The 144,179-nt window shown below is 36.1% G+C and overlaps 1 long non-coding RNA gene across 1 annotated transcript; it reads right to left on the reverse strand.

The window, feature by feature from the left end:
* Positions 1-22,647: 22,647 nt before the first annotated feature.
* On the reverse strand, positions 22,648-96,493 carry LOC139083004 (uncharacterized). Its single transcript, XR_011539453.1, has 6 exons — positions 96,164-96,493; positions 61,316-61,449; positions 57,494-58,607; positions 29,438-29,471; positions 27,883-27,939; positions 22,648-22,787 (listed from the first exon to the last, which is right to left on the reverse strand). It is a non-coding gene; the product is annotated as an uncharacterized lncRNA (long non-coding RNA).
* Between the last annotated feature and the right edge of the window lie 47,686 nt (positions 96,494-144,179).

Here is a 144,179-nt window from a genome sequence, read left to right on the forward strand (position 1 = left end):
TATTGGTCAGAAAAGTCACTGGCAGGCTAACCCAGATTCAAGAGGAGGGAATTACACCCCACTTCTCAATGGGTGAGTATCTTCAGCAGAAGCACATATATTGAGGTTCAGGCTCCATGCAAAACCAAAAATATACATTATTTCACTTAATGCCCATAGCAAGTCACTGAGGTGGGTACTATCATTGCCACAGTCACACAGTCAGTGAGTTGTAGAGGGGGCTATTGGTCCTTATGGTCTGACTGACTTTGATGTCCAGTCTCTTTATCACTATGATGTATAGGTTCTGATTTAATTCACCAAAAGATTCTACTAGGAAGATTTATTGCCATCTTTCTGTGCATGGCCAGCATAGTTGATATATTCATATATTTTTGAGAAGTTCATATAGTTGTTTTTACAAACATAAAACTGCAATTCAACCTGCAATCATGCAGGGTTTTTTTGTTTTGTTTTTTTAAGTCCATTGCCAACTGACTACATGAACCCACTGATAAGACTGGAAATTCAGGGGCCGGCCCGGTGGTGCAGCAGTTAAGTTCGCACGTTCCTCACTGGTTCGGATCCTGGTTGAGGACATGGCACCGCTTGGCACACCATGCTGTGGTAGGCATACCACATCTAAAAAAAAAAAGTAGAGGAAGATGGGCACGGATGTTAGCTCAGGGCCAGGCTTCCTCAGCAAAAAAGAGGAGGATTGGCAGTAGTTAGCTCAGGGCTAATCTTCCTCAAGAAAATAAAATAAAATAAAATAAAAAGACTGAACATTTGTACTTGGTCATGGTTGCTTTTGAGGAGACAGAAACCACCTATGTTTTTTTTTCCCCATTGGTTTTTAAAATTTATAATACATATTGGTTTAGTATTGGGTCATAAACTTGGGACAGAGCTCAGAAACATTTGCTTGCCCAGGAGGGCAGGTCAGATAATTATTCGAAGCTCTTATGTTCGTTTAGTAGCAAACATGTTGATGCAACACTCCTGACTTCTAGCCTAATCTCCCCAGTCTTAAATGTATGAGAAGTTACATTGCGCACAGGAACAGATAAGTCAACTCATATGAAGAACTATTATAGCTTTTTTACTTTCATGAAAAACTTGCAGAGTAATCTAGAATAGCCTGTATACCAAAGCCTATAAAAAACAAAAAAATTCATTGTCAGCAAGAAATTTCTTGATATTAAAGGATGATTAATTTTTTCTAATTCTACTTCCTTTTCTATTTTACCAAGAAATCATGAGGGAAAAAAAGACTTCCACACCTATAGAAGTGAATAATTAAAATGGAGGAGAGTAAAGTTTGTTTTGTTAAGCACCTTACACCTTGCATGTTCAAAATTGTCCAAAAAAAAAAATACAAATAAAAACAACACGTAGATCTTAAGGCAATTTTATAGACGTTTAAGTTGTTTAATTCTCTCTTTTTGCCTAAAAACTACTCTGACAAAATGATAGTCTCAAAATCTGTGAAAAAACTTGACATTCTAAATTTCACATATTCAGGGATATATTTTCCTTTCAGCCTACAGTTTGTCACTCTCTTAGGAACTCAATGGGACTGAATCATGTTATCGTAAATTAGCCTTAACTTTCAGTCCCAAGTGCATTTGCTTGAAAGGAAAGAATTTGTCTCTCATCATCAAGTCCCCATGATTTGTCTCTATGTGTGTTTCAGTACATGTGTTTTAGAAAAGCAGATCCAGCATTTCAAATTTCCCAAGTGACTGTGAGAAAGAACTCAGTGGTGGAAGAGACTCAGAGGAGAATGTGAACTTGCAGTTTAAAATTAAAAACTAAATGATAATTGATGGCAATCATTCCTTCTTATTTCTTTTTCCTACCCTCCAATTCTCTTTAGGGACTAAGAAAATGGAATGGGGCCCAGAATTATGATAAGAGCCAAGAGCATAATCACATAAATAGGGTGCACAATCTGAAATCTTGAGTCCATTTCCTGGCTTGCCCCCAGTTGGTTAGGAATTGTGTAGGGGGTGCTTGTGCGCATGTGCAACCTAAATTACATGTTTCTCCCCAAGAAAGAAGCATGATGCAATCTCTCAATGCTCTTTGAAATCTCTAATTAAAATTTATAGTGTTAGAGGGTTGTACAAATTATGTAAAACTTAGTCTAATATTATGTGAAAATTTTAGGATTAGACAAACCTTAGTATGACTTAAGAATAAAAGAAAACTTTTATGCTGGAGATTAAAATGAGCACCAAGAATAACTGCAAAGTTTATAATGAATCTTTTTCAAAATGAAGTTATAATTTTCCATCCACACTTGGTAATCAAAGTAGGCTTTGAATAATAATGAGTACTTTCTAAATTCTAAATGCAATTCCTAAAATATGGTGTAAAACTTAAGAATTCAGGCTACCTTTTGTCTCTGATGACATGACTCGTTCAGTTTCTAAGCTACGTGCAAGTCATTCCTGAGTCATTCCATGAGTTAATGTGGAAAACAGAAACCAAAGTTGATGAACACGGGATTTAATGAGAACAAATTCCTGCTGCGAGGAAGAAATAGAAGAGGGGCAGGCGCTTCTTAACTGAATAGTTTATTGAAATACCAAAAATAGATGACAAACAGTACACATGGATACACTGTCACTTCTGTTGTAATAAAATACAAATCTCTTCTCCTGGAAGCCTGAGAGAGATTGTAAGTGAGTAGAGGAAAAATATGCAGGCTGCTTTATTGATCCATATGAAGTAAAAGAGGAACAAGGAAAGTCTTTCATTCTAAGTTGAACATAGAGGAGAAAATAAGTAGACAGACAAGACAGAAATAAAGAGAAAGAGATGACATTGTTCAAACATCATCCTTCCACCACAGAGAATCATGTAGAACAACAAGAGGATGGATCAAGGCAGTCAGGATGTGATATATTTGGTTGTGGTTGGTATTGACTGATGTACTATGTCAGGAAGATTCTTTAGTAATTAGCTTATTTAATTTTGATTTAACGGCACTTATTCATATTCACAGTGTATTTAGTACACTGGAATGATGAGATGATTCTATGGAGAAAAAAGTCAAGTCCTCCCAAGAAAGAAGACTATTTCCTTGCATTTCTATTGAACCGTGTCTGTTCTTATCAACCACGATACAGTTAAGCTGTCTCTCCAGTGTTAAGATAACACAACAATATTTACACAGTAACATTATAGGACATTATGCTAGAGTTCCTAAACCCTTAATAAACCTTCAGATTGATCAGAGAAAAGTGTTTTTTATCTTATGTAGTGAGAAGTTCTCATACAATAATCTTGTTTATTTCCAAAGGATTAAAGCTTTTGTACCCCAAAATCAAGACCAATACAGTCAAATAATATTTGAGTATGAAAGGTTACCTACTGAATTTGAGCAGAATACATAGCAAAATGGTTTAGGTCTTGGAAAAACAGCCCTATCTACTATTCAGTTCAACTCCATGATGATTCCTCAGTATCCTAGATAGTCTTGACTTGTAATAAAATGACATTTTATGTTTCCATGGTCTTTATGTAAAGTTATAAACTTGTTTTTGTTCAAATTTGGAAAAAAGTTAAAATATAACTAGTAGTTCAAGCCATTTCAAGATTCAGAAAGGCTAAATACTTATTATATCTTAAGTCCTTGAAATATACAGCTTTATGCTATTATTTGGCATAAACATTATAAAACTTTTGGACTTTGATCTGGGAAAAAGTATAGCTGGATGATAGGCAAAATACATACCTGAAGATACATTCTATGACTTCAGAAATGTACTTTTAAATTACCTGACATCATACATTTTCCCAATAATTTAACTGAGATAATTATAAAATTTCTTGAGGGATATTAAGTTAATATATGGGAGCATAATTGAAATACTAAACAATTAGATTGCAGTACTGGAAAGGAATATAGCATGAATCTGCACAGACAGATCCTTCAGAAATTTCTTAACCGTCTTAATGATTGGTACATGTGGACAGGCTTTAAATGTTTTGTGTTACTAAATAAATGTGAGTGATTTTACAGATGAAATTCTGAACTTAAACTATACAATTGTGAATATGTCAAGGGAAATAGATACAGAATAACATAATGGAAGATTTTTTCACAATGATCTAAAAATGGGTCTTGCAGTTTGAGAAAGGAATATTCATTTAAACTATGAGGAGAAATAAAATGTAAAGTCCAAATGTTAAAAAAAGAAAAAGAATTTTTGTTAATTTAGATTACAAAGTCAATTTCCTAAAAAACTTCCAGGCTGCTAAATTCAAAGGGAACTTTTATGTCAACCCTTTTACACCTTTATAAGTGTCCAGCTTCCAATAGAATGCAGATATCTAAGCTGATGACAAAAACACAGGTAACCCTATGTCAATTCATTCTCTTTACTGCAAGTTAAATGAAATGTAGCTTTGCAGAGAAGTGGAAACATAATTTTTTCTCAACAAGTTATTTTAGTTGCTGTAATAGGACAAGTCAAAGATAATCAGAGTCTCAAGGAATTATCAAGATATTTAGGTAACAAGGTGTCCTCATCTGGAAATCAAAGAACTTTTGCTTTAGTTGAAAAGATGATGTTACCACTCAGAATTCTCTGGGTGGTACAGCTTGGAACTCTCAGTGCAACTGAGTTTATTTTGTGTTCGTCCAGGTGGTAGCAAAATCATGGCTAGCAAAGCAAATTATTATCTAAAATAATGATATATAATATAACTAAAATAGTACTGGATAAAAGTAATTCAGTAAATGAAAGTTCTAGAAGGCATCAAGCACTACTCACCACATTGGCTGGCATTAAAATATTTCTTAGTTAGTAGTCACTTTCCTGAATTACTTTACCCAAATGTTCAGGACATATTGCTGTGGTGGTATCATCCCCTGAGGGACATTTTACCACTGCTTTTATCTTTTCCCTACTTTTGTTCTTTTTATAGTTTGCTGAGTTTTACTAGCTTGAAGTTTAATTCCTTTTGCACATATATTCTATTTTTTCAAGTTTTTGTAAGTCTTAGAAAAGTGCTCATGTGAAGCCCTGTTCATCCCACAGATGAGAATTAAGGCTACATTTTTTTCAAGACCTAGAATTTCATCTATATATTGAGATGACAAGATAAAAAGGTTCCTCTCAGCTATCTTGTGATCTAGCCATATGATAAGCCTGAGAAATCAATAGCTATTGCTATCTTCTTCAGTTTAGGAGAATGAAGTAAATCATATGTATGTAAAAGGATCACTAACATTTATTTCGGTGTACAAGGAAACTTGCACTGTTGGCAAAAAGAAAAGAAAAAAAAACCTCTGTTGAGGAAAGTTGAGATTCCCACTTTGGTTTTAAAGTAAATCTATTGAAATCTTCTAAACTAATTTTTATTTGAACAAGTAAAATATTTTTACTTGTAAACTAACTTTTCAATCTTTTAAGAGAATCACAGTCCTTTATATCAGTTGGATTTATTAGAGCTGGCTAAGAAAATCAGAAATAGCTCATCAAGTTTGGTGTGCAAAATAAACTTCTGATGACAAAAATGTTTATAATTTAGGTGTAGAGACTCAATCATTTATGAACAACAAAAGTAGTTCCTCCTAACAAATATTCATAGCTTTAGGGTTACAAGGCAAAGATCATTCAAACTATAGTGACAAACATTTTAATAATATAACAAAACTCTTTGCTCCTGTTAAGTAAATATACTTAGACAAAAATTCATCTTAGTAATGATTTTATGTAGAATAAGTACTAATTTAATTTGAATTTTACAGGGGGCCGGCCCTGTGGCTGAGTGGTTAAGTTCTCGCACTCTGCTGCGATGGCACAGGATTTTGCTGGTTCGGATCCTGGGCACGGACATGGCACCACTCGTCAGGCCACATTGAGGCGGTGTCCCATATGCCACAACTAGAAGGACCCACAACTAAAATATACAACTATGTATTGGGGGGATTTGAAGAGAAAAAGCAGGAAAAAAAAAGAAAAGGAAGATTGGCAACGGTTGTTAGCTCAGGTGCCAATCTTTAAAAAAAAAATTTTACAGTAACTTACTTAAACATTAATATACTTTTTAATCTAAATGATGACTGTCTAATGACTAAACCAGAATTTGTTATTGATTACGTAGACATTCCCGTAGAGTATTGACACTGATGCCTTCTGATTTCAACTATAATTTTATTTAAGGGTGAACGTAAGATATTTGACACCAATGTTATTGGGACAGAATTTGAAGTAACATAATCTCAGATTTTTATTAATGATTTACGGAACATAAATTCAACTTTGACTCCCCCTTAAAGTCACATGACATATTTATTTGATATAGAGAAAAGTAAAATACATCTCTAGTGGCCACAAAGTCCTCTCTATAGAAATCTAAAAGACCTGTAACCATTGGTTTTGATTAAACAACTAAAGGAACATGGTTCAAGGCCATAGAGGGCTAAAAGGAAATCTAACTATAAATACCCTTGAAAGAAAGGAAAGGGGGAAATAGTTAGAGAAACTGAGGTGGACTTACAGGGACAAAACATCAAAAGTGAATCTGTAGAAAATCCACAGAAGTGTATGTATATAGGAACAGGTAGAAAAAAGGTAACAGCAAAAGGTAAATTTATTCCAGGACAGCTCAGCTGAATCTATTTCCATGTTGGAGTCCAGCAGATCTTTGCGTGCTTTCAGGTTTTTCATATACTCTAAGCTTTTGGGCCTAGATTCCAGGATGATAAAGAAAAGGCCTAATTTCTTCTGAACAATAGCCTCTCAGTTATTGGAAGACAGAACTATCAGCTTTTCAATGAGTCTCATCATTTCTAACCACAAGTCATCAGTTCTTTCCCAAAAGTTCAAATGGCTGAGTCAGTCTTTCATTTAATTCTTCACTATTCCAATCATTTTCCTTTTGTGCTATGTGAATGTTTTTGTTTGTTTGTTCTAATAATACCTGGGCCTAAAATAAACCCAATGCTACAGATCTTGACTGAGCAGTACAGGATATGTTGGTACTGTCTTAATTTAGCAGAATTTTTTTATTACTGTATTTCACATAATAATACCTTATCTTTTCTGATGTCCAAATCAAGCTATTGGATTGTATTTTAGGTCTGAATTAAAAGAACACATTGTATTTGTGTATATAAATAGTTGGAAAATTCTTTGAGATGGTGTTCAATATATCCTACTATGAGGCATGATATTTTTATGTGTTCAACGTGAAGTTTTTGAATAGATGAACAAATGATCACTGAGAAATTTAAAGCTAAACTGAAAACACACACACACATACATACACACACACACTGGCATTATTTTCATATTTCACTCCAATAAATATATAAAGCGTGTGGATAAGAAATATGTTTTCTTCAAGCCATATGTTCATTCTATTCCATGATTCCTTCAAACTTTGATAAAATATAAACAAAATCAAACATTAGTAATAAACATCTTCTTATCAGCACCTAAAGAACCTATCATCTCCCCAGTATTTATATGTATTTTTTTTCAAATGCATCTTACTATCATGTTGCTGATTTTTTTTTTAAAGATTTTATTTTTTCCCTTTTCTCCCCAAAGCCCCCCAGTACATAGTTGTATATTCTTTGTTGTGGGACTTTCTAGTTGTGGCATGTGGGATGCTGCCTCAGCTTGCTTTGATGAGCAGTGCCATGTCTGTGCCCAAGATTCGAACCAACGAAACAGTAGGCCGCCGGCAGCGGAGTGTGCGAACTTAAGCACTAGGCCACGGGGCCAGCCCCATGTTGCTGATTTTTTTTAACACATATGACGCTTGTGATACAATTATTCATTTACATTTAGGAAAATCTGAAATCAACAAGGTTTAGTATCTTTGCAAGGTCATCCAAAAGACTATTGCGAGTTGAAAAGAACAAAATGTCTTGTAGCCTGAAATAAAAATTATGGCTCTGAATTCAGAACCAGGGTTAAAATGTTGGATTTTCTCCTTAGTTCTGAGGTTTGACTTGCTCCTTACTAAAGAACGTTCTAGTTAAAAAGAATTTTACTTGAATTATCTTGTGATTTTAGTACGCACACATATACATAGGAAAGACCACAAATTCTGGCAGTGTGAAGTCTTGCATTTAAACTTTACTTTTGGTATTGCCAACCACATGTGGCAGGTTATTCTCCCTGACAAAATGCTATTGGTATTCTTGAAATAAATATTTTTAAGTAGTGTTAAGAACTTCTTCCACCTTTCTTTTAAAATTTTATCCTTTTTACCTTACTTGGGTGATACTGACTTTCATTATTTTAAATTCTTTCTATAAGTTGACAACTCCTAAATAAATATCTCCCAGCAAATATTTCCTCTTAAATTCCATAAGTCTGTATCTAACTACTTGTGTGAGATTTCCATCTTTTTGTGGCATAGACAATTCAAATTCAACATGCTCAACCTGAACTCACAATCTTCTTCCCTCAACTTTTGTCTCCTCCTGTGTCATACCTAGGTAGGTATAGAACTGACTCCCACTTGGTCACTGCAATCTAGGACGGTCATTTTTGTTCTACTTTACCTGCAAGACTGATTGTTCTTGGTAAATCAAACTTGCCATTCTCTTGTTGAAACACATTAGTGAATCCTAGTAATTTACAAGTTAGAATTCAAAGTTCATAATACTGTCCAGGGCATCCATGCAGTAAATCTTGTCTATCTCTCCAGTTTCAGCTCTCACCATTTCTTGACCCACTGTTTTTGCCCACACTGAATTGTTTGTAGTTCTCCACAAACATCAGGATATTTCCAATTACTCTGCCTTTTCTCTTGTTTCTCTATTCATTTATACTTTCCCATCCTTTCCAACTAATTTAACATTGTCTCTTAGGGCAGAGATCAGGTGTCATCTCCTGCAGAAAACAAAACAAAACTCTCCTCTAATTTCTTTTCCTCTCCTCTTCTGTTTCGTATGCAATAAAAATCTATTAACATTTTTATTGCTGCATTTCCAGTTTATTTTTAAAGTTATCTTTGCCTATATCTACATCCCTTATTTCTCTGTGGTTTTTATCAGTTGATTCTTAATCATGTAAGAGGCACTTGATGTAGATCTGAAAGATGAATAAATAAATGACATCTGAGCTAGGCTTTAAAAAGATAGGCAAGTTCGTGACTTGTGCAAACAGCAGAAAGGTTGTTTCAGGTAATGGCATACCCTGAGCAGAGGCATGAGGAGGAAAGCAGGGAGCATATCCAAATCAATATGAAGCTGGTGGAAAGGAAAATGGTTAAGACAGCATGGTGCAATGGCTACTACTGACTTGGCTTTATCCTCTCTGGGTACTTGAAATCATCAGTAGAGCCTGTCCAATCCAGGTAGCTCTCTTTGCTTCAGCACTTTATATCGATAACAAATAGATTTGTTGAGAATGACTGAATTCATATTTTATAATAAGTACTATATGAAGTCAACAAAAGTAATTTCATGCATCATACAGTAGGAAGAATAGAGTTCTATACATGTCCAATTCCCACTTGATCAGGAATTGATGAAAGCCTCATTAATGATTGTTAACATTAATAATCTGTCAATATTCTAAGAGAACAGTCTCTGCTCTGGGCTTCGGTGCTGTCTATCTCGCACTGTCCTCATGCCAAACCATTCTGTGCTGAGTGTTTTCATCCTTGCATTGCAGAAATTCTTCAGTCTCTGCTTTAAGGTCACCTTAGGTACTTTTTTTTTTTTAAATGAAAGTGACTGTTAAGCTGGTTTTGTTCCTCTCTGGTATGCTCTACAAAATATCTGGCCTGCATTACTTGATACTGTGGACTGACTTCTTTCTATTTGGGGGGACCTGAATTTTTCTGTCTCTAATCTTAGGACATTCTGTTCTCTAGCCATCTGTTTCTGGATTCTGCCTACACAGCAGAGATGGAAAAAAAGTCTTATATCCTACTTCTCTTGTTGGGAAGAGTAACTTCCAGATTGAGTGTGAACCAACAGCAGAACCCCCACTGCATGGAAATGTGGAGGTCGTGACATTTCAGGTATAACACAGTGACACTCACCCCTAAATTCATCATTTCAGTTAATATCCGATAAACAACTTTATACTCCATTTCATGAAACTTAATAGGGAACACTTTGTGGCAGGAAAACAAAATTTATGAAACCATTACATTGAGTAAGTCAGATGAAGTTGTAATTTTGGAAGGTTTTAAATGAAGGGCTGTATAAAGACTGAATGAATAAAGGAAGAAAGGTAATTCCACGAAAAAAGTAACATCAAAAGAGGGATATTTCTCACAATAGAAAGTAAAATAAATTGTGTTCTTACTTTTATATCGAGAATCTTAAGAGAAATGCAGGTCAGTATGTTAGTTTGGTCATAAACATATCATGTGCTCCAAAATCCTAAATAGATTTTTTTAATATTAGTTGGAATTTTCCATTAAAAGATGTGACCTTTTTACATAACTGACAACAAAAACATTTTTCAGGTTGTTTTCATACTAAAAATAAATTGCTCCTGAGCACCCATGCATTTATGCAAGAGTGATATTCACAGTAGTTATTGCTAAAGGACAACCATACCTGCTGAAAGCGTAAAAATTGGTCTGTATTTACCCTAAATTGAAATTTCTTAGTGGCAGGTGTTATGTCTGATAACAATGTTACTTGGCAGAACAAATTAGTGATGCTCAATCAACATCAAAAAGGCACATTGGAACATATCAGACAGAAAGTTATTTTGACACATTGAAAATGGGTACATATAAAAAAGATCCATTTGAGTTTATATAATTAATTTTATTCAAGTTTGATCTTCTTTAGATAAATGTTATATCTATAATTTTAATATAGTATATTTACTATTTAATTATCAGTTATTTGTTGAAATATTTTGGTTATCATGGCACTTTATTATTTTTTTCTTTTTTTCGTGAGGAAGACTGTCCCTGAGCCAATATCTGTCCCATCTTCCTCTGTTTTGTATGTGGGAAGCCACTACAGCATGTCTTGATGAACAGTGTGTAGGTTTGTGCCTGGCATCTGAACCTGTGAACCCCAGGCTGCCAAAGCCGAGCATGTGAAGTTAACCACTATACCACCAGGCCAGCCCCAGTTTATTACAGTTTTTTGCTATTATTGTGTTCCCTATATGGTACAGGGCACCTCTATTTTAAAGGTGAAGGAAAATTGGCATTAAATCTTGAAACTGTAAAACATTAAATAAATTATATATGTAAATAGTATTAAACTGATATTTTTAAATATTCACCTATCTTGTTCACATTGGTTATTGTCATTAGTACGTCTTGCCTTTAAACAATGTTAATAGATACTTTCTCACAAATGTTTAAATTACTACATAGATGTGACTAGTCCATATGAAGAGTTTCTTCCTTTTTATTTTTGGGTACATAAAATTTTGTTACATTGATATTTTAATGTTCTAGATACGAAAACCTCATGAGAGGTTGAACACATATACAAGAATGACTTCCCTGGATATTTTCCTTTAAAAAATAGCAATGTACAAAAATATAAAACCAGTTTCAAATTTAAGCCATGAAATGTTTCGAGGCTCAATATTAGACAGAGCATTTGCTCTCATTTATGATTTAGAAAACATAAAATGCTACCGAATGTACCAGCATCTCAATATGAATGGATTTTTCTGACCCTATAATAAATCCCAGATCTTCCCTTTAGGGCTGAAGCATTCACCCCCCAGGTGCAAGGACTCTGCTTTTTGTTAATCACAAATTATCTTCTCTTTAGAAATAGCTCTCTGCAAAAGAGATGCCTCATTCAAGGTTACACTCTCCACAGGGATAGCCAACATCCAATAATGTAGGGGTACAGAGATCCAACCTCCTTGCCACAATTTTGAATACCTCTGAAGGACTTGAGATTCAGAGTTCCATTGGGTTCCGATGAGGCCTCTGCTGAAAATACTTCACTTTTCAAATTCTCCCTCTGCCCACTCCCATCACCCCAACTCCCTTACATGAATTATTGGTACTCCCCAGTATACCAACAGCATGTAACTGTCTATCTTGGAGTCTATTTCCTGGGGAAAATGACCTATAGAAATTAGTCCTGGGAAACAGGCACTAAAATGACATTTTGGAACCATCGTATCTGCTGTCCAGGTACCATCCATCACTGGTGTTAGATGAGGCAAAGATAGACTCTGGCATGTGGCTTTCTCCACTGGTGAACTGTGATAGGATATCAGTGGAAGGGAATGCTCTGGTGAGTATACAATCACAGACATTTGAGAACTTCAGGGAAGTAGCAACTGTAATGACTAGAACCAAATGGCTCATGCTGGATGCTACTGATGCATTAGAGAAAAAATTTAAAAAGGAAAATGGAGGGTGATTAACTATAAAGTCAAGATATGCATGGAATCCAGAAGACCTCCCTGGTAAAATATAAAAAGAATCTTATTTCCTGCATCCTGGAGGTAGTAAATGCTGAGAATGGGACCCAGGACTTAAGAGTAGAAAAGCTCCCAAGAAGACTGAATTCTCAATTCCAAGTCTACTTTGCCGAGGTCAGATCCATTATTGGGAAGGAGTGAAAACCTAAGATTAAGTTTGCAAAATCTCTATCTATAAATGAAAATATATTAAGTCCCCTCGTGCTCCAGAACCCTCTGGTCCTGCGAAAGCGGCCAATGGTTCTTCGTTAATGGCTAGTGGTCGTGCCACTTGCTAGAACATAAAGTTAGAATTTATTGATATAGGAGAACTCTCCATAATTCAATATTTAAAATCCTAGCAAAGAACCTAGGAGACAAGTACTAACGTTCTATGAGGATGGCTCTTGGAACCATGGAAAAGTAATGGCCCATACTAAGTGAAGTAAAAATGGCAAAAATGTCACTGAAAACAGCAGAAAAGAGTTCAAAAGGCTCCCAGAGGTGGATATGCTAGAGTGGGTATATTAGGAAAAGTCAGAAAACCTGCCTAATGTCTAGAGTCTACAGAGAAGATCGGGAGGACCCTCTGTTTACCAAAGTGCTAAGAAATTTGTTTGTGAGAAGGGCACCAGCATTATTAAGAAGCTCAGTGGTAGCTGTCTTCTGGGGCAAGGATAACAGTAGGAGATGCTCTTACAGAATGGATTCCCTGATACCAATGGGGATGATATAATCCCAAAATAGTAGAGGCCATATGCTGTTACTTAACCATCAGAGACAAAGTTGGAGCAATTATCCCATAGAATAGCAAGGTTGGACTGGCAGGAAGCGTGGCCTGATTCATAGAGAGACTTGGAAATGGTTAATAGAACATAATGTCCCTAGGGACAAGATAGAGTATTGCTCCATCAGCACAAAGAAATCAAGGTTGGATGATCAGGAGACTAAGGATGGATGCTCCAATAAAACTCAGAATCTCTTGCAAAGTATCCAGACTTGAGCCAATCTTCAGATCCAGAAGCCCTTGATTAAAGGCCAGGTCCCCAGGAGAAGGGACTCTGTTTTGCTGCAGAAAGTATATATAGTAAAATTTCCTCCAGCATTTTACCAAAGATATCTATGGCCATTTACTAAAGTAGCTTTACATTGAGGAAAGAGGAAAAGGCAGATTTTTTATAACTTTTGGATACAGTGTCTCAGTTGGCAAAGATACCCAGAAATCTAAAGTATTAGTATGTCCAGTTCCTAACTTCACCTCTGTTAGAATGAGGGAATGTGGAGGCAAGGCAGTAATCTGTGTCCTGGCCAAAGTCTGGCTTCAACATGTCTGCTGGGTTCACAAACCTATCTTATGGTAATTTTCCTGGTCCCTGATTGTATAATTGGAGTGTATCCATAGTACAGTTGTCAGAATTCCCATATTGATTCCATGGTTTCTGAAGCAAGTCCTATCATAATGGAAAAAGCCACATAGAAACCTCTGAAACTGACCCCAATCTCAGCCAAGATATTAAGATAAGTAACTGTATTTTATCTCAAGGAGAATAATTGAAACGTTTAGAAGATAAAGGCTGATGGTCTCCATCATATTCCCATTTATTTTTCCATCCTTGTCCTCATACAAACCAAACAGATTCTGAAGGATATCAATGGACTATCGCAAACTCAACCAAGTAGTAGCCCCAGTTGCAACTTCTGGGCTGATGTGCTATTTTTGCTAGAGAAGATCAACAGACCTGAGGTAAACCACCACTAACTTAAAGAATGCATTTTTTTCCCCACAGATATCAAGAAGCAGTTCACATTCACATGGGAATGACTCAATATACATTTCAAGTTTTCCCCCAGGGCTAGGTTAACCCTCCCATACTCTGTTATCATATTGTCTAAAGTACTCTACAACATTTAGGTAGTCTTCAGAACATTACATTAGTCCATGCATTGATGACTACATGTTAATCAAACTAGATTACTTGTTCAACAAGTTGGTTAATCAAAGAAAATGACAGTATGTTAACAAAAACAAAAATCTGTGCTGTGCTAAATATGTTGGAAGCTTTCATAAAGTACATGCACTCTGGAAGATTTATATCAGTTAAGTTTTTATATTTCCTATGGTCTGGGCCATGCCAGGACATGTCCTTTGTAAAGGACAAATTATTGTAATGACATCTCCCACCACTAAGGAAACAACAATACCTAGCTGGACTCTTTACGATCTAGAGGCAATATAATCCAGATTTGGGAATACTGCTCCAAATCCAATAAATACATTTACTAGGTAACGCAAAAATCTGCCAGCTTTGAGTGAGACCAAGAAAAGAATAGAGCTCTACAGTAGGCCCAGATTTCAGTGGAAGCATCCCTGCCTCTTGGGCCAATGATCCAGCAGACCCTGTGGTTTTATAGGCATATAAAGTAGGAAAAGATACAACATGTAGAATTCTCCAGTAGGAAAATTACAACGTAGACTCCTAGGTTGCTTGATCAAGGCCATGCCATCTGTAGCTGAGAGTTAAATATTATTGGAAAAATAACCTGTATTGTCTTTCTGGGCCTTGGTGGAGATATGTCAAATGTCCATGCAGCCAGAATACCCCATAATGAGTTGCGCTCTGTCTTAATATACACTGGACTCAACAACAATCCTTTGTAAGATCAAATGGAACATGTGGGATCAGGTAATGAGTAGGTACAGAGTGCAAGGGTCTGCTCACAAACAGATGAAACAGATTTTGGTCTATCTCTCTCAGCTTACAACTATGACTGTATGTCAGGGGAAGTTAAGACTAGATGATGGAGAAAAAAAAGGCCAACCCGGGATTGTAGATATATCAACTCAGTATGTGAATTTGAAAAAAAAAATTACTTCTAATGCAGGTTATCTCCCTGCAGGGATGGCCATGAAAGTCAGCCATAGGGAAAATCCTGGCAATGGTCAGAGCTTTGGAGAATGCAAGCCATTGATTTTATGTGGGAAAAATGGGCTGAAATAAGAATATTTATAACCTCACAAGAAGTGGTGAATGACTTGGCTACTGGGTCATGGACATGGAAAGAAAGATTGGAAGACTAGGAGGTCTGGGGAAAATGTACATAGATAGATCTATGAGAATCGCTTTGTATTGTATGTTAATGCCTACCCAAGAGAATCCACCAAAGAAATGGCACTAATAACAGAGACAGAATGATTCAACCATTTGACGTCAGCCAGCCTCTGTCACTGGCCATTGTGTGATGGCTCTGGACTTACAAACAGAGTAGATTTGATGGAAGGGATGGAGGCTGTACATGGGCCCCATAGCACAGGCTCCCATTTACTAAAGCTGATTATTTAGCTACTACCTGTACTGAATGTCTAAATTTTTAGCAACACAAATCAAGTCTCAGGTCCCAAAATAAAGTGAGGCACTAGTAAATGTGTAACAACTGGTTATCCAAGAAAAAAAGTCCTTATTTCTGTGGTACTAATATCCCCAGCATGATGAATTTCAAGTTACCAACCATACGTTATTGAGCTCAGAGGTGTGAAGAGATGCTCACAATCATCTCTGGAGATACAACTCAAGCTAGCTATAGCACAGCATCGCCAATATGGCACCATCCCTTCGGGAGACCAACTAGTAATGTGGTGGCAAGTTTATTATATTGGACACTTTCCATCCTAGAATGAACGGTGAATCATCGTGATTGAGATAGACATATAAATTCCATTAATAGCTGCTGCTTCTACCCACAGGGCTGCAACAAGCACTACTATCTGAAGGTTAACAGAATGTTTGATTTCCTGAAATGGGATCCCATATAACATCATATTGAACATAAGAGAGCTTCTTCCCAGCAGAGGAAATGTGGCTGTGAGAACATGATCACGGGATAGTGGTTCTATCACATACAATACCATACAGAAGCTGCTGGCCTAATAGAACAATTAAATTGACTTTTGAAGGTACAGTTACCTGCTTAGAAATGATTATCTTGAGAGTATGAGGCATCATCCTCCAGGTCTCAGAATATACCCCAAATCAATTATAGTTATGTTTCCTTAATAGGTTGAATACATGGAACCAAGAAGGTGGATGTAGAAGAGACCACAGTTTTTCAGAGTCCTGGTATCCCATTTGGGAAATTAGTGCTTCCAGTTCCTGAAATTCTAGGTTCCGCAGTTTTAGATTCTTATTCTCACAGAAATTAAACACTCTACCAGGGACTCAGCAAGAGCTGCATTGAACTGCAAACTCGCATTCCCCTCCTGGGCTGCGGAGACTACTGCCTGCTGAAAGCTCATAGCAGAATTGCCCTTTTAGGAAGATCTCTGCCACACCCAAGGTGACACTCTCTTCCCAGGGACAGCCTGCATCAAATGTCCTAACCACCTTACCTCAATTTGGGACACCCCAGAAGGGCTATCCCAGATCCAGTTTCTCTTGCGCCAGATGAAGCCTCTGCTTCAACTATATCACAGCTCAACATCTCCCCTCAGCCCAATCCTGCTTCCCTCACGCCCTCACAGATGCTGCTCCCAAGAGCACTTCTTATCAAACTCCTTGCTTGAGAATCTCCATTTTAGCATCTACTTCCAGGGAAACTCACACCATCGATCTCAATCTCATCTTCAGAAACTTCTCCCAAATCCTCCACCTTTTATTTTTCAGACCACTTCATACCAAAGTTCTAAGATTTTATATTTTTATTCGTGCCTATTCTTTTTAAGTACTAGGAACAGTGTTTATACAATCTGGCATTCAATTTTAAAACTGCATTTATATGTGCTAAAAATGACCATTTTATCAGGAGCAAATATCCAGTTCTGAATGAAATTACCCCATTTCCCTACCACCTCACCATAGAAAGAACAAATCTGACTTAGTAGATCTGAGTGCTACAAAGGGAAAACAACCATAAAACTACTGTTCAATTTAAAACAAAACCACACACCTTTTAGCCAAGTCCCACATGCCATCTCTTGGTCTATAATTGCATCACTATAAATAGCAGTTTCCTTCTTCCTCTAAAATTGCTCCAAAGATTAATGTACAGGTTTTCTTTTAATTTTAACAAATGTATAGGTTGTTGAGGCCTTCCTCCCTCTCCAACTGTGAAAACAGTTTTGTGAATTATAAAGACTATTGGAGTTCTTAACACAACATTGACTCTTTGTGTACTTTTACTTAGAACTTTCTGAAAAATCTACTCACTTTTCAAATACATTCAGGATATAAGTACTGCTAAAATAAATAGTGTGTTAAAATAAAACCTCTAACCAGGCCATTATATAGGTGAGATAAACAGTACTGCTAGGTAAAATTTCTCTTGTTAAATTGGTTTTCACTTCCTAAACCTCTTATTTTTCTTCCTTAAAGTTGTCTAGCACTATGAAAATTCACAGATCTCAGGTACTAGTTTTGTTTTCCCTTCCATTTTTTTTTTCCTATTTTCAGAAAGATTGATTCCAGAGCAAAGGAGTAATGTTTGGTTGACTGCTAAATCACATATTTTAAAGTACTTTGGAAAATTGGAAATGGTAACAAGACAAACAAATTTCTATGCCTATTGAGGTCTATGGATAAGAAATTATAATTAATTAATATAAATTAAATTATATCATATTAAGTCATAGAATCCAAGGTAATTCCTGACACACTGATATGTGATCTATGAACAAGAGGTATTAGAGCACAGTGTCCATTTCACTGTGAATGGTACATTATAACATCAACATCTTGAATCAGCCTCTAGCCCTACAACTCATCCTTTATCCCCTCTGATCCCTAATGCCCCTTCATCCTAATGGTTAGCATATACTAAAGTCAATTTAACTGCAGAATTTGTCTCCCATTTTTTCTCCAATACTTCATATATTATTGACACTACAGATGTAATTGCTATGTCATTTTTAAAAGACATGAAAATAACTTTAGTGTATAATAAATTAATCATTTTAATTGGCCTTAAGATCAAATCAACATCCAACACATGCAGGATTGAAGAGAGGAAACATTCTTTAAACTTTTAGAAAAACAAGTTTATAATTTATAACATGACATCCAATAAAATATACTATTTAATGTGTATTTAGGGAAATTAAATTTAGGAAAATAGAAATACTTTACTACCTGTTTGCCTTTCAGTCTCTCTTCTCTCTTCCTCTCTTTCTTTCTGCCTATCAGTGTAATGTTTCCTTTAGCACGTCGAACGCAGCACTATGCAATTCCCATAGAAAGCTTTCAATAGGAAATCAATGAATGGTTGTATTTAAAATTTATTGAATTTAAAATAAGGTATAGCAATAAATCTGTATTGGCAGAAAGGCACATCTATTTCTCAACCAAGATCAAATAAGCACACCAACTGCATTATGTGACTTCATTAAAAAGTAAAGTGTTTAGAGGCTCGCAGAGTAATACGTGAAAACAAATCTCATTTATTTGAGATACTTTAGTAGAATTTTTGAGGAACTACAGAATCTTTCAACAAGATAAGGTGAGTTTGTGGAAAATTTTTATACTGTTGCTTTTATTACAAATTGAAATTAAATAATAATCTCACATTAGATAAGTAGCATATAATTCTCATATTTAAAAAAATCAAACTGGTACTGCAAGATTGTAATTCAAAATATATAGTCTCTAACATTAAGGCTGGTCAACTCACAAAATTCAAAGAGTGTCTGTTCCAGAAGTCACTGTCCAACAGTCCCCGGAATCTACGGCAGATCAGGCAGAGCTAGTAAAGTGATAAATGAACAGGCCTGAAGCACTTAAAAGTGAAAGCTATAAGTTACACCAAACTGAGCACTATAATAGCTTTCTTATAGTGCATGACAGCGGGAAGTGTCCTTTACTCAAGAATCAGTATGGTCTGCTAGGAATGGAAAACCCTGGTATGGTTTCATGAGATTAAAGAATTCAACTAGACTTCATTCAGGTCATAAGCAAGCAATCACCTCCCCTTGGCCTGCTTTCATTACCTCCTTTATAAACTGGTAACAACCTCATCTTCCTGTGCATCTCAACAGATGTCATGAGGTTTAAATGAATTCAGGGCAAAAATATCTATAAATAAGTACAAAATGTTGTAATTCTCCTGAAGTGAATTTGATCTTTATACGTCATTAAGGTATTTGTAGCTATATTTGCAATCTACTGCTAGCTCCTCATAACCTGAGACTTTGTCATTGTTGTGCATCTTTTCTGCCTTTTTCTTACCTTATACCTGATGAGAGTTCTGAATAATTTGAGATATTTCTAACTAAAGACTCAGTCCTCAGCCTTACACAGTTCATCTCCTTCCTCAACACCTAACAGGAAGAAAAACGCCTGGGAACTATTTATAAACTATAAGAACAACTGATTGATTCATTTATTTATCCATTAGACACTCAATACCTGTCATCCATCAAGCCCTCTTTCAGATGTTAGAAATACAAATACGAATGTGATGTAGTTCCCACAGGCTGAGATCTCACAACAGGTAGCCCAGAGATTCCTAAGGGATTTGACTCTATAGGACTCCTGGGGAGCAATCATCACCAACCTCCCACTCAGGGCCACTCACTCTGGGAAACACCAGCCTTAATAACAGATCTGGGACTCAACTTTGAGGCAGCTACTGGCTTTTTGTGATTTTGTCCCCAAATCACAACCCCATTCCTGGACCTTTGTCTTTTTCTAGTCAAATTCTTTTAGCCTCTGCACACCATAATTCACTATAGTCCAATTCCATAGAAAAGTGCATAAGAGCTTACAATCCACAGCTATCTTATCTGTATTCGAATACTGTTTCTTTCATTTACTAGGTATGTACCCTTGGGCAAGTATGGAAGAATTATATGCCTCATTTGCATCATCTATAAAATAGTGGTAATAATAGTACCTAGGGTTGTTGGAAGACAAATGAATTAATATACGGTCACATGACACATAACGACGTTACATGACACATAACGACGTTTGGGTCACCAATGGACCACAAATACAATGAAGGTCCCATAAGTTTAGTACCATATAGCCTTAGGTGTGTAGTAGGCTATACTATCTAGGTTTGTGCAAGTATATTCCATGATGTTCGTATAATGATGAAGTCGCCCAACAACTCAACTTTTAGAAAGTATCCCCATAGTTAAGCCACAAATGACTGTACATAAAGCACCTAGAATGGTGCCTGGCACATAATAAGGACTCAATGACTACTAAGTATCATCATCATCATTATTATCATCATTACTATGTGCCATGGATAAAATTAGAGCTGGTAGATAGCAAACTACTTAATACTGAAGAGTCTCTTCCCAAAAGTCAAATGACCCAATCAATTTGAATATTTCCTCAAAATCTTCTCTGTATTAAAATAGGCCAAGAATGGCTAACTTGATATTATAAAATGGACCTTCAGAATAAATTTATTGATTTTCCTAGGACTCACAAAATTTCACGTTGGAGCAAAAAGAGACACAGGCTCTAGATCTCTCTTCTGAGCTGAACGATCCATGTATTCACCCAAAGACCGGTACCCACAATAGTGATGCCTTTGCATATAAACTATACAGAGTCAACATATTCTCTCATAAACCTAGTCCACCTCCAGCATGCCTCCTTAGTAAATGGTCACTCCAGCACCTAAAATTATATAATCCAGAAAACTTCTAGTTATCCTTGATCTTTCCCTCTTAGAACTTCACTTTCCACATTTATCTAATCAATCATGGTTCCCATTGGACTTTATTTTTGAGATATCTCTGGATTCCCTCCCTATCTTCCCATTCTCACTCCCAGCCACCATTATCCCTTACCTGAACTGCAGTAAATTATGCTATGGCCACTACCACCCCTTGTTAATCCATTCTCCCCACAGCCACCAGAATAACCTATTGAAAACACAAATGTGAATATGTCTCTCCTCTGTCTTATAAAGAAAGACTTTCGTGGTCTCTGTAATGAAATCTAAAATCATTACCATGAACTACAAGATCCTCCAGGATCTGAAAGGAAAGTACAATTTAGGACAGTCAACATCTTCCCCACACTTCTCTCATAGACTGGACTTTTTCAACTCCTCCAGGCAACTGTGCTTTCTTCACTTGAAAAATTGCTCTTCTCTCTGTCTGGAAAGCTCCCTAACCCACACATTGCCCCTATCCTTTTGACCTGCTAATGCCTATCATCCCTCAACTGTCTACTCTAGATCACTTTCGCAAAGAAACCAGACTAGGTAAAATCATCTTTTAGAAATCATACTTCTCCTTCCTGACACTTAGCACTAAAGTAATTCTATTATTACATGTATAATTTATTAATATATGTTTCCCCAAGTTTAATGTAAGTTCCATAAGGAGAGGTGCCTTGCATCTTTTATTCAGTTGATTCCCATAGAGACCCAATTTATTTTTTTGATGCACAAATAGTTAATTCATAAGTTCATTTATTAAGACTCAACAGAGTTACCAAAGGCCAATTAGTATTTCAGAGAGCTTGAATTTACTAAAATCTAAAATCTTGATTTTTAATTTCACATTTAATTTCAGAATAAGACAGAACCACCTCTACTTCTTGATATTTCACTGTTCCTTTATTAACAGCAAATTCAAGTCTCAGATCTGGAAGTTTGCTCAGCTCTTCACAATAGAAAAATGATTAATACTTTATCACATGCTAAAGAAATGAACATCACATTTTGTACAAAAATTTTAAAAAAGATATAAAAAGTTACCTCCATCTGCGGGAGCTTCCATTTTGCCTGAAATGGAAGGGGCAAATACGAATACTTGTTCCAAGGCCTTCAACAAGGACCTAGTTTGAGAAATTTAAAACTAACTTTAATTTTCTAGGAAAACATATATTTTAACTATGAAGAGAAATTTGGAAGTATTTCTACCTTTACAGAGTATTTCTTGCGAGTAATTCTTCAGCAAGAAGTGTTTAAGATAGTAACAAGTTTTACCCCCATACTCCTCGTTATAAATGATTATGAATAGCAAATATACCAATGGTACATAAATTTCAAAAATCATTAACGAATTTAAACTAAAATATTTTTCCTTCTCTTTTTCAGAAAAAATTCTTCGTCTGTGTTTTCCACTTATATTTTTGGCTACTTCTTTCAGCATTTTTGAAAGGTGCTCCTTTTTCTAAGAGCAAGTTAAATGTTTATGTTCTCTTAGGTTCTGACATGGTAATCCTGGTAAATTTCATTTTTGTTTACCAAATATGTGTTTTCCCTCCCTGAGAGAAGATTATATCCTCCCACCCCTCAGAAGTTAGGTCTTCTGACTTGATTTGACCAGGAAAAATGAGCAGAAGTTTTGTGCGTTACAGGAAGAAGCTGTAAGGGTCCATTCATGCTTTGTCACATTCTTTTCCCTCTGCGTAATGATAAATGATGTTTCATATAGAAGTCGTTCAGGAAGGCTGTGTCCTAGAGACAAGAACAGAGTCAAAGCCCAGCCATGATAGACATGTAGCAAAAGAGAGAAGTAAATCTTTGTTTTGTAGGTCATTGAGGGAGTTGTTACTGTAGCATAAATACATCTACCTGAAGGAGTTATCTTATTTTCTCATCTATTGCTGCTCTCTCACTCTACAATTATAGCTTTAGCTGCAACCTATATACTAATTATTTCCACCAAAAATCTTCATCTCGATCAGAAACAATCACCTAATCACTATATGCATTTTCTACATGTCTCCTGAACAGTTTCATCTCGGTGCCATTCAGGCAGTCGACAATCATGACCAAAAGTAAATTCATCACCTTTCTTTCCAAAACGTTATCTACTTTCCTTTACTCCAATATTACTCACCTGTGAATCTTCCTCACCTGCTGTCTCTCTCAACCCCACACCATATCCAATTGCTTGTCAAGTTGTGTCAATTCTGCAACCCAAACAACTAATGGATCTATTCCATTCTTTTTATCTTATTGTTAAAATTCTGGTTTAGACTCTCATCATTAATCTCTTAGGATTTTAAAATAACCCATGAAATTGTCTCTACTTCCAATCTTGCACAATTTCAATTTATTCTCCAAATTTTCACCAGCCTGGTCTTTCTAAAATTCAAATGTGACTTTATCACTTAACTACACTATCACTTCACTAGAATCTACCAATGGTACCCCACACACCTGTACAAAGTCCAAACCTTTAGGATAGCATTTGAGATTCCTCATGATCTGACTTCGACCCACCACTTTAGTTTTACCCACAGCTATACCCCCACATTCATCTTCCAATTTGCCAAATTTCTTTTGAAGGTACCATATTGTCTAAAACCTGTGTAACTGTTCATATGTTTTTGTTTATCAACGTTGCTTTGTTCTCAACAACTAGCTGGCTAACTCTCTTCACCCCTGTGAGCCAAAGTCACAGCTCTGGGGATCACCAAAAGCAGTAAGCAGATATAAATTGGCCCTCTCGGACCCTATCCAATTCATGTATATCATGTAAGAAAAAGAATGGTCAGAGTGATACAAATAGAACTGAAGCCTAATAGGTCATGAAAACAAATGAAGTACACAATCTTTAAAAGGAAGGACTAATTAAAAGTGTTAAGCCAAAAGATCCAGTTGAATAAGAATGAAAATTTTTCTATTAGATTGAGCTATTCCATGGGATGGTAGATACAGAAGCCAGTTTGCAGTAAGTTAAGAAGTAAATCAAAGGTGGAACCTTGAGACATCGTGTGCAAACAACTCTCCTAATTAGTGTGGATTGGTCAAGATGGAGACACATCATGAAATATGTAGAGGAGACATAATAGGAAGAGAGAATTTCCTCAGGATGGGATATCAGAATAAAGTTTGAGACATTAGTTAGAGCTGCTAGGGGAGAATGAGAGTCAAAGCTAATTCCTTTTAGAGCAGTTAGAGTCTGAGACAGTGGAAAAATAGATCGAAATGGAGTTGTTGAGAAACTTAGGTTGTTTTTCCAGGGGAGGAGGAGGAGGAGAGGAGAGAAGTTTATGTTTAGTTATGACAAGTTTAAAGTTAGAGTAGTACTGTGAAGTAGAAATATCCTACAGATTTGAAAATATTGGTGTGATGGCAGATGAAAGGTCACGGTTGACCTTTTGTAATTCACTTCCATTGATTTCCCAAGAAAATAAGACTGAGAAACTATCAGTTTTTTCTCAGAGGGATGAAGCACTGAGTTGCATTTATCATGTTCCAACCTATTTTTCAAAATAGTATTTTTAATATGATTTCACCCAGAATCCTTGACAAAACCATTTAACAACATGAAATTAATTTTCTGTCTTTAAAAGAGTGAATGAGATTTAAAAAAACCATATTGGAATGATGTGAAAAGCTGGACAATGTATAAATGTTCAAATATAAATATAAAGAAAAGAAGAGCCACAATAAATCCTTGAAAGAGACAAAAAGAGAAAGAGATCGTTGTAACGTATTTTTTATTTTTACTAAAAAACAGCCTTATTTAGGGAATGTAGAATGATCTTTCCTTACTGGAGTCACCTAATTCCTTTAAAATTAACTTTCCCTTCATTATCTGACCTAACAATTTCAGCATCTCATCCCCAATTCGGATGTTTTAAAGATTAGTTAGAAGTTGCTTATAAAGCAAATGATCACCTTAGCAAAAGTTATGCTTTATGTCTAAATTATAAATCTGTAATAAACACAGGAAAATAAAATTAAATGCTAGCTATAATATATTGCATTGGGGGGTTTTTACTTCTAAGAGCTTGGCATTGTTTCTAATTAAAACTTTTTTTCCAGGGCCGGCCCCATGGTGCAGCGGTTAAGTTTGCACATTCCACTTCTTGGCAGCCCGGTGTTTGCCGGTTCGGATCCGGGGTGTGAACATGGCATCACTTGGCACGCCATGCTGTGGTGGGCGTCCCACATATAAAGTAGAGGAAGATGGGCACGGATGTTAGCTCAAGGCCAGGCTTCCTCAGCAAAAAGACGAGGACTGGCAGTAGTTAGCTCAGGGCTAATCTTCCTCAAAAACAAAAACTTTCTTTCCTAAAACCAAGTTCCTAAAGATTCAGAAGGTTTCTTTCACCTAAGATATATTTAAACCTCTGTGTTTTGGCAGAGTGCCTCTCACCTTCCACTTTTAGATTGGAGCATGCTTTGTTATAAGCTCTTAGGGTTAATGATATAATGTCTTTGAAATACTTTATTTTATTGAATTTTTCTACACAATTTTGACTTTATTTTCTAAGAAATGTAATAAAAATGGATCTGGATAGCTATATAGTCTGTTGCTCTGGCAACACTTCTGCATATATTGTCATTAAAACTACATGTGTATGTGCTTACAACATCAACAATCCACATGATATGTGAATGTTCAAAGGATTTACACAATCAGGTAGCTAAACAATTTTATCGTATTTTCTTTGTCTTTTTAAATCACTGATTTATATCAGAAAAACCTATGTTCCTGCCATTAGGAAAGAGCAAATAACATTTTTATGCTCTAATTAATATTAAAACACTTCAAACACTGCACAAAGGTACGGCTTTTGATGTTTTAACTTCTAGTTTTCATAGCCTTTACAAGTCTGATTTTTCCTTTATTCATGCTGCATCACTTTAATTTATCCTGTTACTAAGCCCAGCAACAGACCAAACAGCTTTGGCCTTGCAGGAACCATTTGACCAATTACTAGTTGGCAGGGAGGGGAAGCACTTACACACAGCCCTCTGGCAGCCTGTGTGAAATGCATCCGTAGCCTCCCTCTAGAATAGCAAGTATCCACATCAAGAAAATGCACCATTACAATGGATGCTAATAAGTCTCAGAGGAATTTAACTTGAATGAGAAATTTCTGTTCATTGTCTTTTATCACCCACAGTGACAACGCTGTGCTAAATTCTCTTTGTAAATACCTTCAGCCACACCATCACACAATATCTTTTATATATTGTGAAAATTATAATCTAGTTATTGCAATAACTAATGTGGGTAGAGACCAGATAGCTGTTTTAAGACAAGCATTTTAATGGTTATGTCAGTTGAGAAAATCACGTGAAAGATCAGTCATTTTTTGGATATTGACTCAAGAAAAATCAGAGAGTACAAAGTGGTGTAAAAAAAGTTATTACCTACTACAAGGAAAGAAGTAGTATTAGTAAGAAAATCATATCCCAGATGCAGAATCTATTTGGTAATGTTATAGAAAAACTAAGTTCTAAATCGCTAGGCTTGCTTTTATATTTTAATACTCAATAAAGACACAGCTATGACTTGTAGACACCCTAGAAGGCTAAAAATTTGGCAACCAAAGCAATATTTCTCACCATGTATACTTGGGACACTGAGGAAAATCTGAGGTCTGCATGAAGGAAGGCCAAAAAGCACTGCACATAACAGCTGTTTATAAATTTAGACTGCAGGCAAACACCTAAGTAATTCATTAAAACTGGAAAAGACAATTTATCGTCTTTATGTATTAAGATCAAGCCAAAATAATTATATACAAATCATCACAACATTGCACTGTATTTTGTATAGTTAAATACAATTCTTTATGATACTTTACATTTATGTGGCTTCTCAACATTTACCCTCTCAAAGAAGCATTTTCTAACTGCCCAATTTAAAAGCGTAGCCCCTCTCTATGGAGAAGTTACTTCATCCTTTACATTGCTTTATTTCTTCATAGTTTTTTCTTATCTGAAAGAATGTTATCTGTGTATTCGTCTACTAGGTTACTCTGTGCTTCTCTCCTCCTAATAATTTAAGCTAATGGGGACTGAGACAACATCTGCTTTATTCATCCCTGTACCCCAGTCCCCAGAAGAACGTCTGCCACACAAAAGATGCTCATGTGGTTGTTGAATGAATGATCACAGCTGGTTACTTTCATATAAGTGTATCACATTTCAGTCAGAATTTTTAAAATGTATGCTTTTCAGCTGCTTTGGAAAATCTTATTCTTACTTCCTCCTCAAAAAAAACATTTGAGTCATTATAATAAAAAAAAGAGCTAAAGTACACAAATTTATCACTATCTCCTCAATAAAACATTCCTTCTCTGTTCAATCTTTAATGTCTTTGAGTTGACCCATCTCTCCAGAGAACAAGGCACATAATGTCTGCTTCTGATATGCATTTGTGGATGTGGGGAGAAAGTTATTATCTAGCACTGGCCTCATCCAGGAGGTTATCTTCTCCAATACTGAATATTATCTTAAAACGTTAGAACATATTCACGATGGTAAATGTCTTCACAATAGCACCAACATGCAACAGCACGTAAGGGAAGGAAAGAATTGGTAACAGATGAAACCTCCTCTTGATCTCCTGAGGAGCTCATGATATAAAGCTCTTCTAATCTGCATTGCTGGTTTCTGTATAGAACTCACCTAGTGGCTTTCTTCAGTTTAAATGAAGCTTAGCATCAGAAATCTCCCTAAATTTTGTCAAATATACAACTGAAGTCATAAATATATTAAAGTCAAAAACAAAAAAAAAGCATTTAAGATGTCATTTATGTCAATTAACATTTAAATTCCCAAATATAAACATAAGTTTTACCTTCGAGAAAGCCTCTGGGAAGACCTGGGTCTTCTATGCAATTAATTGCTCACCTTCCTAAGGGAGAGAAGATATGAAAGCATCAAAGAGAGAAAAAGGTAGAAATGGAGGCAACACTTAGCTAGACCCAGTCACAAAGCACACACAGGTGGAAATGATTACTGCCTTTGTGAGGGTGATTTCATAGAAGGCCATGATCCAAACACAGATCCTGGAGGAATTTTGACCTTAATTTGACTGATTAACCTTATTTATGGAAGAGGGAGGAATATAAAAGAAAAACCAGAAGGGCTGCATTTAAAATACAGTGACTAGTGAAACTTAAAAGAGTATTTCATATACCACAATGTGTTAACTTTTACTCTTGTTGACAAAAATAATCCATAACCAATCTATAAATGAAAATTTGGGTGAGTTTATTCTGAGCTAAAATGTGAGGACCATGGCCTGGGGCCTTTCTTCCCGAAGGAAGAAAGGACACCAAAGAAGTAGGCTGTACAGAGTGGTTATGTACCCTCAAAGAAGATGTTTCACATATGATTGAAATGTCCCTTTTACGATAGTCACGAGACTGCTCTGTCAACATGGCGATTGATGGACACAGCAGGTAGGTCTGCTATCTCAAGCTGGTGGTCACAGGTGAGCTGGGTGGTCAAAGGTGAGCATAGCAATCAGTTCCTAGCCTAAGGAAAGATGCTTATCCTTAAGGAAATGCCAATTTGGGGGGGAAGTTGCACCTTTATCTTAAGGCAATTTGTTATTGCCATAGGAAATGTTTAAAGCAGATATACAACGCATGCTCAATGGCCATGTCAGGCCCTTTTGGAAAAACAAAGTGAAGCCAAATTAGGTTTACAACAAATGGCTTCCTGATATACTCCAATATATCCTATTGCTTGCCATTTCCATTTGTCACTCTCCTCTCTTTCCTTTCTCTAAAGTCAAGCAATGACAAATGTGGAGAAAAGGGAACACTCATACACTGCTGGTGGGAATGGAAACTGGTGCAGCCACTATGGAAACCAGTACAAAGATTCCTCAAAGTTATTCAACTAACATATGATCCAGCTATTCCACTTCTGGATATTTATCCAAAGAACACAAAAACATGAATGCGAAAATGTATTTGCACCCCTATGTTCATTGAAGCATTATTCACAATAGCCAAGACTTGGAAACAACCTAAGTGTCCATCAATGGATGAATGGATAAAGAAGATGTGGTATAGATACACAATGGAATACTACTCAGACATAAAAAAGGATGAAATCTTGCTATTTGTAACACCATGGATGGACTTTGAGGGTATTATACCAAGAGAAGTATGTCAGATGGAGAAAGTTAAATACTAAATAATTTCACTCATAAATAGAAGATAAAAATGATAACAACAGCACACAAACACATAGACACAGAGATTAGATTGGTGGTACCAGAGGGGAAGAGAGGAGAGGGAAGGAGTAAAAGGGGTGACTGGGAACATGCATATGGTAGTTAGTGTTTGGGTGGTGAATGTGATTAGTCTACACAGAAATTGAAATATAATGATGCACACCTGAAATGAATAGAATGCTATAAACCAATGTTACCTAAAAAAAAAGAAAAGAAAGAAAGAAAGTACTAGGTATGCTTTAGGCTTTTTCATTTGTTTTGTTCTCTACAACATTCAGGTCTGTTTTAAAATGCGATAGATGCAAGAATTTCACTGCAAATAAAAATGACAATACAATTACAATATGCATAGCCTTGAATCATTCCCAGAGCTTGAAAAAAATACCACTAAACCTAGCATATTGTTATGTAAAGTAGATGGTTTCTGTCTCCCCCCCACAAGATGTTTTTTTCCTTTCACATCCCAGCATTGTGTCTAAACTAACCAGTCCTGAAAATGTAACTTCATGAATAACTGTGTCTCTACAATAGAAATGTATTAGCAGTGCAAAAAAATAAGGAATTGGACTTTTGAGGATTATTTTATGGGGATCCTGAATCTATAATGTAATATTGTTAAATAAAGAGAGAGTTGTACAAAGGAAAACAAGTGACGGATGAGAGGGGAGAGAGGTCTAGTTTTATCTGACCTGAAAACCCCGCGTCTTTTCCATGCACTGTCCTGTCTCTCCCTCTGCTTTCCTGTCCAGACTTATTCTCAGTTGGCCAACAATTGGATTGAATTAAGTAGTTCCACCAGAGCCTGAATAATGAGTGAGACTTAATATGCTTTCCCTCCAAGGAGTACACATATTTACAGAGGAGAAAACAGCCTTAACTAATGAAGGATTTCCTAAGCTAAAATTTCTGGGCTAAGCATCATTTTTCTGGTAGAGTGACATTGGGGCTGAAGGCTCTGCTTGCTTCATTCAGCAGGTCATGGCTCTCAAATAGTCAAATATATTTAGTCCAAAGAGACAACTAAGCATTGTGCTACACGGTATTTTTTTTCCCAGTGATTATTACTGGCATGCTTTGAAGCAGTTGCTATAACATTTGGGAGAACATTGTTTGCTGGGGGAATTTCATTCAGTTCTTAATAAATGCATTTGTCATGTTTCTAATCTTCTTTCTGTACTATTCAAATGCTGTTGCTTCCAAGGCTGAAATCAAGATAACCTCAATTTGAAGCTGTTATTGTCTTTCTTGTCTCCTCTAGGATATCTAGGGAGAGAGAAGCAACGTGAATTCTTGGCAGTAACAGGCTTTTCTAAAGGTATTAATGCATCATATTCTAGAGTTATTTGAACAGCTTTAGTCATGCAACTGGGAGTAATAAATTAACCTCACTTTGTAGCTACTTCCTCAATTCCAAATGATAACACTAGCAGCTCACTGGGCCATTGTCTAGAGCACTCAGCTTCACATACGCTAAAGAGTGTAAGAGGTAGAGGTCCAGCTCCAAAGCCACACTTCTGAAGCCTGGACCTTGCTCTGTTAACTTGTAGCTTTGTGGACTACATTAACCCACTTTGCTTCTCTTGCTTAGGTTTCTACGGAGCAAGAAGAGAATAATTACAGTACCTACCTAACTGCTCATATGATTAAATGAGCAATGCATATTAAGTATATAAAAGAATGCCTGACACATTCAGTTTTGTAGATGAAATTGCTTTGTAATTCACTTAGCACAGATCTTCCTCAACTTACGATGGGGTTACATGCCAATAAACCCATCATAAGTTAAAAATATCTTCAGTCGGAAATGCATCTGATACACCTAACCTCCCAAACACCATACCCCAGCCTAGCCTACCCCAAATGTGCTCAGAACACTGACATTAGCATACAGTTGGATAAAATCATCTAAAACATAGCTTATTTTATAATAAACTGTTGAATATCTTATGTAACATGAAACTGTATTGAAAGTGAAAACAGAATGGTTGTCTAGATACAGAATGATTGTAAGTGTACTGGTTGTTTACCCTCGTCATCACATGGCTCACTGGGAGCTGAAACTTGCTGCCACTACCCAGCATCATGAGACTATTGTACCATATCACTAACCAGGGAAAAGGCAAAAATTCAAAATTTGAAGTACGGTTTCTACTGAATGTGTATTGCTTTTGCACCATCATAAAGCTGAAAAATGGTGAGTTGAACCACACTGTAAGTCGGGATTCAGCTGCACTTCTGAAACATTTGATGTTATTGTGTTGCATCATATGTGCCAAGAAGAGATTCCTTGTCATATTCTTTAAGACATGAGAAAATAGGATTCATATGAGGCTAGTAGAAGGGCCATGTGTTTGATATTGCATTCATTCCTTGCATAACCAAGTAGGTAGTGGTCAAACCAGGCAGTGTTCACCAACTGCATAAAGTGAGAGACAAGAGAAAAGAGAAGGCTGGAACACTAAGGAAATCTTGAGAATTCAAAATGACTCCTCAGAATCAGAGAGGATAAAATTCCATGAGACCTTACAGAAGAAAATAATAACAATAAAAAAAGATTGCTAAATGGATTAGAAACAATGAGTTGCAATGATAAAATACAATAATCCAGCAGCTGCCTTAAAAGCAAGAGTAATTAAGGCAAAAGTTAGGAATATTATAGATGAAGGAAGAATTATGGTTAAGCAGAGAACTCTATTTTAAATTGGTTTAAGTGCACAATGCACTGCTGAGAGTAAAATTTTGAAGGACCAAACTAATTTTGGAAGAGATCCTTTCTCCCGAAATGTTGAGACATGATCAAATAGAATTATAGTTGATAACACTCTTATTTTCAGTGAGGAGAAATTCACACATTAAGAGCCTGGAAAGAGAGGTATGGAAAGTAGAGAAAAGCAGCATAGAATATAGGAAAGTTCCAGAAACAAGTACATCTACTGCAAAAAACGTCTTTCACTATTACTGCTACTACCCGCCATCCGCCATCCACGAACCCCCAGAGCCACTGCCATGGGCTGAAATTTGAAATCAATCAATCAGACATACAAACCAAACAATGAAGCTTTCAACAAATCTCTAGATTTAAAAGTGAAAATAGGTAAGAACACATAACAATCAGGAATGTCCCAAGAGAGCTGACCATTAGTAAGGATCCACATTCAGGGACTGCCTGCAATTTTGCCCTCTGAGGCAAAATACATTTTCTGAACATATGAACCGAACAATTCAATATGATCTATTCCATTAGCTGAATTTTCTCAATTAGAAATTTGAGATATTAAATATCTACTTCTAAAATTAAAAATGCCTCTCAGAATGTGAATTAACTTGCCTCCCAAATATTTGGCAGAGATGAACTCCATTGGAGAATTGGAGTGCTCATCAAAGCAGAATGCGGGTAAAAACTCGGAATTAAGAAAAATTCAAGGAGTCAAGTCAGACCTCAATATGGGTTGCCGTGAGCACATTGACTGACAGAATAGCATCCACTGGGTACATAAGGAAGCGAAGAAAGAAGCAGAAAGGGAAATAGAGGAGAATCACTGTTAAATTTTGCCTAAATTTTAACATTTCCTTTGGACCATCCCTGACCCAAGAAAGTAAAGAAACTCTTCTCTTTATGATTCCATTCTAAACTGTGTGTCCCCCAGAACCTGGATTAGATTTTTAAATGAATACTTTGTTTCAGTTACTTTCATGATTAGTTAACAGGCTTCTGAACACTCGTTTTGAACCTAATTATGTCTCCATTTTGGGGGACTGTGTATCCAATATCTATTTAAAGTCATTAGGAAAAAAAGGTTTTAATTGACAAAAGCTAGAGAAGAGCTTACAAAAAGCAACTGGAATGGAGAAAAATGAGCACAGTTCAGAGAACAGTGGCTAAATGCATAAAGGTTCAAGCCATTATAAAGAAAACGGGGCTTCTCAGCCACCACAGCTACAGGGGTAGGAAGAGGAGGTGTGGAAAACCTCAGCCTTACCAACTCAAGGTGCCAGAGAACATCGAGTTCAGGGCTGGGGAAACAGCTGGAAATTTAAAGAAGAAATCCTGGCAGAAAGAGAACTGAAGTAATGAGGCCCCAAATCTAAGCATAAACTCTGCCAAAATCCCTGGCTGATAGTTAAATTACTCGTGAATGGGGCAGAGCTCCTGCAGCAGAGTGGGAGATTAGACAGAGACCAGCGGAATCTACTCTTTAAAGGCAGAACTGAGGAGAGAGCTGTGAGTTTGGTGCTTTTACAACTCAGAGCATCCAGTAAATAGTAGATAGTTAAAGTTTTAAAAACTGACAATACTATGAACTAGTGAGAATGTAGTGCAACTAGAACACTCACACATTGCTGTTGGGAATAGAAATTTGTCCTGTTACTTTATAAAAGAATTTGGCTATATGAGAAATGGAAATGTGCAATTACCTATGACCTATCCATCACATTCGTAGATATTCACCCAAGAATGAAAACGCATGTCCACACAAAGGTCTGTATATGAATGTTCATAGCAACTAATCATAATAGCTCAAAACTGGAGATAATCCAAATGTCCATCAATAAGTGAACGGATAAAACCTGTTGTGGTATTTTTTGTACAGTGGAATACTACTAAACAATATAAAATGATTGAACAGCTGATAGAACAACAACATGGATACATTTCAAAGTCATTAAGCTGAGTTAAAGAAGCTAGATACAGGACACTAATACTGTATTATCACTTTTGTATGAAATTCTAGAAAACACAAACTAATCTATAGTGACAGAAAGCAGATCAGTAATTTCCCGGGTTGGGAGAGGCAGACTGCAAAGGGAAATGAGAAAACTTTTTGGGTGATAGAATTGATCTGTATTCTGAGTGGAGTGGTTGTTATACAGGTGTATGTACATTTGTCAGAACTCATCAAACTGCACACTTAACATGGCGCAGTTTACTGTATTACAGACTATGCCTCTCTAAAATGGATATCAGAAAGTAGACGATAACGTAGTTCATTGGAGTGATTCAAAAGTAGTTTTTCATATGCCTTTAAAAAATTATTTACATAATCCAGCTCTTTTAAAATAGCAAACTCAGAAATACTTGTGACTAAAAAACATGTCTTCTATTTGATATTTGAACAGTTCTTGCCTTCTCCGTTTCTCCTTCATTTGCGTACAGCATTCTTCCTGTCCCCACTCCTACTCTCTCCTCAAGCTTCTGACATTTAAAAATGCTTATCACCTGAAAGTTAGTTTAACAGTTTAGAAGTTTAATGCATTTAAAAAAATGGGGTTCTTTGTAGGAAATACCTTTTATAAATGAGTAAGGAAATATTAGGGAGAAAGGAAAAGAGGTCAATATTTTCTTTATTTTTATTTTGATATTGATAGAAGGGACTTTAGATATTTTATAGCACTGTGGTAAACTGTTAGATCCATCTTTCCCCTCTTTCTCTGTTAATAGAATCATAATTTTGCTTGGTATGGCATTACTTTCAGCTGAAAATCCAACAAATACAATAACTCTACTTTATTCTTCAACCTCCTTTGCCATGAGGAGTGGCCACATGGCACAGTTCTGGTCAATGAGATATAAGCAGAATGGCTGGACAGAGCTTATGGGAAAATCTTAATAAGAAGCTGATGCAATCTGGCTATGATTTTTATGCTATGCTTTCCTTGAATATAGACACAGTGCTGGAGTCAGAGTAGCCATTTTGCAACCACAGGTTATAAGCATAATAACAAAAGCATGAGAACAACGCTAAGGTTGGTGGAGCAGAAAGCTAGGTGGAGCCTGAGCCCTGATGGCTTCCTGGAGCTACCAAGCCAACCCTGTATTTCCTAAATCTGAACTGCTTGTTATGTGAAAAACAAAACAAATCACCTCATTTGATTAAGGTGAATTTTATATGTCACCAAACTTACTCCTACATGATACAGGCAATGCCTCCACAAAACCTCTTTTTACAGAGAAGAAAATGGAGGTAAAGGAAGTTGAGCGGCTTCCCTCACTAAGTTCTTCCTCTACTTTTAATTAGTGACCCAGTTCCGAAAGCCAGTCTCTCAACTCTCCATGCCATGCAAGATTTTCCAATATATGAAAAACCCTATAGGAGAGAACTGGTAAGACAAATTTATTTCTTCAACCCTACAAGTTTAGAAAAGGTTAAAAAAAACTGCTAGAGGGGCTGGCCCAGTGGCACAGTGGTGAAGTTCGAATATTCCACTTCAGCGGCCTGGGTTCCCTGGTTTAGATCCTGGGTGTGGACCTATGTGCTGCTTGTCACACCATGCTGTGGCAGGCATCCCACATGAAATAGAATATGGGCACAGTTATTAGCTCAGGGCCAGTCTTCCTCAGCAAAAAGAGGAGGATTGGCAGCAGATATTAGCTCAGGGCTAATCTTCCTCAAAAACAAAAAGAAAAACTGCTAGAGTTTACAACTTTGACCTACAGATATTTACATTAAAGTATTTCATTCTGTGTTAAGAGTACCTAGGATTTGGAGTGGAATATACTTAACAGGGATTAAAAATGTTTAAAATTCAAATATGTATCTTCCTGACATAAAACTAAATTGAGAAAAATAGATTTAAAATACACTATGATCTTGGACAAGAGACTCAACATTGTTAAGGTATCTGTTCTCCCTGAGTTAATTTATAATCCCAATAAAAATAAATATTCAGGAGCTAGGTGGGTCTATTACAAAGTTCATCTAAAAGACAATCAGGCAATAATATCCAGGAAAACCTGACCCCTACCCCGACCCCAATAAACAGAGAAATAGCTCCACCAGATGTTCATAAACATTATAAATCTACCATAATTGAAACTGCATGCTATTAGCACATAAATATCACATCCATACACACAAGGGAAGTATATGAGGTGATGACTGTGTTAATTAACTAGATGGGAGGAATCCTTCCACATGTAATGTATGTGTCTATCAAATCATCACAGTGTTCACTTCAAGTATCTTACAATTTTGTCAATTATACATCAATAAAGCTGAAAAAAAGGCTCAAAATTGATCCAATTTTCTCTATAAATTTTGTGTACAAGTGTAATTAATATCATTATAGTCATGAAAAGATAAACACAATCCATTCCTTATACCATTCACTAGTATAAATTCCAAAGAGATCAGAAATTTAAATAGTAAAAAGTGAAACCATATAAACATTAGACAAAAACATGGGCAAATTCTCCTAGAAATTTACTGTTGGGAAAAACCTCCCTAACTATAACTCAAATGCAGATGCAAAGAGAAAAGATGGGTAAATTTGACAGATTATACAAAAATAAAAATATGTTTCATGGCAAACAAATAACCACCATCGTGATGTATGAAATAAAACATGATAGTGGTGTTTTATATATAATTATATATATCCAACTTATAGACAAAATACCAATCTCACCAGAATATATGAACTTCTAAAAATACAATAGAAAAACTGGCGAGATATAAAAATGGAAGCTTCACAGATAAAGATATAAATGTCTCTTAACCATATGAGAAGATGCTCAACCTGGTTCATTATAACCGAATGCAAATTAAAATGAAATTGAGTTTTCATTTCTCACCTATAGATTAGAAAATATCAAAACTTTTGACACACTTGGTTGGGTAAATGGTCATTCTCAGGTATTTGTAGTAGGGACACAAAGCAGTAGAACCCATGTGATAAGGAAATTGATGAAGCAACACCTGGCACAACATGTAAGCATTTGCCCTTTGACCCAGAATGGTACTTCTAGTGATCAACCCCAAAGGTATACTGCCAAAAATTTTAAAGAGGCATATGTCTAAGGATCTTCACACAGCAAATGTCCAACAATAGGGGACTTGCTGGCTGAACTATAGTTTGTCCTCAGAGTGGAATACTATGCAGCTGTAAAAAAAAAACAAAGGTAAAGGAACACCTGCTTTATGATTGAAAGATCTCCAAGATGTATTTTTATGTGAAAAAAAGATGGAGAAAAATGGGTATCTAAAAAAATAAGTTACAAAGCTATATGCTTTTAACTAAAACAGAAGGTTAAGTCATACTTTTGAATTAAAAAGAGGGAAGAAATTCCCCCTATAGTAACAAAAGCTAGACTTCTCTAAACACGTATTGTTTTATAGACTTTAATGTTTAAATGCATGAACTCGTAGCAACCATTGGAGGACTAGCCACTATTGGCAGATGCTATTTTTAAAACTAGTCAATAAAGGGAAGCCATCAAGTATTCATCCATTCCTTGAGGTAACCATATATCAACAAAATATGAAGCAAATTTCCTCTCTGTAGAGGTATTCTTGCTAACAAAAAAGGAAAGATTGAAGTAAAATGACACTATTATACAACCCCAAAGGAAATAATGGATCTAAGCCATGATCATTAATGACTGTTAAAAATATAAAAAATGGTATAAATAGGAATTATATGTTTAAAACAAAACATTGCATATGAAATATATTTGCCAAAAATATTCACACCCAAATCTGACTGAGCTTTTGGCTCTACCTACCAATTCACAAGAAATAACCGGGGACAGTGTAATACTTTACATGACACAAGAAGAATGTAATTAGTAAAACATAGACTGTGAGAAACTCCACAAGATACATTTACAGGTCTATTCAACAAGTAAAGGTAAAAGGAAAATACTTAAGACTTAACCAGTTGAATATATAGACCTATTCTGATATCCCATTTGCACAAATAAACTGTAAAAAGTATTTATTAAACAATCGGAAAATTTTAGACAATGACTATAGATTTGATAATATTAAGTAATTCTTATCAGTTTTTAGGTATGGTAATGACATTATGGTTATTTTTAAAACATCATTTAGGGATACATACTAAAATATTTATAGATAAAATGGAAAAGTGTCTCAGATTTGCTTTAAAATGATCTGAGTCTCAGGAAATAGGTGAGGCTTGAGCTTATTTTTAAACCTGGGTGGTTGGGTTCATGACATTAATCCTTCTACATCTGTGTATGGTATATATTTCATATAATGAGAAGTTTTAAAAATATGTATCTTCCAAAAGTATATACATATACACAGAATGGCTAAAATATTGACAGTTCTGCAAGGTCCTCTAGAACAGAAAAATTCTTTCCTATCTATCTCACACATGGGTTTTATCCTTCAAACCTAAATCTATTGTTTTGACTGCAGGGACAGTGAAAGTTGGCTGAGAAATTATGGCATGTGTTGTTGCGTAGGAGTGGGAGAATGGAAGACTTGTATGTACTGGAAGCGTTTAAAAATAGGGTGAGGGTCTAACCAGACAAAGACATTATACATGACCTTGTCTATGGGTGGAGAGATATGAAATCAGGATGTACCCATCAAGAATGCTGGATGGAGAATAATTTATACCACTTATAAAGCTGAAATTCAAATGTTTCCATTCGGAACTGTATCATTGAGCAACTTAATAGTGTCCACAGTTACACTGCGTTGTATGCTCCTGAAATACATAGCATGTAGCTTTCTTTTTGCCTAAAGCAATTTAGAGAAATTAGAAGCAGGGTCAATACAAGGTAATTTGCATTGTGCTTCACTTTATTTGAAAGTCACTTGGATATGTGTACAAATGTTTCTGTCTTCCTTAAGACAGCCAAAGGTTAGTTCGAGTTACTTCGTATATGATAAATGAGGTGAAATAGAGATTTCGCAGACTAGAAACACATTATTGTTAAAATCATATAGACTTTAGTTTTATTCAGAAGACTAAAATTCCAGCCATAAAGACTCTGAATTCAGAAAGTTGTATGATTTTATGGCCTTAAAAGATTTTTATTTGTTTTTCACATAGCATTAATTAAATTTTATATACCTAGTTTGCTTGTTAATAACTTATAAAGCTTTCAGCGTATTATATTTATCCTGGATAAGATATTTTTCTCATTCCAGTTCTTAAATTTTTTGTCTTGATTGTAGAAAGCAAAAGAAAAAAAGAAGATGAAAGGGATGGGAAAAGGAATAGCAAAAGGGAAAGAAAGAAGGAAAGAAACAGATTATAATAGGAGAATATGCTGACCTATAGCTCTTCCATTTCACCTTGAGTAATTCTTTCTTGAGTAGAGAGAAATCTAAGCTTTGTATAATTATGTATTTCCAACAAGACATAATGATTTCCTAAAAAAATTGAGACTCGATATAGTAGGCAACAATAAAACATAGATATAGATATAGATACAACCTAAAGAGTTTATATATAACAAAAACAGTTTTAGATTTCAATGATATATTCTAGTTCTTTTTAGTAATGTGTAATTTGAAAGCCCACACTTTTAATTTCTGGTTGGTCATAAAGATAGTGGGATTATTATACTTAAAATGGGTGGCATGTGTATGTGTGTGGGTGTGTTTGTGTGTGTGTGCACGTACACTCTCAAGCACATATGTGTATCTCAGCTAGCACTACAAATTAACTGACTTTTGGAGAGTCTGAAAGTCTCTCCCTACAGAAAAGTCTAATTACAGTATAGTTTTTACAGAATTTATAGTTAAAAAAGAAAAAGCTATATTTAAAATACTACCATGTGTCTCGCTTAAGAAGAATTTTTGGAAGTCTCACACCTGTATGCCTATATACACATGTAAAATAAGCTCACATTCCTGTATCTTTTTTCTATGTTGGATATGCCTATAAAAAGTCCTATAGTTTAGATATAAAACTATTTGGAATGTTACCTGGAATAGCAAGATCTTAATTACCTCTTCAAGGTGTTAATTACCTTCAGATTAATCAGTTAATAAAAACCATGCTAAGATCATGACTATCACCAAAGGAGCATGCTCATGGAACAACTAACCAAATTAACAATTTGATTAATGGATTTAAAGCATGAATTAAGTTAATTAATGCATCATCAACTAACAGATAGTCCAAATAACGGATCATCCATGACTAATTGTTGCCTAAACCTAGAAGCTGCCTAAATTTAGACATATGTTTACATTATATTGAAGAGAAACATTGAAATATTCGATATCATCAACCTGTTCTCTACACTTTCCCATTGTAAATAGGCAAATCTGAAACTACTGTAGAATTCTTGAACTTTGATTGTATGCTCTTTAAAATAGGAACACCGACAAAAAAAGTAGTTAAATATAGCTACTGATAGTATAACCCAAAACACACAATAACAATCCAGCCGGTAACTTAGGAAAATAAATCAACTACAAAAGTTTGCTAACAAAATGCCATTAGACCACATGTTTTCTGCGCATTGATGGGCCATATGGTTCTGGATTTATTCTTGGTGGCAGCAGGAAAATTTTACAGAAGATAAGTTAAATTGACTTTTTTTTAATCTTTGCACACTGCTAAGTTTAGTTATGAGCTAATTATATGTGAAATATGGTGTGTGTCTGTTGATGTATAAGCCTTGATTATGTTTTTAATCAAAGAAATAATTTAAGATATATTTCCATGCCACATTCATCCAGTAACTTATGTCCGCTGTGGGGAGGGAAATCGAGCAGGGCTGGTGGCTGCAGGTTGTCTGCAGTGAAAGCGGTCCTTATAACTTGCTGTTTACTCTTCCACAAAGCTTCTGGACAAACCTAGACTCCTAGCATCAGCCTAGAGCCTCCCTGGCTTTGAACAGAGTAGCGTGTTTCAAGAGATCAGCTTTTTGGCCCTAGCCACAGAATGTGATACAGTTCTACCACCTAGTGGTTGCTTTCTCACACGTGACATGGCAGCATTTACACTTGAGTATGTTCTGGCTACATGTGCAATGAAAACAGTAATGCTGGGAATGGCCAGCAAAAGCTGGGCAAATCACTTTCCACCATGTGAATAAAGAAATTACCCAGGTTTAAAAAGATAAACACAAATTTATATTTAATATGTAAGACAGGTGAGGCCCTTCATGATCTGATCTCTCTGTGCACTGCCCAACTTATCCCCTGCCACATCCCTCCAAAAAGATCAACCTGCTGTCACCCAAACGTACCATATTCTCTCATGAGCTGCTTCTCTGGGTGCATAATTCCCTCACTCATCTTGGCTGCTCTGAACATTCCTACATCTTTTAACTTGATGATTATGTCCCCATGAACCTGCAGTGACTCTTAGTCAATTTGCCATGTGTTACTTTGTCGTAGAACTGATGCCATTCTGACTATCCTTTGCATAGCTGTCTTCTAGCAGGTATGGTCCTTTGAAGGCAAGGATTTTACCTTTACATCTTTGGATTGCCTCAGTACTTCCTGTGCCTCTGGCCCATACATTGTATCTATGTTTGGATGTGTGTGACCCTTTGGAAGGAGTGTTTAGTTCTCAATTTAGCACAATTATTGTTATACATGAATGAAGCAAACATTTACTGAAAACTATTTTCCAAGCAGGGTCTTCTAAGGCTTCACAATTTGGACTTCTCAGTGTTTTCACATGATTTAAGTGCATTCATGTCAAACATAAGGCAACTTTGGATCCTTGGCCCTACAAGCAATGGAATCTTGAGTAGTGCTAGAAATTTTTTTAAAAAATTGATTGTAAAAGAAAATCTACAGAAATTGTAAACATTTCAAGTTTCATTCTGTCAGTGGGTGAAGTGAAAAATAAAACTAGAAAGTATATATATTTTATTTGGAAAATAAAAGTCCCTAGATTAGTCTTCAATTTGTAAAAAAATCTTTAATCTCAAATGTGCAATGTACAGTACCATGGTTGTCAGAAAAGTAATTATATAAAAATGCCATCTTGTAATTTAGCTCCTCCTGGCCTATCTTCATGCCACACCTGCTTGCTGTATTGACCAAAATAAACATTTACTCATTTCGGTACTGCATAACTGAAATAATTATGGAAGAGTCAGCTCAGATTATTCTTTCATTATCTGCTGAGCTTACAGCTAAATCCCAGTTTAGAATTTATGTTGTCCAGAGATATGCTATAGCTAAGATAAAGTTCGATGTTTGAAGTTGTCATGTGGAGTTTGAAAAACTATTGGCTATGAAACAAAACTACCTTTGCACGTAGATGGGACATTTGATATGGAGAAGTATAAATAGCAAAAGCTTAAAGGGCTGTAATAAATGATTAAGTGTGACACTCTTTGGCAAATAGTTAAATACAATCCATCATCAAAATGTTCTTATGTGAGAGCTCACCTACCTCATTTCTCATGTCTTGGATGACTGTTTGGCAGATAACCTTGATTGTTTAGAATAAACAAAATACCTTCTGTGATAATTTGTTTGATAAGTTTTAAGAGAGATAAAGAAAAGGATCATATGAATTACTATAAAGTACCATGTATATCACAACATTTATGTGAAATCTTAGCATAGTGGCTTCCACATGCTTTTAAGGACTTAAAATCCAAAGCAATGTAATCTTCCTTTGGAAAGGAATTTATATTAAAAATAAATGCAAAGTTGTCTTAAATTTAATCAAAATCAAATAAACCAATATTTCCCTAAATAGGAACTAGCTCTATTTATCGCTCTCTGCCTTTATATCAGAAAGATATTTTATTATTTTTTATTGCTAGGTTTATACTGAACTTTCAAATCTAAGAAAAGCCCAGTATTATCATACACACCCAGCAAGCCTTTAGCTCTGTATAGAGAAGTAGTTTCCAAACCTTGATTATTAATATGTTCTAGGAGCTCTTAAAATACATAGATGCCTTGGTCCCAGCCAAGATCTATAGAAATAAATCTCTGAGAGCAAGGCCTGGAACCTACCTTGTGTGTGTGTGTAAGGAAGATTTGCCCTGATCAAAAATTGATTGCCAATCGTTCTCTTTTTTTTCTGCTTGAGGAAGATAAGCCCTGAGCCAACACCTGCACCAATCCTCCTCTACTTTATATGTGGGATGCCTCGACAGCACAGCAGATGAGTGGAGCAGGTCCGCACCCTAGATCCAAACTCGTGAACCTGGGCCATTGATGCAGAGCATGGAACCCCAACCACTCAGCCATGGGGCTGACCCCCTGCAATCTATTTTAAAAGCTTTCCAGATGATTCCTACCTTTTTCATTTTAGACAAGTGAGTAAACTCGTGTTTGAGAAGAATTGGTTCTCCAAGTGTGATCCTCAGAGCAGCTGTTTCAACATCACCTGGGAACTTTTTGGAAATGCAAATTACCAGACCTCATTCAGACCAACTGAATCAGAAAGTCTGCAGGCAGGGCCCGGAAATCTGCATTTTAACAAGTGCTCCAGGTGATGCTGAATCACACCGAAGGTAATGTTTGGTTCCAAAAAATAATTTGAAAATCGAGGGTTCATTTAATTCAGTAAGATTTATCAAATACTCACTATTTTTAGAAAATGTAAACAAATAAATGATCCTTAACCCTATGGAGGGCACAATATAACCAATTCTATTATGCTTTTGTGGTCTTTTCTATGATCTTAAACAAGTTATTTACTTGTTAATATCTCCATTTGTAACCATTATTTATTTTCTCTAGATTATCATTATAGACCCCAAATGCAATGGGTTAAGCTTAAGCACATTTTCATTGCAAGGACTCTATCTCCTGAATAAATTGTCCTCAGAAATACTCCTTTTGTGAATTTTGAAAATTTCTTCTTTTTGTGGGAATCACAGAATGTAGGACTAGTGGGGTAATAATTTTGCCTCATTTTATAAACTGAACAAATAAGAAAAATTACACTTTGAAAATTGAGCATAAAGTCTTGCACATGGTAACAACAGAGCCCAAAATAGTCACAAAGATTTTTCAAATATTATCTTGTTTGTCATATCATTGTGAGACAGGCATTACTCTTATAACAGCATAAATGTAGGAAATAAAATTAAATGATTTTCTGATAGACACTCATCTGGTAAATATTTGGGCTTAGATTGCACCACCAGATACTACAAATTCCAATCCCATGCTCTTTACATTTGATCCCAATGCCTACTCTGCTGAATGTACATAGTATGCACTCAATATATATTTGTGTAATTGAACTGGAAAGATAGCTTCATTTCCAAGGTAAGGAAAAGCAAGTCATTGATTTTCTATTTTACTAATTCCCTTTGGAAAGAGATATCTTAAGAAATAGCACTTGGAATTTCCAGCCCTGAGCATAAAGTAAGAAAACCAATTCAACTTCATTGAGGACACTGATTGATGGAGGTTCACAAATGAAGTAAAATTGGAAAGAATTCAGTGAGGTGCCTGGACAATATCCAGAGTTAATTGTTTTTCAGCATCAAAAGCTTGAATTCACTATTCCTCCGGCTATAAAACAAATTAGTGCTAACACCATCTCAAGAGCTCATGTTCTTAAATACTCCATCAACATTTAAAATGAGTCATTTATTTTTCTGGACATCAGATTTCAGCTGAACTATTGATTACTATGAATTTTGTGTAATAAGTATGAATTGCTCCACAATATTCAGAATGCCGGACATATCACCTTTCTTTATTTTCAATCGAATCAAAGCTGGATTCCAGCTACCATCAACATAGTTGACAAAGTCAATATCAATCCATTTTCAAGTCTCATTCCCCACTATCGATCAGATGACAACACTGAAATTTACATAGTTCAATTAATGAAGCTCTGCCTCCCACCCCCTACCCATGCTTCTTCATGTTGGTCACTGGAACTGTTGGCCCTTGCTCAGGCCTATGTGTTAATTAGAGATAGCCCTCTGCATTCCTCGGGTCAGTTCCAGATCAGGCCGTGGAACCTTTTCAAAGACCCCTGAGTTATGGCTATCAACACACAAGTCTCCTCAGGGACCCATACAGCTGTCACTTTCAAGGCTCTGTCACTCCAGCGATGTTTCAATGATTCAAGAACCAATTCTCAAAATTTCAGAAGGTTCCACCCCTCCTGTTTTAGGTGTTCCCATCTCAGGAATTCCAATTGTTTGTGACAGGCTACTTTTCTCCCCAAACCTCAAAGCACAATAGTATCTCTCCTCCCCTCCTCTCTCAGTCTCTCTCTCTCAACATCCAACAAATCTGCTTAATGGACCAAAACTTACACCTTCTAAACCAAAGAACACATAGATTAGGTATTGCTTAATTTTCCCTCACATTGTATGGAAAACTTTTCTTTCTCTAAAATTCCAAAAGGCCATTTACTCCCCTTGGAGCAAGGAGAACCCAGACATCAAAAATATAATTCTGGCTAGTGGGCATGGCAGATCCCTGGACATCGGGCCAAGGGATGAACCTCCATGGCACCCACTGGGTCCGTGTCAGCACCCCTGGACCAGTTCAGAACAAAGGGCCCCACCAATGTTTCAGTCTCCAGAGAGGTCCCTCCTCTCACCAAGGAGCCCCTAGAGCCCACCAGAACTCTAAATAAGCCGAAACCTGCAGTCCTGCTCCAAGGACGGTGCTAGTGGAGTTCAGGAAAAGCAGACGGGACAGGCACCGGCAGCCACTGAACAGCACCATGTGAGACGGACAACACACCCTGGTGCAACCCGCACACAAGTCGCGATCCTCCTCCTGGCCTCACCACGGGCTCAGTAAAGTACACAGCTTTTTTTCTTTCTTCTTGAGACCAAGGTTGTCTAGATACTTCATAATTATTAATTTTATTTCCCAGCCATCATGGCACCAAGGTTCTGAGAGAGGAATTTAGTATTTTCATTATTGGGAAAGCATCTCTTCAAGCACAAATAACTCCTCTGGTTTACATAAATCTTCATAATAAGTCTCAAAGTATAAATAATAAAGTTGTTTTTTATGTTAAAAAGGAAATTAGAATTAAGTTTCACAAGATCTTTTATATGTATAAATGTGGGAATAATAAGATCTTACATTTGCATAATATTTTCTCAAATAACATTATCGTGTCTTATATAGACATAAACTTTTTCATTGCATTCACTGATCTTGTTTGATTATAAAATATTGCTTACTTTAATGTACTTGGAAAATAGGGGAAAGCAAAAACAGAAGAAAATAAAGTTCATTTTAGTGTATAGTCTTCAATTATCTTCAGTTATATACATAGAGAAAAAGCTAGAATCATATACACTTTTATGACATTTTCACTGAATAACACAATATGAGCATTTTCTTACATCATCAAACATTTGCTTGAAAGCACCATTTTAAGGTGCTTTTTTAAGGACCATTTTTAAGGACCATTTCATTTTAAGGACCATTCTCCTACCGTTGGGTATTTGTTTAGGTTAACATTTCTACAATATTATAAATTACAAGGTTTTGGATACATACTCCCAAACTCATCTCTGAGAAAGATCTATGAGGTATGAGAATCAGCATCTCACCACATCTCAACAAGCACTACTCTGTTATTAAAACATCACAGCCAATCTGAGAGGTTAAAACAGTATCAGAATAATTAAATTTTTGTTTCTTTGATGATTAGTGAAATTGAATACTTTTCATATATTTATTAGCTTTTTGTAGTTGGGTGTCTAACTAATATGAAAAAATGGAGAGTTACAGGTTTTCTTATTAATTTATAAGAGCTCTTTAAACATTATTACATCATTTGTCTACTGTATCTGCTGTCAAAATTTACCCTAGGTGGTAGTTGTTAAATTTTATGATGTCCATTTACATACTAAAGTTTAACAGCATAACTAAAAAGTCTTATTAGTAATGTATGAATACATATGTATCATTTTAAAAAAATTAGTATAGATGGATATAGAGCAAAGAATTAAAATTTTCCTTTAAAATCTCCCCCCAAAATATATATATATATATATATATAATTCTGGCCACTCTGGTGAGTCTATAGCAAATATTACTACTACTAATAATAATCAGTTAAACATGAAATGCCAAATACAATATTTTAATATATCACTGTGCATATAAGTCATTTAATCTCTCATAAACTCTTTGTACCCTAGAAGAATTACAAAAGCATCTAAGAGACTTCTATCATTTTTTTTCCTAATTAACCTTAAAGATCACCTCAACTTTTTCCCATAGAGAAGCTCATGGAAAAACCAAAGTGGATTTACAGGAGACCTATTTATCTTCAGAGATGTCTCTTCTCATGAGTAAGGTACAAAAAATATATGTATGAGTCCACCACCCACACACATCATATAGACGCCACACCTCAATCCTGGACACTTCATATGACAAGCACTCTGAAGGTAAGGGTTGAGCACAGGGGTTCACCCTGGTCTGGGTAAACTAAGAAAGTTGAGCATGCACTAGGAAAACTGGCTCCTGCACTGGATAGCTAAGTGAATCTGGAGAACAAAGAAGTTAAAGAGAATGAAGGAGTCAAGGAACAATTGAAGTGTTTTGACTGCTTCGACGTTTCCACCTTCCCTAAGACTTGACCTTTTAGATAAAAAAGAGAAAGAAATCTTACAAAAACTATAGCGAATTCAGTTTTGGACATGTTGAGTCCAATACCTCAGAGACATTCAAGCTTTCTGGGGACCATTCACAGATAGGTTCCCAGAGGGAAGATATTTAAGTCTGGAACTCAGGAGAGAAGTCTGAGCATTAAAACTTCAGCTTTGTATCAAAATTTCCAGCTTCAAGCATCAGAAACTTTAAATTGCGTTTTTATTGTAATTATTTTAATCTCTTTTATTGCTAAAGCCTTGTCTTTCCTTGCATCCTACTAATCCCCAGAATTTAAATTCCTGTGCCCTCTTTTCCAGGAGAGAACTACCTCCGGGTACAGCTTTCATCTTTGTGCATGTGGCGGGAGGGGTGACTACTTGCTTTTAAAAACTAATGCTGAGAGATTTCAAAGTTTTAAATACACTCCCAGGGCTTGGAATCTTTTGGTTATAAGTAAATTGAAAAGAAAAACATTCTGTATTTTATAGCTCTACAATATTTTTGTGTTTTAAGCTTAGCATTATTGAAAGTGTCAAAAAGCCAAGAAAAAGTACATAAAGTAAAAAAGTTAAAGTAAGTCAAATTTAATTTATATCAAGAAAAATACTTTTTATAAATCGAGTGTAGCCTGAGTGTACAGCGTTTACAAAGGCTGCGGTGGTGTACAGTGAAGTCCTGGCCTTCTCATCCACTCACCACCCGCTCACTGACTCACCCAGAGCATCTGCCAGTCCTGCAAGCTCCATTCATGGTAAGCAACCTATGCAGGTCTACCATTTTTTATCTTTTGTACCGTAGTTTTACTGTACCTTTTTTATGTTTAGATATGTTTAGATACACAAATACTTATCATTGTGTTACAATTGCCTATGGTATTCAGCACAATAACATGCTGTACAGGTTTGTAGCCCAAGAGCAATAGGCTATACCATATAGCTTAGGTGTGTAGTAGGCTATACGATCTAGGTTTCTTTAAGTACACTCTGTGATGATCACATAATGACATATTTCTCAGAACACATCCCCGTGGTTTAATGACATGTGACTGTATTCCCTCCTTTCCTTGACTATGCATATATGCCCTCTCTCCCTTCCTCCATTCCTCTCCTCATTCCTCATTCCTTCCCCTTCTAATTCCTCCTTTGCAATTGTGATAAGTACTCTAATATAATGAAGGTCTGATCATAATACTCCTGGTTTAAATTTTTCAAATTCTCCCCAGTGAAGTAAAGATAAATATCCAACTCCTTCACTCCTGGCTCTCAATGTAACTCTTCTGGAGCATGCTAGATGCAGTAATAACAGTATCAGCAAAACTACCCTGTACTGTGCAGCTACTGTACTGTAATCATGGAGACCAGTACTAGAGATAGTTGCTCTTAATCCTCATAGCAATCGTGAAAGGAAGATATTATTACCATGATCTATAAATAAGGAACCAAAGGGTCAATGCAGGTTACCAGGTTGCCCCAAATGACAGCCACTAAGTGGCAGACGCCAGTTCACTGTGACTCCAAAGTCTGTGTTTATTCCTTTGACTATGCTGCCTTCTCGCACTCTCGACAACACATAAGTGTTCCTGTTCTGTACACGACATTCCTCACACCTGGAATACCCTTCACTCCCTGACCTACATGGAAAACTCACTCTCTGCCAGCTCAAATGTCACCTCTTTTCTGAAGGATTTTTGATGTCCAAACGCAGAGATAGCAGCTTTGTCTTCCCTGAGCCCAGACATATTCTGTATAACTCTTTATATAAGTAAGTATTAAAGCACCAGTAAATTGTGAAATCCTCAAGGGCAGACACTATTTTATTCATCACTGAATCGTTATGCCCACTATATATAAGGGTTTCAATAAATCTTTCAAAATCTTTTAATCATTATTTCATTTCCCCTATTTCATGGTGCCCTCCATAACTACCTTATCTCTAAATGTTAGCATGCCCCAGAGCTCAGTCCTTGAATTTCTTTATTTGTATTCTTTTATTTTTTGATTTATATACTTGCTTCTTAGATGATTTCAACCAGTCCCTTGACTCTAAATACTATCTAAATGCTGAGGACAGTTATATTTATTTCTTCAGTCTGAGATTCATATACTCAGACTCATATATTCAACTTTGAATTTAACATCACTTTATTTAATAATATATCTCACAATTAAAATGTATAAAACTGAGCCCCTACAATATGTTCCTCCCACAGTCATACATCTACACTAATGGCAACTTCACTGGGGTCATCCTTGACACTTCATTTTCTCTAACACCCAAAGACCAATCCATCAGGAAACATGAACCAGATCAATAATCTGACTCTCCCATCCCAATTGCTACTACCCTGCTCCAATAGTCATTATTATTGCACCTACATTATTACTATAGCTTCCTGTTTTCTTCCATCTCTATTCTCCTGAAGTCTATTCTCCATAGACAGGCAAATTGATCCTTTTGAAATATAAGACAAATCACTTCTTTACTTAAAACCTTCTAATGGCTTAGTATCTCATTCAGAGTCAAATTTGAAGTCCTTACAATGACCTACCTGTCCCAATATGATCCACACCCAACCTCCACTATTCTGATTTCATTTCTTATCCTTCACTCCTTCTCTCCAATACAGCTTCTTTGATATTCTTTAAACATTCAAAATTTCCCCACTTTAGAGGCCAGCCCCATGGCCAAGTGGTTAAGTTCGCGCGCTCCACATCAGCGGCCCAGGGTGTCGACAGTTCGGATCCTGGGCATGGGCATGGCGACGCGTGACAGGCCATGCTGAGGCGGCATCCCACATGGCACAATCAGAGGCACTCACAACTAGAGTATATAACTACGTACTTGGGGGCTTTGGGAAGAAAAAGAAGAAAAAAAGAGATTGGCAACAGATGTTAGCTCAGGTGCCAAACTTTAAAAAGAAAAATTTCCCCACTTTAGTGTCTACATACTTTCTGCTCCTTTCAGAACTTTTCCCTTCCCAAATAGTCATATAAAATCACTCTCTCACTTTCTTCAGGTCATTGCTCAAATACTGTCCTCTCTATAATAGCACATACCCTCACCTCCAACTGTTACTCTCTGTTGCTTTACAAGATGTAATTTTTTTTTCCCATGGCACTTATCACCATCTGGCATAGCATAGGTCTACTTGATTATTTGTCATTATCTATTTCTTGACTGAATGTAAGATTCATGAGAGCTGGAACTTTTTTGGTTCACTGCTTGAGCCCACTTCGTGCAACAGTAGTAAACTCAGTAATGCTCAAATATTTTTCATCAAATAAATGAAAGCATAATAACCAACAATATAATGAAAGCTATCAAGGCAGCCTGGACTAAAATCGTATCTCCCAATTTTTTGCCCAATTTTATTTTTCCGTCAGTTCACAATTCTTCTCTCTCACACACTGAAGCATAAAACGCAATGAACTATCACAAGAGAGAGAACTATTTCCTGTGACTTGGCACTCAGCACACTGAATCAAACCCCATGATGCTTTGGAGTACATGGACCACTGAACAAATGGATTAAGCTCCATTTGCCTAGCCAAAAGTTTAACTTTGAACATTGACCATGGAGGAGAGCCTCGAGGAGAAGCCAAACTCAGCCCAGTCCACCTGAAATTCTCCCCAGAATAAATAGGAATAACAAGTAGAAAGTGGGGAGTGGAAGAGGTTGGAGAAAAGATTTGTAAAGAACTTAATAGTGAGCTTCCCTGAAATAAACTCTCCCCAAGTTTTCTTTGGATTAAGTTTAGTAAAGAGAACTAAAAGTAGATTGAGTCTAAACCAAAACCCCTGGGGGCCAGTTTCAACAGATTAGCAAGCCATACAAGTGTTCTTGAGTAAAGGCCAGTGAAACCTTTGAAATCCTTTGAACTGAAATAAATTAATCTTTCATTAGCTTCTAAGATAGTAATATTAAGAATGTCAGGCCAACCTTCATAAAAATAAATACCCCAAAGAAGTAGAAATCTTGCCTCAGGCTCTCTTATGCCGATATAATTTTATAGATCCCCAGATACTCTTTCATACAGGCTATTATCTAAGTGATTTCTTTGGCGTATAGGTCTATTTACACACAAACAGGGTATGGCTAAAACATAATCGGCCATATAATGTTTTTTTAATAAGTTAATGTAAATGAAAGATTTCTTATTAAACCTTCATACTCAAGGGAAACATTGCCTTAAAATTGAGCTTGCTCTAGAATATTTTGAAAAATGGAAATGTATAGCTCTAGAAAAATTCTTGGAACAAACGTGTGCACTTATCATGCATAGGCACCAGAAAATCTAGGACCTTACTGTTAGGTCAAATGGTTCCATTATTTTCTGCAGGTTCATGCTATCAGTGAATCAAGCCACTAGAAGAGCAGACCACAGATGCCCTTTGAAAAACAAGAAACTGGCAGGAATCCCTGAAATGAGACTATTTTAGAACTGACATTATTGATTGATTCTTGGTGGCTTCAAGTAATAAGCCTTTTAGCAGAAAGAAGATCAAAAGATTTTACCATTTGCATTAAAAAAACTCGCTCAATTCAATAAATATGTATAGATAGCTCATTTTGTAGTCTTTATTGTCCTTTGCCCCATGGGAGAATATGAAGAGGTATAAGATCCAATTCCTGCCTTTAGGGCTCTTATAAATGGATAGGTCTGAAACTATGACTACTATTATAAAAATCAGGAGACTGTATGTGACGTAAGCAGAAATGTGTGCCAAATACTTTGGGAATTTAGATGTTGGGAGGATCCCATCCAACTGAAGATTTCAAGGTAATTCACCCCAAAAAAAAGAGATCATAATTGAGTTGGACCTTGAAGCATGAGCTGTTTGCGGGAACGTTTAAAGAAAGAAATCCTCAAACAATAACACAGAGAGAGCCAAGTCCAGGATAAGTCTAGGAGATAAGGGATGGTTCATGTGAAAGGCAGCTTTCAAGATGACCCTCAGTGATCTCCACCTCCTAATATTCACATCATCATATTCTCACCCCCGCCCTTTGAGTGTGAGATGGACCCAGTAACTTGTTTTTACTGAATAGAATAAGGCAAAAGTGATGGGAGGTCATTTCCTCGGTTAGGTTACAAGTGACTTTAACTTCCATCTTGCTGTATTCCTTCTTTTGCCTTCTTGGCTTGCAAACGTGAGGAAGCAAGATGCTATAATGGAGAGGCCCATGTGTCAAGGAACTGAAGGCAGTCTCCAGCCAACAGTGAGTTAGAGACTAGGTCCTCAGTCCAATAACCTGCGAGGAATGGAATCCTGTCAACAACAATGTGAGTGAGTTTGGAAGCAGATCCTTCTCCGGTTGAACCTTGAGAGTGATAGCCACAGCAGACACCTTGATTGCAACCTTTGAGAGACCCTGTAGCAGAGGATTCAATTTAGCTACTTGCAGATTTCTATTCTAAGATACCATGAGATAACTGTTGTTTTAAGCCTCTAAGTTTTGAGGTAATATTTTATGCAGGCATAGACAACTTTTGCAGTCCAGATTGACTATAGATTATTGCATGGAATAATTATTTACATGGTGCTTTACCATTTTCAGAAGCACTTTCCCATGCATTATCATTTGATTGTTAACAATCCTTTGAGGCAGAAAAGGCAAGTGAAATACTCATTTTATAAAGCAGGAGAAATTGCTGTGGTTTTATGGTTTATACTCAGTGTCACACAACCAGCTAGCATTTTGTGTTGAGTTCAGTGCTCCTTTCATTATGACACTCCGAGGAATAGAAGCCTGCAAATTTGAAAGTTTTAACATATACTAGGATTAGTCTTTAATGTGGATGAATAGAAGCGGCAAGTACCTGAACACAAGGGAATTGGTTTTGCTATTTATCTTTGCCTTCCTAGCTCTTAAAATCTGAATGCTTCATATATAAATCTGCTGGATTTTATAGCTTTGTTTTGGTATCTTTGTGCTTCCAAGTATGTCACCAAAATGTCAAAGTATGTTGACATTTCAGTTGGTTTTGAGTGATCATTGAGGTTTTAAAAATTGAATAGGTTCAATATGCAAACAGACAGGTTTTTTATATGGTACATAACATATGTATATACTACATTTATTGAATTTTCTGAAAAGTCCTGGCCCGCCTATTAAATACTCAGACAATTGATGCTTATCTCTTACAGTATTAACATTTATTTTGTTACTACTAGGAAATTAGAAAAATATACCTCCTCTTTTGAATGAGGTATACAGAACAAAAATGAATCTTTCTTGATTGGAATTAAGACGATATACAGTAATACTCTCAATGAGACTAAATATTACTATATTTAATAACATTTACACCCAAGAAAACGCTCAAATTTCCAGTTTTTAAACATTGAAGGATTTTATATTCTTTATTCTTAGGTCTCACCATCAGTTTGCCAATCATAAGTTTACTGCCATCAATATTTTAATTCTTACCAGAACCTTTCATTTCTAACTTCATGCTTTTCTGTGAAGAGGGGACTCAGAAAATAGCCAATAGTTCTAAGTATGATGTTTAAAATAGGACTAACCAGGCTCTACACAAGAGTCAAGTTAACGTGATGGAGGTTACGGGAGCCAGCCGGCGTGGCTTTGAAGCTTACCACTTAGTAGCTGGGGAACATTGGACAACTTACTTAAAAAAGAATTTGTGCTTCTGATAATAGCAATCCTCATTTTATGAAGTTGTTATGAGGGTTAAATAAGTCAATATTTTGATTGTGAATTTGAATCCCCAGTGGTGGGTGCCAGATATTAGCGTTCAATAAAAAATTTCGTAGGTGATTCCAATGAGCAGCGATTAGTCTAAATCAGTGGTTCTCAGCCTGGGTACACATTAGGATCACCTGGTATCTCTTAAAAATGACCAACAGTTAGGCCCTGGATTATTTACCATTGCTTCTGTAGTAAATTACCACAAACAGTAGTCAAAACAACACAAATTTATTAACTTACAGTTTTGGAGGTCAGAAGTTCAAAATGAGTCTCACTGGATGAACCTCAAGATGTCAGCAGGGCTGAGTTCCTTTCTAGAGGTTCTAGAGGGGAGAATCCACTCTCTTACTTTTTCCGGCTGCCTGCATTCTTTGGCCAGTGGCCCCCTTCTTCCATCTTCCAAGCCTGCAATGTCTGGTTAAATCTTTCTCACACTTCATCCCTCTGACTCTGACTCATCTGCTTCCTTCTCTCTACCACATTTAAAGACCCCTGTGATTACATTAAGTGCACCTGGATTTCCAGAATAATGTAATTTAAGGTCAGCTGATTAACAACCTTAACCCATCTGTTACCTTAATTCTCCTTTGCCCTGTAATGAATTCACAGATTCCAGGAACTAGGACATAAACATCTTTGGGAGGCTGTTATTCTGCTTACTGCAGGCTCCCATCCTCCAAAGACTCAAATTTCATTGCTCTCGGCACAGATAAGCTTCACAAACTCACTAAGTGATTTTAATGTCCAGCTTCGCTTGAGAACTGCTGATCTAAATATTATCAGGGATCCATGAAACATTATGTCCATGAAATGTTCAATAATGCTCAAATTAGATTTGGAAAGTATTTAATTAAATAAATTAAATGTTAAAAACAGTAAGAATTTCTATAAGAGAGAAATTTGCCTGCCCCTATTTAACCAGTATCTCAAACTTTTTGGAGTAACTCCTATTAAGAGGAATTATTTTACTATGTCTTTTGAGATCTAATGTTCTAGGGAGAAAAATTAGTGTTAATAGCACTTATTTTATTTTGTTTTCTTTACTCAGATGCTTTTTAAAAATTTTTTCGTTTTACTATTAAACTATCTGTTGAATTCAGGACATGTCAAGAGCTTAAAATTCAAATTCAAGACTATCTATTCAGTATTGTATTACCGCACACGTTAATAAGAAGCAAACGGTCAATATGGTATAATTTAATTATCCTTTGAGGAGGGAGAGAAAGAGAGAGTTAGACAGACCCCAAAATAGAGCTGTTTTATTAAATAAAAAATTGCTTTCCCCGTCTAACATCTGAGGACTGATTTGTTTACACAAAATCATATAATGACAACTCCATAAAGAAAAGTGAGTCACTCTATTTTCTATGTATATACTGTGAAGACAGTTAAGCCATACCTAAAAAACTGTGAAAATTAGGTCCATATTTTCCAGAAGACTCACAAGTATATAAGGTATTATCTATTTTCTTTGAACTTCTCAGCAGAAATCTACCTCTTTGAGTAGCAGTAAACGTGGAGGAGATAGTGTTTGGAAAATTTTGTATCCCTTGAAAAGAGACTCATGATTAATAACTGAAGTAATGTTCCAGTGGTAGTCTCATCTTTCAGAAGAGGGATAATTCAGAACAAATGATCAGAGAGACTGAATAAGCAGTTTGGGTGGTAAAAGAGCAAGCAGGCTACTCATGAAAGATTCTCCCTTTGAATAAACTAAGGCAAATGATTATTTCTGGTTACTGAATTATCTACATCCCAGGGTTGCACTGTCCTCAGATGCAAACTGGATTTACAGTTCAGCAGAGGTTCTATGGGTAGTAATAGAGACTGTCTGCGAAAGTTCAGAGTTCAAGCTATTGTTCAAGGTTACCAAGAAAATGTTCAACCACTGCGCTGCTGCCTAACTCAAAAAACACTGTCCAGGGCTTATTTCCTCTCTTGGAAGTGGCACACAGTGACATACAATGTACAGAGGTGGTTAAGTACACAGCTCTGGAGCCCAGATACTCATGTTAAAACCCTGACCATACCTCTTACTGGATGTGTGACCTTGGGTAGGTTATCTAACCTCTATGGACTTGGATTTCCTGTGTAAAATAGTGATACCTCCGTGCACGTAACTTAATAGAAGACTCACTAAATGTTAGCTCTTATTTTTAGTTCATTGTATTTACACTTACCATAAAAGTAAGATGATTAAATGCTTAGACAAATTGAATTTAAATGTGGTTTTGCAAATTTTATTAAAAGTATGTTTGCAACTTATATAAGAAGTTAAGGAACTGAGTGGAATTTAATCTGAAATACTGCTACATGAGATATGCATAATTTTTCTATTAATTATTGCCATTGATTTTTAGAAGCAATTTTAAAAGCTCAGTTTCCATATTCACAGATCAAAACATTGAGTCCAAAAGAGGTTAAGTGACTTTCATATTTTTTAAACACATAAAAAATAAAGGACAAAAAGGCACAGTTGCAAAGATTTCACACTTAAGCAATTTTACTCTAAGATCTAAAAGCTACTTAAAATTCTTGAAAGAGGCTTTTTTACTTAAGATTCTCTAAATAATATATTCAGAAAACATGCACTGAATATTTGCTGTGTGCATCATTAGTCACCGTACTAAATGATGAACAAAATTGAACAGTGATAAAAAGGTATATGGGAATTAATAAATCGAGATTTTTTTGAGTGTTAGAATGGAAAGGGTCCTTTAACTCCAACGTTTTTATATTACTGACAAGGTCATCAAGTTTTAGAAAATATTTAAATAACTTGCTCATAATTCCTCAGCCAGGAAATGACATATTTAAGTTCTACAACTCCCAGTTTACCTACCCATCAAATATTGACCTTCACAGGACATGTTGAGACACAAGGGAAGCAAGGTCATCTCAATCTTATGTGAGTAAAGAAGGAGAAATGTAGTATCGGAGAATTTTCTTAGCATTTATTTCAATTAAAAAATAGTAAGGAACCCATTTCTGAACTCTCATGGGATATCAGATTTTAAAAGGTCTTGAATTTAAAAAGAAGATTTTTTATTTTGAAATTACAATTAGCTATTAGCAAGCTAATGTAGAAAGAACAATAAGCTGTCTACCAGCAGTTAGGGCAAGAAGCACCTGCCTCTTCACTTTTCTCACAGTATCACTCTGATTGCTGATTTATGGCCTGGGATTCTTGATCTAATCTTCTCTGACCTGAGCTATTTACCTCACTCCAAATGAGAATTGTCTTGTTTCTCCAGTCTCCTTATATTGGACATCTTCCAGTACACTGTTGAATGTGCCATACAGAAACTCGCTGGGTTCTATGTTATCCTTCTGACTCCTGCCAGTGTACACACATTGCCAAACTGAAAAAGGATCATATTATTTTTACATTCAAAAAAACGTAGTGTGAAAATATAAACCCCAATTCACTCACCACACTGTTTACCTATATACAGCCCTGCACTGGGCATTATCTATTACAGGCTCTCATTTTCCCTCTCCTGTACTGTTGCAGTAATTTTTGATTTGGTTTTCCTGCTTCCAGTCTTGCCTGTATACTGTTGCCAGATAATCTTCTGAAGGCCCAATGCCAATTATATTATTCCCCTGATTAAAAATTAAAAATTCCACACATACACAAACATACAGATTAATACAGGTTAAAAAAATAGTGAAAACTGAATGCATTGTAGCTAACAGTGACGTATCAATGTCAATTTCCTGGTTTTGGTGCTATACTATAGCTGTGTACGATGCCGCCATTGTGGGAAGCTGAGTGATGGCTACATGAGACTCTTTAAACTATGTGTTTCCTAAGAGTCCATAATTACTTCAACATCTAAAATTTTAAAAAAGAAAGTAAAATCTGTAAGTGGATTCCCTCACATTTTCAAAATACACATGAAACTCTGTATTCTAGTTCAGCATACCCTCCAAAACAGAACCACTTACAATTTCTTAGATATGCTTTGTGTTTACTAAGACACGTTTGCCTTCACCTTTCAATGCCCCCTGCTTTGTTTTGATTTGCCCAACACTTACTCTTTCAGGATGTACATTAAATGCTGCTGCTCCGTTCAAGCATGGCCTGTTCCGGGATCAGCTAAATACAATCTCTCTCATCCATAAAACCTTGTACTATCTCCGTTTTGACACTTACAGTGTATATTAATTTGAGGAGTGATTTTTAGCCCCCACTAAACTGTGAGCACTTAGAGGATACAACGTGTGTCTCACTTATCTTTTCAGTTCCCACAGATTCTGATAAGTGCTTTGCTCAACATTTGTTGAGGAAAAATGAAGAATTCTGTCTTCAATATGCAAGGGTCAATGTCCTGTAAAAGAGAAAGTGGAGGTCAGTTCTAATTACTCATAAATCAACAATTTTAAACACACTGAGGAGCAAAATATACAAGTATTTTTAAGCTAGTGTTTTTATGTTTTAGATGTGTTTCCTTTGGATATTTTTTGTTAGAATAGAAAATGATGATGTTGTTCAGATACAATTGAAATATGCTCTGGAGTTAAACTTGAATGAGAGAGTCAGCCTAGGCAACGATGTGACAAACTCTCTGGTATATATTGCGTAGATGTTTCACACCAATTAAAAAAAATGCCAAATTGGCAGTGTCTCTAAAACTGCACATCAATTTCACCCTTCCATAAATTATTTTTTTCTCAATATGACTGTCTTTCTCTTAGTTTACTTCCCTTTATCTTCTCATTATTTCTCCCCACTGCTCCAGTAATAAGCGACCCAGCAAAGCCCTCCCGAGTCACTGGCATGTAATTCCTATCAAATAGCTGTGCAGTGACCTCAGTCTGAGGCTTCGATGTCATTACAAGGTGGTGTTCCAATCATGAGGCTCACCCAATTATTTGTCTAGCACTCAGTCTGACACAGCATTATTTCAGCATCCATTCTTGGTGAAAGAATATGTAAGCAAATAAATAGTATAATAGTGTAAGAGGAAGCTCAATTTTAAAAAGATCCTTATGCATACCCATTTACTTAATGTGAGTCTCTGCATCTAGTTTCCAAATTTGCTAAAACAACTTGTTTTAATCCACTAATAAAGAGAGATTTTATTCAGATAATGTTTCCTACCTTAAGCTATTTTTTATTTGAAGTGATTAAGCTGCTAACATTCTATAATGAATTCTCATTCAATAGAGCATATTGAGGGCTTCTAAAATGACAGGTACTGTGCTGGACACTGAGGATACTTCATTTGTTTTTCTAGATTTTGTGATGAATTTGAATGTGATAAATATTTTTCCAACCTCAGTAAGTGTCTCCTTATTAATTAAAGTGTTTTAATACATAAACTGGAGTTGGTGACTTTTGGTATTCTTGCTTCTATTATGTGTGCATATATACTTCTTATGATGAAAGAAATGTAATACTGAGCTCCTGACCTCAGAGAGCTGTCTAGACGGAGCAAATTCCAAGACTTATTCACAGTAAATACTGAATACACTGAAGAAAAGTACTGAGAGAAATTTGAACATGACTTAAAATGTAGAAGAATGTGTAAAATTTGTATCTCTATTAATAAAATAAATTTTGTACAGATGCAGAAAAGGAGAGACAAAGGAGAAACATGAAAATGCAGTGGCCAGGACACCTAGAACTTAGCTTTATTGTAAAGCTAAGTAAGAATTATTTCAAGCAGATAAATTCTAAAATTAATATAAAGCTAGTAAGTGAGACAGTTCTTGAGTAGAGTAGGTGAAAAACTCAACGGCATACCAATCTAGTAATAAATCGGTGGGAGAAAAGACTAGACTTAGTGAGTTAAGAAACTATAGTATGTGTTCATCTGTGCAGTAATAGGAGCTTTCATTAAGGTGGTAGCAATAGGATTTGAGAGTCAAAGGCAAATATGAAATGCATTTCAAATGAAGAGATGGTTTAATCTGATCATATATTGATAATAAACTGGATATGTGATCAAGATGTGAGTTGTATGATCCAAATTTTCAGGACTATGAGAATACAAAAAAAATGCAATTAAGTAAATTTGTGGTATAAGAAGGGGAGTGGATGTGGAAAAATTTGGGGAGTGGATTATAGAGTTCAAAGGAGACATATAATGTAATTAAGAAATATCCAAGTGGGTGTTATCTACAGGCAGTTTGAAATGTGTGAGTAAATCTTGGATGAGTGGTTTTGCTAGATACCAAAGCTTTGGGAAGCATTAACAGAAAGACTCTGTAGTTCTTGAGGGTTGAAGATGTGCCCAAAATAGAGAAGAACAGCTAGCCATGGATTACGTTGGAGGTTGTCTCCATAGAGAACAGAGGAGTAGGAAAAGAAAGAAAGAATGGAATAGTGGAAGGCAGAGAATCGTGTAGTGTAAAAGAAATCTAGAGAAGGGGCCACTTTAGCCTTAAGCTCTATTGGACATTTTTAAAATGCACTATCCCTGGGGCAGCCCCATGGCACAGTGGGTAAGTGCGCATGTTCCACTTCCCAGCGGCCCGGGGTTCACCGGTTCAGATCCCAGGTGCAGACATGGCACTGCTTGGCACACTATGCTGTGGTAGGTATCCCACATAGAAAGTAGAGCAAGATAGGCACAGATGTTAGCTCAGGGCCAGGCTTCCTCAGCAAAGAGAGGAGGACTGGCAGTAGTTAGCTCAGGGCTAATCTTCCTCGGAAAAGAAAAAAATAAAATAAAATGCACTATCCCTTTTTGGAATAAAATATATTTTTATAAAGAGAGAAATTTTTTGATGAGTAGCTATAAAAAATAACCTGCAGGGGGCGGTCTGGTGGCACAGCAGTTAAGTTCACACGTTCCGCTTCTCGGAAGCCCAGGGTTTGCCGGTTTGGATCCCAGGTGCGGACATGACACGGCTTGGCAGGCCATACTGTGGTAGGCGTCCCACACATAAAGTAAAGGAAGATGGGCACGGAGGTTAGCTCAGGGCCAGACTTGCTCAGCAAAAAGAGGTGGATTGGCAGCAGTTAGCTCAGGGCTAATCTTCCTCAAAATAAATAAATAAATAAATAACCTCCAAATCCCATGGGCCTTACCTAAGAGAAGCATATTTCTTGCTCTCAGGAAGTCCAAAACAGATATTCCTTGATTGGTGGTCAGCGTTCCAAGTGGTCATGTCCTGGAACCGTTTATCTTGTGGTTTCTCTCTCTTCTAGAGCTTCAGACTCCCCTGCATTAGGCCAATAGATGGGAGAAGAGAATAAAGTTTATGTTGGAGGTTTTATGGGCCAAACCTGGAAACGGTGTGTATGTGTGTGTGAGTGTGTGTGACTTTTCCTCACATCCTATTGGCTAGAACTCAGTCATGTGGGCTTATCTGCAAGCATATTTGGGATATATAATCCATAGGCTCAGGAAGAAGAAGAATCTGGTTCTGTGGGCAGCTAGTTAGATAATCTGGGGATTAACGATGATAATTATGAAGGGATGGGAACCAGATAAAATTTCAACATTTAATTTTTTATGGTACTCATATGGATGTGGAATTATTTTTTTCACTTTTCATCAAAATGCTTACATTCTAGCTTTAATCCTGCCACTGAGTATATGAAGTTCACCAAATCACATTTCCCTTATTAATAATTATAATAATACTGGTGATAGAATAAATATTATATTAAAAACATTTGTGAGTAATATTTAACAGAAATGCAATTTGTTATATTGTGTTTGGTAGAAATATAATAAGTTAAATGAACCAATGTACCATTCGCTCATTCTTTGTGGCAAAACAGGCAAAACAAGGAAGAAAGCTAGAAACATCACAGAGTATTTCACATTCTTTGGACTACTTGAGTGAGAATAAACAACAAACAGCTGACCCGGGAGAATTAGAGTTTCAGGTAAAGGTGAACAAGCACCACTCCTGGTCGTCCTAGCAATGAGGCCACACGTTAAGCATAATAGCATTGAAATGAGACAAATCACATGCAGAGGAAGCAAAAAGTCATTCGAATCAGAGAAATGAGTGTCTTACTTGGGGGAACATCTGAAGAGAAGTCTAGTACAATGTGTCTTTTAAGAGGGTATGAGAGAATGAAAGGAAAAAATTTGAATTAAAAAGGATTAAAATTGAGTTAGCAGGCTCTCAGCTTCTGGGTCCTGAACATAGTTATTGTTTCTCCCATCAACTTGCTTAAAAGTAGTATGAAAACGTCAGGAGATTTCATGCTTACACCATCGTACCATCGCCCTTTCACTGTTTGCTGCCAAGAAGAAAGAGCTGGCGTGGGAAATAATAGGTCTCACTGACCAGCATAACTCAGATGGGAGTTGTTGCAGTTGCAGCAGCCTATCTAAACTAGTGATTCTCAAGCTTGTCTACATATTGAAATATAGGGAAAAAATGTAAATACTGATGCCTGATTCCCATCCCTGTCAATTCTGATTTTTCTGGACTACATTAGACTAAAAAGCTTCTGCAAGGCAAAGGAAATCATGAACAAAATGAAAAGACAACACACCAACTGGGAGAAAATATTTGGAAATCATGTATCTGACAACGGGTTAATTTCCAAAACATATAAAGAATTCATACAATTCAACAACAAAAAACAAACAAACCAATCAAAAAGTAGGCAGAGGATATGAACAGACATTTTTCCAAAGAAGATAAACAGATGGCCAATAGGCACATGAAAAGATGTTCCACATCACTCATTATTAATGAAATACAGATCAAAACTACAATGAGATATCACCTTACACCTGTTAGAATGGCTGTAATTACCAAGACAAAAAACAACAAATGTTGGAGAGGATGTGGAGAAAAGGGAACCCTCATACACTGCTGGTAGGAGTGCAAACTGGTATAGCCACTATGTAAAATGGTATGGAGCTTTCTCAAAAAATTAAAAATAGAAATATCATACTATCTTGCTATCCCACTACTGGGTATTTATCCAAAGAACTTGAAATCAATGATCCAAAGAGAGGTATGCATTCCTATGTTCATTGCAGTATTATTCATAATAGCCAAGACGTGGAAGCAACCCAAGTGCCCTTCTCTGGATGAATGGATAAAGAAGATGTGGTATGCATTGTGGAATATTACTTAGCCACAAAAAAGACAAAATCGTCCCATTTGCAACAACACGGATGGTCCTTGAGGGTATGATGTAAAGTGAAATAAACCATACAGAAAAAGACAAATGCTGCATGATTTCACTCATTCGTGGAAGATAAACAAATACATGGATAAGGAGAACAAATTAGTAGTGACCAGAGAGGAAGTGGGCTGGGGGTGCGTGAAAGGTGTAAAGGGGTACATATGTACGGTGATGGATAAAAATTAGACTACTGGTGGTAAGCATGATGAAGTCTATTCAGGAAGTGATAAATAATAATGAACACCTGAAATTACACAGTCATAAACCATTATGATCTCAATAAAATAATTGTAAAAAAAAATCTATATTTTTCAAAAGCTCCCTAGGTGATTCTCATGTGCAGCTGAGGCTGAGCACCATGAGTTTGGCTATTTCTCCTTGCTCTCTTTCTATTGTCCAGGGAGTTGGACCCTCTTCAAGAGGTGAGTGAGAATTCAGGGGGTTAGAATTAAGAGTCAACACTGATTATTACTTATTAGCTGGACTTTATTATGTTCATTGAATATATCCATTCGTGTTTATGATGTGTCAAGCATTGTTCTAGAGTCTTGAAATACACAGTGAACAAACAAACAAAAGCCTCTTCTCTTGTGAAGCTTACATTAGCCAGGAGAGACAAAATAAACAATTAATAAAATCAACAAATAAAAGTCATTGTATATTAAATGGTGATACAGTGCTATATAAAAAAGGAAAAATAAACCAAGGTAAGGGGGATCAAGAGTACTGGGAGAGGCCAGAGTCTGTGAGTAATTTACTAACCTGGCAAAAGAGACTTGGCAGATGTGACTGAATTAAGGACGTTGAGATGGAGAGAAGACCTTGGATTCACCGGGGGAGCCCTAATGTAATCACAACAGTCCTTGAAAGTGGAAGAGGGAAGCAGGAGGCGAGGGTCAGAGAAAAGACGTGATGATGGAAACGGGGTCAGCGAGAAGCAGCATGAGAACTTTGCCCCCTTAGTTGGCTTTGAAGATGGAGGAAAGGCCCCGAGCTGAGGAATGTGGGTGAACTGTAGACATTGGAAAAGGCAGGGGGATGGATTCACTCCTGGAGCATCCGAGAAAGAACCCAGCTCTGCAGACACCTTGAATTTAGCCGAATGGGACCTATGTCAGACTTCTAAGTTATAGACTGTAGGGTCATGAATATGTTGTTTTCAACACTGTTTGTGGTTATTTGTTACAGGAGCAACAGAAAACTAGAAAGATGGATGGCAAGATGCAGAACAATACATATAATGTGTTGCTTGTTCTAAGAAAGTAGCTAAATAAGATCATGTATATGTTTACTTATTTCTCACATATTTTTTCATTGTGAAAACCAGAAACTAACAAAAACAGTTACTTCCAATATGTGGGGGCATAGGGTGAAGGGGATAGGGTGAAATGGATCATCTCTGAATGTACCATTTTATATAGTTTTAACTTTTGAAACCTGTAACTATTCTACTTATTCCAAAACACATAATTAAATTACGAAAGAGACGGATCTTGTCAAGATGGCGGCATAAGCAGACTCTGAACTCACCTCCTCCCATGAACACAACCAGATTACAACTATTTTTGAAAAAACTACCCTGGATAGAAAGCTGAAAACTGGATAAAAAGAACCCCCACAATGAGAGACAGTCCTGACAAAGGTGGGCGGGGTAGAAATTCCTGCTGGAGAGGAAAAAAGTCAACTTCAGGAGCAGTGGAGTTTATCAGCTGGCCAGGCGGGGGCCACCCTAAGGTATACAGCCCTCCCTGGAGGGGTGAGGTCCAAAAAGCGGGGCCTGATACTGCTATAAGCACCCTTCAGACTCAGCACAACTGAAATGAGGGTCTTACTATATGGCTTCACTGGCTATTAACTGTTAGAGGGATACCCCCAGAAAAGCCATCAGCCAAAAGCCAAAAAGACCCAGGTCTTAAAGGGCCCACGCACAAACTCATCCATCTCAGCAAACTAAAATCACAAGAGAGAAGGCTGACAGTCCTATGGTGAAAAGAGACTCACCTGGTGGGCTCTGGGGGTATCTCAGTGAGAGGAGGGACCTCTCCAGAGACTGAGACATTGGTGGGGGACATTGCTCTGACCTGGTCCAGGTGTGATGACACAGACTATAGCAGGTGCCATCGAGGTTCTTCCCCTGGCCTGTTAGCCCAGGGGACTGCCACACCCACTAGAGCTCAGATTTAATCCAGTTCAGCCAAGGCAGGCAGCCTGCCCTTGGGACACACCCCACACAACAGCAAGGCCTCAGGCTACTTGTTGGCCTGCATTGGCTCTGTGCCTTGATCCTCTATAGGCAGGCGAGTGTGTCCACCTCAGTGGGGCAGAGGCTGTGTGAGGACCAGGTGAACTGTGGGAGGCATTGATGAAGAGGTGGCAGCCTCTGCAGTGCAGCATGGGGGTATGCTCCAGGGGGTTTGGGAAGTGTGCACGGACCAGGACTGTGTTGACAGTGTGTGTGGTCCTGTGGGGGGGTGAGGCTTTTCAGCAGCAGAGGAACTGTGCTTCACAAATAGCCATAACAAGGATCAGCCCCACCTTCCAAAACCTGAAACAATTGAGTGCTCCCGTGCCTAGGGCCAGCCCCACTCAGCTGCACTCCTAAGAGAACTAACAACAACTTTGTAAGCCTGAGGCCTATAGCAACTGTAAGCCCTTGAGCCTAGCAACCAGCTACACTGGGTACCAACCAAATTAAGAGGAAAACTGCAATAACAGTGTGCTGATAGACTTTGTAACCAACAGTGCTGAGGCTCCCTAAACTGGGTTTACAAACAGCTGACCAGGGAAGGAAAGACTAGACTCCCTGGGTTCCTGCATGAAGAACAACCCTGCCACAGCAGAAGGACACAAGTAGCCCACACAGGGGTCACTCCTAGATCTTCTGGACTGGTGATGAGAGGGAAGGACACTACTGGGCCTCAAAAGGCATTTCGTACATAAGCCCACTTCTCCAAGATCAGGAGACATAGCCAACTCACCTAATACATAGAAATAAGCACAGAGAGACAGGCATAATAAGGAGACAAAGGAATACATTCCAAGTAAGGGAACAGGACTAAATGAAACAGAAATAAGTGACCTATCCAACAAAGAGTTCAAACAAAATCTCATGAGGGTGTTCACAGATATTAGGAGAAGAATGGATGAACACAGTGAGCTCATCAACAAAGAACTGGAAAACACAAAAAAGAACCAATCAGAAATGAAGAATACAATACTGGAAATGAAAAATGCAGTAGAGGGGCTTGATAACAGAGTAGAGGATACAGAAGAACAGATCAGCGAGCTAGATGAAAGACTAGAGGACATCACCCAAGCACAACAGAAAAAAGTAAAAAGAATTAGATTAGACAGAATGAGAACAGTGTAAGGGAACTCTGGGACAGTATCAAGTGCACTAACATTTGCATTATCGGTGGCACAGAAGGAGAAGAGAGAGACAAAGAGGCAGAAAATTTATTTGAAGAAATAATAGATGAAAATTTTCCTAATCTAAGGAAGGAAACAGACATTCAAGCACAGGAAGCAGAGAGATCCAAATAAGATAAGCCGAAAGAGGCCCACACCAAGATACATTATAATTAAAATGCCCAAACTTAGAGATAAAGAGAGAATTCTAAAAGCAGCAAAAGAAAGGCCACAAGTGACAGACAAAGGAAAGCCCATCAGGCTATCAGCAGACTTCTCAGTCGAGACTCTACAGGCGAGACGAGAATGGTATGACCTAGTTAAAGTGCTAAAAGGAAAAAATCTACAGCCAAGAATACTCTATCCAACAAGGAAGTCATTCAGAATGGAAGGAGGGATAAAGAGCTTCCCAGACAAGCAAAAATTAAAGGAGCTTATCACCAAGAAACCAGTTCTACAAAATGCTGAAGGAACTTATTTAAGTGGGATAGCAGTGACCACAAATAGGGATAAAAAAATTATCAAAAAAAAAAAAAAAGCTCCCCAAAAAAGCCTTGCAGTAAAATCACTGGTAAAAGTAAAAATATAGTAAAGGTAGTGGATCAACCACCTGTGAAGATAAGAGGAAGGTTAAAAGACAAAAGTACTAAAATTAGCTATTTCAATGATAAGTGGGTAATGGATAGACATACACAAAACAAGAGGTTATGTATGATTTCAAAGACGTAAAATGTGAGAGGAGGGGAATGAAAAAAGTAAAGCTTTTAGAATGAGGTTAAGCTAAAGAGCATATCAACTTGATAGAGACTATTATATACATAGAATATTATATAGGTTCCTCATGGTAATCAAAAATCAGAAACCTATAATATGAAAGCAAATAAGTAAGATAAAGGAAATCAAACATATTACTAAAGAAAGCCATCAAAGCACAAGGGAAGAGAGCAAGAGAAGAAGAAAGGAACAGAGAAGAACTACTAAAACACCTAGAAAAAAAAAGCAACAAAATGGTAATAAACACATATTTATGAATAGCTACTTTAAATGTCAATGGACTAAATGCTCCAATCAAAAGTCATAGAGTGGTCGATTGGATAAAAAAACAAGACTCATATGTATGCTGCACACCAGAGACACACTTCAGACCTAAAGACACTCACAAACAGAAAGTGAAAGGATGGAAAAAGATATTCCATGCCAATGGCAAAGAAGAGAAAGCGGGGGTAGCAATAATTATATCAGAAAAAATAGACTTTAAAACAAAAACTGTAACAAGAGACAAAGAAGAACACTCCATAAAGATAAAGGGAACAATCCAACAAGACGATATAACACTTGTAAATATCTATGCATCCAACATAGGAGCACCTAAATATATAAAGCAGTTATTAACAGACATAAAAGGAGAAATAGACAGTAATACAATAATAGTAGGGGACTTTAACACTCCGCTTACACCAATGGATAGATCATCCAAACAGAAAATCAATAAGGAAACACTGGCCTTAAACAACACATTTGACCAGATGGACTAGAAGGAAAATACCTCAACATAATAAAGCCCATATATGACAAACCCACAACAAATATCATTCTCAACAGAGAAAAACTTAAAGCTATTCCTCTAAGGACCGGAACCAGACAAGGATGCCCACTGTCACCACTCTTATTTAACATAGTAGTGGAAGTCCTAGTCAGAGCAATCAGGCAAGAAAAAGAAATAAAAGGGATCCATATTGGAAAAGAAGAAATGAAACTGTCACTCTTTGCAGATGACATGATTTTATATCTAGAAAACCCTAATGAATACACTAAAAAACTTTTAGAAATAATAATACAGTAAAGCCACAGGATACAAAATCAACATACAAAAATGGGTTGCATTTCTATACACTAACAACGAAGAGCAGAAAGAGAAATTAAGAATGCAATCCCATTTACAACTGCAACAAAAAGAATAACATACCTAGAAATAAACTTAACCAAAGAGGTGAAAGATCTGTACACCGAAAATTATAAAATATTGTTGAAAGAAATCGAAGAATACACAAAGAAATGGAAAGATATTCCATGCTCTTGCATTGGAAGAATTGATGTATTTAAAATGTCCATACTTCCTAAAGCAATCTACAGATTCAAGGCAATCTCTATCAAAGTTTCAAAACATTTTTCACAGAAATAGAACAAAGAATCCTAAAATTTACATGGAACAACAAAAGACCCTGAATAGCCAAAGGAATCCTGAGAAAAAAGAATAAAGCTGGAAGTATCACACTGCCTGATTTCAAAATATACTACAAAGCCATAGTAACCAAAACAGCATGGTACTGGCACAAAAACAGACACACAGATCAACGGAACAGAATTGAGAGCCCAGAAAAAAACTCACACAGTTATGGACAGCTAATATTCGACAAGAGAGCCAAGAGCATACAATGGAGAAAGGAGAATCTCTTCAATAAATGGTGTTGGGAAAAATAGACAGCCACATGCAAAAGAATGAAAGTAGACCATTCCCTTACACCATGCACAAAAATCAACTCAAAATGGATTAAAGACTTGAGTGTAAGACCCGAAACCATGAGACTTCTAGAAGAAAACATAAGCAGGACACTCTTTGACATTGGTCTGAGCAGCGTATTTTTGTTACCATGTCTGACCGGGCAAGGGAAACAAAAGAAAAAATGAGCAAATGGGACTACATCAAACTAAAAACCTTCTGCACAGCAAAGGAAACCATCGACAAAACGAAAAGACAACCTAACAATTGGAAGAAGATATTTGCAAACTATATATCAGATAAGGGGTTAATATCCAAAATATACAAAGAGCTCATACATCTCAACAAAAAACCCAACCATGCAGTTAAAAAATGGGCAAAAGATCTCAACAGAGATTTCTCCAAAGAAGGTGTACGGATGGCCAACATGCATATGAAAAGATGCTCAACATCATTAGCTATCAGGGAAATGCAAATCAAAACTACTATAAATTATCACCTCACTCTGGTCAGAATGGCAATAATTAACAAGACAGCAAACAACAAAGTGTTGGAGAGGATATGGAGAAAAGGGAACACTTGTCCACTGCTGGTGGGAGTGCAAACTGGTGCAGCCACTATGGAAAGCGGTATGGAGTATCCTCAGAAAATTAAGAATAGAGCTACACTATGATCCAGCTATCCCACTTCTGGTTATTTAACCAAAGAAGTTGAAAACACAAATGCATACAGATACTTGCACCCCTATGTTCATCACAGCATTATCCACAATAGGCAAGACTTGGAAGCAACCTAGGTGCCCATCAAGGGACGAATGGATAAAGAAGATGTGGTATATATACACAATGGAATACTACTCAGGCACAGAAATGATGAAATCCGGCCATTTGTGACAACATGGATGGAGCTTGAGGGTGTTATGCTAAGTGAAATAAGTCAGAGGGAGAAAGTCAAATACCATATGATCTCACTCATAAGTAGAAGATAAAAACAATGACAGACAAACACACAGCAACGGAGATTGGATTGGTGGTTACCATAGGGAAAGGGGGGAGAGGGGAGGGCAAAAGAGGAGATTAGGCTCACATGCGAGGTGATAGACTATAGTCAATTTTTGTGTGGTGAACAAGATGTAATCTACACAAAATTTGAAAATATATTACGATGTACATCTGAAAGCTGTATAATGTTATAATCCAATGTTATTGCAATAAAATAAAATAAATAAATAAAATGGAAAAAATAAACTACAAAAGATGGGAAAAGCACACCCTAACAGGAATAAAAACAAATCAAAAGAAAGATAAGCTTATATCCAAAAGAAAAAACAAATGAGTACTGGGAGAGGTAGAGGAATTACAATTCTAAGTAAGGTCACTGGGGAGACCTTCATCTGACCTTTGCTAAACAATTTCTGTATGTTGTTTTATCCCTTTTTCCTTCATAGCCTTTGGGGATTGTTACCTTCATGATACACATAAGTAACCCCAGCTCACAGAGGTAAAGCAACCTGCCTAATCTCACACAGAAACAGGCAGGTTGTAGAGATATACATAAAACTCAGGCTCTTCTTCACTGCACATGGTCCCTTCTCTCTTCGCAGTCATATTTTTATTTATCAAATTAATACCTCTAGTTGTGTTGCTTCCATTTTTGCATCATATAGTTCTTCTTGGATCATCAGTCTGAACTAATGTTCCCAGGAGACCATCTGCATGTATTGTAAGCCTACCTGTAGCTCTTGGACAGTGATGCCGCATTCCAGATGAAGATATGTATGATTTTTCTCACATCTCTGAGTTAGTCTAGATGTGCTGTTTTCAACGACCATCAAAAGTTGAAACCACAATTTCTAATTTGCTGATATTTAATGGCTGTCTTCTCGCTGTAACCTCATGTGGCTTAAGCAGCAAGGGATCTCTCTTGGGCCTCTTTTATAGGGCACTAATCAGCTTCCAAAGGCTTCATTTCCTAATACCGTCACCTTGTGAGTTAGGATTTCAGCGTGAATTTTGAGGGGACACAAATGTTTAGTCCACAACAGAGGCAAATACGGCACTTTCTGAAATTGCCTAAATGTCAGGTGATGATGCCTCCTTCCTGAAGATATGGTGAATATAAAACACGAGTGTGTGTCTGTGTGTGTATGTGTGTGCATGCGTATAAAGTTATATCTTTCCTGCTGCAATAGTTCAACTCTACCATGATATAGAGAACTAAACTTAAGATGCATATATTGGAATACTGGGTCTTAAATTAAGGCTATTTTATCCATTTGCCACTATTTTTATTAAATAACTAATTTTATCCAAAAGATTTCCTTGAGAGTTAGTAATCTTTGTTCCAAGGTAATATTTTAGATATTCAAAAGGAATATCCTTTGTACTGTTAAGATTGTCTAAGAAGAGTAGTTAAGTAAATCAGTATGGCAACTGTGAATAGCTAATCTTGTTCTATCTTCAAAACCTATCTTTGGTATGTGTGTTCTCACAGTTTTTGTCTAAGTCTTTGTCTTCCGTCACCAAGAAACTTACATAGGTCTGTTACATAGGTTCCGTTAATTGTGAGAATGTGTAGTCTCATTTTTCATAGAAAGCACAGATACATAATTTTGAATTATGAATTAATACAGTTGTTTCACTATTTCATTAACTCTGTAGTTTCAAGTCAGTTGTACAATGATTTTACTTTTTATTATATAAAAATTACCTTTATATTGGTTTTTGGGGTAACCTACATTAGCTTTTGGGAGAGTTATTAGCTTTTGGAGCATTTACACTTGTCCATTGTGATCCAATGATAAACAGTGCTAGGCTCCTAATGGTTTCTAATAGATGCCGAGGAGTAATAAAATATAATAAGGCATTCAAATATGCAAAGGAGAAAAGACAATTGACAGCTTTATGCTACTTATATTTGGAGAAGTCAGACACCAAACTATGTAGTGCTACATTAAATGACACTGCTTTAGGTGGATTGAAAAGAAATAAAGGAAGAAAAAAAAAGACTTTAGCAAAATTGGAAAGTTTCTGATGCAAAAATAGTAGATGAGGGGAATTTGACATTTAAGGAAGCATCATTTTTTCAAAAGAAGGATTCCCAGTGTGGGGGATCTGAATTGGCCACCCCAAAGTGTGTCTTTTTGGCATGATGATTATTTTGGGCTGGTTACTTTTAAAAATTGCAGACATTGGAGAAGCTCTGAAAAGTGGAACTTAACCCTTTGGAAGAGACATTTACATTTGTAAGGGAAATTTCCATCGAAAATGTCTCCCTCTCTGTGCCAGGAAGAAGGAGGGATGACCTTATCTCTAGAAACTCTTATCGATGCAGAAGACAAGGACTTAAATCTGCATAATAACCTTACTCGTGTTTACTGTGTTTTTCTGGTCATGTCCCATAACTGACTCCCCCCAGCCCCAACATCCTCGTTTGTGTTTACCTGAGGATGGTATTTAAGATGAAAGCCTCACCATTTTGGCGAGTTGCTCAGTTTTCCTGAGTCTCTCCCTTGTGGACATGTTATAAAGCTTGGTTGATTTTCTCCTGTTACTCTGTCTCATGTGAATTTAATTCATAGCCTAGCCAGAAGGACCTGGAGTGGGTAGAGGAAATGTCTTCCTCCCATACACCAGGAAGGCAATATAACATTGAAAAGGTTACATTCACCTCCCCAGCAAGGGTGTGGATTTATCCTGAAAGAAATAATATAAGGGAAAATTAAGAAAGTGTATTGCTTGGTTGAATGATACAGAGGGAAATTGTTTATTTAAAAATCCTGCAGACAGCTTTTGATGCATGGTTACAGATCTCAGCAAAGCTTTGCTCAGTCAGATATATCAGGAACATAAGTGCATACAAACTGGAGATATCAAGATATACTTTCTGCAATTACATTTTCTGCATCTCAAGCACTACTTATATCTGGAGTCCTTTGTCACCAAGCTGAATGAAATCCTCTGGTATGTGAAGGTTGCCTTTTAAAAATGTATATCCTTATATTTATAGATTATTTTTCCTCCTACGCTCAGCCGAGATACAAATATTGTTCAAGTGCTTCAAAGCTATATTGCTTGCACTTTGCAGACAATATTGCGTATTGCCTCTGGTTAAGGCTTTATGAAAAAAGCTGATTTTTCTATCTAAGAGAAAACTTATGTAGCAGGACAACAAAAGACTTTCACACTGCCTTCTTAAATCTGCATGAACCTGCTGACTTGATAAGAACACTAAAACCAGAATTAGCATATGGCTCAAACTCTGGCCTTTCAGCAGTGCCCCTGAGCTATATAACTCACTTTCTCTTATTCAGTATTGTTCTCAGATAAGGAGAAAGGAAAAAGAAACTCCAATGTACATATTAATATTGCAGTATTGTGAAAGGAAATGTATCTTTCTCTAGGAGGATGAATGTTGATGAGATTTTCCATATGGAAATCTCTAGACAAGTGATTTAGATAGAAACTTAAGCAGCAAGGCTTTGATTTCTTAAAAGAAAAAAAAGGCATCTGGACAAATCTTCCATACTTAAATCGTTGCAAATATTGTTGTTACTTCAGATTTGTAGCTGTCTAAATCATAATTTCCAGACTTACGTAATATAGAATCAGGCACACAATTAACTAAAAGCAAAGGAAAGGCATTTCTCAAAACATCCCTAAAAAATACAAAAAAAAAATTAGATTATTTTAAATGTGATTGAATACTTTCTGAATCCTATTAAATACTAATGATTACTAATCATACTTTTGAGACTATAGGAAATTGTGCCATCATCCCATCTCCATCCTTCTCTAGAAACCTTTTCTATCTTCAGCCATTCTTACCTTCAAAATGGCCCATTCTGTCAGCTAAATCATTCTAATGAGCTCATTTTCTTTAAAGTGCTACTAAGTAACAAAGGCTTGATATTTTACCCAGAGGAATGTTTTATTTAAACAAGGGACTATGAGAGAGAAAGTTTAATCCAAAGAAATAACTCTCAAATGATAAAATTGTAGGTATTCTTGCCAGTGCACACATATTATAGAAACATGACCCTCTACAATTAATATCAAAAAGCATATCATCTGTTTTGCCAGCATGTGGCTCGTTCCTCTAAGACTGTGGTCCCCCAATTTTAGCATGCGTCAGAAGCACCTGGAGGACTTCTTAAAACAGATTGCTTAGCACCACCCCCAGAGTTTCTGATTCAGTAGGTGTGAGATGGGGCTGAAGAATTTGTATTTCTAATTATCTCCAATGCTGCTGGTTGGTGGGCACACTTTGGGAACCATTGATCTAAGTTAATGTCTCATGCTTGTCTGAAATCTCTTAAGGAGCTTAAAAAATATGGATGCCACCCACAGAGATCCTGATGTCATGTGTCTGCCATGTGATCTAAAATCAGTCTTTTTAAAAGATCCCTAGATGCAGCAAAGTTTTTGGTCCAACACTCAAAGTACTTGAATGATGATGATACTAATAATATATAATTGGACAACACTGCTCTTACACTCCCAACCTTAATCTAACAATATTTAATGTACATTCATTAAACACCAATCATGTGTGGTAGGTGCTAACAGTACCCTGGCCTGCAAAGTCCTATGTGATCTTATCCCTGGAAATCTTTCTGACTTCACATCTTAACACTCTCTGCCTGACCTGCCTACTAACACTCTGCTCCAGCGTCAAAAGCCCTCCTTCTATTCCTTCAGTATGTCAAGATCAAGTCTACTTCCAAATCAGGGCCACTGCACTCACTATCCCTCCCTCTTCCAGGAACATTCTGCCCCAAAGCTTCCTTCCTTCTTTCCTTCCTCTAATTCTCAGCTCCAATAGCATCATTTCAAAGAGAACTTCTCCTGCCCTTTATTTAAAAGAGCCCTGCCTTACCTCCAGTCCACTCACTTTATCCCCTCATCCTTATTTTTCTGTCTTCATAGTGCTTAGTACTACCTGAGTTAGTACACATTTGTTTATTTATTGTCTGTCTCATCCCACTGAACATAAATCCCATGAAAGTAGAGTCTATGTTTTGTTCTCTGTTATATTCCCAATGGCTGGAGACATTTTTGGCATATAATAGACACTAAATAAACATTGTTGAACAGATGAGGATATAATGATAACGAGATGAGCATGCCTTCTTGTCTCATGCCACCTTACCTTTGAATGGGATTCAAAGATTTAAAAGGGAAATGGAAGGGCCAGCCTCATGATGTAGTGGTTAAATTCAGCACACTCCACTTTGGTGGCCCAGGTTCGTGGGTGCAGATCCCTGGCATAGACCTGCACTACTCATCAGCCATGCTGTGGTGACAACCCACAAATAAAGTGGAGGAAGATTGGCACAGATGTTAGCTCAGGGCCAATCTTCCTCAGCAAAAAATAAATAAATAAAAAATAAAAAGGAAAAGGGCACAAAATAATATAAGAAGAACAATCAGTATGTCTAAGAGAGCTCAAAGGAAGTGCAAGAGACCCATCCTGCAGTGCTCAGAGAAGACTTCCTAGAGGAAATGATTCTAAACTAAGAGCTGAAATGAGTAGACATCTTCCCGCAGACAGGTGGTAGAAAGTGCTCAGAGTATAGCACACTGACAAAGTGAAAGAAGCTTCATAGATAATTCAGCATGGGTCTACTAAATTTCCACTAGGAACCAAGTGCTATAATTGAGCTATAAAATACACAAAGACGACTCAGGTTGAAATCCAAGAGAATGACATCCTGGAAGGCAGAAATCAGATAGGTGGATTTTTAAAATCTTTTTTCCACCCTACTATTAAATTCCAGCAGATATATAGTAGTATATATTGTATAGATAATAGTGTGTCTACTAACATCCTGATAAATAAGTATATGAATGAAGGAACTGCAACTCATGAGAGGTCAGAGATCACGTTCACATTTCCATGATGCCTTACACACAAAAGGGGCTTAAAATAATTATTGATCGATGATCCCCTGAGATCAATGATATTTTCCACATTCACCCAATTTCCAAACTATATGACTCATCTTACATGAATATTAATTAGATATTATTATTATATCTGTCAAAAGGAAATGATTGTTTCATTCCAATAAATTTCTCCACAAGCTACCATTAAATGTGACTATGTTTTCAGCGTTGATTTTACTCTAAATTTTCTATGTAAAAATGATTCAGATAATTATTTGGTGCAAGATGCTTCTTGATACTAACGAAGGGACAGACAAAATTTTTTATTTTTAAACCTGTGAACCTCACCGGGTAATACATCCAGATATTTATAATCCTCTTATTGTAATTTTAGTCTTGAGATATCTGACAAGTTCTTACATCTTTCATTGTGACAAAAGTTAAAAATGACACCACAGAGAAAATCAAACTGAATATGTCTCTGATACTCTAGTTTTAAAAGTAATTAAGTTAGACTTAATGAACATTAACTCTTTCAACTCCAAGTATCCTCCATTAGAATCCTGAAGATATCAGAAATATGATTCAGGCAGAATGAACAGTATCTAACAAACCCGTGACAATTTTGGCCAGCAAACTCTAAAGTGGCCCCCACAGATCCCCACCTCCTAGTATTCTCTCTCACGTGTAATCTCTTTGCCGTGACCATGGGCTCAGCCTATCAATTCACTCTAACAAACAAAATATGCACAGGTGATGAAATGTTACTTCCAAGAATAGGTTAGAGAAAGACTATGGCTTTCATCTTGGGCACACTCTGTCTCTCTTTAGTGTTGCCAGTTGCCCTGCTGTAGAGACACTCAGGCAGCCTAATAGAGGCCCACATGCTAAGCTTGGTGTACAAGTCTGCCAGGGCCCACATGAGTGAGCTGGGACAGGACCTGGAGGAGGCCTGCAGTAGCTGTGTAAGCCAGCATAGAAGAGGATCCTACAGCTCCAGCTGAGCATTGAGACAGCTTCAGTCCTGACCGACAACTTGTCTGCAGCCTCATGTGACACCCTGGGCCAGAAGTGCCTCACTAAGCCACACCTCAATTCCTAATCCACAGAATCTGAGAGAGAATTAATATTTGATACTTTAAGTTGCTAAATTTTGGAGTAATTTCTAACTAGTACAACAATAAACTCCAAGAAAGATGCCATTATTTATTTGACTTCTACTCTCACAGGGTCGCCTCTAGGCTCCCTCTCCTCTGAGGTAGGATGCCATAGTGGTTAAGAGCACTGACTCTGAGGCACGACATCTGAGTGTGAAGCGTTGCTCTGACTCTTAGAACTGAAAACAGGGCGGTAATAGCACCTATCCCATTAAAAGAGATGAAACTCTAAATTTCCTCATTGATCCTTTGTGTTCTGGGATTGTAGCTGCTTTGATTATGCCTTCTTTACCTCCCTATGTTTATATTCTTCACCTCAGTTCTCCTTTTCTCCTCTGTTTTACATCTATTTATCTCATTTTCCCCTGCCTTTAAGTATTTTTCAAGAAATATTTACTGAACTCCCATGACTTGCTCTTATAAAGACTACCGTTATATAGACAATAGCTGAATGGAGCCCAGCCCTCTTAAGGCTTCTAATTCTCTGCCCTCCCTCTCATGTTTTGCTTTCTGCCATTCTTCCTCATCACCGCTGCACCCTGTATTTTTGAAGCCACATTGCCTTGATTATTTTATCATTAAAAAGATTTATCGGGCATAGAAATAGTCTGTCGCCAACAGACACATTCATCTTCCTCATGTAAGAGTTTCTGGCATTGGCTTAATATCTTTAAGATCACTGAGGCTCAGTCAAAGCCCAGTCCAGATATATTTTTTAAAAGGTTTTAGTATTTTATAACTGACGAAATGTTCGCACTCATTTTAAAATCTGTTTACTTTCTTGACATTAGAAGTCCATATGATTACATTTGGAAACATAGATCTTATCCTATTAATAACCTTTAAATTTCTTTATGGATTTATCTCCTTTTTTTACCAACTAGTTAAACTGAAAACAAATCTTTTTCATAGAGCATTTAAGCAATTTCAGTGAAGTGATATGTACTCCTAAGAATTGTTCAGTGGTTTTTGCACAGAGTTGAAAAATATTACAAACTTAGATCGCAGTGAGAAGTGGCATGGCTGGGTGCCAGAGTGCCAAACCTGCCAAACCTTGGAATAAAATTCTATTCTTATTTCTTAATAGCACTACCTTGGCAATTTACTTCATCTCTCGTGCCTGCTTTTCCTCATCTGCGAAATATGGGTAACAGAGTATCTGCCTGGTAAAGTTTTTATAATGATTAAATGTTAATATCAAGTTGCTTAAAATCTGGTACATGGTATATATCTCACATGTGTGTGTTAGACAAGTAGAAAATAAAGAGTGAGATTTAGAGCTCTCTGAGATAGATTTTATTTAAAGAAACCAGACCATAAAAGAGAAAGGAGAGCTTCTTGATAATCTTGTGTTCCATCTCAGGGTCCTATAAAGAATGACTGATCTGCTCTCAAACACAGCACACTCTTCCAAGAATATGTAAGCCCAACAGATATACAGTAGACACTCCAGGACTGCCCAGGAGACACCAGTGGTTGAAACAAGTGGGTACTTGATTGGATGATGTGAATAATTTGGAATCAAATATACTATGCTCTAATCACACTAACGTGAATGCAAGTGGAATTTTTACTTTAATTTAGGATTTCTGGCCAGTAAGCAAATATCAGCTGAGGTGAAAATTTATTTGTACATTTATTCATAAATCTCGCCTATATTGAGGACCAAATTTCTTGGGAGAGCAAGATGAATAGTTACTGGCTTTAGGAAGCTTAACTCTAGAGAAAGGGCAAGTATTCATAAAAACAGATTGTGTTGTATGCTCTAATGGAGACACATAGCAGATGTAATGACAATGTAGTGAGAAGAGGAGGATAATATGGACGAGATAACAAATGTACGCTTCTCAAAAGAAGTAAAACCATAAAGACACAAAAGCACAGTAAAGGTTGGAGTGATAGCTAAAGGCGGGTGACATTCCCAGCAGAGCAATCAGACTCTGCAAAACATGGACAAGCACATGAGTATAGCATGTCTCAGAAATTAAAATAATCTCAGTATTGCTGTTTGTGGACTATATGGGAGAAAGTGGTGAAAAAGAACACAGATACATAGGCAGTGGGAGGGTCTTGAAAGGGTTTGTGTGCCATGGTGAAAAAATGCATACTCTTCTTAAAGGCCAAGAAATGCTCCACCAAAAGATGGACTCGTGGTCAATAAGCTTCAGAAACGCTGAATAGCACATCTCCTTTAGAGTATATTGTACATAAAGGCTCTAAGAAGTCACAAAGAAAAGGAACTATTTTTCTAACTTATTTGAATAGGCAAATTCAAATGGAATTCCATTTGGTGGAAATGTGTCCCCAGGAACACAGTTCAGAGAAAGCTGTTGTAGACAATAGAGGGTACCTTTCCTTTTGATATGGAAGACAAATTTCAGAAGAAAAAGGACTCAGTCAGGGAGACCAGGAAGGAAATGTCTAGACTGCTAAGTAAGGAAATGGTAGTGAGATGTCAATAATAAAGTCATTAGTAGGGAGAAGCAACAGGACACCGTGTTTGATTGAAGGTGGAGTAAGAGGGAGAGAAAGTTTAAAGTGACTCAGTGGTATTATCACTTAAAATCAGGTAGTTGTCTTCCTTTTAGCTGTCAAACACAAAAACGTTTCAGAAAAATTCAAAGTATGAGAGAAACACTGTCCCCAGTAACTTATCAATAGGTAGGAATGCCAAACCGAAAACAGAGCAAGTCTTTTCGAGGCCTGGCTTCTTCAGTCTTCACGGACTTTGCTTGCTGACCCATTTTTCCTGTCCCTGTGGAGCCCACTCTCTCAATGTTCTACATCAGCACCCTGACATTCCTTTTTCCATTGCACTTGTTTTTCCAGAAAATATTCCATTCATTTACATCTAAATGTGAATTTAAATACATGCATTTTTCACCTGGATATTTCTAATTTAAGACTTAGCTCTTATACACATTAAAGGCTCTGCCTTTTAGATATAAAGTACATCAACAAAGGGAAGCAGTATAAATGCTTAGTGAAAAACAAAAAGTTGGAATTGCCCTAAAAAAATCACAGGGCACAGGTGACGCCCCATTCCTTGTTAAGCTTCACTCTGAACTTGCCAGGGGGAATAAAAGTAACAGCCAGTCAACTTTGCTCCAAACAACTCTGGAGTACACGTCACAACACCATCTTCCCAAAACATTTTTTGGGGATAAGGACAATGGATGAACATTACCTCAAGTGTCAGCCACAATTATTTACATCAGGATAAACAGAGAAGTTTGTTTAAAACACACAGATTCTTAGACTCCATCCCTAGGAACCTCTAGGTTGGAGACCATGAATCCAAATTTTTAACCAACACCCCCTAAAGAATGCCTTATGAACACTAATATTCAAGAACTATTGGCTAAATAAAACATATGGAAATTATATTAGGTAGAAGGCTTAATATAAAATATAGGGAAATAAGATTTGGTTTATTGGATTTGGGACTATTTTTGTTGGCAATAATAGGGAAGCAAGAAAGCAAATTTGACTCTAAACTTGTTGGGTAAGTTAATTATGGAAGGCTTTACCAGTATTTTTCAAAATTGATTTAGAATCAGCTTGGAACATTTTTATTATCTTGATTTAAGAAAGGATTTAATTTGAATCATTCCAATTTAAAATAGCTAGTCAATTTAATCAAATTTTAACCAAAAAAGTATCCAATTATTTGACATTGCCTCTGTTCGTTGTTCACAAATCTGAAATAGATGAAGATTATTTTGTGAAACATAAAAAATGTAAATTTTAAAATAATTATTTTTAAGTACTTTCTCAACATCACCAAATGAATGATCATTTTGTTTGCCATTGGTAGATAAATATGAGACTCTGTGAGTTAACCCTCTCCATTATAAATACATAGATTTATTTTTATTTTTATCTTATTGAGGTTACATCACCTTACCGTCTCCATTATAAAAACATCAATTTATTTATTTATTTTTATTTTATCAACATCACATTGGTTTATAACATTATGTAAATTTCAGGTGTACATCATTATATTTCGGCTTTTGTATAGACTGCATTGTGTTTACCACCAAAAGCCTAGTTTTTATCTGTCACTACACATATGTACCCATTTACCCCTTTTACCCTTCTCCCACCCCCTTCCCCTAGGGTAATCACCAATCTCTTCTTCATACCTATGTTTTTATTTTTTTACCACATATGAGTGAAGCCATATGGTAATTTTCTTTCTTCATCTGATTTATTTAACTTAGCATAAAACTCTCAAGGTCCATCCATGTTGTCACAAGTGGCACATAGATTTATTTTTTAATATAAAAAACAAATTATTTGCATTTTGGATTTTTCCATTAATAAAGAACAGATATCAACATATATGTAAAGTTATTTAGAAATAGGTTGTGAGTTGAATTTAAACTTTTCTAGAGAAAAGTGTTCTGTGTTCATTTCAAATGTTGTGTAGGGGCCGCCCCTGTGGCTGAGTGGTTAAGTTCGAAAGCTCTGCTGCACTGGCCCAGGATTTCACCAGTTCGGACCTGGGCATGGACTTAGCACTGCTCATCAAGCCATGCTGAGGTGGCATCCCACGTAGCAGACTGAAGGACCTACAACTAGAATATACTAGTATGTACTGGGGGCCTTTGGGGAGAAGAAGAAGAAGAAAAAAGAATATTGGCAACAGATATTAGCTCAGGGCTAATCTTGAAAAATCAATTCATAAATAAATGTTGTATACATGTTATCAGCCCAGGTGAACATGAAAAATTAAAAGTATATTTTTACCCTGTTAATTGCCTTCACTTTATTCCTTTTGTTTATCCTCTGATTAGAAAAAGAAAACTATATTTTACTGACTGAAAACTCACTTTTGCAATCTAGTATTCATTTAAGCAACACATCTATCCCTGTCTAAAAATAAAGATCATCAGGGAACTTCTTAAAATGAACTAATGCTCAACCTCCACCACAGGCCAATTTGAGGGGTAGAGATAGACTACTATGTATTTTATTTTATTTATTTATTTTTTAAAATTTTTTTTTAATTTTTATTTTTTTCAGATGTACATCATATTTCAAATTCTGGATACATTACATCGTGTTCACCACCCGAACACTAATTATAGTTCATCCCCTCACATGTGACCCTAATCACCCTTTTTGCCCTCCCCCCTCCCCCCTTCCCCAATGGTAACGAATAGTCCAATCTCCAATGCTATGTGGTTTGTTTTTTTTTTGTCTTTTTTATCTTCTGCTTATGAGTGAGATCATATGGTATTTGACTTTCTCCCTCTGGCTTATTTCACTCAGCATAATACCCCCAAGGTCCATCCATGTTGTCACAAATGGCCAGATTTTGTCATTTCTTATGGGTGAGTAGTAATCCATCATGTATAAATACTACATCTTCTTTATCCATTCGTCCCTTGATGGACACCTAGGTTGCTTCCAAGTCTTGGCTATTGTGTACAAGGCTGCAATGAACATAGGGGTGCAAGTATCTTTATGCCTTTGTGTTTTCAAGTTCTTTGGATAAATACCTAGCAGTGAAATAGCTGGATCATATGGTATATCTATCCTTAATTTTCTGAGGATACTCCAATCTGCTTTCCATAGTGGCTGCACCAGTTTGCACTGCCACCAGCAGTGAACAAGTGTTCCCTTCTCTCCACACCCTCTGCAACATTTGTTGTTACTTGTCTTGTTAATTATAGCCATTCTGACTGGAGTGAGGTGATACCTCATTGTAGTTTTGATTTGCATTTCCCTGATAGCTAATGATGTTGAGCATCTTTTCATATGCCTGTTGGCCATCTGTATATCTTCTTTTGAGAAATCTCTGTTCAGATCTTTTGCCCATTTTCTAATTGGATTGTTGGTTTTTTTCTTGTTGAGCTGTATGAATTCTTTGTATATTTTGGATATTAACCCCTTATCTGATATGTGGTTTGCAAATATCTTCTCCCAATTGTTAGGTTGTCTTTCCGTTTTGTTGATGGTTTCCTTTGCTGTGCAGAAACTTTTTAGTTTGATGTAGTCCCATTTGTTCATTTTTTCTTTTGTTTCCCTTGCCCGGTCAGACATGGGACTGGAAAATATGCTGCTCAGACCAATGTCATAGAGCGTACTGCCTATGTTTTCTTCTAGAAGTCTCATGGTTTCGGGTCTTACATTCAAGTCTTTAATCCATTTTGAGTTGATTTTTGTGCATGGTGTAAGGGAATGGTCTACTTTCATTCTTTTGCATGTGGCTGTCCAATTTTCCCAACACCATATATTGAAGAGACTCCCCTTTCTCCATTGTATGCTCTTGGCTCTCTTGTCAAATATTAGCTGTCCATAAACGTGTGGGTTTACTTCTGGGCTCTCAATTTTGTTCCATTGATCTGTGTGTCTGTTTTTGTGCCAGTACCATGCTGTTTTGGTGACTATGGCTTTGTAGTATAATTTGAAATCGGGGACTGTGATACCTCCAGCTTTGTTCTTTTTCTCAGGAATCCTTTGGCTATTCAGGGTCTTTTGTTATTCCAGATAAATTTTAGGATTCTTTGTTCTATTTCTGTAAAAAATGTTGTTGGAACTTTGATAGGGATTGCGTTGAATCTATAGATTGCTTTAGGAAGAATGGACATTTTAACAATGTTAATTCTTCCAATCCAAGAGCATGGAATATCTTTCCATTTCTTTGTGTCTTCTTCGATTTCTTTCAACAATGTTTTATAGTTTTCGGTGTACAGATCTTTCACTTCTTTGGTTAAGTTTATTCCTAGGTATTTTATTCTTTTTGTTGCAATTGTAAATGTGATTGTCTTCTTAATTTCTCTTTCTGCTACTTCGTTGTTAGTGTATAGAAACCCAACCAATTTTTGTACATTGATTTTGTATCCCGCAACTTGACTGTATTCCTTTATTATTTCTAAAAGTTTTTTAGTGGACTCTTTAGAGTTTTCTAGATATAAAATCATGTCATCTGCAAAGAGTGACAGTTTCACTTCTTCTTTTCCAATGTGGATCCCTTTTATTTCTTTTTCTTGCCTGATTGCTGTGGCTAGGACTTCCAATACTATGTTAAATAAGAGTGGTGACAGTGGGCATCCTTGTCTGGTTCCTGTTCTTAGAGGGATAGCTTTCAGTTTTTCTCTGTTGAAAATGATATTTGCTGATGGTTTGTCATATATGGGCTTTATTATGTTGAGGTATTTTCCTTCTATACCCATTTTATTTAGAGTTTTTATCATAAATGCATGCTGTATCTTGTCAAATGCTTTCTCTGCATCTATTGAGATGATCATGTGATTTTTATTCTTCATTTTGTTAATGTGGTGTATGATGTTGATTGATTTGCAGATGTTGAACCATCCCTGCATCCCAGGAATGAAACCCACTTGATCATGATGTGTGATCTTTTTAATGTATTGTTGTAATTGATTTGCTAGAATTTTGTTGAGGATTTTTGCATCGATGTTCATCAGTGATATTGGCCTGTCATTTTCTTTTTTGTGTTGCCCTTGTCTGGTTTCAGTATCAGGATAATGTTTGCTTTGTAGAAGGAGTTAGGAAGCCTCCCCTCCTCTTCAATTTTTTGGAAGAGTTTCAGAAGGATAGGTATTAAGTCTTCTTTGAATGTTTGGTAGAATTCACCAGGGAAGCCATCTGGTCCTGGACTTTTATTTTTTGGGAGGTTTTTAATTGCTGTTTCAATCTCCCTACTGGTGATCAGTCTATTCAAATTTTCTATATCTTCTTGGTCCAGTTTTGGAAGGTTGTATGTTTCTAAGAATTTATCCATTTCTTCTAGATTATCCAATTTGTTGGCATATAGCTTTTCATAGTATTCTCTTATTATCTTTTGTATTTCTGAGGCGTCCATTGTAATCTCTCCTCTTTCACTTCTGATTTTATTTATTTGAGCCTTCTCTCTTTTTTTCTTGGTGAGTCTAGCTAAGGGTTTGTCAATTTTGTTTATCTTTTCAAAGAACCAGCACTTGGTTTCATTAATTTTTTCTATTGTTTTTTAAGTCTCTATTTCATTTATTTCTGCTCTGATTTTTATTATTTCCTTCCTTCTGCTGATTTTGGGCTTTGTTTGTTGTTCTTTTTCCAGTACCTTTAGGTGCACTTTTAGATTATCTATTTGGGGTTTTTCTTCTTTGTTGCTGTAGGCCTGAGTTGCTATAAACTTCCCTTGTAGAACTGCTTTTGCTGTATCCCACATATTTTGGCACGTCATGTTTTCATTTTCATTTGTCTCCAGGAATTTTTTTTATTTTTTTCTTTGATTTCTTCATTGACCCAATCATTGTTCAGTAGCATTTTGTTCAATCTCCACATTTTTGTGGCTTTTCTGGTTTTCTCTCTGTAGTTGATTTCCAGTTTCATACCTTTGTGGTCAGAAAAGATGCATGGTAGCCATCAAACCACAAGTGAAGAGATCAAGAGCAAAAGAAAGGAACTGAGAAGAACTACTAAAACACCCAAAAAAAGAAAAAGTGACAAAATGGCAATAAATGCATATTTATCAATAGCTACTTTAAATGTCAATGGACTAAATGCTCCAATCAAATGCCATAGGGTGGCCAACGGGATAAAAACAAACAAGATCCATGTATATGCTGCATACAAGAGACACACTTCAGACCTACAGAAACTCACAAACTGAAAGTGAAAGGATGGAAAAAGATATTCCATGCCAATGGCAAAGAAAAGAAAGCAGGGGTAGCAATACTTATATCAGAGAAAATAGACTTTAAATCAAAAACTGTAATAAGAGACAAAGATGGGCACTACATAATGATAAAGGGACAAAGATGGGCACTACATAATGATAAAGGGAACAATCCAACAAGAAGATATAACACTTATAAATACCTATGCACCCAACATAGGAGCACCTAAATATATAAAGCAATTATTAACAGACATAAGAGGAGAAATAGACAGTAACACAATAATAGTAGAGGACTTTAACACTCCACTTACACCAATGAATAAATCATCCAAACAGAAGATCAATAAGGAAACACTCGCCTTAAAGGACCAGATGGACTTAGTAGATAGATACAGAACATCCATCCAAAAACCACAGAATACACATTCTTTGTAAATGCCCATGGAACATTCTCCAGGATTAATCACATATTAGGCCACAAAACAAGTCTCAATAAATTTAAGAACATCGAAATAATACCATGCAACTTTTCTGACTACTATGTATTTTAGAAACTCGTTGGGTAATTCTAACGTCTGGCCAAGGTTGAGATATCTGGTTTAGAGAAAAAAGACATCAGTTCTTTATGTGCAGAAGACTCTGCTGTTGCTAGATTGACTTACCACATGAGTAACTTCCATCAATTCACTCAAACTGTGTAAGCTACGGACACTTGCTTACTGGTATTATTTGTTTGTGTATGTATGTGTATGTGCATGTATGTGTTGGGATTTGTTCATTTGCTTGTTTTTAGCATTGGACACATTTCACAGAGATCTCATCAAGAAGGTAGCATAGGCAGACCGAACTCACCTCCTCCCACAAACACAGCCAGGTTACAACTATTTTTGGAAAAATTAACCTGAAGAGAAAACTGAAAACTAGATGAGAAGAATTCCTCCAACAAGGGACAGTCCTGACTGAGGCAGAAGAGGCAGAAATTCCTTCTGGAGAGAAAAAAAGCCACCTTTGTGAGCCACAGAGATTCACAGCTGGCCATGCGGGAGCACTCTAAGGTATGCAGCCCTCCCTGGAGGAGTGGGGTCCTGAGTGGGGACCCGTTACCACTCTAAGCATCCTTCAGACTCAGCACAACTGAGACGAGTGTCCTACTATCAGGCTTCACTGGTTATTAACTGCAGCAGAGAATACTCCCAGAAAAGCTATCAGAAAAAAGCCAAAAAGACTCAGCTCTTAAATGACCCATGCACACTTTCACCTGTCTCAGAGAGCAACCTAAAATCACCAGAAATAAGGCTGCACAGTCCTTCCTGTAAAAAGACTCACCTGGTAGGCTCTGGGTGCATCTCGGTGACAGGTGAGACCTCTCCAGAGGCTAATACAGTCTTGGCAGCCATTGTTGTGACCTATTTCAGCCGTGCTGACACAGACATTGGCAGATGCCATTGAAGCTCTTCCCCTGGCCTCTTAGCCCAGGGGTCTGCCACACCCACTAGAGCACAGATTTAATCCAGTTTGTCCAGGGCAGGCAGCTCACCCTAGGGACCTGCCCCACTACTTGTCAGCCTGCATAGACTGGGCACTTTGATCCTCTACAGGCAGGCAAGTGTGTCCACTTCTGTGGGGCAGGGCTTGTGAGAGGACCAGGTGAATTATGGGGGCTGTTGGTGGAGAGGTGGGGGACTCTGCAGTGGGGCAATTGGACATGCTCTAGGGGGTCAGAAAGTGTGCACAGGCCAGTACTGTATTGACAGTGTGTGTGGATCTGTGGGGGGTGGGGCTTATCAGTGGCAGAAGACCTGTGCTTCACCAACAACCACAAAGAGTATCAGCCCCACTTACCAAAGCCTGAAACAATTGGGTGCTCCCATGCCTAGGGCCAGCCCCACTCAGCTGCAATCCTAAGAGAGCTGACAATGGCCTTGCAGGCCTGAGGCCTACAGCAACTGTAAGCCTCTGAGCCTAACAACCAGTTACACTAGGACCTACCCAATTAACAGGAAAACTGCAACAGGAATATGCTATTAGATCTCATAGCCAACAGTGCTGGGGCTCCCAAACTCAATTTACAAGGAGCTGGACAGGGAAGGAAAGACTAGACTCCCTGGGTACCTGCAGTAAGAGTAACCCTGCCACAGCAGAAGGACACAAGTAGGCCACACAGGGGCATTCCCGGAACATTTAGACTGGTGACAAGAGGGAAGCACAGTGCTGGTCCTCAAAAGGCAGCTCTTATATAAGGCCACTTCTCAAAGATCAGGAGACATAGCTGACTCACCTAATACATAAGCATAAGCACAGGAAAAAAAGTCATTATGAGGAAGCAAAGGAATACATTCCAAGCAAGGGAACAGGACAACAACCCAGAAAAAGAAGTAAATGAAACAGAAATAAGCCATCTACATGACAAAGAGTTCAAACAAAACTCATAAGGATGCTCACTAATATTGGGAGGAGACTGGATGAACACAGTGAGAATGTCAACAAAGAATTGGAAAATATAAAAAAGAACCAATCAGAAATGAATAATACAATACTAGAAATGAAAAATTCACTAGAGGGACACAATAGCAGAGGAGATGATACAGAAGAATGGATCAGCGAGCTGGAAGAAAGACTAGCAGAAATCACCCAAGCTAAAGAGATAAAAGTAAAAAGAATTAAAAAGAATGAGAACAGTCTAAGGGAACTCTGGGACAATATCAAGTACACTAATGTTCATTTTATGGGTGTCCCAGAAGGATTTGAGAGAGACAAAGGGGCAGAGAATCTATTTGTTGAAATAGTAGCTGAAAACTTTCCTAACATAAGGAAAGAAACAGACATCAAAGTAAAGGAAGCACAGAGAGCACCAAACAAGAGAAGCCCAAAGAGGCCTGCATGAAGACACTTTATAATTAAAATGTCCAAAATTAAAAATAAACAGAGAATCCTAAAAGTGTCAAGAGAAAGGCCACAAGAGACATACAAAGGAAAGCCGATAAGGGTATTGGCGGACTTATCAACTGAAACCCTACAGGCTAGAAGAGAGTGTCATGACATATTTAAAGTGCAGAATGGAAAAAAAAACTACAGCCAAGAATACTCTATCCAGCAAGGATGTCATTCAGAATGGAAGGAGAGATAAAGAGCTTCCCAGACAAGCAAAAACTAAAGGAGTTTATCATCAAGAAACCAGTTCTACAAGAAATGCTGAAGGGATTTATGTAAGTGGGAAAGAGAAGACCACAAATAGGCATGAGAAAATTACCCAAAAGAGGCAATAAAATCAATGTTAAAGGCAAAAATTTAGTAAAGATAACAGATCAACCACCTATGAGGATAATATGATGGTTAAAAAACAAAAATACTAAAATTACCTATTCAATGATGATGGTAATGGATAGAGACACACAAAACAAGAGATAAGATATAATTTCAAAAACATAAAAAGTGGAAAGAGGGGAGTAAAGGAGTAGAGCTTTTAGAAAGAGGTCAACCTAAAGAGACTATCAACTCAATATAGATTGCTATATATGTAGAATATTATATAGGAACCTCACGGTAATCACAAACCAGAAACCTATAATAAGTAAACAAATAAGTAAGAGGAAAGAAATCAAGCATATTACTAAAGAAAGCCATCAAACCACAAGGGAGGAGAGCAAGAGAAGAAGAAAGGAACAGAGAAGAACTACTAAAACACCCGGAAAAAAGGTAACAAAATGGCAATAAATACATATTTATTGATAGCTACTTTAAACGTCAACAGAATAAATGTTCCAATCAAAAGCCATATGGTGGTTGATTGGATGAAAAACAAGACCCATACATATGCTGCATACAAGAGGCACATTTCAGACCTAAAGACACTCACAAACTGAAAGTGAAAGGATGGAAAAAGATACTCCATGCCAGTGGCAAAGAAAAAAGAAAGTGGGGGTAACAATACTTATATCAGACAAAATAGACTTTAAAACAAAAACTATCACAAGAGACAAAGAAGGGCACTCCATAATGATAAAGGAACAATCCAACAAGAAGATATAACACTTGTAAATATCTATGCACCTCACATAAGAGCACCTAAATATGTAAATCAATTATTAACAGACATGAAAGGACTAATAGACAGTGACACAATAATAGTAGGGAACTTTAACATTCCACTTACACCAATGGATAGTTCATCCAAACAGAAGATCAATAAGGAAATGCCAACATTAAACAACACCTTAGACCAGATGGAGTTAATAGATATATATAGAACTTTCCATCTGAAAACTACAGAATACACATTCTTTTCAAATGCACATGGAACATTCTCCAGGATTGATCACACATTAAGCTATAAAACCAGTCTCAGTAAATTTAAGAAGATCAAAATAATACCAACCATGTTTCTTACCACAAAGTTACGAAAGTAGAAATCAACTACAGGAAGAAAATCATAAAAGCCACAAAAATGTGGAATTAAACAAAATGCTACTAAACAAAGATTGGGTCAATGAAAAATTCAAAGGAGAAATCACAAAATTCCTGGAGAAAAATGAAAATGAAAATACAACATGCCAAAATCTATGGTATAAAGCAAAAGTGGTTCTAAGAAGGAAGTTTATAGCAATTCAGGCCTACCTCAGCAAACAAGAAAAATCCCAAATAAACAATCTGACAGTGCACACAAAGGAACTGGAAAAAGAAGAAGAAACAAAGCCCAAAATCAGCAGAAGGAATGAAATAATAAAAATCAGAGAAGAAATAAATGAAATAGAGACTAAAATGACAAGAAAAAAATTAATTAAACCAAGAGCTGATTCTTGGAAAAGATAAATAAAATTGACAAACCCTTAGCTAGACTCACCAAGCACAAAAGAGAGAAGGCTCAAATAAATAAAATCAGAAATGAAAGAGGAGAAATTACAACAGACACCTCAGAAACACAAAAGATTTTAAGAGAATACTATGAAAAGCTATATGCCAACAAACTGGATAATCTAGAAGAAATGGATAAATTCTTAGAATCGTACAACCTTCTGAAACTTAACCAAGGAGTAGGGAATTTGAATAGACTGATCAACAGCAAGGATATCGAAACAGTAATCAAAAACCTCCCAAAAAAAAGTCCAGGACCAGATGGTTTCCCTGGTGAATTCTACCAAACATTCAAAGAAGAGTTAATATCTATCCTTCTCAAAGTGTTGCAAAAAATTGAAGAGGAGACGAAGCTTCCTAACTCATTCTATGAAGCCAACATCATCCTGAGACCAAAACCAGACAAGGACAACACAAAAAAGAACATTATAGGACAATATCACAGATGAACGGGGATGAAAAAATCCTCAACAAAATACTAGCAAATTGAATACAGCATACATTAAGAAGATCAAAAATCATGACCAAGTGGGTTTTATTCCAGGAATGCAGGGATGGTTCAACATCTGCAAATCAATCAACATCATACACCACATTAAAAAAATGAAGAATAAAAATCACATGATCATCTCAATAGAAGCAAAGAAAGCATTTGACAAGATACAGCATCCATTTATGATAAAAACTCTAAATAAAATGGGTATAGAAGGAAAATACCTCAACATAATAAAGCCCATATATGACAAACCCACTGCTAATATCATTCTCAATGGAGAAAAACTGAAAGCTATCCCTCTAAAAACAGAAACCAGACAAGGATGCCCACTGTTACCACTATTATTTAACACAGTATTGGTGGTCCTAGCCAGAGCAATCAGGCAAGAAAAAGAAATAAAATGCATCCAAATTGGAAAAGAAGTGAAACTGTCACTCTTTGCAGATGACTTGATTTTATATATAGAAAACACTAACAAATTCACTAAAACTTTTAGAAATAATAAATGAATACAGTAAAGTCACAGGGTACAAAATCAATATACAAAAATCAGTTCCATTTCTATACACTAACAGTGATGTAGCAGAAAGAGAAATTAACAATGCAACCCCATTTGCAACTGCAACAAAAGGAATAAAATATCTAGGAATAAACTAAACCAAAGAGGTGAAACATCTGTACACTGAAAACTATAAAACATTGTTGAAAGAAATCGAAGAAGACACAAAGAAGTGGAAAGATATTCTGTGCTCTTGGATTGGAAGAAGTAACATAGTTAAAATGCCCATACTTCCTAAAGCAATCTATAGATGCAATGCAATCCCTATCAAAGTTCCAACAACGTTTTTCACTGAAATAGAACCAAGGATCTTAAAATTTATATGGAACAACAAAAGACCCCAAATATCCAAAGCAATCCTCAGAAAAAAAGAACAAAGCTGGAGGTATCACACACTCTGATTTCAAAATATACTACAAAGCCATAGTAACCAAAACAGCATGGTATTGGCACAAAAACAGACACACAGATCAATGGAACAGAATCAAGAGCTCAGAAATAAACACACACAGTTATGGAAAGCTAATTTCTGACAAAGGAGCCAAGAGCATCCATTGGAGAAAGGAGAGTATCTTCCACAAGTGGTGGTGGAAAAACTGGACAGCCACATTCAAAAGAATGAAAGAAAGTAGGCCATTATCTTACACCAAGCACTAAAATCAACTCAAAATGGATTAAATACTTGAATGTAAGACCTGAAACCATGAAACTTCTAGAAGAAAACATAGGCTGTGCACTCTTTAACATTGGTCTTATCAGCATATTTTCAAGTATCATGTCTGAGCAGGCAAGGGAAACAAAAAAAAAATGAAGAAATGAGACTACATCAAACTAAAAAGCTTCTGCACAGCAAAGGAAACCATCAACAAAACAAAGACACAACCTAACAATTGGGAGAAGATATTTGCAAACCATATATCAGATAAGGGGTTAATATCCAAAATATACAAAGAACTCATGCAGCAGCTCAACAACAAAAAAATCAACAACCCAATTAAAAAATCGGCAAAATATCTGGACAGAGATTTCTCCAAAGAAGATATATGGATGCCCAACAAGCACATGAAATATGTTCAACATCATTAGGTATCAGGGAAATGCAAATCAAAACTACAATTAGATATTTCCTCACTCCAGTCAGAATGGCTATAATCAACAAGACAGGAAACAACAAGTGTTGGAGAGGACGTGGAGAGAAGGGAACCCTTATACACTGCTGTTGGTGGTGTAAACTGGTACAGCACTATGGAAAGCAGTGTGGAGTTTCCTCAGGAAATCAAGAATAGATGTACCATATGATCCAGCTATTCCACTGCTAGGTATTTATCCAAAGAACTTTAAAATACAAATGCATAAAGATACATGCACCCCTATGTTCATTGCAGCATTATTCACAATAGCCAAGACTTGGAAACAACCTAGGTGCCCAGCAAGGGACAAATGGACGAAGAAGATGTGGTATATATACACAATGGAATACTATTCAGCCATAAGAAAGGATGAAATCCAGCCATTTGTGACAACGTGGATGGACCCTGAAGGAATTATGCTAAGTGAAATAAGTCGGAGGAAGAAAGTCAAATACCATATGATTTCACTCATAAGTAAAAGATAAAAACAATGACAAACAAACACATAGAGGCAGAGATTGGACTGGTAGTTACCAGAGGGGAAGGGGGCAGGGAGAAGGGCAAAAGAGGTGATGAGGCTCACGTGTGTGATGGATTGTAATTAGTCTTTGGGTGGTGAACAGGATGTAATCCACACAGAATTCAAAATATATTACGACATACAGCTGAAGTTATATAATGTTATAATCCAATGTTATTGCAATAAAAAATAAAAAGAAATATATACCCATTTCTGAATGTTTCGTTCTTCATACCCGTCTATCTTAGGCCTGACTAGACGTTACAGTAAAAGTCAAATTTCCCCTTACATGTCCAAATTGTCTCTACCACCAAATATTAGTAAGAAAATCAGCTGGCGATAGCCCTTGACTTGTTAGGTATCATAAAATTTATCTTAAGTGGTTTTCATGAGGTCGTCCCGTGGCTGAGTGGTTAAGTTCTCATGCTCCACTTTGGCAGCTGGGGGTTTCATTGGTTCGGATCCTGGGCGCAGACATGGCACTGTTCATCAGGCCATGCTGAGGCAGTGTCCCACACAGCACAACCAGAGGCACTCACAAGTAGAATATACAACTATGTACTGAGGGGCTTTGGGGAGAAGAAGAAGAAAAAAAGAAGATTGGCAACAGATGTTAGCTCAGTGCCAACCTTTAGAAAAAGCCCAGTTTTTGAATATATTATCTGAAATATCTTAAAACTTAAAGGCATAACACACTTTAAATAAAAATAAAAATAATTTCCAGGCTGGCATATCTTGCTTTTAACATATCAAATCAAGATTATTTTAGAAATAATATGGAAGACTATTTAAAAAGTGTGAAATTCTCATTGAAATATATGTGTGATATAATCTCAGTTTTATTGGGAAAAATGGGAAAAAGACAAAGGACATAAAAAAAATGTTAACATTGCTTACTGCTAGGTGACGAGTGCAAGTGATCTTATTTTCTGTACTTTCCAGATTTTCCCTCAGTGGATGTTGCATTCATTAGGAAGCTAGATTACTTCCAAATGGGCTTTGTAAGTCAAAATGATTTATAAAAAATTTTTACATTAGGTTTGTTTTTTTAAAAACACTATGTATTATTTTTATTTTAAAATGACGTAAAACTACTTATTTTACCCACAATTTTCTAATTGTTGAATTGTTAAATTAAAGGAGGACTGGTTTGCCTCTTTTTCCCTTAGCAGAAATGATCTAAGCCGCATTAATTTGGTTTATGCATCTTCGTGAGTTGGATTCACACATTCACAGAGCCCAGGAAGGCAAATATGTTCAAGAAGATGCAGCAAAGCATCCACATGCCAACTTCCATTTTATCTACTCAGTTTCTAATTTTTCTCCTCTTTTTTTCTTCTGTGCTCATCTTTCATTTTTAATAGTAATTTAGCCAAATAAACAAATTTAATTATGGTCTTTTGTTAAACGCCATTGGGTGCCGGCAACGCACTAAGCTGCTAACGTTTATGAAACAAAGTGTGCGGCCCTTCCTCCTCCAGAGCCTGTACCCAGGCAAGAATGAGGCAACTTTCACATCTCCACTGATTTCTCTGTTTTTATAGAGCAACAGAAAAGATTTGGTGTCCAATAATTATCCTTAATTTAGGACCTCATAATTAAGGAAACTTCTGTTTATTAATATGAAATATAAGTAGCATTTAGAACCAAAGACAGCTCAAGTGATTTTATTTTTGAGAAAGAGCTGCAAGTTAATGACAAAGGAGGTTTAAAGGTGAGAAACAGGACAAAACTTGATGTAAAAGAAGTAGAAGAAATTAGTGGATGTCGGACATTTCATCAGAGACATCCTGCATGGTTCAGAGCTGACTTACACTTTCTGTCCTAAATTTCTCTTTCTCTAATTAAGTTTATCCAGGTTAGTTAGAATGGTAGTCACAGAGCAGCCATTTTCCATCCATTCTTCTGGATAAAAGGCATTTATGTATAAGTATTAGAAACCAATTTGCTCAGAAATCTCATCCTTAATAATTTTGGATTGATAAAATCATTTAGGAAGATTTTCTAATTACATGTAATAATGTACAGTATATAATGTCAACTAAAACAGTGGGATACAAACTTATAAATAAAGTAAGATAGTAACTATCTCAAAATAAACACATATGCCTAGGAAAACTTACTGAAAATAAATATACCAAAATTAGTGGTTGTGAATACTTGTCTCTGAGTGCAAGAATTAAGAATGATTTTTTAAGTTACTTCTGCATTACTTCCTACTTTACAAAATGTTTATTTCAAAAAATTACCTGTTCATTAAAATATAGTAATCCCAAAAGAATATACAGTTAGAATGTAAAATAAAGCTAAATAATTTGAAATGAGGAAAAGTTAAGCTGACAGCCCAAGGCCAAATAACCAAAAAAACTTAGACATGCTGAACTTCAAGCTTAAGGAGCAATACTATTTTAAAACAAATGAAACAGTCAGTGGGGAATATTAGAATTTAAAGGAGACATTTGCTTCACTTTTTTAATCAATCACCTTTCTGTATATATACTATTAGTCACATGATATGAGAGAAAACAACAGAACTTGTGAGATCACAATCTGAACACATAGAAAATAAGAAATTGAGTAAGGTCTACAGGCACCGCTTCTCAGAGAAAGTAAGTAAAGATGCACTTACTTGTTTGTAACCGATTGTTGATGGTTCCAGAATGGAGGCTCTGACTGATGCACTGAGGCAGTCATTTTAAAATGAAAAATGGATTAAATATTAAAAGAATATTCAGACTGAAAGGAGGTGTGGGGATTTCTTTCATCCCACCTCTCTCTCTTCTAAGGTGAATTTCCATTTAAACTCTTCCTCACAAGGCAGCCTACTAAATCAAAATGTGTTTTTACATTTACAATGTCCCTAATGACTTCTCCCAAGTTATACAAGAAGCTACACAAATTTAGCCAAGGCTTTCGTCTACAAAACAGGTCTTCAACCACTGCATGGGAGTTATTGTGAGCACAACCAGGCTAATCTTTTTTAGACTTCTCATTTTTTTCATGCTCTTACTTGTTGATATATTCCTTAAAATTTGGCACCAAATACTAAAGACTGCTTCAGATATAGTCTAACCAGAAGGGGAGCTTTCTAAGAAAATGTATCCTATATCTCCACAAATTTCACCATAGCATATAATTGTCACAATAAAACACTCAATGCATCATTGAGTTCATGTGCACACACCCACACGTACACGTACACACTCACTATGATAGAATAAGAGAGAGAGAAGTTACAGGAATAAGTATTCAGCAAATATCTGGAGGATGGCTTTCAGAAAGAAAACATGGCAATGCAGGATGATAACAGATAAGTCTGGTTACTGAACAAGAGTCAAATCAAAGCATCCTATGTGTCATCCTCAGGAGTACTGACTCTGTTCATTGCCTATAGAATGCAAATAAAGATTGGTGCATATAAGCATCACTCTGATGACTGGGAAAGATATGGCTTGAATGATAACAAAAGAAGAGGCAAGAGTATATACTGAGAGACTGTTACAATCATCTATGAGAAAAATGGTGATGTTGTAATCTAATGTGGTAAACTTGTAGAGAAAGGCCAGAATTGAGATATAGACAGAATTTGAGTCAAATTTGATGTGGTAAGTAAGAGAGGAAGAGGCAACAAGGATCATGCCAGGCTTCATCTCACATTTTTTGGAGGGGAGGGCATGGCTAGTAATTTTTATCTAATTTTGCAAGCCTGAGGTAAACAGCATAGGCAATAAGTTTTACTAGTCAATAAAAAGCAATTCTGTTAATCCACTGGTAATCAATATAGACAGATATCAATATAGACAATATCAATAATCTAGACAGAGTTAGAAAGCATTTTACTGAAAGCAAAACACTTAAAATAGATATTTATACAAAATTATAAAATGCTTATACATTTAAAAGAAAAGATAAACTCATTTTAATTTATAAAGCCAGTTAAAGCTTTAAAAATTTTAAGTAGAAATTGATATATGTGATATCATTTACCAAGAGAGATTTACACCATCACATGTAGATATCTAACATGCAGCTGGATATATAAGCCAGGGCTTGGAAGGGAAATTTCGACGAGAAATTCACTCACAGTTCCTAAAATTATGTAAATTGGCAGTTGAAACCACATGATCTTGTAAAAGCTGAAGATGGATGGCTTCCATGAAGTCAAATTGGTGCTGTTAAAGCCTTCCCATCTGCTTTCTCACTGGCATCATTGGAAACTGAGTGTCAGACTTCTACCCCCTCAGAGCCTCCGTTCAGGAGAAGACCTACTTTAATGAAAACTGTGTCCACATCTGAATATTCCAAAATTTAACTTCTTTGTCTATTATAATCTTACAAATGACTTGGTTACTTCCCTTTGAACTTCCACTCACTGCCACATCACAAACTTCCTGTAAGCCAAAGTGAAGAATACAAAGTTTATGTGCTCTCTAGCTACAAAATCACAATGTCAGTTTCATTTTCCATGATTCACAGTCATGTGGATCAGCAGGTGTCTGCTCTCCTATATCTAGTAATCTCTAGGATTACAGGTAGAGTGAGCAGTGGTTATGTGCATGGGCTTTAGAACTAGACTGCCTGGGTTCAACTCCCAGCTCTGTCACTTTCAAGCATTGTATTCTTGGGCAAGTGACTCGACTCTTTCTGTCTCAACTTTCCCAGCTCGAAAGAGGAGATAATAATATTGATTTCTTGTTGTTGTCATAAGGATTATATGAGCTGAAACATGGAAAGTGCTGACATGGTACCTGTCTCATGGTATGTGCCACATAGGCGTTAGCTATTATTTTTAATATTTGTTGTTATTAGCGTTATTTTACCTATCCATCAGTCTCTCATTTATGTTTCTTGATATCTGGCAAGACATTATCAAAAGAAATAAAACTATATAGTTTACTAATATTGTCAGCTTCCTATAGTAAGAAAAAAAGTGGGTGAAGAATTTCTATATAATCCTTATCAGTAGAAAAACATGCTAAACTTTCATTCTATTATGATGCTTGTACATTTGTAATATCAATCAATAATTTAAAGATGATGAATGTTTTATGGGTTATAGCTGTGGTCAATCACCAATAATTCTCACTTATGTGTAGCTTCAGTAAATATTTAACATTTTAGCAAAAAATTATCAAGGTAGAGAAGAAAATAGCATTGACAAATAGAAGTACAGATTATTTTGAAGGGAAAAACTCTGCATGTCTCCAGCAGAACTGGCCATTACATATCAAAGGCAATCAGCATTCCATTGCCGCAGCACCACCACAGATACGGTTCAGTCAGCGTGGTCATTACCAGGCACTCACGGTGATAGCGTTCACTTGCTCAGAAGCTCACTACACACAGCCTAAAGTCATCCTGCACGGTTCTTTGTGTCTTGACTTCTTGACAATACAAGGATTTTTTTGCTGCAAGTAACAGAAAATACAACTTACACTGTTTTACACATGCTTTGGTTCTGGTTACTGAAACATTCAGAGGGAGGATTGGCTTCAGATGTTTTACCACACCTTTAGCTCCATTTATCTTTGGTTCTCGCTCCAGTCTCATCCATTGCATTTCATTTTCAGCCTGGTGTCTATCATGTAGCAAATTAGCTGAAACCGTATTAGGTTCCACCTGCCACATAACACATCTTCCAAAAGACAAGTAGTTTCTCTTCCGCAACCATGGATCAAAGCTCTGAGCTCCACTCAGTTAGGATCAAATTAGGTCACAGGTCCACCCCTGATCAATTACTCTGCAAGAGGGATGCGTTTTTGCTGAGTGGTTGTGGGTCCTACAGAGTCGGACAAAGGCAAAATGGATGATGAAGAGGGAATAAATTCTTTTTTTTTAAGTGAGTGATACCATTTCCACAGTTTAGTAGAGTTTACATTTCTGTGCTTGGTATTATATACAAAACAAGTATTTCAAGTCTATTGTGATTTCAGATTTTAACCAATTACTGTAAATTAGATATTAGTGCTCCCCAAAATATGTTTTCTCCACTGATCAATGAAAAGGATTACTTCAACATTGCTGTTTTTCTCTTAGCCGCTATCATGGAGTCAGGTGTGAGGTTCTTGTTCCCATCAAAAGCATCATTTCCTTGTATCTTCAGCAGCTAAACCACCATCAGTAGGATAAACACAGCGACATTGTTTTCACAAATATCATTAAGGCTCCAGCTGATTCAGCTGTCCAATTTGATTATAAGCTGTATGAGCAGAAGTTCTCATATCTAGTGCTATATGGGTTAGTATTTGTTCAAATAATGGAAAGTGTTGGTTAAAAGGGTACATTAAAAAGAGAATTTAAGATTTATTATTTTAACCTAATACTTATTTAACTTAACATTTATTTAACAATGTTTAGTTATTTTGAAGAAGGAATACACTTTTCCAGGAGTTTACCTCCAACATTTTACCAGAATATTGTTGGTTCATTCAACTATAAATATAATATATAATTATATCTATGACATTTTTGAGTAATGCATGAACAGTTTTTGGTTCTGGATTCAATTTTATAACTCCTTCATATTTAACTTTATTTTTTTATGTTAATACAGCTAGATAATTCTTCATTTTCAGTAATTTAATTTGCCAGAACATTTACCACAAACCCTCTGCTATGTACTATTGTCCAGTAAATCTTTGCACTCATTAACTGGCCCCAAGTCGGCTAATACTCTACAGTTTTAATTATTTCTTGTAGTTTGGAGTTTATTATAGCACTATAACTGTCAGGTGATATTTTTCACCTATACTTATCAAAGGCTGAGAAAAAATTTACATCTATAATAATGATGCATTGTAAAAGTCTTTGTTTAATGAATGCTAATGAGTCCATAAGACATAATATCATCCCGTATATTTTCCCCTAAAACGGGAAAATGTTTGCCTGCATCATCTTTTTTTTTTTTTTAAGATTTTATTTTTTTTCCTTTTTCTCCCCAAAGCCCCCCAGTACATAGTTGTATATTCTTCGTTGTGAGTCCTTCTAGTTGTGGCATGTGGGACATTGCCTCAGCGTGGTTTGATGAGCAGTGCCATGTCCATGCCCAGGATTCGAACCAACGAAACACTGGGCCACCTGCAGCGGAGCATACGAACTTAACCACTCAGCCATGGGGCCAGCCCCTGCCTGCATCATCTTTTAAGAATATTCTAGAATTCCTTACTGTATAGGCTAAATCAGGAACATCACATTGAGCCAAAGCAATCTTGAGACAGCAGAACAAAGCTGGAGATATCATGCTCCCTGATTTCAAACTGTACTACAAAGATATAGTAATCAAAATAGTATGGTTCTGGAGCAAAAACAGACACATAGATCAACGGAACAGAATAGAGAACCCAGAAACAAAACTATGCTTATATCATCAAATCTACAACTAAGTAGTCAAGAATATACAGTGGACAAAAGACAGACTCTTCAATAAATGGTGTTCAGAAATCTGGACAGATACATGCAAAAGAATGAAATGGAACCACTTTTTTACATGATATACAAAACTAAACTCAAAACAGATTAAAGACTTAAATGTAAGACCTGAAACCATAAAACTCTAGAAGAAAACCCAGGCAGTAAACTCTTTGACATAGGTCTTAATATTTTTTTGGATGTATCTCCTCAGACAAGGGCAACAAAAGCAAAAATAAACAAAAGTGTCTACATCAAACTAAAAGGTTTTTGCACAGCAAAGGAAACCATCAACAAAATGAAAAGACAACCTACTGAATAGGAGAACATGTTTGCAAAGACATTTTGGATAAGGGGTTAATACTCCAAAATACATAAAGAATTCATATAACTCAATATCAAAAAGACAAACAATCTAGGTGCTGGTCCGGTGGCATAGTGGTCAAGTTCGCACACTCTGCTTTGGTGGCTCAGGGTTTGTAGGTTCAGATCCCAGGCCTGGACCTACATACCACTCATCAAGCTATGCTGTGGCAGCATCCCCCATACAAAATAGAGGAAGACTGGCAGAGATTTTAGCTCAGGGAAATCTGAAACAAAAAGGAAATCAAGCAAAAAGAGGACGATTGACAGTGGATGTTAGCTCATGGCCAATCTTCCTCACCAAAAAACAAAAACAAAAAGACAATCTGATTAAAAAATGGGTAGAGGACTTAAATAGACATTTTTCCAAAGAAGATGTACAGATGGCCAACGAACACATGAAAAGATGCTCAACATCACTAATCATCAGGGAAATACAAATCAAAATCATAATGAGTTATCACCTCACGTCTGTCAGAATGGATATCATCAAAAAGACAACAAATAACAAGTGTTGATGAGGATGTGGAGAAAAAGTAAGCCTTGTACACTGTTGCCGGGAAGGTAAATTGGTGCGGCCACTATGAAAAACTATGGAGATTCCTCAGAAAACTAAAAATAGAAGTGCCATACAATCTAGCAATTCCACTTCTTGGTATTTACCCAAAGAAAACAAAAACACTAACTTGAAAAGATATATGGATGCCTCTGCTCATTGAAGCGTTATTTACAATAGCTAAGATATTGAAGCAACCTAAATGTCCATAAGTAGATAAATGGGTAAAGAAGATGTGGTATAAATATACAATGGAATATTACTTAGCCATAAAAAAGAATGAAATCTTGCCATTTGTGCCAACATGGATGGACCTAGACAGTATTACATTAAGTGAAGTAAGTCAGAGAGAGAAAGACAAATACTATATGATTTCACTTATAAGTAGAATCTAAAAGACAAAACAAATGAACAAACAAAACAAACCAGAAACAGACTCATAGATATAGAGAACAAACTGGTAGTTGCCGGAGGGGAAAAAGATGGTGGATGGGCAAAATAGGTCAAAGTGATTAAGAGGTACAAACTTCCAGTTGTAAAATAAGTAAATCATGAGGCTGTAATCACAGCATAGGGAATAGAGCCAATAATACTGTAATAACTTTGTGTGGGACAGATGGTTACTAGGCTTACCACGGTAATTACTTTGTAATGTAAATAAATGTTGAATCACTATGTTGTGCACTTAAAACTAGTATACTATTGTATGTCAACTATACTTCAATTTGAAAAAATGTCGAAGAGAAAAATAAAAAGGTATTGTGATGAATTGCGAAAGTATGTTATCTAAAAGGAATTTCACTTTTCATGTAAGTTTTTTTTATATATTTCTTTGAATAATTCATCACATATCCATGCTAATTTTTGTGAGCTGCACTAAACTGTTAAAGATGAAAGATTTATGTTTTTAGAGCTCGAGGATTTGCTGATTTCAAAACCAGCCATTTTGGAAACAAGCTGCGTGGCTGCAAGTAGTTGCTGTGATTTCTTCTTTGAACTTCTGATCCTAGATGCTGCATGCTCTGATTTTGATGCCATTACTTTTTTTTTTTTTTAAAGATTTTATTTTTTTCCTTTTTCTCCCCAAAGCCCCCCGGTACGTAGTTGTGTATTCTTTGTTGTGGGTTCCTCTAGTTGTGGCATGTGGGACGCTGCCTCAGCGTGGTCTGACGAGCAGTGCCATGTCCGCGCCCAGGATTCGAACCGATGAAACACTGGGCCGCCTGCAGCGGAGCGCGCGAACTTAACCACTCGGCCACGGGGCCAGCCCCTTGATGCCATTACTTTTGTAAGCAAATGTGACATATTCTCATTTAGGCCTATTTCTCCAATTTTGTAGAGATGCTCTCTAATCCAATTTTCTCTGTTGATAAATGACTTTAACTCTTCTGTAAGTCTTTGAGTAGCATGCATATCAGCAGGTAATTTCTCCCAGTTGCTGTTCAATATATGGATCCCACGAATTTTTTTTCCAATATCTACACCAAAGTCAGTTTGTTAAAAACATGTGGGCTACTCATATTTCTGATGCAATGGCACGACCTTTTTGAGTGTGGTTGATGGAATTTGTCTCTGTTGCATAAGAAGCATCCATATGGACCAGTTATAATTTGCATTTCTGAAATAGGACTAGAAATGAGACACTTCTGAAAAAACCTGTATACAAAATTACAGATTGTTATTGTTTTTGCACAACGGTCTAGCCCACACATAATTCAAATCTCTTTATTTCACAAATTGACTTTATTATGTCTCCACAAAACATATAACAGTTTTTCTGCCAAAAACTCTTTTCCCAGTCATATATCATTGGCATCTATTATTAATTAAATGAAATGATTAAGATAGTACATGTAAAATTGTTGTGGCAGGCAGACTCTATGATGCCCTCAACGATCCCAACCTTCTAAAATTCACAGTGTTATTTAATTCCTTCCCCTTGAATGTGGGCTATCTAGCAACTTGCTTCTAGTCAAGATAAGATGGCAAAGGAGATGAGATGTCACTTCTATGATTAATCTACATAAAATTGTGACTTCTTTCTTGCTATCAGACTCTATTGCCTTGTTGGCTTACATGCTTTGATGAAACAAGGTGCCATGTTGCAGAAGCCAACACGGCAACGAACTAAGGGTGGGCTCCAACCAGTAGCCAGCTAGGAACTGAGGCCCTCATTCCAATAACACTTGAGGAAGTAAATCCTTACAAAAACCACATGAGTTTGAAGCACAGCCTTCACATGAGACTGCAACCCTGGCTAACATCTTAATTGTAGCCTTGTGAGAGTGCCAGAAAGAGATCAGGCTAAGCTGTGCCCACTGAAGCTATCGGATAATAAATGCTTATTGTTTTAAGTCATTAAGCTTATGGTGACTTGTTATACACCAACAAAAATGTAGTACATCTGTCATAAAGAAGTTTGAGAAAAATCAAAACTAATTCTAGATATGCTCAAATAAAAAGAGCAAAGTAATCAGATGTACTAGGGAATAATCCACCATCGTGGCGCTTTCAGATCTTCAGTCAGCATTTTTTGCAGAAGGAATGGATAGCATTGGATTCTGGTAAGTCAGTGAAGTAGAGGCATATTGAAAGTTTCAAACACTCTTACAAATTTGGCTCATTCATTCAACAGTGTGTTGAGCACCTGTTAATTGGCACAATCCTAGAAACTGGCTGCATAATGGAGAATAAGACAAAGTCCTGGCTGTCATGTAGCTTACATTCTTGTGGGAATATAGTAAAAAGTAAACAAATTTAAAAAGATTTCTGAATGTAAGTTCCAGGACAGCAGGAATTTACCCCCTTTCACTGTTGCATTATCCCCAAACCCTTCGATAGTGCCTGATCGATTGAAGGTACTCAAAAAATATTTGATGAATAAATAAGTAGAAGCTAGTGAAATGAAGAAAATCAAGACAACATAATGTAACTGAGTGACTAGAATTGTTACTTTAGATGGAGGAGTTAGTAGAGGCCTTACAGGGAAGCTGACATTTGAGTTGAGACATGGATGAGATAGAGCCAGCCTTTGGAAGATTTAGGGAAAGAGCATTTCAAAGAGAGAAAGCAAGAAGAGCAAAGACTTTGAGGATTAAGGGTACAGCTTGTGGCTGGGGACAAGTTCATATATAAGCAAAGCAAATTAACCTGTGTAATGATTGAGCCAATGACACTGCAAACAAGAGTATTTCCTGAGGAATCTTTCAGCATAAGCAGAAAATATCATTAGAATGTGCAAATACCCTTAAGAATAACTTTTCTTTGTGAGGGCGATAGGAAATATAGTGTTCATTGCGGGCTTAACTATCCTCTGAGTGGGAAGGTCATTAACATTACGATTTTGTAAAGTAAACATTCATTAAAGATGTACCGTAATATAAGACTGTAATTTTATTGTGGTTAATTCACTTTCTCTCCAGTGTAGTACACCATCCCCATTCATCATTTCTCTATATTTTTGTAAGAATCATTTTCTTAATCTAAGAGGCAAATGAGAAGAGCAATTTGCCCAAGTTTAGCTTTGGAGTTGTTTATTGTGTTAGAAAGCTTCTGTTAAGTTTCAGAATTATAATTCTAAAAATATTTGCACCCACTGTCTTTCCTCTTATGCAAGTTTAGTAAAAGTTTCCAAAGAACAAGGGAATTTTCTAATACCTACTTCATCACACTGAATCTAATTCTTCTGTGAAATTCAGTCATCTGATTATACAATGTACTACACATAATAAATATGAAAATTAAGTCCCTGTTTATTTATCCATTCATTACACTATCACCAAAAAATAGTGGGTCAGATTATACTAAATTGAGTTTAAGTTTCAGATATTTTGTCTTAAATGTAAACTATGTAGTACGCTGAAATAATACTTTGGGAGAGTCTGGAGAGTACGCCAAAGATAGCAGACATCTTCCAGAGCAGCTGACTGCAGTGAGTTGCAAAAACACTAACTAGCAGTATAGGTATTTGACACCCTTTAATGAATATTTACTATAAATGAGAATATATATGATCTATTTTTTGCCTTTATCACAACAATAGTACTGTTTTTACTAAGAAGAGACATAAAGTAGAGAGCTAGGAAACCGAAAGGCTGGAGCAAACTAGACGGCAGCCTGAGTCCCTGCTGTAACGTCCCCAGATCCAGATCACGGGTGGAGAAGTGAACATTTCAGGCAAGCGTAATAGGGAGCTGGTTCCTGGCTCAGAAGACTTTTCCAGCATTTTCCTTCACATAACGTTAATCTCCCATCTTGCCAACCTAAGAGTAAATAATGCCCACTCACCGTGATAGAAACTTTGACCTCTCTCTTTAGGATGACCACCAGTGACTCTTTCTAAAGTCCTAAAGTTTCAAGTGTGCTCATGCACATAGCTTTCTCAGCTATCTTATGATTCCGTCATTTTCCTTCTATTTAATCCATAGCTTCTGCTAAGGTTTAAATGCCTCCAGAGTGACTTAGAGGCACCAGTTGGTCTTTAAGCTTGCCAACACTATCTCTTTCTGATGCTCTGATGCTTGTCCATGAAAATATGGTTTACCAAAAAGCTTAGAGTTGTATATGGTATATACAAAGTGTAATAGAAGAGGTAGCTGCTGCTACCTCTGCTACTACTACTGCTATTAATCCTACTACTATTTATAATGTCTAAATATTTGGGTGCAGCCTTATGCTCAAGCAATTAATATCCATCCTGGGTTTTAGCAGTGATCCCAGAGGAGGGAAATACCTTTAAATTTTCACCCCCTTTTCTCAGCACCAACAGGCTGAACTCTTAAAACTCTTAAAATTATAAGACAGTATTGATGTTGAGATCCTCTCTTTCAGAAATTATATGCTCCTTTTATATGTTCTTTGCATCTTCCTCTAAGGATTTAGATTGTAGTTCACTGGAATAGTTTTAGCAATGATCTGATTCTTATATATTGTGCAATATATTTCACTGTCTCTCTCCTCTAATTCTGAAAGTTAGTGCTAAGATCTAGTGTGTGTGTTTCATGTCTATTCCTTCAGAATGAGCTCACTGTAAGATCTTTAAGATCTATTAAAATAAGTCCTAAGTAAGCCCCACTCCATCATTGCTATAGACATAACTAGAAATGCCTAAACTCTGTAGATAATATACGAAAAAAATCAAAATTTAGATTACCACTCTATAATATGAGAAATTTGGATTGAATATTTTCTTTTTAACTAATATTGGAAGTGATGCAGCCCAAATCCTTGAAGCCCAGTACTCAGCATATCTTCATCCATCCACAACTATGACACTCTGTAGGGATAACATTAAACATTGTGTAAGGTCAACCTCACACTTACCACTTCCATGACACTATCATATTTTCTAACACACTCTCTGGAACATATATTTGCCTGGAAAATAATTACGATACATTGCACACTACTTGATTCAGAGCCTTGCAGAATCACAAGCTCTTCTCTCTGTAAATTGCTTGAAAAATAAATCTGCACAAGATAAAGGTAAATGTTAAAATCATGACTGTAACAGTGATGATTTAATTTAGCCTAAAAATAAAGTTCAGCTATTGGACTAGAGTATACCTTTTAGATAGTTGAAACTGCACAATTAATATTTAATAATTTGTTATTAGGTTCTCATTTTGTGGCCTGAAATCTCAGTCATAAACTGTGGAAACAAGAAAATCCAAGGTCATACAGTCAATTATTTGGATATGAAATGAATATGAATGTCATTCTTCCCCTGATCAAGGGCTAAGAGGAATCTCAAGAAAACAGGCCGTCTATTTCTCTACACTGAGGAAGTCTACAAATACCATAGAAATGCACTGTCCTAATTCTGAATATGATACTGTAATCCATTATGAGTGAGTCATTGCAGTATTTTTCCATCAGTGGTGAGGATTTTTTTTCCCTATTTTACTCCTTTTTACCAGACATTGATTTACTGGATGGGATTAAAGTTCTCAAAATGCACTGAAATCAACTGACCATCTTAGTGGAGAACAAACATAAAATCAAACCCCAAATCACATTAGAACAGTGACCTGGTAATGTAGCCACATATACGGTGTCTAAGTTATAGGCTTCACTTATTTGGTGGTGAAGATTTAATATTCTCAATGGGACAGTATAGTTCATACTGAAGGATTCGGGCTCAGTAAGTAATACTCTACTTCTCTTCCAAGTTTGGAAACAATGAGAAATATAGTAGTCAGACAGAGAGAAAAATGGCAGGGATGTGTGGTGGTTGCAACAGACTTGCTGATGCTTCCCCCTCGATTCACACAATCAGTTCCTGGAACAAGCTAAGACGACCCAGATCACCCCGTGGAAGAAGGCAATTTATTACAAAGCAGACAGCTGACCAGAATATATTATCAAAAAGAAGAGAGATACAAAGATGACTAGAAATGGACACTCTAAGCATCTCAGTTCCTTTTCCCAACTCGGCAGCCAAAAATATGACTCCCTGTCCCGAAGAGAAAATAACAGAAGGAGCTGCAAGAAACTGGAATTGTTTTCTCCACACATATCTGTCCTGAGGAGAGAAAAGGAAATTCCTTCTCCTTCCCTTTGGAAGCGTGAGAAGTGGAGAATAAGTTTTCTTGCTTCCGTACTAAACAGAAAATGCTATCTTCTTTCTAAAGATTCTGAATTGAAATGGTTGGTTAGTTTTTTTTTTTTAATTTATTATCTATTTTAGTATTTCTTTCAAAACTCAATCTCAGAAGAGTGACATATGTGAGTATACCTATATAGAAATCCCAGAAAACAACTACCTTATGACGTAATTAGCAAGAAATCTGCCCTTAGTTCATATGGGATTATTTTAAAATTCACATGGGTTAAAGGAATAATTTTATTTGACAAAATAATAGCTATAAAGTCATATATAGGAGACATACCTACAAAATTAAAGGATTTGTAATTGTAACATTTTGCTAGCCTGAAAAATAATCTCCTTAATTCAAAAATGGCCCTTTCTACATACTTGATTATAAAATTTTCTTGTGAATTATGGTTATCTTAAATTATACCATATTCATTAAAATCTTTAAAAATGAGGATTTGAAGTATTAAAGTGTTACTATATTTTCATACATATTCTCAAAAAGCAGTTTAAAAGTCATACATTTTTCTCAAAAAAGCAGTTTAGATTTATTTCAAATTGAACTTCCATTGAGTATTTTTAAAAATGAGTCTCAGTAACTTGATTCTACTACTAATTCTATGAGCAGGGGGAGTGAAAAGAAAAAAAAATGTTTGACTCTGATTGTTCCCTTCCAATCATAAGTTTAAACCTTATATTTTGCATGATTGTCATCCAATAGACTAACTAGCTTTCCATAGACTATCCAAGACTGAGAGAAGTCCTCTACTCGTGGACTATATACACAAAGTACAAGTGGAGTGAAAGGATTGTTGACCAGGCACAACTCCTTCACTATCTCAATTTCTGAGGAGTATGTTGTAATAAGGATTATCAAATTAGAGTTAATCATACTTGTCATACATTCTTTTAGAGGCAGCTAATTTAACTTGACATAGGAAAGATTAGGAAAATCAAAATATTGTATGCTTCATTACTCCTTTGCAAATACAACAGTTTTTATAAAAATAATTTTATTTCATATGATTTAAATATATTTTTGTGAAAACTTCAGAACTGCAAAATTATCTGATTCAATTTTTGGAAAGTGTCTTCCATATAAACTAAGAGGTAAACTTAATTTCCATTTTCAAATCAATCAGAGAAATCAGACTCAATATTTTTTACATAAAAATTAAAACTTTTTTTCTTCTATGATAATAAGTGTATATTTTCTATCTCTTCTAGAGTCAGCTTTATAAACTACATTTTCCAATAAATTATATTTTATGAATAGTTTTGCTACATTTTTAATTACATAGGTTTATCTTAATTTTGAATTGCAACCATTAATATTATGGAATAGTCTTTTTGCCTCATTTCCTTACCTATGTTCCCTAGAAGGCACAAATGTAACTTTATTATATCTGCTCGCAAAAGCATCCTTTCCCTGAGAACCAAGACTTATAATCCCGAGACTAAATTTTCAGGGGTATGGAATGCAAATTCCTAGTGAATCACCAAGAGTAACCTGACACCTGGACCCATGTATTCTATCTATCAGAGGCACAGCACCATATTTGGCTATTTCTTTTCTTTTTCTTTTTTTTTAGTCAATTGTTTTATTGAGCTCATATGGTTTATAACATTGGGTAATTTCAGGTGTACGTTATAGTAATCAGTTTGTATAGACTGCATCATGCTCACTGCCAATAGTCTAATTTTTATCTGTCACCATACACCCTTTTGCCTATTCCTCTACACTGTTCCCCTCTGATAACCACTAATCTGTTCTCTTTACTCATGTGTTTATCTTCCACATATGAGTGAAATCATGTGGTGATTGTCTTTCTCTGTCTGGCTTATTTTGCTTAACATCATACCCTCAAGGTCCATCCATGTTGTTGCAAATGGGATGCTTTTGTCTTTTATTGTGGCTGAGTAGCATCCCATTGTGCATATATAATACATCCTCTTTATCCAGTCATTGATTGATGGGCACTTGGGTTGCTTCCCATTGTGAATAATGCTGCAATGAACATAGGGGTGCATAAATCTCTGAATTGTTGATTTTAAGTTCTTTGGATAAATACTCAGTAGTGGGAAAACTGGATAATATGGTATTTCTATTTTTAATTTTTGAGAAATCTCCGTACAGTTTTCCACAGTGGCTGTACCAGTGTGCATTCCCAAAAGCAGTGTATGAGGGTTCCCTTTTCTCCATGTCCTCTCCAACATTTGTTATTTTTTGGTCTTGTTAATTATAGCTATTCTGACAGGTGTAAGGTGATATCTCATTGTAGTTTTGATTTACATTTCCCTAATAGTTAGTGATGTGGAACATCTTTTCCTGTGCCTATTGGCCATCTGCATATCTTCTTTGGAAAAATGTCTGTTCATATCCTTGGCCCATTTTTTGATCAGGTGTTTGTTTTCTTGTTGTTGAGTTGTGTAAGTTCTTTGTATATTTTGGAGATTACCCCTTGTTGGATATATGATTTACAAATATTTTCTCTCAGTTGGTAGGTTGCCTTTTCATTTTGTTCTTGGTTTCCTTTGCCTTGCAGAAGCTCTGTAGTCTGACAAATTCCCATTTGTTTATTTTTTCTTCTGTTTCCCTTGTCTGAGTAGACATGGTATTTGAAAAGATGCTTCTAAGACCAATGTCAAAGAGTACTACCTATATATTCTTCTAGGATTTTTAGGGTTTCACATCTTACATTCAAGCCTTTAATCCATATTGAATTCATTTATGTGTATGGTAAGATAATGGTCTACTTTCATTTCTTTGCACGTGACTGTCCAGTTTTCCCAACACCATTTATTGAAAGAGACTTTCATTTCTCCATTGTATGTTCTTGGTGCCTTTGTGAAAGATTAGCTGTCCACAGATGTGTGGTTTTATTTATGGGCTTTCAATTCTGTTCCATGGATCTATGTGTCTGTTTTTGTGCCAGTACCATGCTGTTTTGATTACTATAGCTTTGTAGTATATTTTGAAGTCAGGGATTGTGATTCTTCCAGCTTTGTTCTTTTTTTCTTGGGATTTCTTTGGCTATTCTGGGTCTTTTGTTGTTTCATATAATTTTAGGATTTATTCCATGAAGAATGTCATTGGGATTCTGATTGGGATTGCATTGAATCTGTAGATTGCTGTAGGTAGTATGAACATTTTAACTATGTTTATTCTTCTAATCTATGAGCATGGAATATCCTTCCATTTCTTTATGTCTTCTTCAATTTCTTTCAATAATGTCTTATAGTTTTTGGTGTATAGATATTTCACTTCCTTGGTTAAATTTATTCTTAGATATTTTATTCTTTTGTTGCAATTATAAATGGGATTGTATTCTTGACTTCTATTTCTTCTACTTCGTTATTAATGTATAGAAATGCAACTAATTTTTGTAAGCTGATGTTTTACTTGCAACTTTTCTGTAGTTATTGACTATTTCTAATAGCTTTCCAGGGGTGCTTTAGGGTTTTCTACATACAGAATCATGCCTGCACACACAGAGAGTTTCACTTCTTCCTTTCCAATTTGGATACGTTTTACTTCTTCGCCTAATTGCTCCTGCCAAAACCTCCAGTACTATGTTGAATAGGAGTGGTGAGAGTGGGCCCACTTGTCTTGTTCCTGAGTTATTGTTGTCAAAAATTATTCTGTTTTCTGTTGTGTTTGTGACTAAATCAAAGTGTTTATAGTTATATTCAATGCTTTCCTTCCCTTTATCTTTTATGTTATAATTGTTTGCTAATCTGTTCTGATGTCGAGCTGCAATTTTCTGGTTTTTGTCTGACTATATCTCCTTCCTCAAAGCTTTGTAAACCTTTGCCCTTTTTTTTTTCATGTATGAGGGCTTCCTTCAACATTTCTTGGAAGGGATGTCTAGTGGCAATGAACTCCCTCAGCTTTTGCTTATCTGGGAAATCTTCTATTTCTCCATCACGTGCCACCGTCAGACCCTCATTACAAAGTAGATCACTTGATCTTATGCAATGTTTTATAGGAACCCATAACGATAAAGTAAGCATTCAGAATGTCTGAGCCCTCAGATAGTGGCGCCAGTTGAGGCACTGCAGGCAAGGAAAGTAAACTCATATCCAAATACACGTCAATAACAAAAAGACAAATATTTTCCCCCTCTAATGTAGAAGGGATCCAATAGAACCTACATGCCACAGGGGCTGGCTGGTTTCAATGGCTCAGTACCGGTCTCTGCTGTTGACAGGTCAAACACACAGCTGCAGCAAATGCTAAATGAACCTATGATAGGAAAATCATGCTTTGGGCTTAAGCAAAGTCTCCACTCTGCAACCATAATTACTCTATATGGTCCTATAATACAAGCACTGGCGTATATAAGGATAGAGGCTGGACAAATCATTACATCCAGCTGGTTGGTTGTTCAATGCCACCTCTGTAGTAATGCTGTACTTTAGGCATTGCTGTGGATACAAAAATCTGCAAGCTTTTTGAGCCCACTCTCATAAGCCTATCCTTCCACAAAGCTCTTCATCTCAAATGTCTCAATATTTTTCGTTCCAGGCTCCTGACTAACTAGCCATGCTATTTGTCATAGCCAAGGATTCCACATATATTTTTACTTCAAACTAATTCTTTCTCCACATAAAGTAAAAGACCAAGTGTATTGCTAAAGGATATCCCAAGTAGAAGAATTTTCCTTCAACACTTTAAGGGCCACATCTGCTGTAAGGCAGCAGCAGTCCATTTTTGGCTCATACCAATTTATCAAGCTAACCCAGCCGTGATCCAGGCTCAGGTATTTTCCACCTATATCTTCTGGTCATAGAAACCCATCACAAGGTGTGAGCATACACAAAATGTTGGACACCTAAAAAATTCATCATTGTAGCAGGTTCTTAAATCCTACTACAGTATGTTTCACTCTCTGGAGCACAAGTATTTTACTACAATGTCCAGAGCAGTTTCCACTTCCTGCTCCCCCAGTACTTAATTACAGTGACAACATCATGTTCTATGGAATGTCTAAATCAGTACTGTCCAAAAGAAATATAATGGGAATAAAAAGTAATTTTAAATTTTCCAACAGTCACATTTCAAAAGCAGGAACAGGTGAAATGAGTTTTAAAAATATATATTATTTAACCCAATAGCCAAACTCTTATTTCCAAATGCAATCACTGTGAAAATACTAATTAGAGATATTTTACATTATTCTTTGGTACTAAGATGAAAATCAAGAATGTTTTTTATACAAATAGCGCATTTCGGTTTGCACTGGCCACATTTCAGGTGCTCACTAGCTATGTGTGAACTTAGACTTTTGCCAAGATGGAGTTCCAGGGACCAGAATTACCCTCCTGTCAACCAAAAAACTGGACAAAATATGGGAAATAATGGTTTTCAAGACACTGCCTATTAGGGAACAAAGGACAGGGATCCCTTAGAGATGGGAAACAAATGAGGTCATCCCTATGATTGCCCCAGCTTACTACCTTGAAAGAGTTTCTAGGATGCTGCACAAGGGAATCCAAGAGGAATTTAGCGGATTTCCTGATTTGAGGAGAAGGCCTGAGAGTCCAAGAAGACCAAGGCAGACACAGTTCTCAGGAAAGAGAACCAAAAAGGAGAATGCTGCACAGAAAGAGTACTCTAAGATCTTCAAAGGCTCGTCACACATGTGTAAGGAAGCTAGCTAAGTCAGACAAATAATCACATGGAAGGATGAGAGGAAATACACACTAAGGTAAATCCAGGAATAGTGTTCATTCCCACCAGACAGATTGGAAAATTTCAAGATATAATGGGCACTGGGGAGAACACACTAAAGTGTCTTGCTTCAGTAGTGGGTAATAATTAGATCTAGAATAGACGCTGCGGTGGTCTTGCCTAAAAAATGTAAAAAGCAAGACCCAAAGAGATCAAACTATTTCCAAATGACTTAACTGCTTCTTAGAATAAAACTCAAGAATATTTATTGGACTACAAAAACATCCAGCAAATTGGTACAATTCATGTCTGGCCTCCAATCAAAACTTACAGGGCTTGCTAATAAGCAAGAAAGTACACCCAATAATGAGGAAAAAATTAGTCCACTGACACCAATCCAGAATGGACACCAATATTGGAATTGTCAGACAAGAACATTAGAGCAGTTGTAACTATATTCTATAAGTTCAAAATGCAAGTTCTAATTTCAGATCCAAAAAGCAAAAAGCTTAGAAGTTGTCACTCCTGTACTGAAAACAATAAGAAAACATGGGACAAGTTGAAAGTCAGTGACTTGTCTGGCACACATCAAGGAACTGAAGTCACAGACAAACCACCACCCTGAAATCTGCAGAGAGAGGTGCAACCAGAGACACAACACTTGAGATCTACCTAACGGAGAAGAAGCTGCCAGAGCTATAAACTTGTAGGTACACATAAATGGTAATTTTGATGAATTGCTGGAGACTGAAGGAGAACTAGTATGAGACCCAGAAGCTCCTTGGGGGTAATTCTAGGAAGCCCCACACTTTTTAGGGCTTTTTCTCCAGAAACCTCGCCAAGTCTCACTTTGAGGATTAGAGAAAGATCTCCTGGTGGCTCTAGTAGGGAATGGGAGAAAGTAAACACTGTGAAATACATACAGAGTCTTCTCCACAACAAAGGCCTTCTCTCCAAGAGTGAGAACTTTACTAGAGCACAATTTTAAACTTTTATGCCAGGTTAAGAAAGGGGTAGGGAATTTCTGCCCTCTCCAGCCCTCTCCAGCCTTCCTGTTTCATCTAAGAGGATCAGTGGGAAACGTAATCAACACACATCGGAGCTTCAAGGATATAGTTTGTGAACACTGCAGCCAAGGAAAGGAGTAGGGTATAGTGGGGGGGGGAAGCTATACCGCTGAAGAAACAGTTGTGAAGATCATAACCTTGAGACACAGGTTTATCAAAAGGCAGGCTTAATTGGAAGATTATACACTGCTTCCCACACACAGACACATCTTATTACCACATCCACAGGCTCCAGTATAATAACAATGGATTACAGCTGAAACCTGCAAGACCCAGACTCTCTCTGATGAGGAGTACATAAGAAAACCCAAAACCAAGAGGGAAGGAAAAACAAGAACACTACAGGAATTGAAGCCTCAGGAACCTATAGCTACAACCAATATTCACAGCCCTATTCCTAGCCGTATTAACATAAATCCTTAAACTAAAAGTTTATTTACCTCAGTTCCTATTACCCAACATAACATGTCTGGCTTTCAACAAAAAATTGCAAAGTATGACAAAAGCAAGGGGGAAAACATACTCTGAAGAGACAAAGTAATCAACAGAACCAGATTCAGACATGACATAGATGTTGCATACTGAATGATTCCAATCATATGACATCCTGGAAAAGGCTAAACTAGAGACATAGCAAAAAGATCAGTGGTTGCAGGTGTTCAGGGAGATGGAGGGAAGGAAGAAACAGTGAAGCATAGTGGAGTTTTAGGGTGGTGAAACTATTCCGTATGATACAGTAATGGTAGATATATGACACTATATATTTGTCAAAACCCATAAAAATTCACAGCAAAAAGAGTGAAATTTAATGTATGAAAAATTTTTAAAATATATTTAAGAGGTCAAGGGATCTCATAAAATGATACACACTGGGACAACACAATCTAACTCTATTACAAAACTATGAAATCACCTAACTGAAAGGACAAAGGAAAAAGAGTCTGACTGTAAGACAAAAGGCAAAGGAAACTGTACATAGGACACTATTCTAGCTCATGTATTTCTTTATAGTGGGAGTACAGGTTAACAATTCTGAAATTACTATACATGTATACTAAAGCTGCACAACTAAGTACGTGAATGGAGGAAGGAGCTAGCTTTCTCACGGTTGGAGTGTGAATTTACAGATAAGCAAAGGGGCGAGGTTAGAATGATTCATGTGGTCAATGATTAAAGTCAGACAACTCAATATTAACTCATGATTATCTTAATATAGATACAAATGGATGCATATATGAATACATGTGTGTGTGTATACACAAGTTAGTATACACACATAAATTTCCTTGCTCTGTCACCTGAGGCCCTAGAAGCAATGACACTGCAGTATCAACAAGTACAATTAATGCCCACATCTTGGTTTCTAATAATATTCTCCTTTAAGAGGGATAAGAACTTCTTGGAGAAGTGTCTGACACTAGAGCTCAAGGAAAGAATACACAAAATGATTCTGGAGCATCTTTTAGTGCCAGAAAGTAAGAAAATTATCAGATAAAGAACATCCCCCAAAACCCCTCACAATGATGGGGATATGTTAAAGGACACAAGATCTAACTTAAAAGAGTTCTCAACAGCCAAGGCTGAAACAATTTGAGCAACAATTAATAAAGTAGCATTGGATTATAACACAACGTATAAAATAAATATCCATGAGTCCATACTGATATGAATAAGTGTTTCAATAAATAAATAGGAGAGAATAGACACGTCTCCTGTGCAGAAGAATTCCACATAATTTGTGTAGACACCCCACCTTCAAGGGCAAAAGCATAATTCGCCACTCCTTAAGTGTGAGCTGCATATAGTGATTTCCTTCCAAAGAGTATAGTGTAGAAAAAAAGGAAGAAAGAGTAACTTCACAGGGGAGCAATCTGACAAACGTTACCTCAGCCGGATGATTGAAGCTAACACCGATAGTGATATGGCAGGTGAACAGTATGGACTCTTCATACTCTTCTTCATTTTGAGGAAAATGGCACTTTACCTATGTGGGCCTCCTTACAGAACCCCAGTCTATCCATGAGAAAAATATCAGACAAATGACAATTGAAGGACAGTCTATAAATACCTGACCAGTACGCAAAAAATGTCGCCAAAATATGGGAAGTCTGAGGAGCCTAAGGAGACACAAAGACTAAATGTAATGTGATAACCTGGATGGGATGATGGAACAGATAAAAGATAATAGGTAAAAAGCAAGGAATCTTAATAAAGTCTGAACTTTATTTTAATATCTATCACTATTGATTTATTAATTGTAACAAATGTACCATACTAATATAAGATGTTAACAATGGGGAAACTGAGAGTGGAGTATATGGGAATTATGCTATCTTCAAAGCGTTTTGTAAATCTAAAAGTATTCTAAAATAAGAAGTTTATTTAAAAAGTGTTAGTGACATGGAAGATACAAACAAGACAAACTGAACTCCTAGAGATCAAAACTACAACGTCAAAGTTAGGGCCTGGATAGGCACTGCCTCAGATGCAAAATTTAAGGGGGTGCAAAAAACTCAATATCAAGATAAATAACATTTTAATGCAATATTTTTAAAAAATCATAATTATGCAAAAAAATTCATGATTAACATAATACAAAATTTTAAAGGAAACATTCAAAGATGCTTTGCCAAACCATACTGGAGTCTGAGGCAAAAGGAAAAATGTGAGCCCCATATATATGTTTTTATGTATTTCTTTAATAGTTTTTTTCCAGAATAGTGGAGTATTTGAAAAAATACCGAAAAATTGAAAGTGTTTTCATTAAAACTCACAATATTATTTTAAGTTTAAATATCCAGGAGGTATATCCATTGTCTTGATAAAGTTTACATTCATCAAACAAGTTATTTTTGTTTATTTTAACAAATAACTCAAAACCAAAAATGAGATAAGCAAAAAAATAAACTTTGAAAATATTATTGATTAGTTTACTCAGATTAAATCCAGGAAAATAAAATTATAATATTCTGTATTGGATATGAATAAAATATTTAAAGTTAAATAATGTGCGCTTTAATACACCTACTTTTAAGTGTTCAGAATTTTTCAAATATTGATGTAGAATAGAAAGATCAGCAGTAGACTCACATACACACAGTCACTTGAGTTATAGAAAAGGAACTAGCACAGTTCAGTCGGGAAAGGATGGTACTTTCAATGAATGATATTGGAACAATGGATAGATAAAAGATAAATAAATGAATCCTGACTCTTTTCTCACACCATGCATAAAAATTAGTTCACGATGGACCACAGGCCCAAATGTGAAAGATAAAATAATAAATACTCTTAATATCAGTTTACATTAGGTAATGCAAATATTTCTTTAATAGGATACAAAAAAACGCTAACAATGAAGGAAAAAGATAATTAATTGGACCATGTTAAAATCAAGTATTTTTGTCTGTTAAAAGACTCCACTAGGAGAGTGAAAAGATAAACTACAGGTTGGGAGAAAATATTCAGTACACGTATCAAAAGAAGGACTAATATTTAGAATATATAAAGCATTTCTACAAACCAATAAGAAAAAACAACTCAATTGAAAAATGGGAAAAATACTTGAATAGGCACTTTATGAAAGAGGATATCCAAATAACCAAAAAAATAGGAAATGTTGTTCAAAGGTATTAGTCATCATGGAAATGCAAATTAATACCATAATGAGATGTCACTGTGTGTATGGAACTCTATCATTTACCTTTGGGAATTACTTCAATGTGAAGCAAGAACAAAAAGCAGAAATAACTATGTTAGTTTTTATCTGTATCAATAACAAATGTTGCTTTTTTATTTAGTGAAGGAAAAAGATATGTGTAGCTAAAAACTAAACAGTCTGGCAGCTAGCATAAATTTTAAGTTTTGTTAATAGGAGTTAGAAAATATTAAATATCTTGAGATAACTTAAAAAGAGAATTGACTAAATTTGCATTAATATTTGATCACATGCTTAATAAAATATTTTGTGAAAGAAAGCACACAAAATTTTGCCTGTGTTTTGTCCAAAGTGCTGTGAAAATTTTGAGATTTACAAAATCATCCTACTTACATTTGAGAGAGTTAGCATCGCTAATCTACAATATTTTTAGGAGTTAATATTGAGAACTTGCAAGTATTAGTTATATTTAAATATACGTAAAGGAACGCTCTTTGTATTCACCACTTCTTATCATTGTTTTGCTTTGCTCCAAAGCTAGACCTTTTTTGACATTTCCATCAAGCAAAGCTGCTAATTAAAAATTTTCATGAACTCTATCACCCCTCTGTACCATATATTTGAATTCAGACACACACTACATGCTCCAAAACCCTGTTTTTAAAGTGGGTCTTCACACTTAACAGAAATATATACAGCAGGGAGAGAGAGATTTTAAAAAGTATTTTCTTGGTTTGGTGGTGTTTCGATTTTAAAACGCTGAGCACTGTCCATTAGCAGGACTTGGGGTGGATGAGGAATCTGCTTCTCTTCTAGAAAATGGGCGTCAAGTTATTCTGAACACAGTTGCTCTTCAGACAATTTGAAGATCAACTTCAGGAACAAATACATACAGAAGTTCAAGCTCTAGAAGTGGGATAATCTGTGCATATAGTCAATCAAGACAGGTTGAAAGGTAAAGAATTTTATAAATTTTTATGTCTTAGAAATTCTGTAAAGTTAAGATGGAATGATGGGGATATTTTACCCGTGAGATGCCTTAGGTTGTGGAAAATCAGAGGTTGAGATAAAGGAGGAAATATTTCCCATTTGTAAGTTCAGAAATTGATTCCTACTAATATATGAAATTCAGATGCAAATTATTGGAATAAGTATCTAAATGTTGCTGCAATACATAGTAAATGAGAGTAATGTTTTGTCAGCTTTGTAAATACATATAATAAAAGTGAGTGAAAGTGCAATTTCAATAATATTGCACTAGATTTTTCTGAGGGTATTTTAATTATAAAGATAGTCTAATTTTTTTCATTGTTAAAGACAGATTTAGTACCAACCTCCACAAGGTAAAAAATAGTGATATTTATGGCTGATTTAAGGGCCATGTTTTAAGATGGCCATTTTTGAGCCAATTCAATTTAATACATCTTCACTAAACATTTCTTTTCAAATAGGGCAACTTTTGAATTAGAAAAGGAAACACGTCTGGCTTTTTTCCCCTGGTTGATTTGCTAAATGGTAGTTTTGCTGAGTTGAATAGCTATTGCCCAGGCACATAAAGTAATATCAGTTTCCCTCCAGGAACACAGTCTCGACCTCTTGACTCCCGGTGAGTCTCTAAAACTGCATCCTGTGACGGTGCAGGATAAACTGTTGTTATTTATATGTGGTTTTTTCCCCTCTACAAAATCTATTGGGTTGTCAGAGGAGTGCTTGTGTTCTACAACTTCATCACTCAAAAGTCCTAAAATAACAAAATTCTTCTTTCTAGACCCTATAAAGAAAGCTTTTTCTTCCTTTTCTTTAAATAGTAAAGAATCTAGGAAATAAGATGTGCTGTCAGCCATAATCCAAGCTAAACATCAGGAGATTTGGGGGGATTTCACTCCCTCCTTCTGCTGGTTCAATAAAGGCCAGGAAGAATTGAGTACTTCTTTTAGATCTAATATGTAACTGACCATCTCGAAAAGAAGACACCTCTCCAAATCATTATTATATCAGGGACCTGCAAAGACCTAAGCATTTCAGCGTTTTTAGTTACATCCCTTCAGATCTAAATTACACAGATATGATTTGGAACTATGCCACCCATTTCAGGATTTAAACTCACTCTGCCCTGCTTACAGTCCCCACACCCCTACCTAAAACAACTCCCTATTCCAACAACTCGCTCTGTTCTAGCACTTATTTGTTCATTCATTACTTGAGTGTGAACTGTCCCAAGCCATTCCTGGATATGGGAGAGATCAATGATTAAAACAAAGATCTCTCCCCTTTTCAAGCTTATATTCTGAAGGGGGTGTACAGCGATAAATAAGAGGGTTAAAAATTAAATTATATAGTATATTAGAAAGTAATGTGTATTATGGAAATAAAACAAAGGATAAGGAAGTTTGGGAATGTGGATTTTAATTTTAAATACAGTAGTCAGCGTAGGCCTGGTTGAAAAAAGACACAAATAAATCTTAAATGAAGTGAGGTGATTATCCCTACAGATAGCTCGGGGAAGAAACTGCCATGCAGAGGTAGCAGCCAGCATAAAGGCCTAAGGCAGAAATAAAGCTAACAAGCTCTAAGAGGATAAAGAAGGTCCTTAAGCTTGGAGAGAGTAAATAAGATGAAGAAGGCTAGAGAGGTGAGTCAGATCATGTAAGACCTTAGAGGCCGCTGAAAGGAATGTGGCTTCTACTCTGAAACAACGGAAGCCAATACTATTGACCTGATCCATCTTAAGTTTTCAAGTTCCTGTTTTGAAAGTAGGATGCAGAAGTAGGGACTACAAATAAGAGGTTACCGCAATAATCTAGGGAAGAGCTAATGGGCGCTCAGATCAAGTGGTTGAACTATTTCAGCAGAAGTGATAAGAAATGGTCATAAAATGAAGATATTTTGCAGTAAGAACCAACAGGATTTCCAAACCAGACAGCTGTGGGGTGACTAAGATGAAGAGGAAAGGAAGGCTGTAAGGTTCTACACATGAGAAATTATTGATTGTATTCATTAACCATCATTATAAGTACATGGAAAGAAAGAGAGAAACAGAGACAGAGACAGAAAGATGGAGACAAAGACAAAAGAAGAAAAAAAGGAAAATTAGATGAAAAAATTGAACATTATACATTTTCACTACTGAGTGGTATAAGTGGAAAGAAAGAGCTGAATGTGAATACTAGTTTTTCCATTTATTAGGGAAATCATTTAACTTGCTGACCTCCAGTTTACATGTCTCAAAAAGTACATATCATCTATTTATTAAGAGGTTGTTTAGAGAATTTCATAAGAGAACATAAAATGTCTAGCATATTTTTCTTCCTTTTTCTTAACTGTTAGGTATTACTAAGCAAATAAAATAAACTGAGGCTGTTTAACGAACGAGAAAGGAAACTAGATTCTCGACGTCAATAAACTGGCTCAGGAATTCTCAAACGTATTTTTTTAGTCTGTGTATTTTCTCTCCCCATGAAAAGTTACCCCAAATTCATCTAAAATGATTATTTCTATTTCCTGAGAGTAATACGATATGAAGCACTTTTGCATCAATATATTCCTATTGAGAACTGGGCCTCTGTTATGATTTTTCCTGCATAGAAACCAAAGGGACACATACAGTAGTACCAAATAGGAAGAGAAAAAATAGTTCATGAATTAACAGCCTTACTAGGTAAACTCAAATCTACATCATGGAAAACGACTAGAGCATTACTAGCTATCTAAATGGAGGAAACCTCTCCTCAGCATGTACTTCAGAGATTTTTAAAAAGTCTATTCCTTAAATCCTTTTAACAAGCTTCAAGTAAGTTCAATAAAGGCTCATTTTTTCCAGAAAGATTTCACATCCTCTTTTAGGCAGTATAGAAAATGGTTATTTAACTCACAACCTCAGCAAAACATAACTTGTCTTTCAGTTTCTTCCCAAGTTATGAATCTAAATTCATACATAAAAGGCTTTGGCATTTAGAATACTAGTAAACTGTTGTTTGTGGATTGCACATACTTGTTAATACATCCCACATAATTTCATCTACAAAATAATAATTCAGAATACTTCATACTCAATGAAAGTTTGGAAATTAATAAAAGAGGAATCAATGGGAGGGGGCGGGGGAGACCAGATATCAAAGAAAGTTGAAGAGAAAAGTTGATGCCAGATGCATACTTCGTTCTATACAAAGGAATGAAGAGCAAGAGAACGATGAAAATGTATGTGAATATTAAAAAAAATTCTCATTTTTAAATTTCTTTAGAAGATAATTGGTGATAGCAAAAACCTCACAATGTGGAAATTACAGCTTATGTGGAAATAAAACTATGACAGCAATAGCTCAAAGACAAGGTGGAAAAATTGGACTATACTGTTATTTTTCTTTCATTATATGTGAAGTGGTATAATACTATTCAAAAGTAGAGTGTGGTAAGTTCATATTGTAAACCCTAATATAACCACTAAAATTTTTTTTTAAAAAGAGAGATTCGGGGCCAGCCCCATGGTGGAATGGTTAAGTTCGTGCGCTCTGCTTCAGCAGCCCAGGGTTTCGCCGGTTTGAATCCTGGGCACAGAAATGGCACTGCTTGTCAGGCCATGCTGAGGCGGCATCCCACATGCCACAACTAGAAGGACCCACAACTGAAAATACACAACTATGTACCAGGGGGCTTTGGGGAGAAAAAGGAAAAATAAAATTAAAAAAAAGAGAGAGAGATTCAACTATTTCTGCAGATAAAATAGAATACTAAAAAAATACTTTATCCAACACAAGGCATGAAAAGAGAAAAAAATGGAACAAAGAACAGACAAGACAAATGAAAAATAACTTGCAATGTTATAGACTTAGACATAATCATAGCAATAATCATATTAAATGTAAATAGTCTAATTCCAATTAAAAAGCAGAAATTTTCAGACTGGATAAAAAAATAAATACCCATTGTATCTTGTCTATAAGAAACCTATTTTAGGGGCTGGCCTCGTGGCTGAGTGGTTAAGTTCGCGTGCTGTGCTGCAGGCAGCCCAGTGTTTCGTTGGTTCTAATCCTGGGCGCGGACATGACACTGCTCATCAAACCACGCTAAGGCAGCGTCCCACATGCCACAACTAGAAGGACCCACAACGAAGAATATACAACTATGTACCGGGGGGCTTTGGGGAAAAAAAAGGAAAAAAAATAAAATCTTTAAAAAAAAAAGAAACCTATTTTAAAAATAGAGACACGGGTTAAAGAGACTTACCACACAGACCCTAATTATAAGAAAGCTGGAGTGGCTATATAATATCAGAAAAAAATATACTTCAGAAGAAGAATACCACCAGGAATAAAGAAAGATGTTTTATAATGATAAAAGTTAAATTCATCAAGAAGATATAAAAATTCTACATTCATATGCCACTAATAATAGCTTCAAAATATGTGAAGCAATAACTGAAAAAATGAAATGTAAGTAGACAAACCCAAAATTGTAAGTCAGAGATGTCAATGTTCCACTGTCAGTAATTAATAATACAAGTAAACATAAAATTAGTAATGATGTATAAGACTTGGGCAAAACTGCCAACCAAGTTAACCTAATTAACACTGATAAAACACCTCACTACACCACAGCAGAATACACATTCTTTTCAAGTTTACATGGAATAGTCATGGAGATAGACCATTGATTGGGCTTTAAATGTCTTAATATATTGAAAATGAATTAAATCTTCCAACAACTGAATTAAAGCATAAATCACTGAGAAATACAGAAAATCCTCAGATAGTTGGAAATTGAGTCTCACACTTTTAAATAATACCATTGTGTCTGAGAATTCACAGCAGAAAATCGGTAGATATATTGAATTGAATAATAATGAAAACATAACATATCAACATTTGCAGAGTACAGCTGTAACAGTATCTATAGGCCTCACTGGTGAATTCTATTAAGTATTTAAGGAAGAAACAATACAAAAATGTCTCAGAAAATGTTGGAGTAGAAAAAAACTTCACAATTCATTTTGTGAGGCCAGCATCACCCTGAAATTAAAAACATACAAAGATATTACAAGAAAGCAAACTACAGACAAGTGTTTTTATAGCAATAAATACTAGGAATGGAAAGAAAATTTGTATTCCCTAGAATAGAATAGAATAATAGACACTGGGAATATAAAGAAACTTCCTCAACCTGATAAAGGATATCTGTGAAAAAAATTAATGGTGAAAAACTGAATGTTTTCCCATTAAGATCAGGGAAAAATGAAAGCATATCATTCTCACCATTGCTATTACACATGGTAATGGAAGTCCTATACAGTGCACCAAGGCAATAAAAAGAAATAAAAGACATGGAGATGGAAAGAAAGATGGAAAATCTCATGTATATAGAAAATCCTAAGGAATCTACAAAACAGTTACTACAACCAGTCAGTGATTTTTACAAGTTATAGGATACAAGAGCAGCAACCAAAAGTTAAATGTATTTCAAAATATTAACAACAAAAAGTTGAAAAAGTAAATAAAAAATACACTTTATAAAAGTATCCAAAAATTTTAAAATAATTAGAAAAATTGATAATATTAAGATACCGATTCTCCCTTAACTAATTATAATTTAATATAGATTTAATGTAATCTTAATCAAATTCCTAGCAGGTTTTTCTGAGGATTTAACAGGATGATTTTAAAATTTATGCAAATGTAGTGTAAATGACCTAGGAATGGAGTATAATAGAACATAAGGGGAGATGGAATACATTTCCATTTCCATGGTAAATAACCAATGGAAATAGCCTAGGAATAATAATCAAGAGAGTGTGTTATTGGTATGAGGATAGTTAGGAAGATCAAGGGAACAAAATAGAAAGTCCAAAAATTGAACTTCGTATATATAATTAATTGATTTTCAGCATAGGTCCCAAGGTAAATCAATGGAGAATGAACAGTCTTTTCAACAAACTATGCTGGATAAACTAAAAATACACATTGGGGAAGGAGGAACCATGACCCTACTGCACACTATACACAAAAGTTAAGTTGAAATGGATCACAGCTCCAAAAACATAGAAGAAAAACTTGGCTTAGACAATGACTTCTTAGAACAGAAAAAAGTACAGCTATCAAAATATTGAAAAATCAAACACAAAAAATATATTGAAAAATCACACTTCATCAAAATTAAAACCTTGTGGTCTTTGAAAGCCACCATTAAAGTGAAAAATAAAAAGAATCCATAGTCCAGAGGATAATTCATAGTATTCTGAGTACACACATTTAACAAAGCACTTGTACCCAGAATATGTTAAAAATTCTTACAATTCATTAATAAGAGAAACAATACAATATAATTTGGCAAAATTTGAATGTACATTTCACAAGAGTAGATATATAAGTGACCAGTAAGTACATGAAAAGATGCTCAATATCATTAGATCAGGGAAATGCACATTAAATACAAATTAAATGAGATCCACTTGAACTGCAAGAATTGAAAAGACCTTTCCCACAGTTTGGTGAGGATGTAGAGCAGCTGTGGCTTCATGCCTTGCTGCTGGAAATGTGAAACAGTACAACCACTTTGGAAAACAGTTTGGCATTCTCGCAAAAAGCTTAGCATATACTTCTTGTACTACCCAGCCATTCCACTACTAGGTATTCAATCAATAGAAATGAAAGACACATGTCCACACAAATATTTGTGCATAAATGTTCCCAGAAACTTATCTCATTAGAGTCCAAACTAGGAAACAATCCAATGGCTATCAGCAGGTGAATGGAGGAAGAAATTGTGGTACATCCATTCAAGGGAATATTACTCAGCAATAAAAATTTAAAAAACTAATGACACACACAAATAAACATCAAAACATTATGCTGACAGAGAAGCCAGACACAAAAGAATACATACTGTACAATTTTATTTATATTAAATTCAAGAACAGGCAAAACAAGAGAAAATATTTCCTTGAGGCTTAGGTCTTCTGGAAAATTCAGAAAGCAATTAGTGTTTGCCTGGGGCTGGGGTTGGAGGGAAAATTCCTATAAATGACCATGAAAGAACTTTTTGGGGGGGTAATAGAAATTTTCAGTAACTTGATTATAGTGGGGGTTAAAGGAATGTACGCTTAAACTAGGTATAAGGAAAATAATAGAAATCAATACCTGACAATGTATGGTCAAATCAACCTTCGTTCTGTAAAATGAGCACTTTAGCCCACCCTGAATTATTTTCCCTATATGGTTAATTAAATAATTTAATTATTCTGACATAGAGTAGATATTCAAAAAATATCACTTGCCTTCTATTCGGTAATATTAAAGTACACAGATAGAGAAATGTATTTTTACACCTGGCATAGGGGCCAGCCTGGTGGCGCGGCAGATAAGTGCACACGTTCTGCTTGGGCGGCCTGGGGTTCTCCGCTTCAGATCCCGGGTGCGGACGTGGCACCCCTTGGCAAGCCATGCTGTGGCAGTCCTCCCACGTACAAAGTAGAGGAAGATGGGCATGGATGTTAGCTCAGGGCCAGTCTTCCTCAGCAAAAAGAGGAGGACTGGCAGCAGTTAGCTCAGGGCTAGCCTTCCTCCAAAAACAAACAAACAAACAAAATTACAAAATACACCTGGCGTACACTCTGTGTATTTTTTGGTCTATATTTAGGAGCTGTCTGTTAGGAACCATGTAAAAGGAAGTTATGCTACCTTTAAACTTTCCCTGAGCATTCTGCACTTTCTTCAAAAAAGTAAACTCATTAAAGATTTAACTGTTTCAGTTTAATTAAAAAATTCAGTGACATGTATCATTGTATTGTGCCTTTCCACTGAAACTGCAGAAGAGAAAGCCAGTACAGAAGGTTAACAAAACTAGGACACCATGGTTTTCATTTAAGATCCACAGCTTATACAGTCTAAGAAAAACAAAATGCTGAGCTAGAGATATTCATTTAAAGTTCTTCTCAATTAGACACGCAAAAACAGTGAATGCATTTACAAAATAAAAAAAATGCTACCTCATTTCAGATTTGGTGGTATTCTACTTATACACTAGAGGCTTGTTTAGCAAATGTGTGCTTCCTCGTGTTGCAGAATTCAATCACGTCATTAAGATCACCTTTTACAGGGAATTTTCAATGCATTGTTTACTAAAACAAGTGTAAGATGTAGCTAGACAATGTCAAAGTATCCGAATAAGAGAAAAGATTAAAACTTCCGTTTCAGAAAGAAGAATCATATCTTCAGTTTGTTCTACACAGCCCGAAGAAAACGATCTCAGGAATTGATGTTTGAAGAGAGAAACTTAAAATATGGAATAAAATGGGCGGAGCAAGAACAACTCAACTAATGGTTCATTATCTTTATTCTCACTGTTTTTAACTGTTTTACTGAGGCATAATTGGTACATTAAAAAAGTGCACATTTAATGTGTACAGTTTGATGAGTTTGGACATATACGTATACCTATAATACCATTACCACGATCAGGGTAATAAACATATCTATCATCTCCTAAAGTTTGCTTGTCTCCCTTTGTGGATTTTTTCTTTCTTTTCTTTTTTGTTTTGTTTTATTTTGGGGTTTTGTTTTTAATAGTAAGAACACAACATGAGATCTACCCGCTTAAAAAACATTTAAGCACACAGTACTGTATTGTTGACTATAGGCACTGTGTTTTATCGCAGATCTCTACACTTATTCATCTTGCATAACTGAAACTTGATATCCATAAGACAGCATCTCCCCATTTCCCCTCCCCCCAGCCCCTGGCAACCACAATTCTATTCTGTCTCTATGAGTTTGACTATTTTAGATATCTCATATAAATGAAATCATGCAACATTTTTCTGTCTGTGACTGGCTTATTTTCCTTAGGATAATGTCCTTCAGGCTCATCCATATTGTCGAAATGGGTAGAATTTCCCTCTTTTAGAAGACTGAATAATATTTCATTGTATGTATATGTCACATTTATCTACTCGTCTGTTGAAAGACATTTGGGTTGGTTCCATATCTTGGTCATTGTGAATAATGCTGCAATGAAGATAAGAGTGAAGATATCTCTTTGAGATCTTGATTTCATCTCTTTTGGATATATACTCAGAATTGTGATTGCTGGATCATATGGTTATTTTATTTTTAATTTTTTTAACAATTTGTTTATTTATCTTTTTATTTTTCTATTGGGAAAGATTTGCCCTGAAATAACCTCTGTTGCCAATCTTTCTCTCTCTCTCTCTTTTTTTCCCTCCCCAAAGCCCCTAGTACATAGTTTTATATTCTAGTTGGAGGTCCTTCTAGTTCTTCTCTGTGAGCTGCCACCACAGCATGGCTACTGACAGGTGAGTGGTGTGGTTCCACACCCAGGAACCAAACCCGAGCCACCAAAGCAGAGCATGCTGAACCTTAACCACTAGACCATCAGAGCTGACTTGATTTTTAATTTTTTGAGAAACCTCCATACTGGTTTCCATACTGGCTGTACCATTTTACATTTCCAACACCAACAGTGTAAAAGAGTTCCAATTTTTCCCTCACTAACACTTGTTATCTCTTGTGTTTTTGATAATAGCCATTCTAACAGCTGTGAGGTGATATCTCATTGTGGATTTAATTTGCATTTCCCTGATGGTTAATGATGTTGAGCACCTTTCCATATGTCTGGTGGCTATTTATATGTCTTCTTTAGAAAAACGCCTGTTCAAGTCCTTGGCCCATTTTTTAATTGGATTGTTTGGGTTTTTTTTCTATTGAGCTGTAGGGCTTTTTTAAAAAATATGTATTTTGTCTATTAACCCCTAATCTGTTAGGGGTTGTTTGCAATTAACCTCAATTGCAAATATTTTCTCCCATTTCATAGGTTGCCTTTTCACTCTCTTGATTGTTTACTTTGCTATACAGAAGCTTTTTAGTTTGATGTAGTCTCACTTATTTATTTTGGCTTTTGTTGTCTTGCATTTGGTGTCATATCCAAAAAAAATTATTGCCAAAATCAATATCGAAAAGCTATTTCCCTATGTTTTCTTCTAGGAGTTTTTCAGTTTGAAGTCTTACATTTGAATATTTAATCCATTTTGGGTTAATTTTTGTATATGGTGTGAAATAAGAATCCAATTTCATTCTTCTGCATGTGGATATCCAGTTTTTCTAATACCATTTATTGAAGAGACTATCCTTTCCCCACTATGCATTCTAGGTACCTTGTCAAAGATTGGTTGACTGTAGGTGGGTGGATTTATTTCTTGCCTTTCTATTCTGTTCTGTTCTGTCTGTCTATATGTCTCTTTGTGCCGGTACCATACTATTTTAATTATTGTAGCTTTGTAATATATTTTGAAATCAAGAAATGTGATGCCTTTTGCTTTGTTCTTTCTCAAGATCACTTGGGCTATTCTGGGTCTTTTGTGTTTCCTTATGAATTTTTGGATATTTTTCTCTAATTCAGTAAAAAGCACCATTGGGATTTTGATGGAAATAGCATTGAATATGTAGATCATATTGAGTAGTACGTACATTTTAACAATTATTGTCTTCTAATCCATGAATGTGGGATGTCTTTTCATTTGTTTGTGTCTTGTTTAACTTTTTTCATCAATGTTTTCTAGTTTTCAGTATACAGATCTTTCATCTCCTTGGATAAATTTATTCCCAAGTATTTTATTCTTTTTTATGCTATTGTAAATGAGATTGTTTTCTAAATTTCCTTTCCAGATAGTTCATTGTTTGTGTATAGAAACATCATCAATTTCCTATATGTGGATTTTGTATCCTGTAACTTTACTGAATTCATTGATTAGTTCTAACAGTTTTTTGCTGGAAATCTTTAGGGTTTTCTATATATATAAGATCATACCTTATTCCCTTCCAATTTAGATGACTTTTATTTCTTTTTCTTGCCTAATTGCTCTGGCTAGGACTTCCAGTCCTATGTTTAATAGAAGTGGTGAGAGTGAGAATGCTTGTCTTGTTTCTGATATTAGAAGAAAACCTTTCAGTTTTTCCCCATTAAGCTTGATGTTAGCTGTGTCTTTTATCTTAAATTAAGGTAAGTTCTACAATTATCAAATTCTTTACATGCAGGGCACTATGCTTGAGTAGAGGCATCAAAGATTAGTAAAACATTGTCTCTATCACAAAAAATTCATAATCTGGTAAAGGAGCAGCTGATGGAGGAATTCATTAATTAAAGAGACATTATGACATAAAATTTTTTTCCCTATTCATTGAATTTTATAAAATGAGGAGCAATTTAGAAGAAGGCCGAATGGGTTTTATATTTGGTACTTTATTGGTCTTTTGTTCAAGGAGTTTTTCCTTTCTTCCATAGCCTTCCTTTTCATTTAGACAAAGCAAAATCTTAAAGTTTCTGTTACTGATCTCCTCCTTGTTGAACTCTTTTCATGTAAGTCTTCTGAACTATGAGTTTAACATATTTTTCTACAATATTGAACGGAGGTTGTAAGGAGAAGTGACTCCTCTCATACTATTATGGGACAAGATTAAGTTTCTCGAACCAGCTTCACCAAACAATTACACACTGTATTACTATATATGATAATTTTATAGTAAGTGCTGTCTTAGCTTACCAGTATGTTGCAATCTCTTTATACAAGAAACTGTCTTCTGTTTATTTGCATTATGATGCCTAGTGAATGTTAAGGATGCTGTAGAAGTGCAATAAATACTTCTTGCTTTGTATGTGGATTAATATATGTTATGGGCTGAATATTTGTGTCCCCTCAAAATTCCTATTTGAAATCTAATCCCCAATGTGATGTTATTTAAAGGTGGTGCCTTTGGGAGGTACTTGGGTGATAAGGGTGGAGCCTTCATGAAGGAGATTAGTGACCTTGTAAGAAGAGGCCAGAGATCTAGCTTTCTCTTTTTACCATTTGAGTACACAATGAGAAGTCAGCATTCTGCAACCCAAAAGAGGGCTCTCACCAGAACCTGACCATGCCGGCACCCAAATCTCAGACTTCCAGCACCTAGAACTATGGGAAATAAATGTTTGTTATTTATAAGCCACCTAGTCTATGGTACTTGTTTAAGCAGCCCAAACAACTAAGACAACATATGTAAAATTATCCTCAGGAATAATAATCTTTCTTCATTAGATCTGTACTTTAAGCATTGACTCCTCACAGACATCACTTTAATTTCAAGCTGCTTCCTTGGAGATATGATACCTTTGGGGTAAATATGCTGATTTCAAAGCAAAATTTTCAGCTTGTCACTTTTTATCCTAAAAAAAGCATTTCTGGCATCCAGCTTTAATCATGTGAGCATTCAGGTTTGCCTTGTTCTATCAGGTAGTGCAGAGACAATAAATGCAATCTAGGCATGAAAATCAATAAACCTAGAATATGGCTTCAGTTCCTTGGATCTCACTTTCCTCTTTTATGAAAACATTAGTAAGGTCATTGTCCTAACCAATCCACAGGACAAAGTAAAAATTCACAATAGTATTTTCTTGCAGCTCAGGTGATCTTGGAAATGTGTCAGGTGAACAGCACTTTGCATGTATTTGTGTCATCTCTGGTTTTCAGCACTTAATGAGTTATCAGTCATGTCTTACTCTAAATAAAGTATATAATGATAGACAAGATAGCACAAGTATTTTGCCAACATAAGAAAAAAAGCAACTTAAAGATTTTCTGTATACTTCTAAAATTTCATTAGGCATTCCAGTTCCTGGTTTGGACAATAGCATTAATGGGGAGTTTTTAAAAGAACAATGGCCTATTTCTTTTTTTTTTGACTACAAAGTTTTGCTACATAAAGCTAACCTATGGGAATAATATAAAATAGATGTTCGTCTAGGCCACTGGTTTCCAAATGGTGCTTCATGTAATAATGGCCTGAGGATCTTTAAAAATACTGATGTTTCGGGGCCCTCCTGGTGAAGTAGTGGTCAAGTTTGTGTGCTCCACTTTGGTGGCCTGGGGTTTGTGGGTTCAGATGCCAGGCACAGATCTACACACCACTCATTAGGCCATGCTGTGGTGGCATCACACATACAAAATAGAGGAAGACTGACACAGATGTTAGCTCAAGAACACTCCTTCTCAAGCAAAAAGAGGAAGATTAGCAACACTTGTTAGCTCAGGGCCAATCTTCCTCACACACACACACAAAAATACTGATGTTTTGTTAGTACCCCCAGATATTCTAAGATTTTCTAATTTAATTGGTATGGGATGCAATCTGAATACTTGGATTTTTTTTAACAACTCCTCAGGTGATTCAAATGTGCAGCCAAGTTTGAGAGCCACTATCCTAAGCAATTACCAAATCTCATTTGTCTTCTTTTTCAACTACCCCTTAGCTGCTGAAATTCTCCAGATTACGTTTTGCTCTTGCTAATCAAGATCTTAACTTATTGAATACTTATTTTATTTAGAAATTGCAAGTCACCTGCTTCAGGTATAACCTTTCTTACTGTGATACATTGAAGCCTTAACAGTTGCCTGTAATGGTCCTTACAGTGTCCACTAATTTCAGGTGAACATTATTATTTTCCCTAATCAAACTAGCATTTTCAGTTTTTTATAAAATTCAGAAGAAAATTTACACTCTAGTTTTCACCTTTACCCAAAATTATTCTGTTCAATGAAATGTCCCTCTTGTGTGTACAATGTCAGAGAGACATCACCCCACTGAGTGCATCACCTGGTTCTGTTTTCACCAAGCTGTGCTCTACTAGGCATCAAAAGCAACTCTATGTGTCCCATTTCCTCAGGGCATCCAAGCTATTCTAATGAATTAATCTGTTGTAAGGCATCTGTTGAAAAAAATCTCACCTTTGTGCTTTTGCTTAAGCTGCACATTTTCCTGGCAACAACCTTTCTCATCCCTATCTTCTGGTTTTTGGATGGTTGAACACAGGTCATGTTCCAGGCTCAGCTTGGACATCATGAAATCTGCCCACTTTTCCCACGGAAGGTTGGTCACTCTATCTTTGGACACTGACTGTGCAGCTGATGTTTCTATCATAGACCTAAAAGCTTTCTTACACTAAATTTTAACTGATGGCTCTCTTTAAGTGGCTATAAATCATTCAAAGGTAGGAAACACATCTTACTTATCTTTGTGACCCAAGAGCCCATCACCGTACTTGATAATCCAGGTACAAAATAGGTATACATTTATCCAGTGAATTAAATTGCATTATTAATGATAAGAATATGGGGCTTGAAGTAAGAGATGAGTGCAAATTCCTTCTGCTTCTACTGGTATATTTTTTAACAAATTACATAAAGTTTCTAAGCCTAAATGACCCCATTCATAAAATGTGACTCATAAGTGTTGCCTTTTGGGAATGCTAAGAGGATTATACAAGAAGATATTACATGCGTAAAGTATCTCATAGCACATTCTCCCCCAAGCCGCCTCTCTGGGAAGCTAGTACCAGTGGAATTCAACATCAATGTCATTTCTACTCTCCAAATCCCTTGTCTAGATTACAACTTTATCAGCACCTTCTCTCCACACTTTAGCTAAACTTTCCTTAAATACTTTAAGTAACAGTTTGACAACTCTCTTCCTTATTCTACGATGTTATTAAATGATGTTGAGCTCTGGTTTCTAAATATTGGAAGCATTTACTCTTATTAAAGTGCACATAATGCAAGAAAAAACAAGTATGTTACTAAAATTATGCCATTGGATCACTGAAGTTAATCCCATATCTGACAACTGTCAAGGAAATGTTGTTAATGGGAAGAATAGCAAAACAGAACTTCATGGCACCTAGTTGCATATACTTTTCCTACTTGCTGTCACTCTACATTAGAATTTACAAAATCTGATATCTTGGAGTGTGAAGAGACTGGTACAGGGGGAAAAAAAATGAGCCCTTCTCCTTCTGCTCTCATCTCCCCCTGCCACACTCCTAAATAAAAATAGTTATTATAGCTGGTTCAAATTTCAAATGAATTTGTGACACTATTAATCAGGTTATTAGTTGTTTATTACTTAGAAACTCATAGAGATTTGACAATTGTCAATTTTTCAGATGCCATTTATGGAAAAAAGAAGAGAATGCAACATTAGTTTCTTTATTGATGAAGAAGAAGCAAGCAATGTTGCATTGCCTTACATTTGTTCTAAAGAATATTAAAAATATACCACATAATCTATGTAATAAATATATTTTTGATGACATCATAGAAATCCCATAGTTGACAATAAACTATTTAGAAGGCTTAATTCATTTAAAGAATAAGTACCATTTTGGAAATCAAATACTTATCTGATTTGCTTAACGTGAAGTACAACAGTTCACACTATAATTCTACTGTAACACACAGTAAAATAAACAAAAATCTAGTCAATTCAAAAATTGCTGATTTCATTAGGAAACTGTAATACTAAGAAATAGCAAACACTAATATTTTTTTTTTTAGTTTTTACTAATTATAAAAAAACTTCATCCCTTTCACTATTGATTTAGTGTCTCTGTTCACTGCACTTATGACTTAGCCTATAGGTCTCAACTAACATGTTGCTTTCTCCAAAAAAGTCCTTTTTCCATACCAGGACTGGGTTCAGTGCATTTCCTCTGTATTCAAGTAATACTGAGTACTTATCCTTATCACAGAACTTGTTAAATGTCATTGCAATTGTTTCTTTGCTTATGTGAATCACGGACTAAGCCCCAACCCCCTTGTCTTATTTATTAGTATGTGTATATATATGCATATAATATATATTTTTATATAATATATATAAAGAATCATAAACCTCAGTGCATAGTAAATGCTCAATTATTTTTTCTCAATAAATAAAAATAATTGGACTCATGGGTGGAGAGATAAAGAATGACAGTGAAATAAACACATTTTTTGACAAATAAAAGCAGAAATAATTCATTGCCAATAAACACACATGGCAAGAACTGTAAAAGGAAGTTCTTCTGGCAAAAGATGGAAATTTAGAGCTACACAACAGAACCTAGAGGATGAGAAAGGGAAAAAATTAAGAGTAAATATAAACACATTTTTTCTATTTTAATTCCTTTAAAAGATAATTTCCTAAAGCCAAAACTTATAAAAATACATTGTGAGTTCTATAAAATACGTATGAGTATAATGTATGACAAAAATAGCACAAATGCTAAAATGGAGGAAATGGGAATATAGTGTTGTGGTGTTCTTGCACTTTATGTGAATGGAATAATATTTTTTAAAGTAGATTGTGATAAGTTAAAGGTATATATTGTAAAGGTCCCCAAAATAAAAAAGAAGTGTAACTAATAAAGCAACAGTGGAGAAAACTGCAATCATAGAAAATATGTAATTAATACAAACAAAGCGGAAAAGAAGAAAATAATTATAAAAAGTACAGAAATATGTAGAAACAACTAGCAAAATGGCTGATTTAAATGCAACTATATAAATAATTATATTAAATGCAAATGATCTAGAAACGCCAATTAAAAGAAACAGATTATGTTAGACTTAAAAAGTAGATCCAACTCTGTGCTGCCCTCAAGAAACTTACATTAAATATAAAGAAATAGATAGGTTAACGGTAAAAAGATGAAAGTATAGCTTGAAAAAATTAATTAAAGAAAGTTGAAATGCCTAAAATGGCTTTATTCAGAATCATCAAAAATTGGAAGCAACCCTAACTTTCCTGAAATGGTGAATAGACCAACTGATATATCCATATAATGAAATACTATTCAGTTGTCTTAAGAAATGAACTTCTGGAGGTTGGCCCCATGGTGAACTGGTTAAGTTCAGCATGCTCCACTTTGGTGGGCTGGGTTCGTGAGTTTGGATTCTCGGCACAGACCTACACCACTCATCAGCCATGCTGTGGCAACGGTCCACATATAAACAGTGGGGGAAGATTGGCACAGATGTTAGCTTAGGGCTCATCTTCCTCAGGGGGAAAAAAAAAAGAAACGAACTTCTGATTCACACAATAACATGGGGTAATCACAAATGTGTTACACTAAGTGAAAGAAGCTGGTTTCAAAAAGCTACATAATATATGATTCATTTATATGATATTAAGGGACACACAAAACTATACGAACTTAATTCAGATCAGTGGTTGCCAAGTGTTAGTTGTGAGAGGAGAGGTTAATGATGAAGGGGCACAAATATTTAGGGGTGATGAAATTGTTCTTGATTGTAGTGAGGTAACACGAGTATACACATTTATCAAATTCAACAAATTGTACACTTAAAAAGGGCCAACTTTATAATACGTAAATTATATTTTAATAAATCTGACTTCAAAAAGGTACATTAGACGTTAAAGACATGTTAATAAGCAGGTCAAATATTTTTCTTCTCTTAAGACACGTTAAAAAGAAGTATAAATGTCCCTTTGGAAATGTGTATCAAGCAGCTCTGTATTTAAGAACCAGCATCAAACCTGGAGGGTTTAATGCTATTAATTTTCTCTGGTTCAGCTCTAGGCACCCTAGAGGACACAAAATAAATAATCCTTGACTTAATGACTGAATGACTGTTTATAGTTTCTGCAGCGCGAAATATAGAAACCATTGACTGGAGAGTAGAAAAGAGAGTTTGGAATCTATAATTTCTGAGAGGGAAGCAAGCCCCTAAAACTGTGTCCCATGAGTTAACCTTCATGTTTAAGCAGTCAAGAAGAAATGCAGCAAAAGAATCAGCATACTGTGGGTCCCAGCCTCCTTGTTCTGTAGTATTCCTCCTCATTTATAGCTCACCGCCTTTCTCCTCTTTCCACTTCCCCACTTTCTCTCTCTGTCTCCCGTCACTCTCTCTCTCTCTCTCTCTTACACACACACACACACACATTTGCACAAGTACTACATTCACTGAAACACTGAGTATTCTTTATTCTCACAGAAGTGTAAGCATCTGAAAAGAGATTTATTTGCATTTGGAAAGCATCAATATATTAAGCTTTAGCTACTAGACATCAATCATATTTGAGCTGCAGAGGAAGCATTTGCCCCACTCCCTAAATCACACCTCTATGATTGTCCACGACCCTAACCACAAAACAGACCACTCCTTCTTATCTTTAAATTCTTAAATTATTACTAAATATATACTGAACTCTGGAAAGATTCACAATGTCGTCAGGATATTAACAGGTTCACAAAGTTTACTTAGACATAGATCTTCCAAAGGACCTTACAATGTAATGCTTATGCATCAAAGCCAACTGACCAACTCTCCTCTGCTCTGGGAAGCATATTTGGAAATCATCAAGGATTTTGGCAGACCCAAGCTCATCATAGTAAGAAATCTGGAGCTCAAAATTAATAACTTCAGAGATGACCTGCTCACTTTGTGTTAACTGTAAGATAAATAAACTGTCACATCACAGATAAAGGATAAATTAATTGTAAAATAAATAACCTGCTAGACCATATGGAAGACAGAGGCACAAAGTAACATCAAAACTGTCCTGCTCCAACTCACTCTTGTTTACTTTCTGCACAGTTCTCTTGATACCAGAGAGAGGACACCTACATGTTTTGGGGAGTGAGGCTTATCATCAGAAACACCTGGGGCAGAGTGTACACTAAAAATGCAGATTTCATTTAGGCTGAGAAGGATTTCAGGACTCATTCAAATATTCATTCACATGATTCTGATGATTAGCCAAATTTGGAAAATATTGCTTTTATTCCTTCCTTTCCTCACCACTCCAGGTCCAAAGAAAAGGAGCTAAAATTATATAGAGGTAGTGTACAGATATGTCACACACATTCTGAAAGCATTTCTCCATTGAGTTCCATCTGGGTTAGATATAAATTATTAACATTTTCTCAGGAGGTAACTTATCTGTATACATTAAGAGATTAACAATCCAAAATTATGACCTGCACAAAAGTTTAAGAATCATATACATTTCACTAAATAATTAAGCATGATTCAGTTTGCTCCTCAAAAAAACAACACCTATAGTTCAAACTTTAACTTCTGATCTTCTTTTACTAATAAACCATCTTGTCTACGAAAATTTCCAAACTTTTCCAAGAGTAGATTTGAATTGTTATAGATTTGCTAGATAAATATTTGCTCACAATAACCTTTAGAATCATTTCTATTTATAAGAAATTGTATCCTGACCCTGCCTGGTCTGCTGATCTTTCATTGTCCTCATTATTCAATACTGTGTACATTTCTCTTGGAAGAGTCGCCTCCTTATATTTGGAATTTTAATAGTCTCTCAGTCTCTCTGACTGCAATTGCTCAAAATTCTCATTTAATTACAGTTTTATCAGAAAGCATTTTTAAGGGGTTTTCCTTCCTAGGTGCACCTTTTGCCCTGTAAAATCACAACTCTCTCTCTCCTGCTCTTTGAGCTGTTTTTGTCTGAGCAATGCTAATAACTCAGGCTATATGTCTGTTCCACATTCCAGTGAAAGAATTATTTTAAGATGCAGAATAGGATAGAGATAAAGGATTTGGACTTTGAAGTAAGATGCAAATTGAATTTGAATACTAATTCTTCTGGCTGTGTGATTAGGCCAAATCACATAATATATCTAAATAAGGTCCACCGTGATTCATCCTTCCTTGAGCAGATATTTGTAAAACACTATTGTCTGACCCTTATCAACCTTACCAGTCTCTTCCTCCAGTAACCTAACCCTACCCTTTCACCAACGAAGTTCCAATAATAAAGCATATTCAGGTTTCTAGACATTCCAGGAACTCTCTGAGCTCCAGCTTTTTGCACTTGCTTTGTTTTATTTGCTTAGGATACTCTCACCACAACCACCTCCACTTTCACTAAATCTTACTATAAAATAATGCCCAGAAGTGAGTTTGCAATGAAGTGAATAAATGAAAACTAATATCTGATTGCTGACTCAAAAAGGGCTGCTCAAAGGAGAGAAGTCTCAAAGGATGGGTGTCTCACTGGGAAAATTGAGAAGTGAGATTCATACAGAAAAATAGCCCACGCAAAGGGGGAAGAGTAAAAAATTGAGGAGAAATTCAGTAGGCCCATGTGACTTAAGTGGAGGATATTATCTGAGCAGGATCAGTAACAGCCAATATAGCAATTCCCTTGGCCAGAGAGAAGCCATATGTTGACTATAAAATACATCTTTGGCTAGATTCCGAGACTCACCAAATTTCCTCAGTTAAGATACACCTCCCTTTTCCTGCCTTCGCCCTACTGTGTTTTACACTTCCACTTCTCACCTTTTGCCCATCCTGCATGGCTCTTTGGGTTGATGACTCTGCTGGAGGGTTGGCCTGGTTTTGGATTGCAGCTTTTTCATGGAAACATGTCTCACATCTTAGCCTCAAAATGATGCACTGCTGCCTTTGGTAAAATTCACTCTGTCATGCTTTGCCTAACCTCAGGTTGGACACACCAGATCCTAACCAGAGCCCAGCCTCCTTCTTTTCAGAGATGAGGATGAGATGACACCAGTGATCCAGTTATGTATCAATTCAGCAGTCAAGTTTAAATTAGAAAACAATTCTAGCTAACTTAATTTTTTTTAATTTGCTAGAATTACTGGCTATTAGAGTAGAGCCCACAGAATCAGAAAACCAACTAAGCAACCAGGCCTGGAGGAGGACATGAACCAGGAGCCCTCTGGACCTTACTCAGAAATAGCTTTGAGGAAAGATACCAAGGGAAAATATCAAATGTCAAAGGAAATAGCTTTGAGGCTCTGCCATCAGAATGACTCAATTCCAAGTTCATTCCATTGGTGGGATACTCTGCACAGGATTCAAAATCCCAGGAGTCAGATTGGCCTGGTTTGGATCTCATGTGGATTCTGGGCCAGTGGGACTAGGAGTTGCAGGACATGGTAAATGCAGTGCATGTGATTACCAAGTCCATTGTGACCCATGAAATAGAAATTCCTAAAAGAAAGGTGGGGTGCTATTACCAAAGGAAGAGTCAAGGGTGACAGACAAGCACAATCAAAAGATGTCTCCTACAGTTTTTATGTTTTGTATGGTTAAATCAGCCACAAGCATGAAACAAGTATTAAGGTAAAGCACATAGTGAGTATTGCTAGTTTCAATAATCTACAACCAAGTGTGTGCTTGTGAACTCTGTTATGTGCTTAAAAGCCACATGTGAAGTCGTAGGCAGGAGACTACATTCCATTTACCAAGGGAGCAAATTAGCCCAGCATCCTACTGTACCCCAGTCTTGTAACTTCAGAACAGCACCTTACTGTCCCACCTCAAATGTATTCTTTATTATTCAAAAATCACATATAGGCAGGACTCACATAAACTGACTCAACAAGTGACACACAGGAGTATCTAGATGGCGTGGGGCCTGAAGGTGTAGAGCACCCTTTCCCTGGTGACCTGTGCTCGACCACACTGCCTGTCATGGGTGTTTTGTGTTGTGTGTAGGAAACTGGAAGTTTGGTGGTTTGCTAAACTCTATGCCAAAACAGAAGGTTAATGAAAAAAATGTAAATTTTTTCCCAAACTTCTCTTTTTGTGCCAAGCTTGAAGAGAGGACCCAGGAAAAAACATGAACTATGTAAAATTTTGCTTCAGCGTCTGTCCACCTACCCCTGTTTCAAAGCCGGATTCTTGCTTTGATGGATGCTCACATTCTCACCTTCCTCTATCCCGCCCCATGGTTAAAACCAGAAAAGGGTCTACTGTCAGTCACTTGGCCCAGAGTTTAAATTTCGTTTCAGATTATCAGGGCTTAAATCAGGTTGGAATAAAATGCTTTGTTCTCTGCTGAAGGAATTTAAGGCATCACCAAAAAACTTTAGGGGGCAGAAAACCTTCTCATACCCCTGAAATGATACTATATGAGCACTTAATAATCTCTTATATTTAAATAAAGAATTGTCTTTAAAATGATTTTTTTTAAGTATTTCTCCGAGTTTTCAAGCTCTCAGGAATTTTCTCAAACTGCATCTCTTATCTACTACCTTATGGCAAGAATAAATTTATTTGAGAGCATCAATCAGAAAACACCAAAATTGTATATATGACCAAAAGTCATAACATAATGGAGGAAGGGTACCAAATGATAGCAACTTTTAACATTTTAAAAATCGTACCTGTTTTTTATGGCTGAGTAGTATTCCACTGTATGTGTATATACATATATATACACACACACATTGATATATATATATATATCTATATATCTCAAATGTTCTTTATCCATTCCCCCATCAGTGGGCACTTAGGTTGTTTCCAAGTCTTGGCTATTGTGAATAATACTACAATGAACATGGGTGTGCAAATATCTTTTCAAATTAGTGTTTTCATGTTCTTTGGATAATACCCAGATGTGGAATAGCTGGATCATTATGGTAGTTCTATTTTTAGTTGTTTGAGGAATCTCCATACTGTTTTCCATAGTGGCTGTCCCAATTTACATTCCCACCAGCAGTGTACCAGGGTTCCCTTTTCTCCACATCCTCCCTTTCAAGTCCAAATTGCCCAACCATCCACTGATTATTGAGCCAGTGTTTTTCAAGTTTAATAAGAAATTTAATAATAAATTAAATTATTATTCTGAAACTAGTCCTAAATCATTTAAGGAAATGAAGACCTAATTCTTAAGAAAACTGTAGAAGATAAAGAAAGACAAATAGAATTTTCCAAAAGTTTTTCTATAAATGTTCCCTTTAATAATCTATCATTTTATTATACAAGCAATATATGGCCATTCTATAAAAATTATAAATAAGAAAAGTCACCTTTAATCCTACCATGCAGAAATAACTATTATTGACACTTTGGTGTGTAGCCTTTCAGATTTTTCTACACATAATATATCTATATTACAAATCAGACCATACTGTATATATTATTTTTAATCTGTTTTATTCATTAAATAATATATCATCCATATCTTCCTCTGTCAACAAAATAAATCCAAAATATATTAAAGTCCTCTTAGTACTCCAATGTCCGAACATTATGCATTAGTATTTATTTACCAATTCCTTATCTTTTGGACATTTAATTGTTTCCAATTGTTTAGTTGTTTTCTGTTATATACATGATATATCTGCAAAAAGTCCTGAGTAGGAAAAATACCATTTATTAATTACACTTCAGTATCAGAACACAGCAATGTTTCGTCTATCTGAAAACCACTTATCCAGATATCTGAAAATATCTTTAGAATTGAATAATAATCCCAATATTTCCTAAGCACATGTTTTTTGATACTGAAAGTAATCGTCACTTCTTTGTTCAAACTACAATTAGAACTAGTTTGTTTCCTATCCTTCAGTATAATAGAAGAGAAATAAAGATATTAGAAGCAATTGCACTAAAAACGAAAGCCATTCTCTTACCTTTGAGTGTTAAGAAAAACATTCAATAATAATAATAAGTACAGTAATTTAAACATACATAAAATCTATCAGGTATTTTCTTTCTGTCAGGTACTGTTCAAAGTGTTCATACTCACTATAACATTTAACCTTATGAGATAGATAACAGTATTGCTATCCCCATTTAATAGATTGGAAAATTATAGTATAAGTAGACGAGTACTTGTACTCTCAGGGAACAGTGAGTACACACAGTAAACATACTTTGACAAAGTGATATGAAACCACTGTATGTACAAATTACCATAATTTACATACACAATTCAAAGGTTAATTATCTAAATCACCAAAAAGATTTAATAAAGACAGGTGCTATGCAATATATTTCAATAATGCAATGTAAATTATTTTTAATTCAATATTCAAATGAATAAACTACAATTTTCAAAAAATTGCTATTGTCTATGAACTGTGCTGTCTAGTAGCCACTAGCCACATGTAGCTATTGAACAGATGAAAGATAGGTAGTATGACTGAAAAAGTGAATTTTTAATTTCACATCATTTTAATTAATATAATTTAAATTTTAAAACTGAAGCTGATTTTTTAGGACTGCATCTCACTTTAATCTTTGCATATAATAAGGTATTATTGTAGTATTATAGTTCACATGTTGGGAAAGTATATTGGTTCACGTATTGCATATAAATCTATCAATAATCTAGTTGGTGTTAATGGATTCATTCAATTCGAATAATATTTTTCTACACAGCAATGTAGCATTATAATGTGTTCATTTGAATATTCTATACAGTCAGCATGAGTTAAAATGATACTTATGTAAATTGTATTGGATAATTAAATTGAAGTATTCATTATAATTATAATTTTAATTAGAATATAATTAAATTATTTTTATAGTTTAAAAATAAGTATGAACATAACTTTAAATTTAAAATATAGGTTTATTTTTGACACAGAATTAAGTGAAGATTCAGAGGCTGGTACTGTGACAGGAACAGTAAAGCAGAAAGAGACTAGAAGAAGGTATGTTACAAGTTCACAGTGAATGTCAATTGCAATTTGCTATATCAGAATAAGAGGAA

Source organism: Equus przewalskii, chromosome 4 (assembly GCF_037783145.1).
Source record: "Equus przewalskii isolate Varuska chromosome 4, EquPr2, whole genome shotgun sequence".
Taxonomy (NCBI): Eukaryota; Metazoa; Chordata; class Mammalia; order Perissodactyla; family Equidae; genus Equus; species Equus przewalskii.